Source organism: Ochotona curzoniae, unplaced genomic scaffold (genome assembly GCF_017591425.1).
Source record: "Ochotona curzoniae isolate NIBS_2020 unplaced genomic scaffold, NIBS_Ocur_1.0 contig_1302, whole genome shotgun sequence".
NCBI lineage: Eukaryota > Metazoa > Chordata > Mammalia > Lagomorpha > Ochotonidae > Ochotona > Ochotona curzoniae.
In genome coordinates this window covers 11,554,791-11,698,969 of record NW_024465035.1, presented here as the reverse complement: position 1 = coordinate 11,698,969, position 144,179 = coordinate 11,554,791, and the positions used below count along the sequence as shown (strand labels likewise).

The following is a 144,179-nucleotide window of genomic DNA, read 5'->3' as shown; positions in this document are numbered from 1 at the left end:
GAATGTGACTAACCATGCTTTCCTATGACTAGACATGCTGGATGTCAGGGAGAAGGAAAGGCACAGTTCCCTGAAGCATAGTAAGGTAACTCAAAGCATCTTTACATATGTTAAAATCTCTATATAATCTTGCTTTAAATACAAAAGCAAATTTTGTATTGTTGACTCCTTTAAGTCAACTTCAACTTCATCTTTTCCAAATACCCACAACAGCCTATTGGTGTTCTAAGTTGATACAAATACATTAGGAACCAGATGACACTATGTGGTTTCTGAGGCAACACAGCAAGAAATACATATATATATCCCACCAGTACAACTTCATACCATGTCTTGAATCGAATCTAGTTCTCTTTACATTGCTACCTCTTTAATATCTCTACAAATGACAGATACATATTTATATACATAAATGTATATTTATAAATATATATATAAACTCTGTCTCTCTATATATAAATCTGTCATTTGTAAATATGAATAATATTTATATATAAAATACATATATATATATTCTTTGGGCATTTGAAAGAGAATTGGAGATGACTTACAAATAAACATACAACCAAGAGAAAGAGAAGCTATGGCAAGAAGAAAACTATTAAATCAGAGGTAAAGCCACATGCCACAAAAGCATGTCAAGTTGTTTCTTGAACACAAAATTGTACCTTACACTTTATTCAAGCAAAAGTGAAGAAGAAAACCTGATAATTTATGAGTTCCAGCATGTCTAAAGATAAAAGCAAATTAGTTGAAGAGCCCATTTATCCCAGTTAGGAAGACACCTATATATCTTGGGGCTAGTGTTGGTGGTACATTGAGTTATGCTGTCACTTAACAATGACAGCAGCACATATGGACAGCAGTTCATGATCCAGCTGCTCTGCTTCTGATTAAGCTCCTTGTTCATGGTTTGGAGAAAACAGTAAATAAATGGACAAGTGTTTGGGCCACTGGTACTCATTGAGACGTGGATGAAATTCCTGTTCCTAACTTTAGTCTGACCCAATACTGACCATTGAGCCATCCAAGAGTGAATCAGTAGAAGTATGGTTCTGCCTTGCTAATTCACTCACTTTTTCTGCAACTCTTTCAAAATTTAAAGAACAAAAGCACCTACATCTCATGTAGAAGTGCAAGGATCTTGACTTCAAGCTCTAGTTAATGAACATTCTAGGAAATAGTAGTGGATGCTCAAGTCACTGGGTTCCTACCACCCACATGGATAACCTGGAGTGTGTTTCCATGATCCTGGATCTGGCACTGGCCCACGCCCAGCCACTGTGGTTATTTAGAGAGTGAATTTGTAGATGCAAGCTTCTTTGTCTTTCTCCAAGTCTTTGTTCCTCTGTCTCTCTATCTCTCTACTTCTCTCCCATCTTCCTCTGAAAATCTCAAACAAAAAATTTTATAGAGGGGTCGGCATGTTGGCTTAACTGGTTAGCTCTAAACTTCCAAATGTTGGCATCCAATATGGACTACTGTTCATGTCCCAGCTGTTCCACTTACCATCAAAATCCCTGTTTAGGGCCTGGGAAAACAGTGGAGGATGGCTCATAACATTGGACCGTGTACCCTCATGGGAGATCTGGAAAAAGCTCCTGGCTCCTGGCTTAAGATCAGCTCAGCTCTAGCTGTTTCAGCAAGTTGGGGAATTAACCAGTGAATTAGATAATTTTCTGTCACTCCTCTCTATATATCTGCCTTTCCAAAAAGATAATAAATAAATGTAAAAACAATGACAATATAGCAAGAAATGTTTTAAGTAGCAAATAAACTGATACTGAAAAAAATGTATTAGGAATTATTTTCTGGATCTAAAACCTATGAGAAGTGTCTCTCATGGGTGACCAGGTGGCACCAGCACGATGTCATGTCTCTATGCCAAAAAATCTCCTTATGCTTCACTATTCAGGTTCAATCTTTCCTGACTGTAGAATCTTTCTGCTCCCACTCCCATCACCTTCCGTCGGAGTCAGTCTCCCTCCACTTAACCTTGTGCACTTCTCCCTCTGTTTGCATTAATTATGTGTACTGGGACTGCCTAGCTCTGCCCTACACTATGGTCTCATTTAGGAAAAAGGCTCTTCCAAGCTCATCTTTGTGTTCCCATTAATAACACAGCTGGCTGGATGGATACATGCCTCATGGCTTTATAGCTGTAATTGAAAGGTAAAAGATTTGCAACTCTGAGTGCTTCATGTAATTCAAAGAGGAATAAAGCTCAGACTGGCTTCTGTGATCTAATTCTAATAATTTACAACCTGCTTTGGTGTTTCTTAGCCAAACAGAGTTTCAACAGAATTCATCACTCTTTATTACCAGTTGCATGCATCAAAAACAAAAGCTTATTTAAGCAATTTGTGCTCAAAGGGGAGAAAAGACAAATGGAATTAGCCAGCGATCCTTCTAGTACCGCACTTTGGGTACCAGTGTGGATGACCCTCAAGTCTCCACTTGCCTCCTGGGAGACTGGGCATGGAAATAAGCAGATCTTAGGGTCAAGGCTTCTTCCCTCTCATCTTGAGCTTTCCAAACAAGTAAAACTGGTTCTTTAAATGACCTCTTGGTACAATGGCCCTAACATTGATTAAATTACCTTCAGACTGCAATCAAAACTCAGCTCCACTCGGGCTTTGATCTACACCGTTATGTCTCAGAGCTGAAACCTCACTTTGCTGGTCTTCTGACCCAAGATTGTCACTGTTGAAGAAACTTTTCTCCCATTCATTTATTTCTGCTCAAGTCCTCAGTAAAACGTGGGGAGTAGCAGCAGATAGTGCTTCGCTGATACAGTTTTCTTCTTCCCTATTCCTCTCTGCAGCCAGCAAGTGTAACTCTCTGACCAGTGGGGTTGGTTGTGATTCAATCCTTCCTAATCTATTTTTATGTGACAATTGACATGAACATATAGGTTGAGATAAAGGCACCGCCAAAGTGTGCTAAACCACTGAGCCGATGCACTGAGACTCGGAATGATCTCTTAAAGACTGTTTGAAGAACACCAAATTAACACTTGATAGAGTAAATCACAAAAGATCTTGGTGATGCTTTTTGTTTGGTAACATTTCTTATTGTGCATGTTTTATTCCGAGATTTTATTGGCACTACCAACTCAATCACTTACTTGGAAGGGGAGGAGAGAGAGAGAGACCTACTTAATCTGAACTTATTTCTAATTGGGTTTCCTTCGTAGAGAGAAAATCTTAATCTCATTCAATATACATTATTTAAACTAGTTTTTCTACTCTGACTCTAAGCAAAGAAAGATATAGCAACAGGAAAAGATTCTCAAATTAAGAATGCAACCTGCTTTTTAGTCTAAGCTTTTTTATTCTGCTCTCCCATGTACAAATTATTATAGAGTGAACACATAGCAAGAGTTCAGGTTTGGATTTAAACAAGTGCATTTTTACATGCTCATTCATTTCAAAAGGCAAGTGATTCTGCAATAAAAGTGGCAAATAATGATTTCAAAGAAACAATCATCATTTATTTTACTAGGAGCTACAAGAAATAAACTTTTAAAATTTTTTGTTTTGATAAGAAATTTATTTTATTTTTGATGATGTCTATCTAGTTGAGAAGGATGTATGCCTACATGGACTACCAAACAGGATGGGAAGGTTCGAGGAATGGGGAAAGTGGATGAGACAATTGCTTTCACCTTTTTCCCTCCTATATCTGGGGGGAAGAGGGAAGAAAGAGGAGAAGGCAGCTCTCAGCAGCCTGACTGCATCAGTGTCTGGGGGAGGGGGACAGCCACTCAGTGTCATCCTAGGAGCCTTGATAAGGAGCATGTTCTGAGGATTCTACTTATGTGATTTTGATAGTTCTGTGATACTGTGGATTTCATTGCTTCAAGGTTGAGGGACTCCTTCCAGAGTCCACTGGCTGACATAATCCACCTTAGAGTCTCCACTCACCCAGATATTTGCTGTCAAAGAAATAAACTCTTTAAACAGCCTTAAGGGAGGAGAGAGGGTTTTTCTTAAATGATGATATCATATGGGCAACTGTATCTCTGTAATGTAGTTGCAAATAGCTTGATGAAGAAGAGTTCAAGAGGCTTGCTTGTGCCATGCAGAGCAGCCAGATGGTAACATGAGCCCTCGTATAAAAATGTTCTACACGAAAGAGCTGGTGGCCTTTTAACACATTTAATAAACTCTCACTATGTGGCAGCTTCTATACAAAATATGAAAAATGTTAAAAGGAACTAGAGGGCAGAATTTGCATTTATTTTCTCATTTCTCAAGTCTTCAAATAGAAGTGTACATACATTCCTCTCGTATTGGCTATCCAGTCATCTGCCAGGGAGATAGTTCTGGGTGGAAACAAAAACAACAGGATAAAAAAAGAGAGGGAGGGAGAGAAGCATGCAGGCAGATAGGCAGTAAGGAAGGGAAGAAAGAAGAGAAGGGGGACAGAGATATTAGGGTAGTCTAGCAAGCTTATCCTCTGCCTGCCGTATTGGCATCCACAATTGGTGCTGGTTCATGCCTTCGCTGCTCCATTTCTGATCCAGCTCCCTCCTTATGGTCTGGGAAGCAGCAGAGTATGGTTCAGATGTTTGGAACTCTGCACTCACATGAAAGATCCATAAGAAATTTCTAGTTCCTCGCTCCTGACTCTGCCTTTGAATCACCTCTGCTCTGGCTCTTAGGACCATTTGGGAAGTGAACCAGAGGAAGAAAGAGTTCTCTCTCTGTCTCTCCTTCCCTATAAAATCTGATTTTCAAATAAAAATAAATAAAGCTTAAAAATAAGAAAATAAGAAAAAAGAAAGGGAAGGTGAGGGGATTGTGGAGAGAGAGAGAGAGAGAGAGAGATCTTTCCTCTAAAAAGGACCTGAAAACAAAACATCTCTTCAATATAAATAAACTTTCATCTGCAAAAGTCCTTATTGACAAGCACAGATCTTAAATCTGTATTATTTTGGTTCCTTAAGACTCTAACAGTAGTGTATATGACCACACAAGCAGACACTTATACAAGATGCACAACAAGTTATATAATGTTTTAGACACATGGACATTTATCTGCAAGGCTTATATATAAAGTAAATTCAACCATTGACTGATATGGCAGTTTTGGATGATAGTAAACAAATATTCTATAATTTCTGGCCTTAAAACTAAAATATTTGTATGAGTTCAGATCAGCACATTTAAGCACAAGATTAGGCAGTCAAGATGATTATCTGCCTATACTACTTTCTAGGATATACTGATCACTTGATTTATTCCAGACACATTTCACAGCACTTTACAAATATTGGCTCATTAAATATTCACTTTATAGATGAAAACACTGAGACATCCATGGAGGAAATTTTCCTAAGACATGTGGTAAACTGCAGAAGAAAGACTCAACTCACTCTGGTTTCCTAACCTGTCCTGTTCGCACCTCTGGATAGTGCCTGTTTTGGGGAAATACGCCTCCTACTTTCTGTGAGTTTTCACAAATAAAATCCTAGTTTTCAGATGGTGAATTTGGAGCTTAAAAAACAATTTCTTGAGAACCAGTAAAAGGCAGAGCAAGAACAAACAGCTGGGCCATCACACTTGAAATCCCATGAACTTCTATGATCATTTATTTCTGGACTTTCTATACTGCTGTTTTACAGACATTAAATGAGCAGTCTTTAAAAGCAAACACTGTTCAGTTATTAGGTAATTGGGATGAATAGAATGATGTAAAATGGAAAAGAGGCACAAACGTTTAGGGAGACACAATGCTGATTCCAGTGTCATGCCTCACAACATTTTCCCAAGGTCGAGCCACACTGCACATCCTACCGAGCACAGACACAGTACTATTCTTTGTGGTTTTCTTTTCCACCTGGAATCTCAACTTGGCAGCTCCAAATTCACTCAGTGGCCAGAAGAAGTGTTCATGAAAAACTATCTCTTTGTGAGCTTTGTGCTTTTCTTGGGGTCACTGAAGGTGTAATGGCATAATGGCAGTTAGGTATCTTAAAAATACAAAATTGAAAGAAATGTAACGTGTTGCTCTCAACGGTGCTTTGAGGATGAGGACCATGGACACTGGCTGCTTCAGATGTCCATTATCTCGGACCTTCAGGCTCCCTTAAGGGGTGTCAATAGTCAACACTGACTCAGAGATTCTCAATATATGACTGCCAAATTATTATGTCAGCTGTAAATTGCTCTGTCTTTATGTTTATTTATTTACTGGAAAGGCAGAGAGAGGAGGGTAGGAGGCAGGGTGAGAGAAAGAGAGAGATATCTTGGCTTCAGCCAGTCAGTTCATTCCCCAAACATCCTCAACAGCTACGAGCTGGGTATATGGTCAATGACAGAAGTGGGATTTAACTCCAGGCAGACTGATACATCATCACTGTGATTTATACACCTTTGTATTAGATCCCTCAATGACCGTATCAATATATATACTATTATTACTGATATTAATTAGGAACCTACTAATTGGAGTTGCTCCAGGAACTTTTGAAGAACTGCACAGCTAGTAAAGAATAGAACCAAGTCTTTGACTCCAATGTCTGCATTTTAATAAACATGCATATTTATTAGGCTGTAAATACGTATGTGTACATCTTTCTTATATGAGTTCATCCATCTTTTTCTTATTTGTGTTTATTCAATGGCTTTCCATGACCTGCATGATAAAACTGAAGCCATGTCATGTGGCATGTAGGACACATAATGAGAGCTGGTGGAAGCAAGCTAGAGGTTACAGGCAGTTTCCTTGCAGAAGAGATTTTTTTCCCCAACATGTTCTGAAAAAATATGTGCAACCTTCCCTGCTTCCCTCACCTAAATAACCCATAGGGATGGATCATGTCCGAACATACTTCATCTCTCTAAGTTGAGTGTACAGAGAAGCCTTTGTGCTGCAGATTCTGTCCCCAAGAATGTTTTGCTAGAGTAGAAAGGAAAAGATGAATTTTCTCTGTTACAAGTAATTTCTTATTGTTTGAGGTCTTAGATGAAAAATGGACCAAGTCCCTTCCCTACGACATTGTATTGCCTACCTAGTTGCATTGCTTTGGTTTCTGTTTTTAGTATTAACACTTATTTTTATTATTATTGTAGACGATGTTTACATAACTGATCAGGGTGAGAAAAGAAGTGGGTGCATCAGTTTCCAAACTTTTTGCATTACTTTTGAATGTCTCCTTTTTGCTGATATTATTTAAATAGTGCATATTTCAGGTGCTATATGGAATGTATATATTAAGATTGAATCCAAACATCTCTAATCACTACCCATGCATTTGCTGTAAATTTATTTTTATGTTCATTTTTAAGATGGCAGCAATTTGCTTCCAGAAAATCCTCTGCAATAACTTGTGCCACCACTTACACTTTTTGTCTCTCCCCTGCAAGAGGATTGCACAGCATGCCGCTGTCACTCCCTGTTGGAAGAGTGCCCTGTCTGCTCCGGAGCTGTTGGACCTGACCGTATGGCTTGTTTTGACACAGGTTACACATCTGCTGAGAAGCTTCTTTACATTCCATTGTGTGTTTATGCTTCTCTGCCCTGTGTCCTGAGAGGAAAATGACTAGCGGGACCCTGGAGACCAGGGCCTACAATGGGGTGCACATCTCATCCCAAAGCCAGCAGGAAAACCACAGCAGAAAACTCAGTCACCACCATGCCAAGTGAGGAGAAGAAAAACGATGCATTGTTCTAAGTCATTGAGAGTTGAAGAATCATTAATGAATCACATAGCAGCAGTGGATTCATATACCCTCTAGTGACTTTCCTTCCATTACATCTAATTCAGAACAATCCCTCCAGCCCTTCTTCTATACTCTGATCCCTTTCTGAATCCCCTGCTTCTCCTTTAAGAAGTTTCCATTTCTAAGATGGTTTCAGCATTTTGAGTACCAATACATATCTTAATAATTTGGTGAATGTTTGACGTTAAAGAAACTAATGAAAGTAGAGCAGTGGAACATCTAGAGTTGCTAAGCCAATCCATAGCCAGGAATCAGGATCCAGGAGCTCTTCCAGGTCTCCCACATGGATGCAGGGTCCCAAGGCTTTGGGCCGTCCTCAACTGCTTTCTCAGGCCATAAGCAGGGAGCTGGATGGGAAGCAGGGCTGCCGAGATTAGAACCGGCACCCATATGGGATCCTGGCATGTGCAAGGCGAGGACTGTAACCACTACGCTATAGTGCTGGGCCCACAATATACATTTTTTAAATGAGTCTTTTGAAGACCCCAGTCACTACAAGTGATATATTTTACAGAAGTTCTATTCCATTTTTTGTCCTTTTCCACTTTTAGGAGAGTTTATCTGCTCCTCCACTATTTGTGAATTCTCCTATGATGGACAATTGCACTCCTTCCATTTCTCATTACTATTAATAATACACACACTTTGTTTTTGCTTTTTATCATGTAATGTATTCTTTGATATGTGCTTAAAAATAGAAAAATGGTAATATTTTTGGATCAAGGTTAGGTTATATTAAATTCCATATTTCTTACTATACTGGATTAAAAATACATTAAAAGCTAAGCAGATGCACAAAAATAGCATTTCAAATACTTCCCATAAAATGTAAGTTAAATCTCTGGTATTTGTTTAAAAATAGACATACATGCATTTGAAAAGCAATGTACTATCCTGCTAGTAAAATCATCTCATCAAATTCTTTCTTTGTGAATCAGAAGCTTCTGTGTTCCACATCATGTGGCTGGAGCCGTTACAACACACCAGAGGCCGAAGGTATGCTCCACTTTCATTAAGATCAATGGCTTCCCTAGAAATATCCACTGAGCATTCAATTCACATAAGTCATATGTACAACACTTGAAAAAAAAAATCAAAACTGCCAGAAAAAAAAAAACTGCTTTATTCATTCTGCCCAGACAAGTATAACAGCTTCCTTTGAAAGTAAGAGAATATATTTCCAGACTGAAACTTTGAGTTAGAAAGTGAAAATGTTAAAAGTGTGTGTTGGAATGAAGAACAAATTTTCAAGACCCTTTCTGGCAAACTGCAACAGACTTAGAGACGGATTTTTTATTGTGAGTGACCACTAAAAACTGCTTAATGAGACATAAGAATCTTCAGTGTTGATTGTTTATCAGCTACGTCTTCTTTCCTTATGGAAAAGGATGGAATTAGTAAATTCTACTAATTCAGTTAAACTAGAGTTTGTGTGTCACATACCAGAAATCAACTACAAAGTATGTCATCCAAATAGTGGAAAGGAACTTCCAATAGACCTGACCAAAGATGTGAAGCATTTCAATGATGAACACTATAAAACACTAAAGAAAGAAATAGAATAAAATGGAGAATAGAATAGGTGAGGAAATTTACCATCTCTTGAATCAATAGAATCATGTTACCAAAAGCAATCAATAGGCTCAACATGATCCCATTCAAAATTCCCACGACATTCTTCCCAGAGCTAAAAGAGATGAGACAATTCATATGGAAACACAAGAGAACTCAAATAGCCAAAGCCAAGGAAATAATAAAAGCATAACTGGAGGAATCACAATAACAGATTTCAAGACATTCCAAAAGGAATTGGTAATCAAACAGTATGCTACTGGTACAAAAATAAGGAACATGATCAGTGGAACAGAATAGAAACCTCATGAATCAATTTTAAAAATCCAGAGAGAAAGGATAGTCTTTCCAAAAAATTCCTGCCTATAAAATTGGCTACTCACTTGCACAAGTAGGAATCAAGACCCCTATTTTTTACAAAATACAAAAAAATCAGCTCCAAACGTATCAAGGATCCAAACTTATACCATCAAACTAATACAGGAAAACATATGGAACACCCTACAAGAAAGAGGGATTGCCAGACACTTAGAAAAAATACCAAAAGCATAGGCAGTCAAAGCCAAAATAAGCAAATGGGACTACATCCAGCTAAGAAGCTTCTGTACTGCTAGCGAAGCAGTCAATTAAGTAAGAGACAACCTCTAGTAGAGAATAACCCAAAGCCTTGGGACACTGCATTCATGTGGGTGACTCGGAAGAAGTTCCTGGCTCCTGATTCCAGATTGGTTCGGCTACAGCTGTTATGGGCACTTGGAGAATGAAGATTGACTGTGCTTTACTGTTTTGGTTTCCTTATAGTTCTACCTCCTTTCATGCAAGAAATATCAAAGTAGAGCCAGGTCCAAAGAAGACTGTTGCTGTTTCTGTCAAGTTTCTAAGGGAATGGTGTAATAGTATGCAACCAGAGATATCAAGGCAGATAGAGAAATCTTTTGATTTCATATTAATTTAATAATAGAAATTCATTCTCCAATAAATGAAAAATTGAATTGCATTATTCAGTTCAAGGAAACGTGAGACTTTTGCTTCTGGCTGTGGTGTAACACCTTGCCATGGTCCAATACTATCCATGACAGCCAAAAGAGAACTAGCAAATTTCAGTTTCAGCAAAGGTATTGCCAAAACAAGCACTCAATGAAATCCAAAATCAGGGGAAAATATACATTTTGGCATTCAGAGAGATGGTGAGTCAATCAGAACTAGAGAGATCAAGACTACAAAGGGAAGGAAAAAGTCCAAAAAGAAGTCACTTTGCTATGAGATGCTTTCTTTGCTTAAGCGCCAGCTAACTGAACGCAGGCTGAGCTACGGAGACTAACAATGACTGTCAAGAAGGCCTAAACCATAGGAGCTACCTCATAAATGCTGAGAAGAGCCAGCATGTGTGAGGGGTCATCAAAATGACTATGGAATTGTGTGTGTACAAACTGCACAAATTTGTTCCAAAATTTTGTGTTTGCATTACCCATAGAATTTTTGTGAAATATACTTACATCAACCTAGATCATATTGGCCAATCAGTCAATATAGCCATTTGATGGATTCAGGGATACAATAATCAAGTTATGTGACACACATACATACACAAGACATACTGTTTCACAGTAACTTTTGTAAGTAAGAGTATGTTCTAAAATAATAATAGAAAACTGTAGTGTAGTAAGTACATGTGTCTAAATTAATCATTTCAATGTTATCAATAATTCGTATTGTGTATAATTGTACATACTGTACTTTCTAAAAGATGTATTTATATATTTATGGGAAGAATTATAGGCAGAGAGAGAGAGGGAGCTAGAGATGGATCTTCAACCTGCTAGTTCACATTCCACATAGCATCCATGGCCAAGACTCACCAGACCAAAGCCAGGAGCCAGGAACTTCTTGTAGATCGCCTTTGTGTGTGGCAAGGAGACCAAGAACTTGTCCCATCTTCTACTTCTTTCTTTTGTGCATTAGCAGGAGGCTGGATAGGAAGTGGAGCAGCTGGAATACACATTATAAGTGGAAACTTAACCCAGTACAACATGATACCAGATCCTATATGTCTCCATGAATGAACTGCAGTAGGTTTGTTTTCACAAACATGAACCTAAATATGTGAACAATGTATTGCCCTATGACATGTTACTGGGCAATAGCACAATTTCCAGTCTGTTATAATCCTACTGGATCACCATGCCCTGTGTTTACTGTCATGGATAAAAAAAAACACACACATTTTAATAGGAGATCTGTAGAGAAAGATGACGGAACAGTAAAACACCTTGTGAAGACATGTAGACATTTTCTAGAACCAATGAAAAACATCATGCTACAAATTAGAAAACTACTTAAAACATCAAGCATAAGAAAAGAAGATTATGCCTAATAACACAGTAAGATTGACAGTAAGACTAACAAAATCAAATAAAAATAATTTCCTAATGCACCCTTAGAAAAGTGACATATTCGTTTCAATGGAACAGTAACAATAGCTGATTTCTCAACAGAAATGAAGGAAATTAAAGTACAATGGCACGATTTATTTAAAGGTTAATGGAAAATTACTGCCAGTCTGGCATTCTATAAGAAGTGAACTTGTTTTTATAAGGTCAAGAGGGAACAGATAACTTTGTTAGGTAATCAAAATCTATGATAATATGTTGTTAGCAGATACCCACTGTATCCAAGAAAACAGAAAAAATGCGAAGAGATCAACCCCTGTGATTTAAGACAGCAATAACAAAACAAACAAACAAACAAAACAACCTGATATTTGAGCCCTAAGTGGTAGCCTGGTGGCTAAATGCTCACCTTGCATGCGCCACGATTCCATATGGGTGTAGGGGTGCAGATCTGTTTCCCAGCCACCGCACTTCCTATCCAGCTTGTAGCCCAGGAAAGTAGCAGAAAACAGCCCAAAGCCTTCGAACCAGTCACCCTCTGGGAGACTTCTAGAAGCATCTCCTTTTTCCTGGCTTTGGATCAGCTCAGCTTTGGCTGTTGTGGCTACTTGGGGAGTGAACCAGCAGACAGAAGATCGTCCTCTCTGTCTCTCCTTCTCTCTGTAAATCTGCCTTTCCAATAAAAATAAACACAAATTTTTAAAAAGTATTAGAACTCACAAATAAATGAATAAATACACTTTGTACATAGATTGAAAGATCAGTATTTTAAAGACACTAAATACTGCAGATTTATTTATAGACTTACATGAAGTCCAATGTCAATAAGGGTTTCAGTTTTTGTTTAGCTTTTGGTAGTATGTCAAAAGCTAATTCTAAGCTTACATATGGGAGTGCAAATAACAAAAAGCCAACATAATCTTAAAGAAGGAAAATAAAACTAGGATCTTCATACAGCATCATACCAGTTGTTATTTTTTTGGTTAAATCAAGAATTTTAGTATAAAAAAGATCACAAGTAAGGTAATGGAACAATTTTATGTCAATTGGGCATTCAGATGTAAAAAAGACTTAAACCTTACTCATACTCCATTTAAAAAATTAATTTCAAATAGCCAGGATGCATGATTGTTTTCAAAATATTGAGACATGTATTTGCACTTTGAGAAAAGTTATTTATAGAAATATTCATCATGACTTCTATTTCAGACACCAAAGTAATTTTCACAAAATATTCCAATCACCAGATAATTAATGTCACTGTACTTACTTAGTGTTAACATATTCTATGAACATGATCACATCCATCAAAATTATTATACCAAAAAAGTTATGGGGATATTGTTTTAAACATAATTTTTTTTTTTGCTTCAAAATATGACACTGGCTTCCAAAAGCCATCTCACGTTTACAGACATTTGACAAGATAATGAATAGATAGGTACATTTTCATGGCAGGACAAGCATGAGTTTGAAGATGAAATAGTGCAAGGTGATAAAACATTCCAGTAAGACAAACATGTCACAGAGTTTCTGATGATGTCATCTGACCACCAAGACAGAATTGGAGGAGGCACCACAGCCACATGTCAAATAGGCACCCTGCTGACCAAATGGCCTTTAAAAACCCTCCTGCATGATCAATTATTTAAGGCTTATGAATTTTGCTGTCTATTACAGTAATTACCAAACACGTAGTGTATATGGAATTTGACTGCAAAAACAGGTTTGCTCTTTGGGGAAATTCCATATTAGAGACAGTCTCAAAGACTGAGCCAAAACATTGACCTTTTTGTCCTTCACTATGTGGAGCAATGGCTGACTCTGTTTTATTTATGATTACAGTACATAACATATACCCCTGAAAACAGCATACCCGTTTCCCAAAGGGAGACTAGAAAACAAAAGTACTAGGTTAGTGACAAACCAATGAAGAAGAATTAAAATCATTGAATATCTCATATTTTATTCACATAATAACCCTCTGAGGTTGGCCTTGTTATCCTATTTGATTAATATAAGAAGTAAATATTATATACAATGTCATCCTGCCAGGAAATACCAGACAGAAGAGGAAGAATTTCTGATTACCTGCATCATGCCAAAGAAATCTTCCTGTCGGTGTTAAATGCATTTCTAAACCCATCAGGAAATAAAGTAGCTCAGGATGTTCAAAATCAGATTTGTAATATTGCTGCTTAATTCAGGTGTCATGGGAATGTTTTTAATATAGACTTATTGTATTGTGCTGGACTCTAAGCAATTCACCAATTCTAAGCTTGTCTGCTAGCCAAAGTCACTAGTCTCTCTCAACACGGTTTCCCCACTCGCAAAATGAAGAATTAGAGTCAATCCTTGGTTTAGAACGGCTTGCTTTTATGTTCATGAGTTACACAGGGTTAGTTCCAAGAACTCTGTGGGATATGACTATGTACTCAATAGAATTCAGGATCTGGATTTTTCATTTTCCCGGAACAGAATAATATAGACACATCTTGGAAGTAATCTCACAGTGAGTAGCGTGCACTTCGCTACTTAATCCTGGACCTGACCATATTAGTTGCCTTAGAAAATGGAAAATTTGCAGCTATGATCTGAACAGGTGTCTGAGATGTGTCTGGTGGCAGAGTCTGCTCTCTTACATTTCCTAATGAGCAAGAAAAAGTGGTTTCTTTTAACTGGAGATCCAGTGGAGGGGCAAACTTTAGCTCTACCCAGATGGCAGCTGAAGGGAGATCTGCACATATAAACACAGTGCAAACCATCCAAAACTCATGAGGACAGATGCTTGCTGGTGTAAGCTGCTGTGATCATGGTGTTCTGTGCAGCAAAAACTGTCTAGGAAACATTAGGGAAAGATACTTTTCAAGAGGCCTGATGTCCTACTGTTGCTTCAGTGCTGTTTTCATGCTTGGTAATCCTAATCACATTTATCTAAAGACTGGACTTAACAACTCAAATTCTGAAGCACACTGAAGCCAACGACTACTTATCTGGATCAATAAGGTTTCATGACCTAGGACCAGCATGTGGCACAGTGGGTTAATTTGACCGGCATCTCACAGCAGAGCACCAATCCAAGCAATTCCCAGCTGCTCTGCTTCTGATCCAGCTCCCTACTAATGTGCCTGGGAAAGCAACAGAAGACGGCTCAAGTGTTTGGGTGTTTCATGCCCATGTGGGAAACTTGAATGGAGTTCCTGTCTCCTAGCTTCAACCTTACACAGTGGCTCTTCCAGCCATTTGGAGAATATAACCATTTGGAACAACAGGTGGAAGATCTCTTTCTGTCTCCTTCCTCTTAGTGCCACTGTGCCTTTCAAATAATTAAAAATAAATCCAGTCTATAGACATACTAAGCCCAAAGTCCTTTATTACTGATGTTTATAATTAATTACATGAGACATGAATGTCTTAATAGCATCTTTACCCCTAGGCTAAACACCCACCCCTCATTTGATTACGTTTCACAGGCACAAATACTCCAATACTCACCCTGAGCTCAAGGCTCAGTACATTTCTGGAACCACTTGAACTAAACAGAAATACCAAACAGGAAATCCAGAATCTTTTTTTTTAACTGCAGTAGAGCATTGGACTGGTCCTATTCGTTGAAGGTACAGTCAGAGCAATAGACCTAGAGACTGAAAGAAGCAATCAAATCCCTTCAGTGTCAGAGTTCTCCCTTCCTGCCCTTCTCCCCCTGCACAGCATATGAAAAGCAGACTTCTAAAGAAAGGTGAGTAGCTAAGATATCTGGTGCTTAAAATGGCCAAAGGCCCTCATGATGCTCAAGTCCATTACGACAACATCACTTCCATTCAAAGCCAATCTCCCTTTTACATTTCATTTCTTGGATCACCTATGTCGCTTAGATGAATTATTTCTCCATTCCACTGCATCTTTCATGCTCATTTTCTCTGCCATAAACAAATTCAGGATAGGTGAGGAAGCTGCAGCACAATGGGATTTACTTCTCCAATTTGATGTAGTTGTGGAGGCTGAGTGGGGATTAGAAAGGGATATGGCTGTCCTGCTGGGAACAATAATTCAGTTCTTATTGAGTTAATCCCTCTTGTTTTCCTGTTGATAGATTCTCATGCCAGATCCCACAACAGGGACTAGAAATAAACCAAGGCAGGCAGAAAATAGAAAGGCTAGCAGAAATGAACTCAGCTCATTGCAATTCTGTAATTAAGTCACAAATCCCTACTTCCAATTTTTACAGAATAAATTCAGAAAATGTTTAATGGACAACCAATGTGTGTGTAGGTGTCATGAATACAAAGATAAGCCACAGTGTCTTCCACCAAGAAGGTTTGTACTTAAAAGGACAATTGGGATAATTGGGTCTTTAATTTCTTTACTGATTCTTTCATTCCAAACCTCTTAGAGGTTAGTGAGTGTTAATAAATAGCTTTGACCACGTGGTTGAGAACAGCAATGACGTAAAACTGAATACCAAGCTAAGACTAGTGGTTGTTTATTCTACAAATCTTAGCCCCTCTCTGTACTGGGCACTCACAGCACAAGAATGCACACAGCAAACAAGATGAGCTTGCTATGTCTTCTTAGGGGAAAAAATAAATAAAAATATTATCCATTCCGGTAAATGTTAACAAAAATATTCATTAGTGTCATTAATAATGGGTACATAAATAATAATCACAAGCAATCGTGAATAATTAAAGTCAATAGTTAAATCCAAAAGTGTGTCTTTCATAACTATTTTCTTTAAAGAATCTCGTTTTTTAAAAAGGAGTGCGAACAACAATATAAGGAGCAATGAAGCATAATAGGATGAGTTGCTCGTACAATCCACCTGTTGCACCCCATGGCAAGGCTGTCACTCAGCCCCAACCTTGAATTCCATCTCAGATGACATCACCAATGACCTCCTATCTGGAACCCAAATGAAGTCATTTAGGCTTTCGGACCCTTGACCACTGGTAGCTTTAGCTTCTGCTCCACCAGGGTGTCAAAGTTCTGTGCTACTACTGACATGGAACATTATTCCTAGAGTTAATACAATTTGCCACTTGTGCTTGTAAGTAGCTGTACCATATTAAACCCACAGCAACAGTGTGTAAGAGTTGCCTAGTTGAATCTAACCATTTTTCTTCCTCTCCAAATTAGTACTTGCTTGCACCAACCTCGCCACAAATAGGTCCCGGTCTCAGAGACCACTATAATGCATCTTTTACCTCTGCTACTCATTTGACAACTAATAAATCCTGCCTTGAAATGTATTTATATGATTTTGTTTTGTCTAAATAGAAATGTAAACTTACCCCAAACATGACCCTGTCTATGCTTACATATTCAAGTACCCGTGTTACCACAAATAAAACCTCCCCAGTAGTTATGGCATAACATTGCAAAGGAAGAAATCCATTTTCTTTCTGAATCTTAGGAACCTTTATAAGATTCAGAATATCTTCTGGCATTACCAGGGCTGACAAAGCATGACTGTCATCACACTTCAAAGGAATCAGGATTCCTAACACTTCAAATGAAACAACTTCCTTTCCTTTTGGCTAGCACAATTTAGTTGCTTACATTTGCCAGTCACACCACTTCTTCTCCATGCTTCTATAAATGGAGTGATCAACACTAGAATGACAGCATCAGTTGTTAAATTATCTATCAGATACATAATAAGCAGTCTCCAGTTCATTCCTTGTGGGTGTCCCATTGTGTGTGCTTCTGGATTAATAATGGGAGCTTCTTTCCTAAGTCTATGCCCTGAAAAACAGATTTCAAGCTTGAGGCTTGGCCTGCCTCACTGGTAACATGTGGTCCAACGAATGCACCAAGATTACGAACCACTAACAGTAGCTCCACATGCTGTGAAAAGTGCTTAATAACAGAGCAGAACATTTTTCTCTAGGGTGGAGAAGGTTGACAGCATCTTAAGAATTGCAACGTCTACAGTCATTTTTCCCAGTTGAGCAACTTCACATCATCATGGCTAAATGTTATCAAGAGAAAAATATTATCCTCATGAAGCCAAGGCACTCACCAAGATAAAGAGCAATGTAACATTTCAAACCCATCTCAAAGGAATACATGAGGACTCAGCTTACAGTCCACAGAACATCCTTCTGTACAGCACTTGGTGGTAGAGTCACCTGCTGAGGAAAGCAGGGGGAAGGCCTTGATACTCATCTTTCCAAAAATGAAACGTTTGATGGAACACATAAGGCTCAGTGTACCATCGAGAATTTTATCACCATTCGAAACTTGTTAGAACCAAGATCAGTAATTTTTTTTAATGATACCAATATGCTTCATTTTTACATACCAAGGGATCATTCTAAGTTCTGATTAGATACTCTGAAAAGTAATAAGCCAAAAGAATGTGGGAAATTAGTGAAGATGATTGTCAAAACTGCCAAAATGTGTGAAAAGAAACAGTTTTAACTTGGAAATCTGAATATGCAGTCTCTTCTGTTTTATAGGAATATGAAATTCCCAGCAGTGAACTGCAAAAAGGAGTCCAGATTTTCCATTTGCATATGTAGTTTGTTGCGTTCTGCTTTAATATTAAGTATCTGCAAATTCAGTGTTTTATTAATTGTCGTCATTGTGCCATTTAAATGATGAAGAGGAAGCAAGCATTAGGGTATATCCTTGAAATCCTGAAATATGGAAATCTGGTCTGCCTTCCATACATTCTTGAAACGCCACCCAGGTGACACAGGAAACCAGCTTTTGAGAACTCCAGTGAAGTGTCCCAGCATCTGACAATCACTTATTTCTGCCTGGAGCACATCTATGTATCTAACTGCATGTTTCCCTTTCAGCTAATGAGAAAATGAGAAACTTCTCTACTTAAAGTTATGAAAACTCCAAAAGGAGATGGGGATACAATTTAACCATTTATCCTAGGGCCATCCAACATAAGAAGCAGACAAAAATTACTAGCCGGGGCATAAACCTGAGAAGAATGAAAGACAGTTGGGTGAATGAAGAAACACATCACCTTACTTCTCCCTTTCATGAAGACTGCTTGCTTAAACATCATATGTAAATGGCAGAGAGTCCAGCACCTTATTATCAAGATATAGTTAACAGTCTCATCGGGTGTCCATCTTTGATTTGGAGGTAGAGACATATATTGTATTGTATCTTCACATCTGGAGATGATAGTCTCCGTTACACAGCCACTAAACATCCCCTCAAATGAAAAGCCAAAAAACAATATCAACAACAGAAAGAAAAATTAAAAATCTGCAACAACATAAAATTGAATAACATGTTGCCCAATGACCAATGTGTTGTGGAAGCAATGAAATAAAATGAAAAATCTTCTTGAAGAAAGCGATGCTACTGTTTGGCTATGAGTCAATGATGAAATTAACAAGAAAAATTACTTTCTTGAAGAAACAAAAATAAAAAAAGAATATTAAAACCCATGAGACATAGCAAAAGCAGTATTGAAAGGGCTATTGATTTGGTATGTTTGCATGAAGATTGCCTTATATCAGAAAGAACCTATGGTATTTGTCATTTGGGGATTGACTTATTTTACTGAGTATAACGGTCTCTAGTTGGGAACATTTGCTTGCAAATGGTAAAACTTCATTCTTTTAAAGGCTGAATAGTATTTGATATAATTAAACAGCAGAAAGATGGACTTAGGACTATTTATGAAAGACAATACTATTGTAACAATATAGGGGAAATCAGTACGGGGTGCAGAGACTTGAGGAGAATGGAAAGGAAATCCCAGAGCCTATGTTACTATATCATAAAATAATATTATGAGACCATTGGTTGCTCAGCACCTGTTGATTAACTGGTGAAACTGCTAAACTGCTAAACCATTCGTTTTCCAAATATTGTCCAGTTGAAGATCTCAACCCATTCTGGATAAAGTGACCTTACACTGACCCCCAGATCCTAAACCCAGACCCCAGTGGCTAAATATTTGACTTGTGTACTTACTACTGTCTGTTATCCTGAAATGAGCAGTTATAATGAATGTTACCAGTTGTCACCTTTCACATCAATAATGTTATATAATGCTATAAAGAGTAGCAATATTTAGTAAATGTGGAATGAGAAATGGGCTCTTTAAATGTTCTCAGAGTGTTTACAGAAATTAAGAACAAGACGGCGCACGTAAATATTTTCCAAGCATCCATTGTGATTGCTTCTCACACGGGAAACAATGAAAACAGCTCCACTGTTCTGAATTCCAAGTTAGGAGTTCACTAAAGAAGTTGCTGGCCATGTTGCCCTAGCTGATGAAAGTTACTCACTGAGTTCATTAGACATTCTGATAATTTTGTGAACAATGCAAATCATGGCTTCTTAAAACCTAAACTGTTCCATATGAGGTAACACACCTTACAATCACCAAGATTGGTGAGCTAATTCCTGTTCAGAAGAACGAAAATTACTGCCTTGGATCACTGGAAGATAGTAATTATGTTTGTGAAAATTACATATTTTATCCTAAGACTTTTAAACAATTTTCATTAATTTGGTTTGAAAGCCAGAGAGAGATGGAGAAAAAGACAGGGATATACAGGTATAGAGATCTTCTATCTGCTTACTCACTCCTCAAATGCCCACATGCAGCCACAACAGAACTAGACGAAAACCAGGATTCATGAGCTAAATACAGGTCTCCCACGTGGGCGGCACGGATCCAAGGGTCCGAGCCATTATCACTGCCCTCCATGGTTATCATTATCAGGATACTCTAAGCAGAACGGAAACCATGAATTGAACATAGAAATTCTGCTATAGGATCTGAATGCTCCAAGTAGCAACTAACACAAACACATTCCCTATCTTAATTTACTGCAAAGCAGTAGAATTTTCTGACCTTTTTAAATCAGGAAAGGATTTTATTTTTAGAGTATACTGTTGATTACACTGAACCCAAAACTCACGCAATGAAAACAAACAAAAATGTCATGTCACTTCCATCCACAAACTCTCAATTGCTTTTCTAAAGCAGTACTCAGGTCCTTGGTGTTTCATTCAGACCCTCTCTGCTTACCTAACCGTATTGTCATCACTCAGCTTTTGTATAATTATGTACTTATTAATTTGTTTTTACTCAAAAGGCAGATCAGATTTGCAGAGAGAAGGAGAGAAAGATCTTCTATCCACTGGCTCACCTCCCAAGTGGTCTCTGAGCTACTCTGAAGCCACAAGCTTCTTCCAGGTCTCCCAGGTGCCCCAAGGCTTTGGACCATTCCCCCACTGCTTTCCCAGGCCACAAGCAAGGAGCTGGTTGGGAAGTGGAGCAGCCGGGACACAAAGCAGCACCTGTATGAGATCCTGGCACATACAAGGCAAGGATCTAAGCACTAAGCCATTGCTTCAGGCTCCATTATTTTAACCAAAGCAACAAAATGTGAAGAGATACAAATCTTTATCTTCTATAAACATTTATCTTCCATAAACAATGTATCATATATACGTTATATTAAAAATTCCTGGAATTAAACTGTGTTCCAATTTCTACATCCACAGGAACTAGCACACTACTTATATCATTAAAAAGTAACCTGGGAATAGATCTAGAATCCTCTGTCTCCCTTCTGTGATATTTTATACAGCACTCCATTTCTTTTACCACTTCTCCTATGAAAGATTAACTAGATTCTGGCCCCCTGAAGGCTTCTACAATCTCTACTCTCTCAGCATTTTATTTGCACTGCTGGTCGAATGCACCCTTTCATCTGCTTTAAAATTAATAGTACATACATCTTGACTCCCTCATTAAACTATAAATGCTGGGAGTTCAGACATTGCTTTTATATCTCTTTACATTCCCTACCTGGTAGAATTTCTGCTCATCATGGATGTCAGGTGAAGCTTTTCATTTGCTCAAGAGTGTTTCATTTGGAGTGCAGTCTTCCCCCAGGTGTGAAAAACAGATTCGTCAGCCCATGTCTGGCCTTTTTAGATTAAAGTCCTGTCTTCCCCTGGTTTTGCATATTATACCTGAACACAGCAGTAGTAGCCTGAGTAATTATGTTCTTTTCGCTCTGTTTTTAGAGTTCAAAGTTTGGAACATAGCATACTGGTTATATCCATTTTTATGGAAATTTATGCAGAGATATGGAAATAGCCATCCCTTCTCATACCAAATGACTCTGGTTCTGTATCTACTCATAAATTAAACTATTCAATATCTCTGAACACTTTCATGACAGCCAGGGTAGAGACTGGCCTCTTGAAGGGAATACATAATTTTCATAGAATTGTATCTATGAACTATATTGAATCTTTTAAAAACTAAAAAAACCACAAATATTTACAGAAATAAATATGATTTTACAGGACAAGCATAAAAATGATATGATAGGCAAAGATTTACAGCAGAAGTACCAATTTCACTTCTCCAGTCTGCTGTGGAAACGGAAACACCTGACACCAGGGATCATCCTGTTTTCTGTTCTTTTTTTTTTTTTTGAGGGGGGGAGAATTTATTTATTTGTTTTTTTATTTTTCATGATACATACCTGTTTGCCTATACAACTATTGTCCCTGTTGTTTCAATGTCTAGTCTCAAATCATTAAGCCAACTCTAGAATTTCTCCAATAGCTTTGTAAGCAGGAACATTCAGCATCTGTTCCTCTTTCTTAATAGGATTCCAGGCCATGAAAACAAAAAATTATGTTTTGACTGCAAAAAGAGGTTGCTCATTGATGTCCCGCTAAATTTCTATCACTGCAATGGCTAACAAGTCAGTTACAGAAAGAGAATGAGCTCTTATAGATCCGATTTGAACCAAAATGTGCAAGTCTTTCAGAGACTGGAACCTAAGAATCTGAGATTCAGGGAACTCATCTACAAACCTGCTAATTGCATTTCTACCTAACAAAGATGTCACCAATCAATTATGGCATTAGATTTCTGCTTCGATGTCCCCCAAGCAATCATTACCAGTAACAGTTCTCATTTACACTTTGATACAATATCAAAGAGCCCATTGCACAAACCGTGTGCAGCTAGCCAGCCCTTGGTTTTCTCTGCACATTCAGTTTCACTAGGGAAATTTAGATTTTCCTTGGTTACTGGGAAATCTAGAGCCTTCAACTGCACCAGCCTAGAAGAGAAGACAGATTCTAAAACAGCTCATTAAAAAGAAATTCTCTTCTGCATCAGAAAAACTAAAGTAAAATCTCAATTACACCTGTGGTAGGAAAGGATTTGGAGTATTTCACATACAGACGATCAGAGTTGAGCACATAGTAGAGAAAAGATATCCAAGCCAGATGAGATGCCACAAGCACCAATTGTGCAAAGCTAAGATACATATGAGCGGGTGTTGGCATGTACATAAACAAGTATGATGTAAAGGTAAGAAGCATTTATGATTCTTTAAAATGTGACATTTCCAGAGGACAATAAGACAAATTGCTATGGTTGGAATGGTAAAAATAATCTAGGAGCATTTTAAGAAGATCTACTAGGGAATATACCCATAATCCTCATGTTTCCCCTGAAAAGAGTGAAACTTCACTGAAGAATTTTAAAGATAAATGATAGAAACAGACAAATAGAAGTTACATATTTAAGACGCATATCAGAACTGGAGTTGCAGGTTGAAATATTGAAACTGAGGACTGGACAGTATCAGATTCACTTAATCATGGTAATAAGCAGCTGGGAGCCCAGCCTAGATAAGGACACATCCAACATTATGTAAACTGAAGATGGTACCACAAGCTTGTCTTCCTCTGCCCTAAAACGACTCTCACTAGAATCAGTAGTTTGGAGGTGAGTGCTTGGGGCAGTGGTTAGGATGCCCATATTACAGATCAGAGTACAACTCAACTTCTCTGGCTTCCTTCTGATGCACACCTGGAGCATAGCAGGGGCTTTCTCAGGTAGTTGAGCTCTTGCTACCCACACTGAACTTTTTGCTTTCTTGCTCCTGGCTCTGTTATGGCCCCAGCCTGGTAATTATTTGCATTTCGGGAATGAATTGTTGGATGAAATAATTCCTTCATTCTCCTTCTCTCCTTCTAGTCTCTCTTTTAAATAAACACAGATAGAGAATATTGTTAAAATAAGTACATAAAGAATAGAGAACATTGTTAAAATAAGTACATTATGTCTCTAAAAACTACAAGTTGCCTTTGCAAAATTGTCTATGCAAAGAAGAAATTCTATGCCATACTGCAAATTTTTTCCTTGCTTCTTATGTTAACTACCCAAATAAGTTGAAATGAAATAATAACAAGGAAGTATCCTTTACATGAGGGGATGTAGAAGTGGACTGATAATATAAAGGGGAATTACTTCATAAGTGTCGCCCTTTGCCACGACAGTTGCACTGTTGGAAGTCATGGCTATATGTGGGGCTTATAAATGAAATATTTTATGCCATAGATTTGGCAGTAAACATTAATGAACATCTATCATTATTCCATCGCATAGTGCTAGGCACTATGATACCATAACATATGAACTGTTCTCTTGTCAGAATCTGGCTTTAATTGGAATATGTGCACACATAAAATTAATATTGAAATGAAAACCAAACCATGCCCTATAGGTACTATCCGATGGCTCCTAGAAGTTATTAAAAAGACATTACTCCTGGAGAAATTTTTTAAGAGTAAAGCAAAGTTATAAAGTATAATAAAATTAAAGTAGAAGGAAGGATCCTGGTGACTCATGAGTTTAAATCAATCTCCAAACTCCTTTTGTAACCATTGACAACCAAGAAGGAAAGACAGAGAAAGAAGGCAACAAATGCACCTTAAGCACCTGCTATATAACTGCCTGGCATTCTCTCTATACATTCACTGGAAATCCATAATATTGTTTTTCTTTATTTTATCTTTGATTATTCATGATATACTTCTATACATACTTGATATATGCTATCAGCATATTTTATTGATGTAGAACATCAATAATAATCATCGCCTCTATGGTATGTGCAAATTGCACATAGAAGTTATATGTCCTGCTCAAAGTAATACAACAGGAAAGCAAGGAAACGAGACGATAGGCCACTAAAAGCAGATCTGTCAAATTCCAGGGTCGACATACGAAAACAATATCCCCAGCTGCACTCAATTATGTCATCATTTTCTACAGCATTTAAGTTGAGACACTACATTCAATGACGAGAGTTGCTAAAGCCACATGTGATTTTAAAAATCCATTCACTTCGAATAATTCTAAAATCCTAGAAGTATGAAACAAATAACAAGCGTTAAATATGCGTCTACTTTCTGATATTGCACTCAGACAACAAATGGAAAGCAGAGACCAGCAGGAACTTCTCTCACTGGAGTTCTTTAATTTTATTTTAAAGCCTGAGGCTGTTACATTCTGTCTTTAAATTCCCCTGTCCATCTTGTCAACGGTGCCACAGACACTTGCACATTAAATTACGGCAATGTTTCTTTCAATGTGCACTTAGCATTTCCAAATTTTATCATCTTGAAAAAGACACCAATATATCATGACTAAGTTTCAAGCAGATGGTGCCAAACTCTGCTTACCTTGATAGTCCTTTTTTATGATACTCAAGTAAAATATATTCAGCAAATGCAGTCATCAGAAAATAATTGGATGAGGAAAACAAGAAAATGAGCCGACACAGCAAAAGTGAAAAACCGAAGTAATTGACATTGAAACGAGCTGGTATGAAAGTTTAAAAAGGCCAATTCCATTCATATTGCACCCCTATCCCCAATATGCACTGAATATCCAGTGTTTGTCTACTAGTTAAAGAAGACTGAAAGGCATTTTTCACTGTAGGTGATTGGTAACATATAGGGTAAATATCAAATGCATTGCTGTGTGAGGTAATGGTGGGGAAATATACATACAGCTAAATGTAAACACTTTGCAATCTTTACCTGAAAGCGGCAAACAATATTATTAAACGGGTGGTAAGATGACACTTCAAAAAGCTGAGGGAAAATGGAATTAAAATATGTATTTGGATGGGAAGTTTTTGAAGTCCTTCAGTTTTTTCATAGTACATATTTCCCATGAGCTTTCTGATGTATTCTCATACCTACTTGATGTAGAGTATCTACTATTTTCCTAGTCTTCTTCTAACTTAAAAGTTAAAAGACAGGCAGGTGGTGGCAAGACCACGGTGTAGCAGCCTAAACCCATAGCACTAGTATCCCATAGAATCACAGGTTCAAGTCCTGATTGTTCCAGTTCTGTGCATCTGGGAAAGCGCTGGAGGACGGCCCAAGTCCTTGTGCTCCTGCATGCAGAAGAAGCTCCTGGCTCTTGGCTCCAGACCTGCCCTTATATGTGCAAGCTCCAAAGTTAAATGACAAACCAGGTGTTAATTGATTGAAATCTTACAATTCCAGGATAAAATTTTTGACTTCATGTTTCTTCCGAGTGAGAAATAAACATTTGACTCATTTTCAAAGTAAGGTGCTTAGCTGTAAGTAAGCTGGCGTAACAGCTTGCAGATGTGTGGAAAGTTACAAGTAGCTAGGCAGTATAACAGCTAAATTACAGGCACATGGAAAGTTCATAGGCAAGCAAACTGTTAGGAGTAGCAAAAACAGCTGAGGCAAATGCTGGGATGACTAGAACCCTATAGTCGCTCAGCCAGGGAGGAACCAGGGAAGGGACCCGCATGCTGGGAAATCCATACCTTGCTGTGAACTACCTGATGTGCTGGTGAACACTTCAAGTCTCAAGTAGTTGGAACCCTGCACTCAAATGGAAGACCTAGATTGGTTTTCTGGCTCTGAGCTGCCACCTGGCCGAGCCCTAACCATTGCAGCCTTTTTTTTTTTTTTAATGATTTATTTATCTTTATTGGAAAGCGGGATTTTACAAAAATAAGGAAAGGCAGAGAGAACAATTTCCGTCTGCTGATTCACTCCTCAAGCAGTCTCTGAGCTGATCTGGATCTCCGGAGCTTCTTCTGGATCTACTACATGGAGGCAGGATTCCAAGGTTTTAAGTCATCCTCTTTCGCTTTCCCAGATCACAAGCAGGGAGCTGGGTGGGAAGTGGAGCAGTCGGGACATGAATTGACGCCCATATGGGATCCCAGTGTGTGCAAGGTGAGGATTTGCCACTAGGCTACTACACCGGGCCCTACAGCAGACATTTAATGAGTAAACCAGAAGATGGGAGTAGGAGAGCTTTCTTTTTCCCACCCTCCCTTCATCTCTCTCCTTCTGCCTCTCCCAAATTAAACATATATATAGATAGATACATAGATATGTAGATATACACATATCTACATATATATGTTCTCCTGATTGCCAATAAAAATGATACAAAGATTATTTTATTCAACATCTAGAAAGCCATCCAACACATTCTGCGTGGTCATGGAAGCAGGTGTTATACATGCAGGTTTGGAATCAATGTAAGGAAGGACAGTCACCATTATCTTGAAATCTCCACTTGTAGCCATGTCTACAGCTCCATTAATTTTTCATCTGATTAATTTATTATCATTGTCTTAAAATTAATATACAGTAAAATTCACAGGTCCTAAATGTATAATTCTCTTGTTCAAGAAAGTTATTTTGTGTCCTTTTTCAAGTAATCTTCACTCAAACACTTTTCTATTATTATTCACCCAATACTTACTTTGTCTCTTCTAAAACTATATACAAATGTTCAATTTTATGGATACTTCCTTGGCTTTTTTTTTTCTCATCCTACTGCTTTTGAGATTTATCCATACTATTTTGTGCAGAAATATATCATTTGGCCAGTCATATAATTGTGTACCATTACATGTATGGATATTCCATTTTCTTCATCCAGTCCCCTAATGATGGACATTTTGGACTCCCTCTGTTTTTGTGCAGCCAAATTTGGCCACTACAATTTTGACTTATACAATGGATCCACAAATTAAGAAATCTGCCAGCAAATGTACATGATGATTTGTGTGTGTTAGTGTTAAAATGGAATTTACCTTGTGAATCAATGCAAGAATGTCAAATACTTCGCTTTTGAAGTATAATATAAATTGGTCTGGTTCCCAGACTTCATGGTTGTGGAGTAGACAGTAATGGGGAAAATGGTAATGCTTCCCACAGAACCAGAAGGCCTGCTGTCTGGGTAGATGGTAGGCGGCACCCTCACAATAGAGAAGTATAAATTCAGATTGAGCTATCATTGCTGGGTGCAGGAATTTGGCTGCTAGGTAATTTCTGTCATACTCACCAGCCAGATTCTGGCGTTATGTGGGCAAACAGTTCAGTCATTCTGAGCATTCAAAATCCTTGCTTCAACTGGCTCACTCCCTTTCCCTAAGGCTTGTAGGCTCATCATAATTTGTCTATGAAAGCATGGGACTGGGGCCTCTGAGTCTTGTGTGTGCAGCTAATTTGACTTTCAGGGATACATCAAATAAAATCACGGGCATGCAATTATCTAATACCTGCTAGGTGCCAAGCACTGTCCAAACTAACTGTATTTTCTAAATCTTGTTGCAGAAAGAGAGATGCTGTAAGTTGTAAGTCTGAGTTTGAAGTCTGTTCTTTCATTTAGCCATTTCACAGACCTAGGGCAATTCACGCCAACCTGAAATCTCATTTATTTACTAATCTAGAGGAGATTCTAATTCTCAGGTCAAAACCAGGCTGTGAAAACAAATAGATTTTTTTTTTAATCACTCAACAGCTCAGGGACTGCATTCCCCAAATGGCAAAAGAAAAAAGTAACTTTAGTTAATTTAATGCATCTCAATTAGAGAAGTTTTCTGTCAATCTAAGATCCTTTGCATTACTCCCCAGAGCTGTGGCAGAGTATCTAGGTTTATATACTGTTCTCTGGGAGCAATGAACTCTTGGTCTATTGCTATTTACCATCTGCTAACTATATATATTCTTTGACTTTTGATTCCTTAACTTTCTAGTAAACCTCGTTGTTGTAGATAAACCTCTCCTCAGGTCTTTTGGATGCTGTTCTTAATTCTGGGAGGCATTCTAGACTTCATTGTACTGCATCTTACAACATCTGATGAGGGTACTTCAGGTCTAGGATGCTAGGCAGTCCACCTGCCATCTGTTTTCTTGTACTCTATTTGATTGTGTGGAGCAGCTTCTGAGACCTTGCGATTTTTCTCAGTCTATCAAAAAATGCGGAAATTTCATGAAAAAACATTTTTTAAATGTCTCTTCTGTATAGAAGAAGATGCCAAGATGATGGAGAAAACTGCACACGGACCACAGTAGAAGGCCAAGAAAAAATTAAAACACGAAACGCTTTTCAAAATTTATGAAGTGGTCTTGGAATTTTTATCATTTATAAACTCCCAAAGGTTTAATACAGATTTCACAATACCTAATTTCAGTAGATTTATTAATAGAACTTTGTGTTCAAGTCTAAAGAACAGACATATAGGAGAGAATACTGCCACGTCAGTATAGCAATGAGTTCTGATACAGCACAAATGCATAATAAAATATATCAGGGTAGTCACATGAAATGTGGCTGATATTGTATTCCACATACTTTCGACTTCCTAGTAGATTCTTCATGTTTAATTCATAGTAACAATAGACACAGAGATATTAGATCTTACAACAGATGTATAGGAAGTCAATGAGGACTTCTACTATTTATAGAGTTTTATAAAATTTTCCCATGGAACAAGGCAGTTCACAGGTGAAGGATTCAAAATATTCATCTGGGTATAAAAAGTTATATGATTATTTAAAAGCTAATGGACTGATTTTTTGAATACTTTGAAGTAGCTCCTAATGTAGCCTAGAAGAGGGGTTGAGAAGGGTAAGAAGAGGTTTAATGAAAGAATATAAGCCATCAGTCCACGTCCTTCAGAAGTTTGTCATCTACTTCTAGGAATTTCATTTGCGGAAGAGAGATGTGCCAGTAAAATAAGTGGGGGACTCCAAATTTCCCTTTTAGTAGTCTGGATTAAGATTATAAATGTGACAGTCTCATCCTAAAATGTTTCGTTCTTAGCCTTGCTTTGCTTTCACTAAAATGTGCCAAGAAGAGAACAACGTGGAAAAAAACTAAACTTAAAATAACACTGGTTTTTGAGTATTATTTGATGGTTCTTCTAAACCTTTTATATTTTTTACAATATCTAAACTTTTTATATTATATAAAACTTCTATTTTTATAATATTTTGTTTATGAAAAAAGTAATCTCCACTGTTAATGAGTTACTTAAACCACCTCTCTCATTTTCATAATTAAGTATATTTATTATATACTAAGTATGTATAATTAAGTATGGATAAACTATGATTGCATATAAACTAGTCTAAGAAGAAACTGAAGCAGACACAGATATGTCTGGATATTGCAGAGCACTTAGAAATGACTATTAACATCAAGAGGATCTTAAGTCCTTCCCAAACTCAGAGCAGGAGTCATTTCTCATTACTAGGTGTTCAAACAGTGAGTGCAGCTTTCCTGAGGAGTGGGATGACTTTGTGGCTTTTTGCACTGTGATTCCCCATTCCCTCCGGACACAGGGATCCCTTCAGCTTCTTCCTGAGTGTCTCGATGAGTAAATTAAAGAGCAAATCGAGTGCTTGTCTTCTCTGATTTCCTCCGAAATTAGTGCCATGACAGGCCATCTAAATGTGCAAATAGCGTTATAAAAAAAATGATTTGTTTTTTTCCAAAGACTTTTCTCCTCTTCATCCCTTGTGATAGCATTAACCACGCCTCTGTCCACAGCTCTGAAAGTGCAAGTGATGTATTATTGCCCCAATTGTGGTATCTGAAATAAAATCACCTGGGACAAGTCAAAATGTCCTTCACTCCAATGTCAATTATGAACGTCTTAGAACATGTTAAAGCAGCAACTATTTTTGTTTTCCTCCTGAGTAAGAAGCTATTTGAAAGGCTATTTTCTCTTTGTTCTTTGGCAACATTTTTTTTTTCCTTTCTCTTTTCCCCAATGCCATCTGTCCATTGCAGTCAACATAGTCATTGCAAGGCTGATTACTATATTGTCAACCAGAGTCTCCTTGGGTAAAGACTCAAAACCCTGTGAAAGTATTCATGGGAAGAAGGAAGTGAGGAAACCCAGTGGCAAATCATGGAAGGAAACAAAGCAAAATCTTGGGAAATCCCAAGTGCATGCGTTATCTCCATTCCTTATCCCCAAGTAATCTGTACTCCTTTTTTTTTTTTTTTGCAAAATATAGAGGTAGAAAGATGATAGATAGATAGATAGATAGATAGATAGATAGATAGATAGATAGATAGATAGATTTATGTACGTGTCACCCAATATTTGAGTCCTATGAGTCACAGAGGGATAAGGATTAAACACCAGTAAGAAGCAAACACACACTTTGTATTAGAACTTTGAAGAACAATATTTTATAGAAACCTTTGGAGGACATTGCGGCTTGACTGTGCTACACCAACACAGTGGTGTTATAGAAAAGAAGACGAAACCACAATTTTACAGTTAGCAAGGTGAGCTGCACCTTGTTTCCTAATGTTGTCTATGAGATGACATCAGAGATCGCATCACTATTTGGTTTTGTTTGTTTTTCTAAAGAGAAGTGGAACAACCACGATGTAAACTGGTGCCCATACAGGATTGTAGTGTAAGCATGGTGAGGTTTAGCCACTAAGCTGTTGCACCGAGCCCAAGAGTCACCATTTGGAAAATAAAATGAGTAAAGCACAAATAGTTGTCAAACTAGAGAAGACAATGTAGATGTTAAAAATGAGAGCAGAGGGAAGTGCAGAGAAAAAGTAAAATAACATACTAACATGGGATGTTTACCCAACTCTGTATATTAATCTGAAAATATGTAAAAGTTGAATTATTTTTATGAAAATATAATTCATTCATATTTACCCTTGATGATGTAATAAAAAATTCTTTTCACTTTGGACTCCTCTTGAAAATCATCTCAGGGTTTACGTCTTTCACCAGGTCCCAAGGTCACCAAGGGGGAGGCAGCCGGTGTCCTTTGGCTGCAAGAACCACAGGAGAAAAGCTGGTAAGGAATGTCTGTTTACTCAGAACAAATTCCACGGTTATAAAGGTTCAGGAAGGGAAGGGCAGGAGGGCGTCTTCTGGCAGACTCCTCCCCTCCTCACCCACCAGACACTGTAATTGGCTATATGGCACATCTAGCTCCCTTGACCTCCTAGCCATGTTGGAGTCACACTCCACCTGTAGGTCTAGAAGCTGTGCCTCAGGCCATGGGGAGGGAGGCTCTGAGCCATGCTCTGCCCACCACGTAGCAGGCAATTGCCCACAGAATCATACAGAAGTTTTTTGTTGTAGTTGTTTTAATGACCGTTACCCCACTCTAGAATCATTCAGGACTATTGCATGAATTCCATTAGAAATGCATATGTAAAAGGTGCTTCCATCAAGGGTTTGAGAAACCCCATCTTTGTGAGCCTATGACTATATTCCCTGAACCTCTAACATTATCTTGAAAATTTTCCAATCTAACAAGCTTAATATCTATCATTGCCGACCTAGTAAATGCGCCTTGTTTCTTTGTCTTTTTTTTTTCAGATGCTTTAACTATTTCAGAAATTTCCTGGAGTAAATCTAGATAACTTAGATAACTTATTTGAGATGAGTATTTTGAAAAGAAACTTTTTACTGTCCAACATTCTGAGTTCTTAATTTTACCCTGCTACTTAAAAGCCTGAAGGTGACATTATTTAGGTACTATATTTAGATCAACTTGATGAGACTTTTGGGTCTTATGATTTCTTTTAGGAAATGAATTTTAATATGTTACATATTTTAATATCCCTCACTCATTCTATCTCTATTCTAACCTACTTCTGACTCTTCCAGGCGTGCCAAATATAATTTTCCTGGCCATACAGGCTTTGAGTATTGGACACTTAATAATTCATGCTAGTGGTAAAAGTGCAGCAACTTATGTTAATAAAACATGAAATCTCTGATCAATCATGGCACATTGCTAATGATATAGCAGGTCATCAGTTTACTTTCACCAACTTGATGAGAACAAGCTGAGAATAAAAAATATACATTGCTTTTTTACTCTTGGTGGTAACTTTACAAAAAAAATAAATAAGCCCTCCATAAGGCAAGAATAAGTAATCAAGAGAGAAAAGTATCTTTTATTATTTTTTAAAGCATTGAAAAATATTAAATCCATTCTAAAGTATTTGCTAGAATTTGTGCATGATTTCCTGTGGTAGTGTGCTGAGGTGCCAAGACAAATTAATGAAGATCTAAGTCAAGAAGCAGAATGATTTATAAATCAAGTTTAAGGGGCAGTGTAGGCTATCAAACATGATAGAATATCAATAAGTAGAGGAACTCAGAAAAACTGATTTTGCCTGGAGGTGCTAGCAAAACCAATTCAAATAAATATACAGCTGACTAGGATCTAAGTTGAGCAACATAAAAGATTCATGGTAACATGTCAGGTTAAAAAAGAGAGACAATAAAGACATGAGGCAGGCACCCCAGACAAGCAGAACAGCTAAGCACAAAGTCAGAAAAACAGTGAAGAACGGAGTATATAGAACATTCACTGGGGAAGGATGCAGGATGGGAAACCAGAGTCAAGACAGCTGCAGCATGCGGAAAGCTTCCTGATCACAGGGAGGACAGCTCTTTGAGACAGCACGGAGCCCTGAAGGTTTCCAAGTGAGAGAGCAACGTGATTAGATTCAAGTACAGAGGAAATCATGAGGCAGTGAACTGAAAAACAAGATGGAGTGTGGACAAAGGAAGATCAAACAGGAGTTTGTGTTGAGAGCAGCAGGTGGGGCAAGAAAAGAAGGACTGCACACATCTCTATTCTAGAGATGGATTCAACAAGCTGTCTGAGTGGCAGATTGGGAGTGGTAAGAGGAAGACTGACTTGGGACATTTCCAGGTTCTTAGCTTGAGAAGTGAAGCAAGGGACAAGGAAGACATAAGAACTTTGGTTTCTTGCATTCAAGTTTCTGTCGTTGAAGTTGACACCAACAGATTAATGCATACAGAAGCAAGTTGATCAGAAAATGCAGGAAAAAAAAACCTAGGTTTAACTCAAAATCTTTGATTTCTAGTTCAACAGTCATAGTGTCCTATAATTTTAATTGTTCAAGCATTTTGGTCAACGGTTTTCATCAACCAAGTAAGGATGACATTGTTTAACAGAATAACTCATCAGAAATTTACAAAGTGCATAATATGACTTAAAAGCATATATTCTGAAATCTGTATTATGAAATACATAAAATTTTCTCACTATTTATAGATAAGTTAAAATGTTAAAATATTCACTAAACTGCAAAAAGTGTTTTTAATGTTTCAGTTAGGCTCTGTTGGTTGATAGTTCATAGTAAATGAGTCATGCTTGAATTGATTCATCATTCCTTTAAACCAATTCAAAATACATTTTTAGAAGAAGTTTTTCTAATGTTTTAAATAAGTCCAAGTCCTCTTGAATAATAAAAATACAGCTTAACCTTTTTAAAATCAATGCAAATGATTTGTCAAAATACGGGTATGATGATTCGGAATCTAGTAACAATTTTCCCCAAAACTAAATAACTCCAATTTATATCTACTTTAATTAACCTTGCATTATCTGATTGTTTCGTAATGGTTTATTAGAAATTTTGTCAAACATATGTATAGTTGCCAGTTCTATCATTTTTTAAACTCATTTTTGGTATCAAACAATCTATGCTTATACTCACTTTTAAGATGTGTTTGTTACATTTGGCTGTTAGTTATACATTTGGCTGTTTGTACTTTTTACCTGTTGATTATAATGGTTAGTGGTGTACTAAGCCTATGATTTCAGAGTATATTTAAAATATGTCTTTGCAAAAATTAAAGAAAATAAAAACAAAGAGGGGATTGGGTGTTACATGATATACCAGTGGTTAAATTCTGACTTTGCACGCACCAGGAGCCCATATGGTACCAATTCAAGTTCCAGCTGCTCCATTTCCTATCCAGCTCCTTACTTGTGGCCTGGGAAAGCAATAGAGGGTGGTCCTAAGCCTTGGGACCCTGCGCCCATGTGGGAGACCTGAAAGAAGCTCCTGGCTTCGGGCTTCAAATTGGCTCAGCTCTAGCTGTAGAAACCAGTTGAGGACTGATTCAGCAGACAGAGTATCTTTCTCTGTGTAACTATGGTTTTCCCATGAAAATAGAGGAGTTTTCTAGGAAAGAAAAAGAGAGAGAGAGAGAAGAAGGAAGGAAGGAAGGAAGGAAGGAAGGAAGGAAGGAAGGAAGGAAGGAAGGAAGGAAGGAAGGAAGGAAGGAAGGAAGGAAGGAAGAAAGAAAGGAAAGAAAGAAGGAAGGAAGGAAGGAAGGAAGAGAATTGGAGGAAAGGTGAGAAGCTGTGAGGGAAATATGGCTATCTTTATAGAAATGTACCTATGAACTAAATGGAATCTAACCTCTTCATAAAAATTTAAAAATAAAAGTAAAAAATGTGTGCTTAACTCTGGTACTTCTCTTTTAATTTCTAATTCTCTTCTTATATGACAAGATGTATAGCAAGGCAACTAAGTGAAATGGTAGAGGTACTTTGGACAACACCCCCTGGATGCCTATGACACCTTCAAGTAAATGCCCATTTTTCTTAAAATCTTCTGTTTTGGCCAACAGAACATTCCCTGTGTTCATTGAAGGCTATGGGCTCCAAATATGAAGCATTAAGTGATGCAAACTAACATGTGAGTGCATTTTGATTTTAGGTACAAATGTATCTTTGGAGTGCAAGGATACTCTTTATTTTTTAAATGTCTTTTAAGAAGCCTGACAGATTGTTTGTTAGTTGATATTGGTTAATAACAACTTAAGACCTACTTTTCTAGGGAAACTGCAAACCATAATAATGAGGTCCATTATCCTTCCTTATGACTTTTAGTCCATGCAGTTCTAAGCTTGACCCTCTGTCCTTCCTTTTTCCCATGGCTTTTGGGAAGATTTGGAGAAAGCACAAAATTAAATTTTATTTGTGTTTGCATTTTGTGTGCCTATTTTTTTTAGAAGCAAAAGAACCTGATTCGGTTTTGCCCTAATAGAAGCATCTTAATCATATGCACATGCCAAGCCACTTAGAGTTCAATGAAAGAAGGAGCAAATCATTTCTGCATGATCACCTCAGAGTTCTTTCATCAAGAAAGTGCATCGCTCATATCACATGAATCACAGTTCACTCATTTCTGCTATGGCAGAACTCACTGTACCCTACCCTGCACCTATTCTACTGGTGTCTCAAAGCAACAGGATCCTACTCTTATTTAAGCCACACTGCACTCAGCTAAACTAACAGATCTTCAAGCTTGCTTTAAATTTGAGTAGGGCATGGTACTACATCCTAGTTGACGAAACAGAAGTGTAAGTGTTGAGCCAGTTCTAGAAGAGTCCACAGCAAATGCATAGGAGGCTACAGCATGCATGTTCTTTCTAGGATCCAGGTATGATGGCTGCCATACCGACAGTCAAGGTTAACCTTGAGATGTTCATGCACAAAAAATGTTGGAGCAGACAATTTGATGGAGCCTGGGATGCTGAAAATCATGACTCTTCAACACCAACCTGAATTGCCCATTTGTGTGAAATAAATTCGAAACTCATGATTTAAGTCATAGTATATTATGTTTCATATGTTTATTTTAATTCTAAATCAAAATACATGATAAACCTCATGGCAATTGAAATTATAAGATGTTATGCATTTTTTTGTGAACTTTTGGTAGATATTGCATTCATGGTTTCATCTCATTATTTCCAGAAATCAAGTGAATCCCACTGCAAGGGAGCTGAGGTTCACACAGTGAGGTGGACATTCAGCTAGCACCTGTAGGCATAAATGACTAATTCCTGAATTGTGATCTGGCCTAGACTGGGCAGGAAACTTAGCAACTCCTCTCCCTAAGAAATGTGTATATGTTGGGCTTTCAAACCTAGTGGTTTTCCAATATTATACTGACTAACGGTTTTGCTAGTGACAGTCTATGTTTTGTTTAATAGGACAAATTGTTCTGCTTTGTGTATATTTAAATTTAGAAAGATATCTAACCATTAAAAACTTCAGCCTCAATATTAGTCAGTTCTCCTATTTATAAAAGAAATGAATCAGGCAGGGTGTATTCCAGGCAAGAGTTTAAAGCAGGGATTCTCCGTGCTTCAGTGTCCTCATTTGAAAGTCATGACAGTTGGCTTAGGAGTATAGTACTGACTGTATAGTACTGATTTGTGGCATTACTAGAAATAAATTGTTCAGGAGAATATTTAGCTCACTGTAACTTTCCAGTGAACATTGACTCTTTTTAAAAAAAAAAAAATATTTTTTCTATTTTATTGAAAAGGCAGATTTCCCGAGAGCAGGAAAGACAGAGAGAAAGATATTCCATCTGCTTATTTACTCCCCAACTGAATGCAATTGCCAGAGCCAGCTGAGAGGATCCAAAGGAAAGAGCCAGGAGCTTCTTCCAGGTCTCCCACGTGGGTGCAGATTTCCCAAAGCTGTGAGCCATCCTCCACTGCTTTCCCAGGCCACAAGCAGGGGGTTGGATGGGAAGCAGAGCAGCCAGGACATGCCCTGGCACCCATATGGGATGCTGGCAAGTGCAAGGTAAGGATCTGGGCACTGAACCATCATGCTAGCCAAAGCTTGACTCTTTTAACTATATGAAAAATAGGAAGCAGCATAGGGAAGTCAGGAAGAAGGTAAAGGACAGAGCAGTGACAGTAGACACAAAGGTTACTTTAACATTTGTTTAACCAACTTCCAAGAACCAGAGAAAGCAGTAATAAATTTTGAAGTGAAGCAGAGGTGAACTGCACCAATATCACACACTTTTAAGTGCATGGGGTTGGGTGGAGGGCAGAGTCACAAGAGTCTAACAAGCAAGACTGAAATCTGAAAGTAACACCATCATTTTGCACTGATGGTCCTGTTGTTGGAAGAGGGCCTTGGGCACATGAACCCATTAGTACCCATGGCTGGATGTTTCTCTCTCATGGTCTGTATTCCTGATGACTCAGAAGCCACCAGTACCATAGAAATTGGTCACTCGTTCATGAACTGTACAATGGGTCCAGGAGCAAATGTGCAGAGAAACACTGGAGCTGGCTTGCATTGGTTTGCACAAACTGATTGTGTGCATTTCTTACCAACTCCAAGTACAATGATGTCATATTGGTAGTGCCAAACTCATCATCATGGCAGTATTTACAGCATAGAAATCAGTAAATGCTACAAAGCAAAGCTTTTTTTTTTATGGACAAAGAAATTCAAACATAGGAACAACTGCCTACAGAAGTTCCTGTAGACTTTCCAATTTAAATTTTGTTTTCTGATTTATGGTTACAACTCTATCCCTAGGCTCTTTCCTTGTGGCTTTTACTGAAGGGAGTGTTTTGTTGTTATTGTTGTTTTGCCTTAAACATCAGAAACATCTATCATCCCACAAGGTATTATTCTGCAAACACCTAACTCCAGTGCATTCGGAAACTCTCATAAACTTCCATCCTACTATTAATTTCTTAATTTCTCTTGATCTTGAGCATCAATTAACACTGATTTATCTGCTAAAATTCCTCATGTCTAAGGAATTTGATTTTATCATTTTTCTAAACATCTGTTTATCTAGTAAGTTATCAGCACTTTAAAGTGTTTATCAGTGGGTTTAAATCATGGTCTGACAATATAAAGTATATAAAAGTAATAGAAATAAGAAATTATATAACAAATATACAATGATCAAGTTACCTCTTTGCCTCATCTACTTTAGGTGTATCTGTTTTCCCCCACTGTATCTCATAGCTTAGAACAGAATATCTCTTCATCCGTAGATAATGCTTCATAATCAAAATTACTGGAAAATCCACAAGTGTAGCCCCCTCATTTCCAAGAACTGCATTGGCTTCTGGATTTCCTTCCTTCTATTTCCAAAATGGGTCTGATTAGCCAGTCTGATTTCTGATCCATGCTCAACAGCAACGTTTGAGAAAACTAGGGGACACTTTGCTGAGCTTTCTGAGTTTGTCTTCTGCAAGTCTCTTGCGATGGCTCTGGACGCATTTTGAGAATGAAGACGGCATCCCACAGAGAACTGAAGTTGGAGCCTTTTCTTGAATTTTTATTTCTCTCTATTTCAACAAGGAAACTAACCAAGCATTTAAAACAATCTGTTCCCTGCTGGAACCTGAATAGTAACTGGAAAATTGACTTCTGGTAATGTTCCTATTGTTCAAAAGAGAAAAAGTAAACTTATTTCACTACATCATTCTGCCTCAGGATTCAATGAGCATGTCCATTTGTTTCTATAGAAATGCTTCTTGTTTTCCTTTTCTGATCATTTCAGGACACCAGGACATCTGCTTAGGGACATCTTATGCTTCATAGTATCAGCCCACCAAGCACTGTGTGTTGTCTCAATGCTAATTGTGGCCAATGCTCTTTCTTCCTGGCTTTCTCTATCACATTTCCAATCACACGTGTGTTCAGTTTCACCACAAGGTTGGACTGTACTTCGTCAGTTGAGATCTTCTATTTCCTCCTATTCCCTTTTCACATGCAAGTTGGGTGAATGGAATTGAGACAGATGATTTAACTCCACACCTCTCTCAGAACAGGTGTTACAGGTTTTATTCCCTTGGATGTGCGTACATGTGAAGCAGTGATGCCTGAAAGAAAAAAAAAAGAATGTTGGCAAATGCATGTTTGACGTGATTTTGCTGCTCCCCAAAGAGGACATTTTTGTCACCGAAATGAACACCTATTTTCTTTTTGTTGTTAAATGTGTCACCCTGGCTCTAAAAGCCACTCTACCATGATAAATGCAGCTTTAATTGGATCATTGATTGGGAAATCCCAGCCTCTCGTTTGACTGTCAGCTTCCTTTGGCAAGTTGGGAACAATGAATAGCAAAGCCAGAGGTGGTTGCCACGACAGAGACTGGTCTCAGATGCATGTGTGGCGATGACAATGGCCATGTAAAGTTTGAACAGGAGTCCCTACTCACAACACTTTCAGAATACATAATATATTTGGTTTCCAGAAACCAAAGCCGTTCCAGGAATATTATCCAGTGCAGACATGGCAACATTTCAAGACAATCCTACAAAGTTCTGTCATAGTGAAGAAGGCATCACAACCTCCCTAGTTACACAGCAACACAGGTCCCAAGAGAGTGCCACTGTTTGACGTGGTAGTTCCGCACAAATGACAGGCAGTAAAGGGCAATTGTTTCACTACACAGCGTGGAAAAGACATGCTGAGGGCAATTTTCAACTATGCCAATCATGAAATGTGGGCTCTCTGGCAGGTTACTCTAACTCAGTAAGCATTGACTTCTGTCATTTGTGAAATGGAGATGTCATTACTGACCTCACAGTGTTTTTCTTTTTTTTTTAAAGATTTATTTTTATTATTTTTTATTGGAAAGGCGGATATACAGAGAGGAGATACAGAGAGGAAGATCTTCCATCCGATGATTCACTCCCCAAGTGAGCGCAACGGGTCGATACTACGCCGATCCGAAGCCAGGAGCCTCTTCCGGGTCTCCCACGCGGGTGCAGGGTCCCAAAGCTTTGGGCCGTCCTCGACTGCTTTCCCAGGCCACAGGCAGGGAGCTGGAAGGGAAGCGGGGCTGCCGGGATTAGAACCGGCGCCCATATGGGATCCCGGGCGTGCAAGGCGAGGACTTAACCACTTGCGCCACCGCGCCGGGCCCTCACAGTGTTTTTCAAATAATGGATGAATTAAGTTGCTGTTGGACATTTGTACTTTTTAAAAAGATTTAATTTTTTTTGTTGTGTAGTCTTTGATCTACAAAGACAAGGAGAGACAGAGAGAAAGATCTTCCATCTTCACTCCCCAGGTGGTTGTAATAGCTAGAGCTGAGCCAATCCAAAGCCAGGAGCCAGGAGCCTCCTCCAGGCATCCCACATAAATGCAGGGTCCCAAGGCCTTGGGCCATCTTCTACTGCTTTTCCAGGCCAGAAAGAGGGAGCTGGAAGGGAAGTGGAGCAGTTGGATTATGAACTGGAGCCCATATGTGATCCCAATGCATGCCAGGAGAGGATTTTTGCCACTAGGCTACTGCACCAGGCCTAACATTTGTGACTTGCATCAGAGTGCCAGTTTGATTCTCAGCTTCTCAACTTTCAATGCAGCTTTCTGCCAGTATGCCTAGGAAAGCAATAGATGATGATCCGAATAATACTGACATCCCTTCCAGCTGTGTGACAGATGGAAATCTGGGCAGCCCATTCCTGGCTGACGGAACCATTAGGAGAAGTAACTCAGTTGATGAAACATCTTTAGCTATGTTTGTTACTCTCCCTTTCAAATAAGTGAGTAAAATAATCATTTAAAAGGAGTGGGTATGAAACACTGTGGTTTTAATTTAATGAAATCCACATTTTGATTTAATATAAGCAAAACAACTGAGATTGTAAACTCAAAAGGGCGCTACTATGTGTATCACTTTGATATTCTAACTTATCAGATTCAACATACGGTGACAGTTTTGAACCCTGAATCTGTCCCACCTTATTCATTCTCCTCTTCCCCACATCAAGTCAAACACAAATCTAAACAACAGGCCACTCAGCAGCTCATCCTCGAGTTCTTTGCACACATTTCCCACCAGGGATGCTCTGTTCTCTGCTTCGATATTTCCAATGTTTCCCTATATGTTCCCACTGACCTGGCACAGCACATTTTTTTAATGAATTCTTTATTTTTGAAGAATTTCAGGTTACAAAAATGGTTGTAAATCCAGTTCTTCATTCCTTTATCTATTTTTCCTTTGTTGAAAGAGTGAGAGCAAATGGGTGAAAGAAAATGAAATCTTGCTTCTACCGGTTCATTCTCCAAATGACTGCAACAGCCATGGCTAAAGCCAGGAGCCAGAAACTCGATCTTGGTCTCTTATGCTGATGGCTTGAGCCCATCTTCCACTGGGTCACCTTCCACTGCTCTCCCTGACATATTGTCAGAAAGCTGGATTTAAAGCAGAGAAGCTGGGACAAGAACCAACACTGTAATATTGGATGCTGACATTACAAATGGTAGCTCAACACACTGCACCAAAATGCCAGGCCCTAGTCTTGGCACTGTTATAATTTATTGTCCAACAAGTACACCATTTGAGGGCATGGGCTTTTGTCAGCAAGTATTTATTCCTTTTTCTCTCACATATGGACAGAATATATATTCCCCAATCCATTAGTGTGGGGCTGAAACATATGAATTACTCTATCCCAAAGTACATTAAATAGACGTGACACAAACAGAGATTTTTGGGTGCAACTGATCTTGGCTTTCACAGGATAGTAATTTATCTTAATAACTCTATTCCCAAGGCACTCAATGAATGATCCAAAAAAAAAAAAAGATCAAAAACATGTGAAACAGACATGAACTACATCCTCACCTGGAATAAAGGGCACCTTGTATGAAGCTTCAGTCAAACTGCCCAGCAGTGTTCAACTTAGACCAGGCAAACCAATCACCATACATGTAGGCACAAGAAATAAAGGCTCTTTAACCCAGCCACTGAGTATCAGATGACTGGTCATTCACCATCCATGTAAGAGATCTAACATAATCTCCATCAAAAGCAAGAATATCAAGAACTGTTGCTAGATATCTTAATGAGAATGCAAAATTCAACCCCTAGAACAACATTCTACTCCTCTATAATCACCATATTAGCCAGAAGTTACACACTGGACTTCTTTGTTCTGCAGGGTTCTGAACTCAACCCACAATGGGGTCTAGGCATAAACAGTTTATTATTAAGTTCACTGAATGATAACAACATATGTCCAAGGTAGAGAAACAATGGCTGGTAGAATGAGATGTTGAACCTGAATTTTCAATCTAGAAGGAACAAGCAAAGGAACTAAGGTAGGGACAAAAACCCACATCATAGTTTGTGGAGGTCTGGTTAACAAAAGAATAAGACTCTGCTGGATAAAGACTCCATTACACTCAAAAAAGCAACTTTAAAATCCTAACCATTCATTGTTCTCACTCAACAGAGGTAAACAAAAGCTAAGACCTATGGCCAGTGATGGCTGCACGTGTCGAGTTGTGAAGTAACTGTACAGGTTTCCCTATGGGAAGATTAGTCAGAGGAATAATGGTGGTGTGGGTGGATGGAGGAGAAATCTTTTTGTCTAGAAAATCTTTTTAAAGACTGTACCTTGGGATGCCAGTTTAATTATATTGTCTCTGACTTTATAACCTAAGGGATTTTGCTTCCTTTTTAAAATAAACAACCCAGTTAGCAAGTATTTCTAACTCATTTCAAATTCTTCTGGGCACACTTGGACATGTCAGCTCTAACTCTATGTAATCTATGTCCAAATGCTGTCTATTGGAAACATGAAATCAGACATCAGCCTTTAATATATAAACATGATCATATAAAGAAGGTAAAATTACAAAGAAAATTGATTAAAAGGAATTGAAACAGTCAGTACACAGAAAGAACCTGGTTCAACCCAGGATTTTGTGTTTATTAACTGAAGTAGAGTTTTGGGCAAATTGCTTTAGTTACTTCACTCCAATAGTTGTTCACTAGAGTTATAAATTGAAAGAAGGGTATTATTTTGCTATGTTTTTTAAGATTAATGTATTTACTGATGTAACTATTTATTTGAAAAACAGAGTGACACAGAGACAGTGAGGTGTATACACACACACACACACACACACACACACACACACACACATACACACACACATCACTGTGGTGGGAGAGAGAAGCTTCCATTCACAACTTTAATTTCCAAATGCCTGCAAAAATTGGGTCTGGGTCAAGCTGAATCTAACAGGAACTCCTTCTGGATCTCCTACATGCATGGCAGAAACCCAAGCACTTGGGCCATTACCTTCTACCTCCTAGGCACAGTAGCAGGAAGCTGGATTGACAGAGGCGACAGGACTGTGTCCCAGGAATTCTGACATGGAATGCAGGTATTCCAAGTGATTACTTGACCCTCTGTACCACAGTGCACACCCCAAGAGAAACATTTCACTCCTAAGAGCAAATGCTTTCCGAGGTGTAGCGGCCAGATGAAGAAAGAAAGAAAACGGCACCAAGGAAAAGAGAAATTTAAATGGAAAATGACAGTGCCACCAGATGGTGGGAGAGAAGAGGAATGTATGATTGGGGATGTAGGTATTGCTACTTGTGAGGAGCACATGGGGAGACAGGGGAACCATGGAATGAGGACATCTGTGAAGATGACTGCAGAGCCCCAGGTTCATCCGCCTCCCTTTAGGAAAAGGATCCCTCCACCTGTCAGAGTTTCCAGGGTTTCATGTGAGTGGTGGTTACAGGATGTCACAGATCTGACCTTACTTCAGGGGCAGTAGGAAGATAAAATGTGACAATAAGCAGGAGAGCATTCATCCCAGAACTCATAATGTATCCCTACAAATGGCAATGTTAGGGAAATTACTGTGACAAATTCTCCCTGTCTTTAAGGACGTCTAACAGGCTTCCATTCATTCCTACTGCATGAAGCTTTGGCTAACATGACCTCCAAAACATGAGAGAATGTGAAAAATGGAATGAAGTATTTCCTGGACACTTCAGAACCCAAATATACTTTTGAGTCAGTTACTTGCCTATTTCGGGTCATAGCATAGATGACTGATGAACACTGAAGGGTTCAGTTGTTAAAACAATACAACCCATGGAAGAATACACATTTTTCATGTGCAGACAATCCAGCCGGCTGATCAAGGCAAGCTCATTTTTTTCTTCACTTTCAGAAAACTGTTCATAAATAAACAAGAGATTCCGAAAGGAATTAACTGAAACTAAAATAAGGATCTACTGCTTTATAAACCCCAGTTAATGAATTTTTTTTCCAAAATTGAATAACTTTCCTTTTATGCTTTGTGCTTTGCCAAGGAAAGTTTTCAGTCTTTCCATCGTTTTGAGGACAAAACGGTGAGCTACACTCATAATATACTCATGATACTTCACTCAGCTGCAGCACTGCTGCACACCAGGGCAGCCCAGGAACACTTGGTGCAAGCCCCAAGGGAAGACAGTCTTAGGGAAGTGATGCTAGCAACAGCCGTGGAAATGAAGTCTTCTTTTCCCCATAATACTCCAGAGGGAACACACTGTTGCTCAAATCTTGGCATCAGACACGCAAAGCCTAAAAGAAAACATCACTTGTGTCTGTAGATGTTACTTCACCTGAAAAACCATTTGGTTTCCAGCTGTGAAGCTCCTTTCAGTCCCTCCAGGACCACGATGGCTGCTTTCAGCCTCATTTTAATTCAAACTTTTGCTCAAAAAAACATGAAAGAATTACATCAAATGCACACTAAATGAAATACAGTTGTATACTAAAGATTAAATATCCTTTTGGAAACACTGACTTTTCATTTCAAAGAATAGTGTTATATGGGCCTTTTGGCCGCTGGACTTCAGGTATATCTAACTGGCAACTCAAGATGCAGGCTTCTGTGCACATTCTATCTCCTATTCTCAAAATGTGCTCCTTGCTAGGTTGACAATTAGACCTGAGCAACTGGGGAGGTGCCCTAGGAAACTCCTCCAGGGCAGAGATGGGGTTCCCTGCTCTTTGTTGAGACACACCAGAGAGATGGCAAACTTTGCAGTTTAACTGGTGGCTGAAGTACCCGATTGAATTGGAATTCAACCAAGTTAGAAAAGTCTAGTTTGTAGCCTTATGCACAAACAACCTGAGAGTACACAGCTCCCAGATGTCAATCACCGATACCAGCCATGAGGAGCTCAGAAGCATCATTAGTCAGTACCCCTCATATTCCACAGACAAAAGCTCTCAATCAGGAATGAAGGCTGTCACATGTTCTCTCAACTGGCCCATTCTTCCCTATGATTACTCTTCAATAAACTTGCTTTACTAGTCCTAGTTTCATCTCTCCAAACTAGAATTCACTATATTCCTGCAATTTAAAAAAAAAAAAAAAAACCTAGGCTATCTGGCCACCAGGAGTGGTGATCCTGTTAGATATTTTGTTCAACAGAAGAATCCGTATTTTAGAAATTGTTAGCAATACAAATTATGATTCTACATATATGGACGTTTAGCACGCACATCTTCTATCTCTAAAGGGTTATATCAAAGATGATATCTTTGCTTTCTAAAATAAAGCAAATTTAGCTATTTTCACCTCACACAGAAATTATCAGTGATGATTTTCCTAAATCAAATATAGGATTCCTTAGTCTGTGATTGATCAATCAATCTCTTATCTATCTGTAACTATAAACTCATTCATAGGAGATCTTATCAATGAATAAAAATTAAATCACATTGTAGTTTATATATTTGGAACCACCTTACTGAAGACTAAGATTCCATAGACTCAAGTCTCCAGGACAACAATACATAGAATAAAATCAACAATAACAAAACTATACCTGTAGAGACAGGTGCTTCTAAACATCTTATAAAACTTCCAAGAGACCTGTCTGAATGATGACCAGACACAGCTGCTACCCTGGACTCGGGAGATGTGCACATAGCAACTGTTGCCTCTAAGCCATCTGGAACAAACTTACACAATCCTTTAATCCTTTATTTATACATTCCTTATCTATTTTCAGAAATGTCATCCTTCTTTACAGAATACCCTGAATCTAAAAGGTATTGTAAAGCCATCATTTACCAAAGAAGATAATCTCCATTTATAATCAATTTGCTCTTAGTTAACCAAAGCCAAAATGTGTAGTCTCTGTGCAATAACAAATGAAAATTTGTGATTATAAAATTTGACCACCGAGAACACTTGACTAGTATTTGACCATCTAGAACAATTTCTAATACTCATTCAGTCATTTGGCATGGTCATTCATACATTGCCTTGAATTGATCTAATGGTGACTTGCTTTAAAAAGAGTCTATTTGTTGCTATTGCCAGTGACATAACAATAGTAAAGACTGTATCCACTTGGATACATTTTTAAATGTACTTGTTGCAGTATTTTTAGCCATTGATGATGTGTTAAAACACTAACTAGGGGTTCTCAAGCCAGAGATAATGGCATTCCCTGTGGACATCTGATACCAGTGGAACCCAGTTGGTAATCACAACCTGGTTGGGAGGGGGTAGGGATGAGGAGACGGAAGTGAACAGTGCTTCTAAGAGGCAGTGGGTAAATGTTAGGAATCCTGTTGAACTTCTGCCTGTACACATGACAGCCAGACACAAAGGATTTCCCAACCCAGAATGTCAAGATTGCCAATGCCAAGCAGCCACACACAGCTACAGAAAGCCAACACATACAGCAAAGAATCAAAAAGATAGAACAAGAGCTGAGAAGAAAGGTGTGAAAATGGTGCAGCCATGATGGATTTTTTAGGAATCAGCCAGGAAGAAGACAGCCCAAAGGAAAAATGCAGTAAAAATATAGCAGCTATAGAACAACATACACTTTTTCTTTGGAAAGCATTGGAGCATAAAATTAAATATATAATAAGAGTATGGAATAAAAAAAGATTGTATGTCATTTATGAAATAGCATATAGGTATTTCTGTCAGCAGAATATATATTGAATAGAATTCATAAATCCAGAAAACAATAATCTGAATTATGGTACAATTGCTCCCACCAAAATACTTCAAACAGTATAAAACTAGTACTAGAAGTAGCTGTGGTTCTTAAACTTGGCTGCACATTCCAACCTTCTAAAATTATTTCAAAGAGTCTGCTACCCAAACATACTCCAACGTCATTAAATCAGAATCTTTAGGGATGAGATATAATATTAACATTTTTGAAGGTCCAAAGTGAAATTAAGGTTGTTAACCACTAGAAAAAAAATAATCAAGTCACTGCTTCTAGTATTATTCTTCTGGTTAAAGAATATCTGACTTTGCAATAAGAATAAATAAATCCTTTTTTTAAAAAAAATTATGTGATCTCACATGCTCTGGTTTCATGTCCTCAGATGGTTACTGTGCTGTAGCTTTCTCCTCAACAATTTTATATGAAGGTCTACATGTCAAGTTATGTGATTCCAATTATAGGCTTCCACATTCCCGCTATAATTCCTTTGTTGGAGGAGAAGGGGAGAAGGACTTATACCAACACTCATGACCTCCCTTTTACCTGTGGGATTCTGTGATGTGATTAACTAGTCATTTTTCCCTCTTAGGCCCTGATATAGAGCCAAGAGAATGGGAAAAGACCGTGGTCTCAATTTGCACTCATGCATTTCTGCTTACCATTGCACTGATTTTGCTTTTTAAGGAAATGGGCAATTTCTTTAAAAACTGATGGGTGTTTTTAGAGTGGTTAAGCCACCACTTGAAATAACTGCCTTCCATCTCAGAGTGCTAAGTTCAAGTCCTAACTACTTGATTCCTACTACTATTGGATACCTGGTACCCGCAGGGAATACCTGGTTGGAGTTGCTGGCTCCTCACTTCAGTGTAACCCAGCCCCGGCTATTGCAGGCATTTGAGAAGTGAGCCAGCAGATGGAAAATCTCTCCCTGTGTCTCTCTCTCTTTTTTTTTTCCTAAATGTTTCTTCTTTTCAAATAAATTACAGATAGAATTATCTTAAATTAATAATACCAAAGACTAGAAGACAACAATGTTTACAGACCTGGTTATCAGCTATCACTATACCATGAGTCCAATTACAATTGGTTTTGTCAAGACACATGATGTTGGAGTGCTTCAAGCTCCCATTAGCAACATGCTATTTCAAGTCCCTGGCTGAAGGTTCATGGGAAGTTGTTTCTGTTAGACCATTAATCATCCTGTTCCATTATGGACAACCCCAGCTTTGAAGTTATTACCTTTTTAACCCTTTTGTGTAATTAGATCAGCATAACTTTTCTGTTAAAACGCAACAAATCAATAAGTCAGCAAAGGAAATATTTCCACCCTTAGGCAACATATAATTAGCTTCGAACGTTTTTGAAGCAAATTGCTTGATGTTTAATGTCAAATTCAAACCCATTCCATTTGTCAAGCATTTGCCATAGGTTGGTTTACACCTAATGTTATGGAATAATTGAAGTTTAAAGCTATTTGTTTAACCATAATTGCTTCACTTCATATGACTTTCTTGTTAAAACTGAACAGTTGACATTCTAAAAAAAAGATAAAAATAAAAAGCTAACACAATAAAGTGAACACAAGTCAATCTAATCACTTTCACCAAAATACCCAGTTAAGCAATCACCATTTATAAAAATATCATCGATCACATGCATCTGTTTTACTAAAACCTCATCATGAAAAAAGTGGAAAAATGCAGGTAATGGAAGGCAAAAATAATTTTGGAAATCAGTAAGGAGTTATGAAGGCAGATGAGTTTGATGACTAAAGACAGGAATCTGGAAATTAAAGATATCACTTACTTGCTAAAATGTAACTTCCTTGAAGCCAAATCTTGCCTGCTATTCATTTGTGAATGCTCAGTCTCTGAAATAATAGCAGATGCACAGTGGGCTATAAACAAGATCTGATGTGTGACTCATCATGAGGAGTAGTCCTATACAAGGGAATGCAGTGAATATTAAAGGTGTTAGCATTTTAGTTGTAGAAAAAATATTCTCTATAGCAGAGCATAAACATTCTACAAACTTCCCCACAGCTAGTAAAGATTTACTCTTCATGGGTGGAATCTCTTCCAATTGTGTGCTCACCAAGTCACCTCTGATAGTTAAACTCACTAACAGAGCTAGAACATAATAAATGATACCTGAATGTGCCAGGTGCTAGAATCAGTACTAGTATTAGATTAGATACTAGTACTAGAATTAGTTGTAACTATTTGTCAATTAATTACTTGGTGTTCACCCTCACAAATCAGTTTATTAGAGTTTATTGACAGAGTCTGAAAACTCCTTCTAATCTACAGCATTGCAATTCTAATCGCTCTTCTCTACAAAGTCCCACCAAAAGACAGATACTCCACAAGAATCTTAGCATATACATCAAGATGAACTCTTTCACATTGCATAGCAAAGGCTAATTTCAGATGTCAGGGAATGAGCTCACTGCCAACATGAAGAAGCAAGCTGGGGGAGGTGGATACATTGGTTAGCTTGTCTGTAGAAATATTAACTTTTGAAATTACTACATAGTAAGCGTGTGCGTGTGTGTGTGTTTATACTATGAATTCTGCTGCAATAAAGGTAAGGAATAAAAATGTAAAATATTTAATATTTTTTACAGACAAAATAAGGATCCTCAGAAACTCAGCATTTAAGCATTTTAAATGTGAATTTTTATTGTTGTATGTAAGATTAAATGTTTTATTGAAATTAATTTCAAACATTATCTTGGTAATGTAAAAACAAGAAAAAATTTACTATTTTAAACACTAATTTGTATATTTTGCAGAATAGACTCCATGACTGTTTAAATTAAAAAAAAAAAGAAGAAAGTTGCAGAATAATCATAGCATGCTCCAACTAAAACACCACAGCTTGATGTGTTTGGAAAATCTTATATTTTCAACAGCGATTGACTCTATGGTTCTGAACACATTGTTAAAACTCCTGCCTGTCAATTTTTGCCTGTCAGTTTGATTTTTGCTACTCTTTTTAAATTTCTCTTTCAGTTTTAACTGCTATATTAGAAAAAAATGCACATTTTTAAAAGGCCCCATGCAGATTCCTATGTCCTATTAAATATGCCCACCTCCTTAACATTTAATACTTCTTCATGGTGAAAGCATTTAAAATCTTTTCCTCTCATTTTCTAAAGCACATTATTATTATTATTTGAGAATTATCAGTCTTTTCCTCAGTTAGAGAAGTGCATTGCTTATCTCTGTTTCTCAGGGATAGAGTGAGAATGGAGAACAGAAATTTCACCATTATATTGTACAGGCACAGCAAAATGCAAGAAATACGAAGTAGCTTCTCTCAAGGTTTCCTGTTGCAAACGAAACCGCATACATCTCAAAGTAGAGCTCTTTTCCCAATGTCTGAATTTCTGATTTATCTTCCCACCTAATCTAATTCATTTAATGGTTGGAGTCATTATTCTTTAATCTGTTAGGTAAAAACCCTTGAAGATAACTTCCATTCTTCCTTCCTCTCTATATACAATTCAATTCATCATAAAAACTGATTAATTATTCACAATGATTCATTTATATCCTACCCTGACTATTTCACTGGTATTCCAACTGAAGGACTCACCAAGATGTGTCTGAGCCCACAGTGGTAACCTAATAGTAGATCTCATAACTTATTGATTTTTATTCATTAAGCAAAATGTAATTATCTCAATGAATGACGTTATATATTTCTTCCAGTAGGACATCCTTTTTCCCCCCCTTTGGAATAAGAACTGGTATCTTAAAATCAGAAAGCCTCCTGAGGTAAGTTTTAGCAGGATGTAATTATATCTAGGTAACTTTTCAAAAATTTACTGCGAAGTCTTTGTTTAGCTTTCTTTTGCTGCACAAAATACAGACATTAACCTCATACTTCATGTTATGGCAAAAATCATGCTGTTATAACTCAGTAGATACTATAGATTTCCCAAACTCCACAACGAACTTGAGCAATTCATCACTCCTCTGCTCTCAGCCTGAGTTGCCTCATAATATATGGATTCTAAGAATAACGAAGTTTTCTTTTTCATTTATTTTTGCACATTTATTTCTCTGTAAACTTTCAGATTTTAAATATACAGCATTGGGCAGACACTTGGCACAGTGCCTAGGATGCTGCTCAGTGTTCTTTCATTCCAGGGATATCAAGTGCTAGCACCACTTCTGAATCCTGTTCCTGTTGAAGTACACTCCAGAAGGCAGAAGGCTATGGCTACACGGAAGACCTGGAGTAAGACTCTCGGCTTGGTCTCATACAACTCTGAATGTTACAGGCACTTGGAAAGTAAACCAGTAGATGAAAACTTTTTCTTGGTTTCTTTTTATCAAACATAAAAATAAATAGTTTAAAGGCGCAGCAGTATAATTTTTAACAAACATATATGCCCATGTAACCAGCACACCAATTAAAATGTGTAACATACACACTTCTTATAATTTCTTTAGCCCCTTTCCAGTCCATCTTACCCCTTGGATGGAGAGCTTTCTGGAAGTGATTCGGGACTTAAAAGCTGAAAATTTCCTTAAACTTTGGATAGAAAAGCTAAAATTTACCAAGGTCTCAAAGTTAATGAATGGCAGAGCTGAACATTGAATGAGATTATGAGACTCGCAAAGTTCTTTTTCTGATGAGCTGCAGAACAATGTACAAGATTATGAAGATATGTGGCAATTTTCATTACCAGGAAAGATTTTTCCTATTGTTAAGTTTCATAGAGTAGTTCCCCAGGGTTCCACTGAAACACAAGCGAAATAAATGTTAATGTGAATGTTCACAAACAATTTTCAATTATGAGTAACTGAAAGAAAGCTCTAAATTTCCCATCTTTCACTTTCTCAAATACTATAAAGTTTGGAGGGAAAAGTTCATCTCCTATGGGATTAACTAACTCTAACTTTTTTGCCTCTATTCAAATTTCAAAAGTGTTATCAAGATTATTATAGTGGACTAAAATAAAGTGGACTAAGATCTCCCCAGATCAGATGATAATGATTGATACAGCAACTAGCTTTTCTTTGTCCTGGGGAAGGTGTCCAACATCGGTGTTTGTCAGATCAGATGGGAATTTTCCTGGGAAGGAATATACATCTGTAAAAGATGTCATGTTTGTCCATTATCACATTGGTAATGTGTAATTACAGATTTCCTCAACGGGAATGCCTCTCCCCATGCAACAATTTGGGTATATTATTTCAAGACACTAATTTTGAATAAAGTTGTTGAGCATAGACTATCAGACTGATCACTGCCACAATAACAATGGTCTTTGTTATCTGCATCTTAGCAAAATGTTGATGCCATGATGAAGTTGAGACCGTGGAATCACCAAGCAGTGATCCAGCCAGGAATAATGCCCTGCTGAGATGCCATGGCAAGCGTGAAACAGATCATTGAGGCAATTATTTGGTGAACCCAAGCCAAAAAGCATGTTGAAGTCACGACGTTCAACATTAATGATGCTGCTCTTAGTACACCACTATAATTATGTGTCACCACAACAATAATGCTTGAAAATCTTTTGTTCTAGGAGTTTTCATTTTGGTCCTTTATGATAAAAAATTTATTTTCTGATAGAATTCAGCACTATATAGCCCTTCAAACTCGGTTTTGGGGATTTTTTTTTGTAACCATGTGTACATATATCCAATAACATTCTTATTTTTACATATTTTATAATTTATGATATAGCATAAGGAAAACTTTCAAGATGTTATCCTTTAATATTGAAGATAAGAAAAATGCTTTAAGAGTAAAACTGACATTTTAGTTATTCCTCACCACTATGATGGTAAGTATTTAATCTGAAACTGGTATTACTAAGTTACTGGAAAGAACTGTTGTAAAAATTAGTATCTACTTCCAAACTTCCATGCCTCGTGTTAGTTTGAGACAAATCTGATAACTAAGTATTTTTTTTTTCCTTCCAGCACTCACCCCGTAACCTACACTGTGGATGAAAGTGAAAGTGTTGCCATCACTCTGAAGTGCAATTTCACATTAGCTGTTAGATTAACAGCCTGCACCACTTATCATCAAGCTGTTACAGGTAGCATGGGACTTTCCCCCCAAAACTCATTCAAGATGTTTTAACGCTGAAGTGTTAAAGTCAATAGTTAATAGATAAGAGTGAAGAATTGATCTTACCCTATCATTCTTGTAGAAAGTGTTTAGGTCCCTGGGGAGGTGCCCACAGAGAATGGCTCTCATGAGACAGGTGGCTATTTTGAATGCAGTTTCACCGAGGTATTCTCTCTGCTTCTTATTTCACCACGTGATTGTTCTTTAACACCTGCCATCCCCAGTCTATCACATACTGGACTTTGGGGCCAGATGATTCTCAACTATAACCTGCACACTGTAAGGGGAAAATAGGGCTTTTCTTTGCCCGAGGATTTTCTCTTGAGTGTTATAAAATCATGAAAAGCAAAATAACACACATGCACCAATCTTTTCACCAATGTGTACTTAGAAAAATCTGTGTACAAGAACCCAAGGAAGATTCCTAGGGCTTACTGCGTGACAACATTACAAGCCTTGTTCCAGCAAGGAAGATGGGAATAACTGATGTGACATCCAAAAGGAGCACACTGAAAACAAAACAGAGTATTTATATGCTCTGCGATTTTAAGCATCTAAAAAGATTGGCACTGTTGTAAATACATTCACACAGGAAGACTTCCAAGACTGAATTTGAAAGTCAAGTGAACAAAGTTGGAAAACAATACAGAAGATGTGACACGAGTTTTAAGAAAACACACATATTAAAAAAAACCCAGTAAGTCTGGGGCAGGGAAAGGACACATATAAAACCCTTTACAGTGGCTGTTTCTACAGAAGCTACATCAGCTTCCAATGGAAAAGGAGAATTTCAGTGGTGTGCGTTGTTTGTTTTTGACCTACCAAAATTATCAATAAAATAGTATAATCGGAATGGGAAGTATCTATATAAACGTAATGCATTACTTTTGCATTTTTTGTTAGGACTACTATGGAAAACATTTTTCCATGGAACTGACCTTTTTTTATTCACAGTGAATATAGCGTGTAGAAGTATGAGATCTCTGGGTTTTCAAAATGGAAAAGTGTTTTAATGTCTTTACCCATAAAAATGAAAATCTTGAAACATGTTTCACTATAAAACTCTTGACATTTGCTGAGTACTTTATAATCAGTGGTTGGTTATTCAAAAAAATATTAAAACACCCTGGATAATGTGTAAGACTAACTTTTTCTCGGAAATGACAACATTTCTCAGGAAAATAACACTGGCATAACATACCACGCTAAGTCTCTTGTTGACTGTGTTTCTATTCACAACTCCTTTTATTACACACATCCCCCAACCCTACTGGGTCCACACAATCTACCTTTTTCCCTGCCATTGCTTTGCACCCTCCATGCTCCTAGCTAAAGCACCCCAGCCTTCAATCCCATTCTGCTTCTACCTAAATGGTCGAAGATTCGTCCACTTTCTAAATGATCAATGAGTACTCCCTTCTCTTTGTAATCATTATTTTACTTGCGTCATTTAAAAAATGCACAATGACTTCCCTTTCTTTTCAGCAGTCAATCCTTCATTTCTCTGTTTTCCTTTTTATAGCAAAGCGCTCAAAAAGTTTTACCTAATTTCTCTTCCCCTATTCTATATTGAATGTCTTCTAGAATTGATCTCCCATATACCTCCATCAAAACTCGCCCTATCCAATTTACCAGAGTCTACACATTGCTAAATCCAATGATCACTTTTTTTTCTTTACAGGTTTATTTATTTTTATTGGAAAGGCAGAGTTACAGAGAGAAGGAAACCAAGAGAGATCTACTCACTGGTTCACTCACCAAATGGTTTCAACAGCTAGAGTTGAGCTGATCTGAAGCCAAGAGCCAGAAGCTTCTCGTGGGTCTCCCACATGGGTGCAGGGGCCAAAGAACTTAGACTGGTTTCCTCTGCTTTCCCAGGTCATTACCAGAGATCTACGTCAGAATAAGTGCACCTGGGATTTGAACTGTTGTCCATAGTGGTCCCAGTAGATATAGGCAGAGGTCTAACCTACTGTGCACCCATGCTGGCCACAACTGAGTAGTTCTGAGTGCTCAGTACCTTGACTGATCAACAATATTTAGCATTGGTGAACACTTACTACGGCCTTTTCTACCCATAGCATCCAGATTCCCTCCTACTCTGCAACACTTCTTGTTGTTTTCTGCCATTTCTCTACCCTAGACATGTTCTCTGAGCTTCAAAGTTACTATCACATAGATGTAGAACAAAAATATAAAACTCAAAATGTTTTAAATGGAGTTCCCTAATTCCATCCATCCCTTTTCAGCTGTTAAAATATATGCATCCTCCTGGGGTCTTTCCTACCTCAGTTAATATCAATTCTATCCCACCAGGTACTTCTCAGGCTAACACACTTGGGAAGCTCAACCCTCCATCTTACTGCTTACCTAATTCACCACACTTACGAAACCCTGTCCCCTGAAGCTTCCAGATATTTTCTGAGTCTAAATCATTCTTATCACCCTTCTTGCACCCACATAGTAGAAACCACATTGTCTCTTACGTGGATGAAAAAGTTTCCTGGCTTCTTCCCCTGTTTCCCTTTAGCAAAAGAACTGCCAGAGTGAGCTTCCTAACACATGAGTCAAATTATGTCATTCCTCTGCTCCAAAGCCTTTCATCAGAGAACTTAGAAAAAAGCAAAGGTTTTGCTGCCTTTGCCCTTGCTAACTAGCTGACATTATCTCCTTTCTTGCCCTGCACCAGTTTTATAATCCTCTCCTATGCTTTGCCAGAGTCAAAGTCCTCTGCTGCCTTGGCTCACAGCCACCACTCTCCTTAACACCTTGAATGAGCTGGTGCTCACTTCCATACACGTGTTCCATACACGTGTCACCTGATTATCTGACTTGACAAATTACATGTTTTCATGACATTTCTTATGCCACTCCCATGACTTTTATGTGCTCTTCTAATCACTCATACACCAGCTCAAAATGGCAAGTGAGTGCTATGGGTGAGAAGGCCTGCTTCTGGGAAATAAAGTGGCTTAACATGGTAACACTGGGGAAGGACAGCCTTATTGTGAAAATTCTTCTCCATACTAAACTGAATACGTCAGAGGTATGTTCTCTTTCATAACTGAGAAATATAAAGAATTTTGAACATTGTGTGGATGCTATATCATTCAGTAAATAGTTACAAATACTGTTTCACTAAATCAGACCATGTAAAAGACATTTATCCTTTCTCCTAGGCATTATAAGTCCTTCAATTGTGATATCTTTTTTTTGCAAGAAATAAGGACTTGTATGTGTTAATGACTACCTTTGTAGTGCATATGGAAAACACTGTAAAACTGATCAAAATTTAAAATTCAGAGATTAACTCATAATTATACCAGATGCCACAACGCTTTTGAGATTTCACCACAGCTCCTATAGCGCCACATGCAACTGACACATTGGCACTTTTTTTAAAGACTTAAGTGAAAGGTAGTTATAGAGAAAGAGGCCATGAGAGAGAAACCTTCAATTCTTCCAGTGTAGGTGGCAATGACAAGGGCTGGGACAGGCCAAGGTCAGGGGATTTAGCTTCAACTTTGCTCGAATTGACTGTCAATGTCAAGCCTTGACACTAACGTGAGCGTTCTTTGCCGACACCTTAATAACTTCTTCGTTCCATCCTGACAGCAGTTTGGGGATAAAAGAGGAAAAATTTTGAAGTTTAATGGCTGTTACCTAGAATTCTAATTGAATAGAACTTCTTTTCCTCCTCTCTCTTCCTTTCTTTGGATTGCCATGGAGGATGAAGTGATCCATTTGGACAGAGGATGGTCTCTAGACATTGGCACTCTTCATATCAAATATGTAGCATGATTGTGACTTGCTAACAACACAGGCTTTCTCCAGGCACAAATAATCCAAATTAAAAGTACTAAAAAAGTTTGTATGTATGTGTAACATATATATAATGCTTGTATACATTAGCTTCTTAATATTGATTTGTTATTCTCTTCGTAAGTATATCATGAGACTTTTTTTTTCTAAATACCTGGAGGGCTCGGCATGGTGGCCAAGCGGCTAAAGCCCTCGCCTTGAACATGCCAGGATCCCTTAATGGCGCCAGTTCTAGTCCTGGCAGCTCCACTCCCATCCAGCTCCCTGCTTGTGGCCTGGGAAAGCAGTTGAGGATGTCCCAAAGCCTTGAGACCCTGCACCTGCGTGGAAGTCCCGGAAAGAAGTTCCTGGCTTCTGGCTTCGGATCAGCTCAGCTCCAGCTGTTGTGGTCACTTGGAGAGTGAATCATCAGATGGAAGATCTTCCTTTCTGTCTCTTCTCCTCTCTGTATATCTGACTTTGAAATAAAAAAATAAATGAAATCCTAAAAAAAATACCCAGAGTCATTTAGGAAATGATAGCTATTCTATAACTGAGACCTAAGGCTATATGACCTTGAAGAAATCATTTACACCCATCCAGCCTATTATCTCACCTAAATTGTGTGTGCCTACTACTTTTTTCCCAAGAGTTCATGAAAAACACGTTATTTAAAAAAACTATGTATGGATTTCTAAAACATTTGAATCAAAATAAATGCATCTTTTAATTGTATTTTCCACATGTTTTAGGAAGCAGTCCCACATGTGTATGCAAACACACATATTTATTTGTGTGTGTCTACAAAAAAAAATTTAGTAGAAAAATTACTATCTGCTTTGCTCTAGTGATTATTTTCATTATGAGAATTTGCTTATATATGATTATTAAATAGATCAATTATATTGATATTAATAAGTCATTGATATACTATAAACATTTTTATAAATCAATTATATTGGTAAAAATGTCTCATGACATTTCATATCACTAAGTAAACTACAGCCAAATGCTCAAGACAGCAACACATTTAATACCTCTCATCTTAGAGGAGTGTGGTACTGCTTCCTCTACATGGCTCAGGGAAAGTGTTAATGAAACAAATTTCCCTTTTCTTGGCAGCTGTAACTTCTCTTTAGACCTAATCCTGTTAAAACCACCTTCACCTGTTTTGTTTTAACGACACTGCTATTTGGTCAAAATAATTTTCATTGCTCCCATTATAAAGGTGAGCAGATTTTAAATGATTTTCCCCAAGTCTATTCATCCCTTTGTGTTGTCAGCCTGAGAGAACAACTTTAGAGAATGTGTGTTGGCTTTGCACAGCCGCATTAGAGTGGAAAGCCCTACAAAGCAGATACCACATATAAAATATCTAGTGCATTGTTCACACAGATTTTGTGTGTGTGTGTGTGTGTTTGTAAAGGAGCAAGGGAATGCAGCATTAACTACAGGGTTTCTTAATTTGCCTCATCTTTTATTTTTATGTCTTTATTTGAATTTATTGATATCACTTTCTCTCAAACCCGCAAAGACCCACAAAGTACTGTAAAAGAAACACAGTTGCTACTTATAACATTGGCTACAAGCACAAGTAATAAACATCAGTGCCACATGCATAGGAATTACCCATGGATCCATACACAGAAAACAGAAGGTTAAGATGAAAAAGAAAAACAGTAGAGCCAAGATTTGCAGTGTAGCTCACCCATTTTCCATAGTCTACCTGGACCACTCAATCAAGATTCCCCAGTCACCTATGATCTTTCATGCCAGATTACTGGTTTCACTGAAAACTCTGCTCAACGCTGAACTGATTAATGGATACACATGCCTTGTGGAGCTCTGATGGAAGCGTTATTAACACTACCACTATCATGCATCAAGTGATGGAGGATAGCTAACAGGGAGGAAACCGAGCCACAATTAATAGGGACCATTAAACACCCACCGTGCGTGAAACACAGGAACTTAAACTAAGTCACTGGGTTTGGCCTCTGACCAACTCTCATTTAATCACTCCTTTTCCTGTAAGAAACTGACTTCTAATACACCAAACTGAGATGTCAAAATGTCCAATTCAACTGAACTCCTGAAGCCTGGTGATTAGGTTGGTTTTGAAGCAGAAGACCAGTTGAGTGATGGGACTCATCTGCTGCCAGGAAGAACTGCCAGTTCTCCTAGGTAGGTATGCTCCCTTCACTCCATTTGCCCCGTTGAGGACCAAAGGATGCAAAGGGTACTTTGGACCTGTCAACAAGGCTCTCTGGTGTGCAACCAGGGCCCTTTTTATTTTTTTTTTATTTATTGTTGCTTACATTGCATTAAAAATTTAAATCACATAGCATTACCATTAAATTGGTAGGTGCTCAGTAAATATGAGAAAAAAATTTTACTTCCCTTGCCACAATCAAAAATGATATAAAATATACCCTTATTGGAATAGCTGTGTTCCAAAAAAGACAAGAAATATTAAAAGCTTAAGTCATTTCCCATTTCATATTTCATTTGGTTCTATGCTGAGTATATTAAAGCAAGTTTTTCTCCCAACATTTTTTCAAAGTGTCTGGAACTAGACATTCAGAATGTTCAGAGTGACTATTTTTATGCTTCTTTGGTCTCACTTTGAGTACTGCTATTCACCTTGCCAAGTGATTTTCTTAATAACTGCCCCTACAGTCCTGTGCAATGAATAAATGACAGTTAACTAGGAGACTCTGTCTTCCCACTTCATTTTTAACCATATAATAACAGTAGAATTATCAGTAACATGGAAAGAAGAGTAAAATCAAATAGGGTCACTAATTCAATGTACAAATGGGCAAGCATTCATATATATAGATATATATAAGAATATTATATATAGATTTTCTATGTTATATTGTTATGTAATAGATAATCTAAAAAGTTATATAAGACAAACTATATATTATATAATTATATTTTCTATTATTTTATATATTAAATTTATTCTATATTATCACATATGATAATTATGTATAATATGTAATGTATGTAATGTAATAAATAATATATATTTCATAGATAGATGTTATATATCTACTTATATAGATATATAAGAATATATAAAATATTGATAAATGTTATGTTAATATCATGCACTTAGCCCTGATCTCATGGAGATTGCTATAAAATGGGTAAGATCAACACTAACCAAGTGATTATATCAGTGGATGCACATGCAAAGATAAATGCAATGAAAGAAATGGACTGTATTTTATTGGAGTGTCTATTTGACAGCATCAAACTGGAAGGGCATTAAAGAGTGCTTTTCTGAAAGACAGTAACGTTTCTTGAAATTCTTTGAACGAGCAGGAATTAACAGACAACAAGACAAAGGAGTAAAGACAAAGAAAACTCTCTTACTGTACAGGGTCTGTGGGATTAATAAGTATGTAAGGTTTTGTCAAGTTAAAGATTTGGGCCCTAAAGGCTGGCCTTGCAGCAAAGCCATTTAAGCTGTGGCAGCAACTACTCGTACAAATGTCAAACAAGAGGGAATCATTAATGGTGTCTGGTTTCTAAGGGTGCGGGGAGAGATTTATAAAAGATGGAATGAGGGTGCCTTTCATAAAGTAGCAGATAAGAATTAGTACAAAGTGACCACACATTACAAGCAGATATGATGGCTAGAAGTTGCAAAGTAGACTGGCTTCAAGAGGTTACTGTACTCACTGATGATGACCAATAAAAGAAGGGAGAGGTGAAGAACAGTTAATAAACCATAGGGTTTTTTAAAATACATGATCTAAGTTAGAATGCTGCTGGTGTGGAGTTGTCAGCCAAAGCTGACATTGGTGATGAGATGAATTCTCTCCTTATCTGTGTCTCCCATCAACAGCGTTCGCATTCTTTCTGGAGTGGGGCTTTGTGAGACATGCTAGGGGAAATGGGACAAGGAAATGGGAAGTTGTGGCAGGGAAATTTCTCGAATGACTTGCCGAGGTGTCCAAGCTGGGGAGCAGTCCTATTTGTTTCCCATTGGCATTAGGAGAGGATTTAAGAGTCAAAGGATAATCTGAAAGTCTGAAGCCTCCTCTCCCAGGTTTTGGTGGTTTGAATCAATTAATGAACACAATTTACTAGATCTCTGATTTCAGTTCCCTGTTTGGAGCCTTCTAGCTCCGTTCAGTGTTTCAGTTGCATGCAATTATCCTTGAGCGTTCCATGGATCACAGACTTCACATCAATGTGACTAAGCACTGACTTGTTCATCTCTCATGTATGCTTATTCACTTACACAAGCCCCTTTGAAGGTATAGTGCAGATGCCTGCATTATCTCATAACCATTTTACAGAAATGGAGTTTCCAAAAGATTAACCAACTTATTTGCCCAAAGATACATATTCATTAATGTCAGAATAAGACTAGTACTCAAGCCATTCTCCTAAGGAGTGCTCTATCCTATCTCCCAGACACTAAATGTTTTCAGAAATGCAAAATTACAAATGGAAAATGTCATTGTCGGCTCTGACTTCTCTGATATAGCAACATCTCATGCTGAATGGAAGCTTTCTGTTGGATAAAGAATATCACAATTAAAATGGTGAGCCTTTAATATGGTATTCCTTCTGTTTGTATCTACAAGGTTGCATTGAGGTCCTCTGGATTCAAGTTTGGACTGGCACATTTTCAAGTTTCTCTGCTCCACAGTGTCACCAGCATAGCTGTCAAGGTTTAATCTCAGTAGGTTGCTCACTTGCAATTTTTGTGAGGCTTCACTTCTTTCATTGTCTTTACTGAAGCTAAGCTTTCTTTTGCACACTGAAGTTTGAAAACCATTGACTTAACAGGACTCAATTAAGTTTTATTGAACTGACTTGAAAGAGCCATGCATTTGGGTACCTCTACTGGTAAATATTAATTTACCTTATTATGAAAACCATGGAGCCGAAGACACAGAAACACACATTGTGCAGGTTAGCAGCACAGAGATTAACGTTGCATTTAGTTGCTTATTGTTCCCTATGTAAGGTAGCAGGCAAAATGAGCTCTGCTACTGAACACTGTATTATCTTGCCTCACTGTCAGCCATTCCTTTGAAAAGATGAGAAGTAACCACCTGCATCTATAAGTAAACTGCTTCTGCCACTTCAGAGAGAACCCCACGGAAGGCAGAGGCTGGAAACAGCCCCCAAGGATGATTACAGCTGCCAGAATTCCATCCTGAGGGCAGGCACCAGGAATCGTGACTGAAAACAACGTTCTTATCCACAGGGACTCCTCCTGCCAGTACTCATCTCTATTTTCCAAAATGCATCATTATGTTTCCAGTGTAGTCAGACCTGAAACAGATATCGCTGTAGTGAAAATACTCTCCCTTGGCTATGACTCAGGGAAAATCTCGCTTTGTTCCCTGGCCTTTGCTCCATCAAACTGAAAAAGGTCACTTAGAATTTGTCCAGCTATTTCTTATTTTAAAGCAGCTAGAGTGCTTTGGAAATGGTTTTATCATGGTAAGAGAGTATGAAGGAATGTGACTTCTACTCCTTAGTCCTAAGGGAGGATGCAGGAAGAAATATGAATTGAAGCAACTCAGCAGGGTCAGGCCTTATATTTAAGGGACCACAGGCAGCACTGAGCTGCACTAGGACACATTGACAAACATTTGCATCGTCCGGTGGTTTTGCTACAGCTGTCTCAAGAATTGACTCCCCACCATGGAATAAGGTAGGATTGAGAATCGGGTATGCTCACAGTTTGCAGTTTCTCCTCCTCTTTCCCCTGTAGGAACTGGATGTTCCCTCTTAATGATTTACTGTTTGTACCAGCAGGTACAAAGAACTCAAAGAAAACGTTGACCCATATAGACCTTGTCATTCAAAAGCATGACAGACAGATGCAGCCTAGAGACTGCTAAGAAGGAAAGAGGGCAGAAAAGTAGCTTGATCAGACCATGGTCAGCAAGGCTTCAATTGTCTCTGCATTTTCAGAGAACATGAATAGAGAAGAACCAAGTTTCCTATTGCCTGTTAGTTGAAAGTGTCATAATTTTGGTACATGGAAAAATCCTTTGTTGCATCTTTGCCCTTTCAGAAGAATTTATCATTCTTAAAATCCAGGGCTTAAAAGAACTCCCATGCCAGTGTATTATATCTAACTCAATTCAACAAATATTTGTTGATTACTTATTATGATCAGATACTACAAATATTCTAATTTTCAAGATACAGTGTTTCAGAATGGCAATGTAGAGGTTGTTAAAATACGGAATGCTGGCCTCCATCCTCACACTTTATAATTCAGCATATCTGACAGGAGACCCCCGAAAGCTATGATTTTTAACAAGTTTCCAGGGAATGCTGATGCTGCTGATTTGGGAAGCATATAACCACTGACATGGAAACTAAAATATAGTTTTGTTTCACAAGGTTTGGGATAAAATACAACTCATCGGAACACAGCAGAATTTGTCTGCCACTAGTAGGTGTTCAATCAATACTTGTCAAATGAATGAATGAATAAATGAATAGACACATAAGGGGGACACAGTGTGTGAGAAAGGGGAATTTATTCTGGCTTCAGGGTGTACCACTTAAAGAAGCATCAAGGGGGAAGATAGTTGCTTTGTGCCTTGAAGGTCAAGTAGAACTTTATCTATGAATTACACTGAATTGATTCCCTTTTCATTGACATTAAATCAACATGAAAAACATAAAGCATCAGAAAAAAAACTTAATCTGGATTCCTTTTTTTTTTTTTAACCTTGGTCTGGTGACGAGTTGCCTTCAGAAGTTCTAAATAATGTCAAAAGAGTCATAATGCTAGAAAGTGAGATCTGCACTACACTTGAGTTGACAACATTACTAATCTGAGACAAGAATGTTTTATCAGCCCCAAAGAAATACAAGAATGGAAAGTCAGGTGAACATTTACTCAGAGACTTGAGAACAATGAAGGGGCTCACAGGCTCTTACAGTTTTATCGAGGATCAACTCCAAACTGGTTCAAACTGGAACCGTGATTTTGTGAATTCCATCCAGACTTTCTCATAGAAGCACAAGCATTTAGCAGCAGGCAATTTCTGCAACTCTCTTTCAAGAGGATGATAGCGGAGGCTTTTAGTGGAAGAAAAGTGAATGGTCACCAGCATGAATATTTCATCACTCACTCCCCAGGTGCCTGCAGATCAGCATATACAAATTACACGGGTGTGGTGGCAAGACAAGGCTTCCCAAACCTTTCAAGGTAGGAGGTTCTGAAAAAGCACTTGAAATTCCAGCTACCACATGATACGGTTTGAAGACAGCTGGAAACCTTGATCGATATTTGAGGATCCTGAAAAGCGCTCTATCAGATATTTACTTCTTGCTACAATCACTGACAATGCAGATGTGGAAAATACATATTCTTTCATCCTAGTGTCTGATCTGAACAAACCATTTCAGTAAGGGCCTGAGATCTCCTTGTCTTGCTCAAATTCTCAGAAGTACCCATATTCACATTAAAAATTAAAATTGTCCTTAATTTAGCAGAGATAAAAGATCAAGCTAAAAAGGACGCGAAATGACAACTAGGATGAACAGGATATGCGTATGGTGACGGTCAGAAAACTACTTTCCTTATCCTAGATGAAAACCTTGATTCTTCCAGCGTAAGTAATTGATACAGAGGGCCTGCTGCACCTAACATTGTGAGCAGCTTTATGTTTTGTAACAGACTTTCACACACACTGTGTCAATTAATCCTAGCAACGAGGCACTTAGAATTGTGCAGGACAAACATTTTTATACCTATTTGAAAGATGTGGAAAATGAGTTTCAAAAGATGAAGTCACTTGCTCAAAGTCCCGATTATTGATCTGGAATCAAAACCTCAAACTTGCACCCAAATTCATCTGCCTCTTCCAAGCTCCACAGCAAAAGGGAATTTACTTGACAGTCTCCCTTACCTGGCTGAAAACAAGCGTTCTGTAACTTGCTCTGTCCTCTGAATGTCAGCTATTGGGTCAAAGTATCTGACATTGGATCCTGGATCCTTTGCTTGCTGGTGATACGGTTTTGTCAAAATACTTCACACAGGGACTACCTGAAATAGAGCAGGGGATCAAATCAGCAAAATGAAAAAGTAGCCTAAGGATTAGGAGAAGCAATTTACATGTCGTGTATTTGGTGGCAGATTAACGTGTAAATTATAAGAACTTTGACAACTTAATAGGCAAAAACAACCCCAAAAACAACACTGTTATTAAAAATGAGCAATGGACCTAAGCAAACAGTTTTGTGAAGAAGACACAGACATGGCCAATAAGTGATGAAGAGTTTCTGAACATATGTTATACAACCCAAGCTGTGGAATTTTTCCAATTCCTCAAACTCATTTACAATCCAAGATCTCTTGCTCCAGTGATGGTTCATTTTATTCAAATGGCTGTGGGAAGTTGTCTCTTGCCAGTTGTGATACAAGCACAGAACCACATCTCTGATTCTCACTCAAAACCATCTTGTGACTACAGACAAGCCTGCCCATGGATGAGCCCAATACACAAAAGGAAAGCTGCGAGATTAGCAGATTTGTATATTTAGAACTACAGCTTTAGAAGCTTTAATACAATGCCAAAAGCTGTTCACTTCTGAATTATCAGTTCGTGAACCTCAAGGCTAATTTATCAACCAGTTTAAACTGAAAGTATTTTTACATTCATATTCTGGAAGCAGAAATGTGGAATTGGATAAACTAGGTAAAAAGGACAGTGATGAAGGCTCTTGTGTCTAACTGGAAGCTAGATCACTCGTTTAGCCTGGTTTTGAATTGTCAACAAACTGGAAAGAACCAAAGAAAGAAGGCAAGCAAAGGCATAGCATCCATTTACCTGCTGACATCCTTCATCATGCCATTCAATGATTCTAACTTGTCAAATTGAAGACAGATTAAGTGACAGCTGCACACTTTCCCTTGAACATCAGCAAAGCTTCCAAACTTCTGTTTTGATACTAAAAAGAAAAATTAATTCTGCGCTACCAGAACAGAAGTATTCATTGATTTAGATCTACCGTGTCAATACTTAACAAAACTTCAGCTCATTATCAAGTTGGTCATGGCCCATAGCAGATCTTCTCAACAGAACAGAGCTGTTTTCTGCCCCGCCTCAGTGTAAATGTTTGACTGATGAGGACACACTGAGACAGAAGTGAGGACCTCATGAATTCCTTCCTGGCTAAACAGGAGCAAGAATCCGATTCTCTGGCTTCCTTACCTGGCCCTCTTTTCCGTTTCCTATGAAAAAAACTTTCTGCCTGTCCACTACATCTCTGTAACAAACCACAGTTATTTCTTCAATCTTTTAATACTCTACCGCACAAATAAAGCTTTTTAAAAATTGCTAAAGAAGGAGAAAAAAATGGATGATCCATCCAGTCTACCACAAATGCAAACAGACTAAAGACATGAAATTAAAAAAAAAATATTCCCTAATGTAAAATTAACAAAACACAAAGGAGGTTTGTTATGAAGTGAGAAGCGTCAGGCTGTTAAATTTACACAATGCCCTGGATAATGAGTACAAACGGAACACCTCATCTGAATCACATTTATTTATTTAGCCCGAGATGAGGATTAATGCCATAAATTTCTCATTAAATATTAAATCATAGCACTCTTATCCAGGCAAATTAGCCTAGATATTACTGATGCCAGTGAAACTCCATTCTGGATCTAATTTCAATGGTGCAAACTTGAGCCCAAACCAGTTATGTATAAACAATGGCTTTATCACTTACAAATATGCAAAACACACTTTCTTTGTTCTTGAAAGTAAGGTAGCAAATGAATATGTAAGCTTTATCAGAACTATTCAATTTACTCTAGGCCAGAAATTAAACTGCACTTGCTTTGCTCATATTTTCAAAATTCCACCTATCTCTGATGCTTCAGTAGCCCTTAAGAGCGAAGGATTTGTCAGAAGACTATTCAAAGTAGAAATAATCAAAATTCAGGCAATCCCAACAGGAGAAACAGAGTTGGATTAAAAAGCCAGTAGTGAGTCCTGTGCTGTGGTATCACGTGATGGGCCACCACCAGCATCTCATATCAGACCAGCAGTTTGAGTCTGACTACTTCACTTCCAATCCAGCTCCCTATTAATGGACTTGGGAAAGCAGCAGAAGATAGCCCAAGGACTTGGACACCAATTATCCTTTTGACTCTTGGAATGGCTTAAGAAGAAATTGTATTAGCATTTTTTTTTTTTTTAAGTCTGATACAATTCAGCAAGAAGCCATCTGGTACTGGGCTTCTCTTTGGAGACTTCTGATTACTGACTCAAAATCAAAACTTATTATTGTCAAGGCTTTCTGTGTCTTCATTATTGTTCTTAGTAAGTTAAATATTTTCAAAAGCTTATTTACTTCTTTTAAGTTTTTCCAGTTTGCTGGCATACAATCTTTCATAAGATTCCCTAATGCACCAAACAGTCTTACATATTTCTGTTCTGTCAGTGTTAATACCAAATGTTCATATCTGACTTCATAGATAAAAGTCACCTGGATCCTTTAGAGGTATGAGATTGTCTTGGTTTTGCATATTGCCTTCATCGCTACATTAATATTTTTCACATCTGGCAGATTAATTGCATCCATCATTTTTATTAAGTGGCTTTCAGGGTCAGCAGGTGGCACAGTAAGCTAACCCTCTGCCCTGGAGTGCCAGTAACTCATACAGGGGTCAGAAGTCTTGTTCCTTACCGTCTACCCACAATTAGGACAGCGGTAAGGAAGTTAGTCCGTTGACCGTTCAAGCTGGCACCTGCTCTGTTACATTGGAGTCTCACAGCTACAGTCTCACCCATTTCACCGGGATTACCTCTTTGCCTGCTATCGGGGCAGAACTGAAGACTGTGAACAGTGTGATCTGAGAACAGAGGCTTTCTGACTTTCTCTGCCACCAGTTCTCACTATGGTAGGCCTGGCACTAAGCATCAAGGCAATTTACTGTTCCACTGAATTCCCCAGCAGTTTGAATCTTGTTCCACTGCTTCCTGGACATTAAAGAAGGAAGAATATAAGTGGTCCTTTGGCCAAAGCTCAGAATATGTATGTCACATCTGGATTCCTTGTGAAGTTTTCATGATGTCCCATCAATCAGATTTGCACAACCTAAGATACAATGTCTGACATAACCTGTGATCTCCCTGTGGAATCTGGGTAAGGCACCCTCCATTTTTGCAGCTCTGGGATTTGGCTATATTTCATTCAGTAACCTGCTCCAGACCAAAACCTAACAGCACATAATACAAGCGTAATTTCAGTGTGAAACATGAGGTTTGTACAGTGTCTCCATTGCCTTTCACAACTCTGAGACGCCAACTTTGGCTTTACACATCTTGGTAATGCCTGTACTTTCCCTAGGGAACCAGAGCATGACTCTTTCTCCACTGCAGTGCCACAGCCCATGGCTGGCTGTGCAAAATCTTCAGCAATAAATTAGAGCTTACAAATGTGGGTTGGGCAAGGAACATTTCCTACCGTGAGTCCCCAAGGCCGTGACTATTACTATTGCATTTGTCAATATCACAGAAACACACCTGGCCAGCGAACACACCTGGAAAGGCTTGTATTCAACCCTTGAGATTGGGCTAAAAGCCCATTCAGCTCGCCCAGTGCTAGAAATAGGGATTTTGTGTTTTAAGCCCAGAAGAACTTAGCCATATAAATTAGCTACATGACCAAAGTTGGTGCAAAAATGCCAGCATCACTCAGACGTACATAACAGGACAAGAAAATTTCCCTCTCTGTGTCCCAATGCATGTTCACTGTCGTCAGAAACCCCAGAGTGACTGATACTCAGTTATCCGAGCACTGAAAGCATGCACCTGCGGAAGCTCTAAGAACTGCTGAAGATTAGACAAGTATGCTCTCACAGACACTACTAACACAGATTACAACTGAGGAAACCACTAAGAGGTCACATTTCTCTGTTTGCATGCACCAAAGCCAAAGCAACTGCCCACCTGACACTGCATTTCACACAAACAACAAGTCTTTTGTTTTTTTTCTTTTTCTACAAAAACTACTCCATTAGGACAAGGAAATTGTTACACCAAATGAACAAACATCACCATAAGGGACACAAGAAACATGAAAAATCAAGAAAGCATGACCTTTCTAAAATAACCCGATAATTTTCCAGCAATCACACCTGGTTTGAAGAAAATCTACTAAATGCCTGAAATAACATCTAAAATGAGGGCTGACTTTGTGGCACAGGACTTAGGTCACCACTGTGGACAGAGGAACCCTTAATGACGAAACAGCTCTGACCCAAGACATTCCACTTCTGATCTATTTCCCTGCTGGTGTCTCTTTCACTCTCTCTCTCTCTGTCCCATATTCTCTCTGTGTCTTTCAGCTTATCTGTTTATCAAATTAATAACCAATGCCTTTTAAAATATTAAAAATAACTATCCTAAAGAAATATGACAGGATAAAATACATTAGAGTTAACTCCAAGAACTTGGAAAACCAGTGCATGGTATGAATGAGAAACAAAGATCCGGAAACTATTTTTCAAAAATCAAAAATTTGGGGAGCTGAAAATTTAAACCAGCTGAACAAAGGATACAACTAAGACATGTAGCACAAAAGAGACAAAGATACAGAATTGTTTCAAATTTTTCTGTTTTATTGTTATTGTTCTTCACAATTCAGTTTTGTGAATAAGACAACAATTTTAAAATAATTAAGCCAGACAAAAATAAAAGGAATATAAGTAATAACTGTAATAAAAGATAATAAGGAAAATTGAGACAGCATTAAGTGACTAAATATTCACATGACAAAGACAGCTGAAGGTAAAGAGAAGGAAGCAATGTTAAGTATCTATGGAATAAAATGATAATTAAAAATTGCCAAATGTTGCAAGTTATGTAGAAATCTGGATACATGATGCCTAGAGGACAGCAGATTCAACCAAAAAAAAAAAAACTTTCTCCAATGCATGCTATTGGAAAATTGTCAAAAGTTAAGGATTAAAGAATCCCGAAGACAGAGAGAAAAAACAAAAACATAGTTACATAAAAAGATAACCAATTCAATTAACAGCCAATTTCTCAACAGAATCCTTGTAGATCAGAAGGGGTAGAATATATACTAAGACCTTTGAAAAACTGCCAACTGAGACTACCATATTCATAAAAGCCATCTTCTAGAAGTAAAGAGAAATAAAATATGTCCCAGAAAAACAAAAATTGAGAGAATTCATCATCACCAGAGTATACTCTCAAGAAAGCCAGGAGGAAAGAGATCATCATAACCATTATGAAAATACAGGGCAGGGTAAGGTTCGTTTAACACAGAAGATCAAACGAAGAAAAATAGGAGAACACCTAAACTTCTCATACAAAAGCCACTACAGGGTCCATTCCACATCCCTGGGTACTGGGGTGGCAGGGAGGTGGGTTCAGCTTCTCTCTTAATTTCCTCCTTTCCACAGGATACAGGAAAAGGGGGCGGGGGGAGATTTGATGAAAACAGTGGTGTCACCCTGATCAACTATGTAAACATCATCAAAAAAATAATAAATAAATAAAATAACATTGAAAAGATGAGCCGATATAGGGAAGTTGCTAAGGGTATTGTGTGGACCTGGGGGACTGGTAGAGTACTCTGTGTCGTTGATGATGAAGGACTGAGTAGTGTGTCACAGAGGGCTATAGTCCTCATCAATGCAGATGCACTGAGGGCTGATACATGGCAATTTCAGCAGGTGTTACTCCTGGGAGGAAACAAGCATGGTAACTTAGATGGCAGTGGGGATAAGTCACTTCTATTTAAAGCGTTCCACCTCCCTTCTACTCCCTCGCATCACCCCCCTCCTGTTAATGCAAAGTTCACCTCTTCAGCGTTTTGCAAGACTTCAACATAACTACTGTTCGTGGCTTTTTAAAATTAATATAAAGAGAGCATACTCCCAGTTCTAAGAACATAACAATACTTCATTTTTCAGTCCCTCCTCCTTCTTTTATTTTTTTACATGAACTTATTTTCAATAACTTAATATTCACAGGCTTATTATTCCACTAAACACAGTCTTCAGTAACCAGATTTTAGAAAACTTGGGGTTTGGGAAATGACACCATTACACAACCACCAAGGCCCTGTCCACAGACCTCCTCCCAGTAAAGACATCTCCTGAATGGAGTGCCCTGGTGATTCAGTGTTATGTGAATAGCATGTGTATAAATATCTGCAGAGAACTCCCCTGGGAAGTCCGTATTTATACACATGGAATTCACATGACACTGAGTTGAACTGCCCTTGTGCTCCTGAAGAATTCAGTGCATCTTTTACCCAGCAGGTCTTCTGCTTCCTCCATGCATCTTTGCCCACTCCTCACAAAGGGGATAAAGGCATCCCCTTACTGGTTCACCATCAGGAAAGGTAAAGAAAAGAATGTGTTCCTTCTCCTCCTTACTAGGCCAATGCTGGCCAATGTAGGGTACCACCTCTCCAGCAGGGCCCATGGAAAAAATTTCCTGCATGTGGACCATGACTTCATTCGCCTTAGAGAGAAACCATGGCATCTCATGGGAAGTACCGCTGGCCAGTTTTAAGAAAACCTTCATTTGTTGCTCTATAAAGCTCAGTATATCAGGACCCTCTATTGTGTTTGTGTCTCCGCAGAGCTGTATTTCTTTGTTTCTCACTTACAAAACTAGTGTAGAGCTTCCCCATTGCTTTGAGCATTCAAACAAAAACTGCTCTGAAAAATAATTTTGCAATATCTTGATCCAAAAATATGCCAGTGTGAACCTTGTGATCTGACTACAGCATTGTCACCAATAAGATTCATTTTTCTACAAGTGCCACTTTCAAATATGTAATTTACTCATCTGAAGTCTGGCTCTAGAAAGATGGCTAAGATTATATCCCCACCCCGTGCCTTCAATTGAGACACTGAGCTATTCTCAAAGTTTAAACGTTGTGTCATTGTTGCAACATTCAATTTGTTGATATCAGGTGACCCAAAGCAAGTCTTCTAATGGTTTTTTTTTTCCAAGTTCAAAAGGAAAAAGAAATGTACTAGAGGTATTCAGGAAATAGAACATTCTTCTTGGAGGCGTCAAGATTCGGGATTTGCCAGAGGGGCAGCTCCTCAGTACAGAGAGACAAGGCAGTTCCCACCCGGTGTTCAGTGCATCGTTCACTGACAACTCCAACACTTGCACAACTTGGTCTGACTGCAGTGTGGAGGACATACTTTCATCACCTAGTTTAATTTTTTTTATCAGTTCCAGCTGATCTGATCTGACTACTACTTTACCCAACTGTCTCATCTTTCTGTTGGCCAGGACCACAAATGCTCTAATAGCAGGTTCATCTTCTCATCCAAACTTAATGTGGCCTTTCTGGCCATCAACAAGTAATCCAGGGATGACATCATACCTGTAGGTGGGACGAATGAGGACAGGGATCAGGAAGCACTGAGTGGGGTGGAGAGTGAACAGGACCTATGGTGTTAAGACCTCTTCTAAGAAAAGTCAACACCTGCTTGCCTCTGATCTTATTACAGCTGGTAGGGGGAGGCTAATTAGATACCCTAACCTCCAACCTAGCTAAAGGCCATGTTGTACAATCATCATCTTGTCACTTTAGCTAAGTCCTCCCCTCTTGACCCCTGCCCCTTCTCCACAGGCCCCACAAACTTATCGATGATGAAGCAGACAGCTCCTTCACTTAGGCAGGCTTTTCCAATGACTTCAGGTCTGCCAACTATCGTAACTACAAACGTCACTCTAAGCAATCAAAAAGGAGGCATGAAGCGCCACACCTCTGAAAGTGCAATAAAATTCCGATCTCTCCTGCGGTAAGATGGGGAGAGTCCAGGATTCTGAGCCGTCTCTCCAATCCCTAAAGCTGAGTGCAAGCCCCTGTGTGCTTTCTTGGTGATGTGTTAATCATTATGACTAACACTTTCCTGAAATGTCACGTCTTCGGATCGTGGGTGTTCTGCGGGTGGTGAGATGCTTTTGAAGAGACACATCAGAGTAAATACATCCAAATTCATAGACTTTCTCAAAGGACATGTCCTTCACCTAACAATGCTAACAGTCATGCACACGTCACTCAAGCTATATTTCGGTAGCACTTTCAGAATCATTTGGTTAAGAACATATTAAATAAATAGTCTTATCATTTTATATAAAATCATGTGTTTTAGAAGGGGGGGCATGAACTAGATGATTTGGCATATTGAACCATCCAAGTTAGCAGGATGTATTATCAGGAAACACGTGGGCCTTTTCCCCAAATCAAACTGGCCCACACAGTTTCATAATCGTAGCAAACATTTGCACCCTGTGCCAAAAGCCTAGGTGGGATTTCTAAGAGAGAAAGGTTGAGGATCTCTTTTATAAATGACAACATCAAGTGCAGCAAGCTCAGACTCTCAAGCTCCATGTCTTGACGGTGCTGACACTCACCAGGAAGTTAACTTCAAGGTGCGTGCTGTATGTCGCTTTGTTAATTTTTACTTCTTCATCCCTGTAACATTTTGTTTCAACAAGAATTTGCTCTAAATTTTAAGGAGGCATTAAACTCTAACAGCTAGCAAAAATCAAAATCGAAACCAGAGAAAAATGAAACAGAAGAATACAAGAGGGAAATAAAAGGAGAAATGGAATGCAGTTTAAAATACACACCGTGCTGTGAACTTGTGACCCATGACGTGGCTGGCAGCCAATGGGAAAAGGAAAACCAGATTAGTTACACAATTCACAATTTCCCAGAAGAGGAAGCAGACCAAGTGTCAGGAAGAACCTATTCTTCCCCTTCAGCCCGCCAACAGGCCCAGCCAAGGTTTCCCTCAGAAAACGGCTCTGAGACAATTTTATATCATGGGTGACTAAATGAAGGAGACCCCAATGTCTACTCCATCTTACAACATGGCCTTCAACAGACTTTAAAAAACAAAGAGGCATTTTAAACAAAACCTGCCTTTATTCAAACGTGAGTTCAGCAATGAATATCTAATAGGAATAACATTAATTCTTCCAAGAAAAACATATTTTCATGCTGCTCAACTGTGACTTTCAAATAAATAAATGCTGAATACACTATTAAAAATAAAGACTGTCAAGGTTGCTCTTTTGCCTAACAGCTAAGTCTCTGTGAGGATGCCTATATCCCATACCAGAGTGCCCGTTTGAATCCTGGCTCCTCTTGACTCCGACTTCCTGATAAAGTGTACTTAGAGAGGCATTAAGTAATGGCTCACGGGGGGATCCTTGCCACCCATGTGGAGAGCGAGGCCGAGTTCCAACCTTCTAGCTTCAACCCAACTAGCTCCATCTGTTGGAGGCACTATCTAGAAAATGGATATTTCTCTCTCTCTCTCACTTTAAAAATGATTTATTTTTATTTAAACATATATTTACACAGAGGGAAACGAGAAAGATCTTCTATTCACTGGTTCACTCCCCAAATGGTCACAATGGCCAGAGCTGAGCCAATCACATGGATGCACGGCCACAAGGCCTTGGGCCATCCTCTGCAACACCAGAATCCTATGTGGCCAGTGGTTTGCATCCTGGCTGCTCCATCTGAAATCAATTTCCTGGCTTACGAAACTAAGAAAGCAGCGGAAGATGGCCAAGTGCTTGGGCCACCTGCCAACAACATGGGAGACCCAGATGAGGCTCCTGGCTCCAGACTTCAGCCTGGTCCAACCCTGCCTGTTGCGTCCATTTGGGGAATAAACCAGTGGATGGAAGACACATCTTTCTTTCAATCTCTCTCTCATCTTTGTGTCTTTTTCTGCAACTCTAACTTTGAAAACAAATTGATTTTTTTTCCCAATGAGAAAACAAAATGGTCCATTTGGCTCCCTCACACTTTTAGAGGGTTGTCCGTTTATCAACTTCTGACAAGTGCCCTCTGCTGGCTGTATCACAACATGGCAGACAAATAATAGTAAGGAACCACTCTTTTGGAGGCTACTTCCTGTAATAACCCGCATTTATAGAACATCCTAACAATGATAGCACACTCCAAGGAGAAAAGCATTCATCCCCTTTAAATAATTCATTGTTTCCCCCTTGTCCCTGCCTTTTAAAAGTTCCATTGCCTTCAAAATTTCCATACTAAAGAACATGTACAAGCAACAGTTGTTACATAGGCTTTTTTTTTTTAAGATATAGTTATTTTTATTGAAAGTCAGATATACAGAGAGGAGGAGAGAAAGAGAAGATGATTTAAATCCTTTGATTCACTCCCCAAGGGCAGCAAGGGTTGAAGCTGCGCCAATCTGAAGCTGGGAGCCTGGAGTTTCATCCAGGTCTTCCACATAGGTGCAGGGTCCCAAGGCTTTGCGTCATCCTTGACTGCTTTCCCGGGCCACAAGCAGGGAGCTGGATGAAAGTGAGACTGCTGGGATTAGAACTGGCACCCATATGGGATCCCAGTGCATGTAAGGTGAGGACTTCAGCTGCTAGGCTATCGTGATGGGCCCCTTTATTGTTATTAATTATTCCTGGGTAGCTTGCGTTTTTGCTGCTATTGTAAATGAGGCTGTCTTTTCTGTTAAAGAATCTGACCATTTCTGGTTGGCTTATTAAGAAAGCTATTGAGTTTAATAGATTAATTTTGTAACTGACCTATTCATTCAATGCCTTCTGTTTTTCCTAATAGTTTTTCCATTGATTTTCCTAGAATTCTCAGAAGGATGATCATGAACTAGCATGTAATGTGTGTGCCACAATTTTCATTTCAATATTGTTTGCAATGAGAACAAATAGAAATAGTATAGACTCCATCACAAAAAAATAAGAACTAAGTAAGTCATTTGGCATACAAATGACAAAACATCGCACAACCTTTGGAATTGAGCATGTGTGTAGAAAGACAACCACATGTTTAAAAGCGAAAGGGAACAATAAAAGGTAACATAAATATTACCAGCCAATAATTCCTTCTTTCATGAAACTCTATTTGTAAGTACATGCAACCAAAATAAAAATAGCAAAGAAAATGTTTTACAGATTGTCTTCAAGGAAGATTTTTTTTTCCTTAAAAAGTTTCAATGATAATTATGACCTTTACAGCAAGAAGGAAATAGTAAAGATTGATTTCAAAGTTATGCTTCAAGGTTGCTTGTTGTGATGTATGCCTTGGGCTCCATATGAGCAACTGTGCCACTGTGGCATAGAGGGTGCCAGCCCTTGTGGAGAAATGAGTGAGGTATGGCATGGAGCTCTTCCCTTGGAATCGCGGACATAAGACATAGCGGTAATGGAGGATTCTGGGGATCACCATAACAGATGAGCTGGATAAAATTCAAGTGTAGGAATTAGTTTTCAGCACTCCAGCATGGAGCCATACTCAGTGTGAGGTAAGTCTAACCGGGCTGACTAAGCAAAGGGCGTCTTAGACATTCACACTGCTTAATTTTCTGTATCTATAACAACATATAGTTCGAGTCATAAAATTAAATTTTCATAGATGATAATTGTTGATGGTGTGATATTACATTTGCAAAATCTATTTTGAAAATGAGACTGATTATATGATTAGGAAATACCTCCAAGATCTACTATCTATATGTATTAACTTCCATAGGTATTATCCATAGGTATTAACTTTTACCCATGGGAAAATGAAACACCAAAATATAGGAGCTCATGTCTAGAAACATTCTACTGGCTATTCAGTACAGCCAAAATGAGATGAAGTTGGGTTTTGGGGGATCAGAACCTGAAATATGTTGTTCGTTGCTTTGTGAGGAAGGGAGCATCTGGCATTTCAACCTCGCCTTCAGCTTACTAACCAACTAAACACTTTGCCCAAAAATCTACACACCTAGATCTTTCTGACTCTCTCACTTCCTCTGGACTTACATGAAACACAACACTGAAGATAAGAACGTCTGACACCCCTAAAAGCCATCAAAAAGGCCAGGATGTAAGCCAAAAGCATTGAGCGAAATAACTGCATCAAAACAAATTTGGGCCAAGGGAAAAACAAGAGATCAGAGGTGGCAAGGCAGATGAATTTTCTTGCCTTTAACATTCTCATAGACATTTCTTAAAAACAGATTCCATAACCATGTTGCCCGAAAATGTACTTTTAGTTCAGGAAATGAACTAGCTAAACAATCTAGGGTATCTCTTCACACGGATTGTAAAGCAAATTCTTGCCATTTGATACAATTAAAGTAAATACACATATTCAGGCCATTTGGAAAGAAGTCTTATTTTGTCTATGGACATATCACCAGCATAAATATTAAACCAGAAATGCATATTTATCCACAAAATTGTAAATCAAAGGGTCAGCAATGAGGCATAGTGGATGGATTCACTGTGTTGGTTTGAGTCCCAAATGCTCTGCTTCTGACCTATCTTCCTGCTAATGTGCTTTAGAAGATAACAGATAACGGTCAAAGTGCTTGGGCCCCTTTCCCCACAGAGGACACCGTATGGGGTCCTGACTTCTCATTTCAGTCTTGCTCAACCCTGGCTGCTGTAGACATTTAAGGAGTGAAAGAGTAGTTGGTATTTCTCTTTCTCTACCTCTCTCTCTCTTTCTCTAATGCCCTGTTTTTCAAATAAATAAATAAATTCATATTAACAAGTAAAAGTATTCTATAACATGTAAAAATCTGTAAAGCATATAACATGGCTTCACTACAGATATAATATACAAATTTTCCTGAATGCATCTCACTGGCTGGTTGGCTGATATATTTTTTTTTAAATCACAGAATAAGATCCATTATCCAACCGAATTTCAGAAGTGCCTAGAGTCCCCCAAAGTTGCTTGTTTATATCATCTAATAGAACTCACTGACTAAATTTTGACAACATGCTATATACAATCTAACAAGCTTATAGAAATCAGCTAAGAAAATAAATTAGCCATGGACAATGATAAATAAAATAACCATACAAAGGACTACAGGGAGAATGTAAAAAATTGGAACAAGACTAAGCAAAATAATTTTTAAATACTTGATTTTATAAGTATATTCTTGTGTGACATTAAACCACCTGCTCACTACAAAACAAGCCCTTGCCCTTTGGGTCTCCAGAGCCCTTTGAACATACCATTTACCAGGCACTGTTGCATGCTTCTATTTATGCTTTCCCATGTCCCTGTAACACCTTTCCTTTTCTGGTTCTATACTGCCTTCTTCTAATTCAGTTCCCGTGTCACCTCTGTCAAACTCTTTCATGTCAATAGACATGGGATTCTAAATCCCCTGAGCTGCATCTGTGTCCCACTTGGGTTTTGGTGTGGCCTGTCAGTAAAAGCTAAACACCCAAAGTCATTAGGATGACAAGGGATGCTCTCTATGTCCACTGTCCCAACAAGGAGACAACTTGTTAGAAACTCTGCATAGCAAAAAGTTGTACTCAATTATTCTTACTATGTTAAATGGTCTCACCAAAAATGTATGGGTCTGTTTTTTTCTCTCATTGGATAAAAAGCAACACAAGATCCCTAAGGCTACTTCTAGGTTCACAAATCTTAAAATATTTACTTTTTTACCTTTACAGAGAAGATATAGTAACTCTTTCACTATTATCATGAAGCTCAAAGCAGCAAGAAAGATTTCCTATTCAACACCTTGACTGTACAGATACGGAAAGCAACACCCACACAAGGTCTACCTGTCCCTACCCGTGGCCCAGCAATATCAGGACTGGTCTCTCCCCTGAGTCTGTGGGATCATATTCCTTCCAACTCGGTACTCGACAGATGTTTGTTAAATGGTTGTAAAGAAAAAAAAAAGATTTCTCGAAGAACGTTATGAACAGACAGCATACCCAATTTCCATCAAACATATCCTCCCCCTTCTGCCTTCTGCTCTTTGTTTAATTTAATGGAAATTTAATGATTGGATGAAATCCAAGCTTCACTCTATCCTCAACAAGTACCTGAGAATGCCATGTGGGAGGCAGCTGTGACAAGCAAGGGAGATGTGAACTGCATTGAAAGCCTGAAATGAATTTTACAGCTTAATCATAGTATACTAAAAAGCTCCAGCAAGGGTGCCCTGGCCTGAGAGTCAGCACTCACCATTCAGCTTCTTTTGAAGCAGTCTGGCATAACCAATCTACCCGTGCCTAGAGAATGGCCATTCCATGTGACACAACTTTTTTTTATTCAGCTTGCACTGTTTACATTGTGACTCCATTCATCCTATTTACAAAAAGGTCAAACTACACCAAACAGCCTGCCTGAGTGTTTTATTTAAATTCATTGTGCTTTAAAAAAGGCCCTTTAGAAAAAGTCTTCAATCTGTGCTTGTAATGAAGGAGGCATTTGATGTGCAAGATTTGTATTTCAAAGATCATCAGCTATATGGAGCCCAGTCAGAAGACTAAAATGGGAGTAGCTGAAAGCTGAAAAATACAGTGCAGCTTTCTTTCTCTGCTCATGCTTTATTCACAACTCTGTTGATTATAAATTTTTTAATAATATCTGCTGCTCTAGCAGTTGTAATTAGAGAAATTAAAATCCCAACTTAAATGTTTTAATTGAACCAAGTCACATGCAAAGAAATGAATGGATGAGAGGATGGGCAGACGGACAGTTAGGACCTTTGGCATAGCTGGAAAACATGCCTTTTACGAGTGGATGTTTGGTGATCTAGATCATTTACAGTCCAAAGCTCAGAGAAAGTTCACCTTGCAAAATTTCACATGCTTTGCTATGTGAACTTTCATTTGAAGGAGACTTTTCTCCTTCATTTTCTCCTTCATTCTGTTTCATTTGAAGGAGAATTTTCAGGGATAAAATTTATATTCTACTGGTGGTTGACTTGGGCATTATTGAATCACATTTCTACCTAGATTCAAGTCACCTGAAACTAATTCCAGATTTTGTTTGTTTTCTGGAAACAAGGTACTTGTAATGACAAACACATGGAGTCTAAACCTACTGAAGTTATTCCTTGAAATAGCCTTCTTTCATTCCAATCTATTCAGATAAACTCTGCACCAATGAAGTTCCTGGTAGACCATAAAAGATCATTAGTGTGGATTATCTTTGTTTAAAAAGTCAATGATGTAACAATTTTCTGATGGTTTAAGGTAAAAACATCCTTTTTTTCCCAACACCAATTACAAGTCTATCATTCTTACCTTTAAGTGTATCATGACATTGTAGGTATAGACAACGGCAGAAAGTTCAGCATTCTTTTGCTGAGATGTATTTAACAGTTTCATTGGGAGTCCATCCTTTATTCAGGAGTAGAGATGCAAACTGTAATGTATTTTTGCTTCTCAGTACAATAGTCTCCATGATACCTTTATAGAAAATTCCTCTAGATAAATATTAGTACATATGTATTTACCCACAGACCTACTGATTTTGTATTTTGCATGAAGGCTGTCTTATGTAAGAGAGAATATATGATATCTGTCCCTTTGAGACTGGCTTGTTTTCACTGAGCGTAATGATCTCCAGTTCTTTAGAGTGCGGATACCGTAATAATTTACGTAAACACATTGCACAAGGACCTGACTCTGATAGACATTATATACAATGTGACAACACAGAAAGCAAGTGCTGGTTCACCCTATATCACTGAAAAGCTCGTCCTGATTCCTGTCATGGACACTTGGCTCCACCTCGAAACAAGAAACTGAATACTACCAGGGAGTTTCGAGGCCTGTGGAGGGTCTCACATTTGCATGTATGTATAACTCAAGTGAGGACCGGTGTCTTAAAATAGAGATATTTGCGCTCCTTCCTTAAGGAGCAGAATCTCTGGAATGAGCTGTGACATTAGTATTTTTAGATACTAGCTCCCAGGTGATTCAGAAAAGCTGCTGGATAGGAGACTTGCTGCATTAATCCACGGTCCATCACATACAGGAATTTCTTTTCCAATTACCTCCACCTCTTCTGGGTACTTCAGTGCTATCAAACAGCCAGGATCCTCTGTCATGTCATTTGTGTTCAACGGTGATTTTTCTATGAAGTTAAAAAATGTAATCATTTTTACACCTCAAAATCAGTTCTTGGCATGGAACAACTCATCTTACATAATAACTGAAAGAGACTAGTCACCAGGTCGGCTATACATGTTTTCCTCTTAAATTCCTTCCGATATGAATAGGACATCATTTCCAAGCCAAACGTGCTCTCTCATTATCATCTTTATAAAATTTCCATTATAATATTGCCCCTTCAAAGATCGTATCAGAGCACAGAATTCTCTGTGTGGTCTTTGTAGCCCAAATAAACACAGGTGATCTCCTGATAAGCAGTTTCCTGATTTCTTACTGTCTTCTGATAGCTAGCTACTATTGTTCAGCTATACCTCACCACAACCACAGATGCTCTCCCAAAACTGCTGCCCAGACGAATGTTCTTTATTTTTTTTTAAAGATTTATTTTTTATTTTTATTGGAAAGGTGGATATACAGAGAGGAGAGACAGAGAGGAAGATCTTCCGTCCAATGACTCACTCCCCAAGTGAGTGCAATGGTCGATGCTATGCCGGTCTGAAGCCAGGAGCCTCTTCTGGGTCTCCCACGCAGGTGCAGGTTCCCAAAGCTTTGGGCCGTCCTTGACTGCTTTCCCGGGCCACAGGCAGGGAGCTGGAAGGGAAGCGGGGCTGCCGGGATAGAACCGGCGCCCATATGGGACCCTGGGCGTGCAAGGCGAGGACCTTAACCACTGCACCATCGCGCCAGGCCCGAGTGTTCTTTATTTTGACTCCCATGTTTTTTTCTGGGACAAATTTAGGATCATATTTTTTTTCCATTTAAAATAGAATTAGATATTTACTTATAAGGGAGAGCAAAAGAAAGAGAGTAAGAGACAGAGAAAGAGATCTTCTGTTATGGTTTGTTCCTCAAATGTCTGCAACAACAGGCTGGGCCATGCCTAAGCTAAGAACACAAAGCTACTTCTAAGTCCCCCCCTGGGTAACAGGAACCCTTACACTTCATCCTTCCTCCATTGTTTTCCCGGGAAAAAGAACAGGAAGCTGGATTGGAAGCAGAGAAGCCAGTGCCTGAACAAGCACTTTCATTTGGGATGTGGGCATCATGAATGCTATTATACCATGTTGACCCACTTCCCCCACTTCATTTTTCATTTATAAATGACAGATTTTCTGAGTAAATAATGCTGGATTGACAGTTTTGCTCTTTTAGGATGTAGACTAAATCTTTCCATCCTCAACTTGCCTGTAGGTTTCTGTTGTGAAGTCTGTTGCCAATCTAATTGGCGATCTCTGAAGAGAAGGCAATGTGGCATTTCTCTCACTTGAATTTTAGAACCTCTATGTTTTATTGCTGAAAATATGGACATAATGCAATATGCTGAAGATCTTTTCTGATCCTATCTATTGGAAGTTCTATGTTCTTCATGCACTTGGATGTCTCTATGTTCTCTAAATTATGAAAGTATTTATTATTATTTCACTAAATAAGCCTTCATACCCATTCTCTCTGTACACATACATTTGGTTTTAAAATAGCATCCCATAAATCTCAAACAATATTTTCAATTTTTCTAATTTTGTCTTTATTTTGGAAGGGATATTGACGAGCATTTGTCTTTTAGTTTAGACATCCATTCTTCTGCCTCTCGTAGCCTATTGCTTAGGCTTTCCACTGCATTTTCCATTTCACATGTTGATTTCTTCATATCTAATATTTCAGTTTGATTTTTCCTCAATGTCCTTATGCCCTGACAAAGTTTTTCATCCATAACATATCTGAATTTCTTTAAAGCGTGTATCTCTTTTATTTTATTTTGAGTGCTTTCATAATCACTCAAACTTTGAATTCTTTTTCAAGCTTTTGTCAATCTTTTTGCAGGTACACTGTGACACTGAACTGCTGTGTTCCCCTTGCGAAGTCTTAAGCTACTTTTTTCAATATTTCTTTTGTTTCTATCTGTATTTTTAAGCTTTTGTGTAAACAAATTGCTTTCTTGACTTTGAAATTTTCTCTTTGAACTATCCCTGTGGCTTAGTGAACTGTCTGCTTCTTCAGCGACTCTCCAGTGGAGTATGTGTGGGGCCAGGGAGCTCAGTGCACAAGACTGAAACAAGCACCCAGGGTGACACCCTAGCGAGACATGGTAGATCTCCTCCACTGTCAACAGAGGGGCGGGTATGATCACACTGGCTGGTGCGATCAGAGTCTCTGCCCCTCTCTGCCAAGGTGAGCCCCAACGCCCAGGCACCTCATGACATGCTTGAACTGCATCAACGATCCTAACACGCCTTTTTGTGAGTGATGATCTTGCACCTGTGAAGTTAGACACAGGGGCAATCCAAAGAGCCACCCACATGCCCTATCACATTCCCTATGGCACAGTCACAAAAAAAAAAAACCAACCCCAGGTCTCCGACAGTTACAGGCAGTGGTCATTCTCTCTTTGCATAGTCACAAAATTCTCACAGTGACAGAGTATAGACCGCCCACAGTCACAGGGAGTAGGGGATAAACCCCTAGTCCTACAACCCTTCCCAATCCCCAGAAGGATGTGCAGTATTTCCATAGTCAGCCACCTAGCCAGTAGGGGTTGGTCAGAGCTTTACTTTGGCAAATTTAGTGTGAACGCTGTGACACAGTGGTGAGGGGAGTGCTACACAGGTCTAAGTTCATGCCTGCCTTCTACAAATTCTCCAATCCAACTCAAAATGTTTTCAATCAAAAGGTAACCTCTACTACAGTATTCCCACTAACTCTATGCTGACTCATTCTTTCCTTTCCGATTTACACTTCCCGTAGACATTCACATGTGGACACATTCCTCTGCGATATCCAGACTCCCATATTTAGAATTTCTAGATATGATCTCAGCTTATTTTATTTGCAAATCAGACATTTTTAACCCAGAATAAAACAACAGCTTAAGATAATCATGGAGTTCTTCAAATTATAATACTAATAGGAATATAAAGAAACCAAAATATAATGCTTAGACATTCCTATTGCTTCAAATTTCCAAACCCACACTGATCCTTGGAATGGAGGAGACCATGCAAGATTTTGCCTTGGGCTTTTCTCTTGCTAACATTTTTCAAGAAATATTGAATATTTATACCAAAAGCAACAGAATCTTTTTCCTTTGTAGCTGATTTCTAGCTACTTTTTCAACAAAGTATTTCTTCTCTGCCATCCCTCCTTTACCTAGCACATCACTAGATCTGCTCTTGAGTGCTGTGTCCTTGTAATAAAGTGATCTGAGCTAAACCCAGAAGGGAACATTCTTTCAAATGTCTTTTGGAAAGAAAAAAAAATCCACAAAAAGAAAAGCAACAATGTTCTTTCAGAAATAGCCTGCTGTGGAAAAGAAAGGCAGAGAAAAGGACAATTTTGTGATTCAAAGGGAATGCAGAAGTTAGAATTGCTGCCAACACAGAGGAGAGAGGGGCAGAACCCTGGGAGGGTAAGGTCACCAGGAAGGCTATGCTGGAATGAGCACCTTGCCTCGCCCTGCCTGAGAAAACAAGCTATAGGAGTTTAGATGATGGTCCACTCTCCTTGTAGCACTAAAGTGTCTCACAGAAATCCCTCCTAAGACATTCTCAAAACGTCTCCCAGGTGAACCCCAACATATGTTTTATACCTGACCTATCCATTAAGCCAATGGTTTTCAAACCGATATGCATGTGAATCTTTATGGAAATTTGTTTAAAATCTGCTATAACCGTTTTTGGTGTGGGCTGGGATCTAGGAATTCATGTTGTTTGGCAAACAAGCATGAGTGATTTGATGCATGATTGAAAAACATCATCTCAAGTGTTCCATGATGAAACTGCAATTGGGGCAGGAAGGACATATGTTACTGGTGCCTGCTGGAGTAAAAAAAAAATCATTGTGACATTCAATACTTCTGTGTCTATAGACAGAGTCATCAGGTAGACAATATAAAATAGCGCTACTGGAAATTTACGAAAGCCAGTCAAAAAAATGAAAGGGTTTGGGGGTGGCAAGGAAGCAATGGAGGGAGAAGGAAAGCGAGAGAGAGCCTTGTTTACAGGGAAAATTTTGGTCAACAAAGATAGGCTACTCGACTATTTAGTCTCACATATATTCAATTATCTCTTTTCTCACAAATAGATATGATGACATGTGCATACGATGGGAGAGGTATTTTGCATAGATATTGAGTTGTTGCTTGGAAAGCCCATACCCCATACTGAAGTGCCTGGGTTTGAGCCCTGGCTTTGCTTGTTGCCACTGCATATCCAAGCAACCAGCAGATGATGACTGATACATTTGGTTCCTGGTCACCTAGGAATTTCGAGAACCAGAAGGAATTCCTGGGTGCTAGCTGTAGCTTGGCCAGGCTGTTGAGGCATTTATTATTTGAAACAACACATGGACAATTTATCAGTCCATCTCTCCCCCACCCTATCTCTCTCTTTCAAATAAAAATAATAAATATTTTGAAATTCATTTTAAAGTGAAACGTAAGTCTTGACGATCTGAATGGACATGCAAAGGCCATACTCCCATTAGCCATAAACGTCTGTTTATCCATGGCTGCTATGAGACAGCTATGCCCTATAGACACCACAGAAATTGGTAGTGGAACTGTTTGACCCCACTAACCTCTCTGCTCACAACACATGATGAGTAAGAGTCAGCAGCTTTTCTTTCACACTTTCATGCTGCAAGGCCAGATAAGGGTGTGTTCTCCACCTCAGAAACAAGTAGGTGGCTGACTTAATATTCTGCATACCTTGTTTCAAAACTCAAGAGGCAACCAGGCAGGAGTAGGTTTTCTCTTCTTTGCAAAGTCTATGAAGGCAGAGAGCATGTAAGTGAGGCCACGATTCTAAGTTCAAACTGACTTGCTTTGGGAAAAAAATGTGTACCTTGTCTACAAAAATAAAGAATAGGGAAAAAAAAAAGATCTGCTTTTCCTTCTGTTAATGAACAATACACAGAAGCAAAACTGAAAATTTTCTAATATTGAATGAGTTATCACAAAGTTAAACATGCTGATCCAATCCCTTTCAAATCAAGACACAAACATTGTATTATCCCAAGAGTTCCCCCTGAAGTCTTCCAATCACTGCTTCTCCCAGGGCAGAGGTACCACCACAGCATCACTTGCTTATGAAGATTATGCAAATAACACAATATGATATGTGCTCTTTTGTGTCTGATGTTTTTAATCCCTTTTATATCATCATCTCTTTTATAATGCTGGAATTAGACATAACTATAAAGATCCTTTAAAAGCATTCAGTAGCAGAAAGCAATGGATCTAAATCCTGTGAAAATTTAGCAGCAGCCTGTAGCATGAAATTGGTAAGCCCTCATTATGTAAGCCATCTCTGCCTCTATTTCCAGTCTTAAATGCACTTCAAGTGGCTACCATGCACCATATTCCACTGCGACAACCACATCACATTGCAGCCATGGAATAGGAAAGGCATGTCCCACACCTGGAAAACATGCAGAATGTATCTGAAGAGGTCACAACACAAATGGATGAATTGAGGATCAAGATACGTATGTATATATGTTTACAACTTTATTCCATGTAGTCCATATGGAGAAATGAACAAGAGGGTGCTACCTATGTTACAGACTATGACTGGCTTACAGACAACAATGGTAATGAGTTTTGAAGAAAGGCGTCCAAGGCAGCCTTACTGACACGGGACATTTTATAGGCAAGACACCAGTACAACCGTTAGTTGTACAGCACCAGTGGGAGACCCGACAATTCTGCCAGAAGCTTAAGATCTGGCAAGCCAAGATGGGCAAAGGAAAAGACAGATGACAGGACTTAAAGTAGGTCCTTGCTATGAGAAAGGCAGAAAAAAAGATTTCAATCAGTGATGATTTGCCTCAAGGTTATTATTCTTAAGGAAATAGTACTTATTCATGAAGTCAGGATGCTTGACCAGACAAAGATTCCATAGGAAACCTTACCTTCTGGTAATAGCAGTTTTTGTCAGGCAAGAATCCATTCTACAGCCTACCAAGAGTTCCATCCTAGCTAGTAAAGGTCAAAGACAAAAAGGATGAAATTTCACTGATTGGGTAGCAGGAACTCTTCTGGACACTTGTAAATATGACCTATAAGGCTTATCATTTCATAATGGGCAAATATTTGAAAAGAAAGATTCAAATTAAACAGCTTGTTAGAGTAACAGCTTGGATTTGAGATCAGGTTTATCTGGGTGTAAAGCCATATGGGAGGTAGAAGTTGGAACCTTAAATGGTTAAACTCACATTGACTGCAATCGTTGTATGATATTTCTTATCCTATAGATTCTTTCCTTTGTACTGCTCTTAACATTCCTAAAATGGAATTACCTCTTTTTGACTCTTGCAGTGGCCACACTGAGGAAGCCAACCAAGTCTTAACTGTGACACAGAGCTCACCTGCACTGTGATAAGTCATAACCGAAGGCCATGCCTTCTGATTTCATGGCCAGATTGCTTCTAAGGAATTGAAAAGTGCAAGTTATAATCTTCTGTACAAACATAGGCAAGAAATCATAAGAAGGCCCTTGAAAAATAGATGAAATAAAAATTCAGGCTGACAGAACCTCCAGCACAACTGCTCAGAAATGCCCTTTCTAAACGGACCTGTGGGCTAAGACACAAATAGTCCTAACAATTACTTATTTCACTAAAATCCCAGCTTTGTTCAATAGCATGGAAAGTTCTAATGAAATAGCTTTGCCTGCATCTGTTTGAGAATAAGAGAAGCAGAGGAAGGTTAAATATGCAAATGATGTTGTGAAATTCATTACTGTGTATGTGTCTGAATTCCCAGCCCACTGCTTTGGGGGGGGGGGGTGGGCACCTGGCTGCCCAGGATGAAAGAAAACAAGCATGAAAAGAAACTGGCAGCCTGTCCCAGTAAACATCTCACCTTTGGGCTTCCTGCCTGAAAGAATCAGGCAACCTAGCAACATGTTTTAAATGCTTGGTTGCTAGCTTCAGCCTGAAGGAGCTCTGTGTTGGCAGTCCTCACTCAAATTCCCAACCTCAGTAAGCCTATCAGGCATCCCATGGCTCCAATGAGTTAAGAAACAAGATTCTTCCAAGGACAGTCCTGAGCCCCAAACTCAGTCACATCACATTCCCAAAGGCAATTTAAATGAGCTGCTCTCGACATGCCATGAAATTCCTTAACCAGTGAATGATAGGTCTCAAGTTCTCTCCCCCTGTACCTGGACCCCAAAACAACTTTGTGTCTCAAAGTCTGCAGAGTTTTACATTTAAGACTTCATTAAAATGTGAAGAGTTGGCAAATCCAGTCCATGGAGTCATATGGGGAAGAGAGGAAACGCCATCACCCATTGTTCGCTGTCCAGCAGCGATGGACTTGATGCACAGAGCCTGAACAATGTCCTTCTACAACCCATGTCATACCCTTATACCTTTAGTTGCTTTAACCATAACACGTTTTATGGCCATCCACGCTCTTTAATTCTATCAGTCAAAAATTATAGACAATCAATGAAGAGATATAGAGGGCTCTGGAGGTGTAGTCTACCCTACTGCCTAAGGTTGGGTATACAAGATGCTCTATTACTAAAGGGCTGAGTGGAGAGAAGCTATACTTGAAACTATAATAGCCATCCACACTTGAGTGTTTAAAGTGGATCAACAAGCATGCTTGTACACAAAAGTACAAGCTATCAGGTTATCAGAAAGAAAGGGGAAGGCAGGAAATGAGGGTGAAAAATCAGACAAGGACTGTTTTCTACGGCACTATTTTTAAGTTCTGTTTGCAATCAAGCAGCATCAAGCATTGCTTGGGCACACTCCATCCCCACATCAGATATCATATGATGTGGGCCCAGTAAATTGTGCTTTGGGAAACTCTATAGGCAATCTGATGAACAGTAACATTTAAGTCACTATTCTATGGAATAAATCTCATAGAAAACTTATCGATACCCAAACGGCTGTCTGTTATCATTCTGTAAATCCTAGGTGCTCTGCAAATAAATGATTGGATGTTTCAAAGCTGATATTGATCTGTTTTGGTTCACAGGCTTTATCACACATCTTGAAGACCATAAATGGGAAGATCAAGGTTGCCACATTCCAGTTGTGCCCATTTAGCCACAAAGAACTGCATTTTGTTTTTTTTAATAGCTGAGTAGTATTCCATTTAGTAGATGAACCAAAGCTTTCTTATCCAATCTTCTGCTGATGGGCATTTTGGTTGCTTCCATGTTTTTGCAATTACTGATTGTGCTGCAATGAACATAGGGATGCATGTTGGTTTGTCGTAAAACAGGTGTTTTGGATAGATACCACATGTTTGCCTTGATTTAACCTGTAATTTTTTGTTTGGTTGTTTGTTATTTTTTGAACCTGTCATTGATACTGTCTCAACCCAGATGTTTCGAAGAATGGAACTTGCATTATTTTTAACATATTGTTTACCCAATACTATGTCAATTAATTCCATAATGTTGTATATTGATACTGAGGCCTTGTTGGGACTTTTAACTGATCGGATCTTTACTCTGTTAGACCTATCTTCAGACCATAGAAGGTCTCCCCAAGAGGCCACTGAACTTATCTGGACAATAAGACGCTGAACTTTATGCTTGGCATGTGTTTGCAAGCAATGAATCTCAACTGAACTTGAACTATGGTTATGCAACAAGGTGGAGGAATCCACCATGGGGGAGGGGTATGGGAGGGGTGGGGGGAATCCCCAGCGCCTATAAAACTGTACTACATAATACAATGTAAGCAACAATAAAAAAAAAAAAAAGGTTGCCACATTCAAATCTATCACTGCCTAGCACACTAATAAAGTATGTATTGGTGGACCCAGTTTCGACCCTCTCTGATACGGTAGCAGGCTGGGGTTTGCGCCTCCCCCAAACACTCTGTCACACTGCCTAGAAAAGCTTTCCAAAGATAAAATGTTCCCTAGAAGAGTTCTCTTCAGCTAGCCCCAGCTGCTGTTATAGGTTATTAGTCTGCATCTAAAATCATCAGGATGTCATCAGGAGATAGGAACAGAGTAATGGAGGGGATAACAGCAGGAGACACATGCTCGTGGGTATGAGCTAGACTCCATTCCGTAGTGGAGACTCTTGGCCAACTTCAGAACGAGTAGTGAGGCAGGAGCCACCAGCAGATGTGCCTTCATCCACAGGAGGATCCTCTGGGAGGGTCCTCCAAACAGCACAGCAGCATCAAAGGTTAGAGTCTGTTTTCAGCAAAAGCACTCATGTGCTCTTATCAACCTAGCATGTGAAGCACTATGTGAAACAGCAAAGAGGATGCGATACAAGTGAAATAAGGGAGATAAATAGAAGGGGTGAGGTTCTCCAAGGGGAAGCACTGTGAGACCCCAGAGGTATGTACTCAATCTCCCTGGGCTTCTCTGTCTGCCTTTCTATAAAATGAGTCAAATGGATGACCTCCAACGCTGCTTCCAGCATTGAAAGCTCTTTGTAAATCTCTCAGTCCAACCAGGGTCATTCTCCTGCTTAGCCAGACTGAACTCCAGTGATGCTAATGACTGCCAGATTTTTCATGCTGACTTTTCTCAGGACAAAACCTTTATGGCTTTCAAAAGTCTTTAAGGGACTTTACTTTCAAGCTGGATGTGGAATTGGTGCCCTCAAAGAAATTAACCGGAGTGAATATATTTGAGAGCAATGCTTTCCGGTAATGTAGGAGAAAAAGGAATAGGGCCTAATAAACATCAAGGAAATGGGACTTAGTAAGTATTGAGAAATATATATTACATTTTTAAATTTTTTCACAGCTGACTCTCTTTTTCGTAACCATTTATTCAAATTTTACATGCTATTTCATTTCTCCACTTGCATCAATAAATTCTCACAACAACCACTTGCGGTAGTTACCATAATTATCTTCATTTTATAGAAAATAACCTGAGGTTTAGGGACATTCATTAACATTTCCCAAATGACACGGCCAATAAGCAGCACAGTTAAGCTAACTCCAAGAATAACTAAACCTGGAATGAGGCACGTAAGTCCCTCAGTATGCTGTTTGCTCATATTCTCCTTTTAAGCTGTTAATGTAAAGTAACACTGACTTCCAGGAAGCCAGTTAAAGGGGTTATCTATTCCCTAAAGTAAACGTTATAGTCTTCCAAGCACAGAAATAGAACTTGACATTGAATCTCTCTAGTTCTTTGAAGAAGATACCTTGTACATGTCATGGGGTTAAGAAGGTCAAAATTCAGGATCTCAATATGCATCATCAAAGATGGTTATTTGTCCCAGTTCTAATCTGAACAATTGGAGAGACCTCAAGAAAGCCACTTGATTGCCTTAGGTTTGAGTTGTTTTCCTTCCTAAGGAGATATCTCTCTGTCCTTTCTCACATCATTTGAATCTTCAGGGCTGTCTGTTACGAAATATACTCTTAATGGCTGCAAAACACACTGTAATAACTTTAGAACAGAGACCAGATCTTAGTGGCTTGTGGTTCAAGATCTGTGTTCTTCCATGAGAAGGGTCCCTTTGACATGAAATTTCTAATTTATATGTTGTATCTTTGTCAGTGAGGTTTTGTTCTTATTTCTTTTGCATTACCATTTATAAGATACAATATAATGAAACATGTGTGAATGATTCTCACAGAAATTAAAAACCCTTATCTTAATATGGGGCATTCACTTCATCCTGCACCTCAGGATCTAACTTTAGTTTACGTTTTATCACCTGACAAATTTGTGGTTTTTTGTTGCTTAAAATTGCCTTACAGGGATCCAATATCTCATAAGAAAAACTCCTCCTTCTCAGCGCCTCACAACAACTGTATACTTTTCACCTTTGAAGAGATGAAGAATTCCACTGAGCAAAGAATCATTTATCCTTTCTCTAATTGAATGAGAGAGCAACAGTACTAAACAGCAAAATACTAAAGAGTTAAAATCCACCAACAAATAAATTTTAAGAAAATATAAACACTTCATTTTGAAGGAGGTTTTAAACACAGAATAGGAATTTCAGGTATCAATTGCCAAGACCTGATTACTTGTCTAATTTTATTTTAGAGCTTTTTCGACAGAAAAAAAAATGGCTTGGGTGGTGAATATACAGATGTTCTTGAATATTTGAACATCATGGAAAAACTCAGATTCTCTTTTCTTTAGGGAAGGGATATCAACTTAGTAAACTAAGGCTTGGAGCAGAGCTGGCTCTCTGACCATTTTATCATCAGGTAGAAGCCAGAATAATAGCTCTTTAGAATAATAATTTTTACCCACATAACTAAAGCAAGCTCCTGCAAGGAGACTTGTGATTCCTAAGTTTTAACCACGGTCTTAGCTCTAGATGATGGCTAATGAATCGATTGAAAGCCCCAAGGGGCAGAACTGAGTATTCCTTAGAGGAGGAGGAGGAGAATAACCATGAAGGGCTCCTCCCAGTGAGGAGAGCTCCAGGGAACCTGGTGGACTCTCAATCTTGGACTTTTGTAGTCAACCCAAAAGAAACTGCTCACAGCGAGTCTCTGAATATGTTTCGACCACTGTGTCTATTTCTTTGACTAAATTTAGAGTGCAACAGCTGACAACAGAAAGAAAAACTATGTCGTTTTAACGTTTGTGAAAAAATGCTCACTTTTACACAGACTCACACACTAAAATAAAAAATAAATTAGGATTTCAGGAATCAGAACTGGCAAGAAACTTCAAAGGTGTTCTGGTTCATCTTTATAGTGATATGAACCAATTCAGAATACAGAAAATTTTATAATTTTAAACCAGTGGGGGAAAAAATCTCTTTTGCTTATACTATGGTTATTTCAGTAAACATAGAAATATTATTCATTTACTTTGTTAAGAGGGAAATAATTTTAAAACAGATTTGACTATCAATTGTTTCTTTTGTTTTTAAGATCTGTTATTTAACTGAGAGGTAGAATTGCAGAGATAAAGGGAGAAGCAAAGAGATTTCCATCTACTAGTTCAGGCACCAAAGGGTCACACTGGCTGGGCTAACCCAGGTCTAACCTAGAAACCAGGAGCTTTATCAGGCCTTACTTGTTGGTGTGGGGGCTCAGGTATTCATGCCATACTCAGATGCCTTCTCAGCTACATTAGCAGGGAGCTGGATTGAAAATGGAGCGGCCAGGACTTGAACCAGGGTCCATATGGAAAGCCAGCACTACAGGCAACAACTTAACCTGCCAGGTTACAATACCAGCCTCAAGGTTTTGCATAGAACTTAAATCCCAAAATTAAGTTTGCACATTGACTCATTTTAAGAATCTTTTAAAGAACCATTGACTTAAAACCCTGAAAAAGAAATTACTGACATAAAGTGTGGGCATGTCTAAAACAAATATCTTATTAGCATGGATTGGCAGAGGCATTCAGAACAACTAATTCACGAAGCCAAGAACACACTAAAATAACTCCACTTTAACAAAGAAAAATCTCAGAATTAATTTATATATTTGTTAAGACGCTTATTAGCAAGCATCACATTACACCTGATTTAATTAGAAAAATGAATGGATTTGAGCTATATCAACTGTTTGCAGAACTGAGTAACTCATAGTGTTGGAAAATGAGCAGAAACAGATGAGACAGCGTGCTGACCAGAGCCAGGGTTACAGCACTGGATTTACACAGGAAGGACTCTGTCCCCTCATGTTTCATTAAGAAAGCACCACAGTTTGCAACAGCCTGTGCCAAGGGTGCCAAACCCTGTGGTCACCCACTTCCCTCGCTCCTCTGCATTTCTAGCTTGAAATACCCATGCTTTGGTGGGTCCAATGACACCAAATGTTCATTCAAGTGCATACAAAGCAGTCTGTGATATCAACTAGTGACTGTATTGTACTTAAAAAGAGTATTTGCCTTCCTTCAAAAGACATTGAGGTGGAGATAATAGGAAAAGCCAGATAAGACTACACCAACTAAGAGCCCCCAGATCTTAGCAGCTGAACACATACAGTTTCTATTTGTAATGCTTCTAAGAGTTTATTTTTTGTTTACTTTTTTTTCCCAGTTGAAACTTGTATTTGCGACAGGCTAGCCAGGGGTTGTATTTTATGTCCTCTGCTTCTTAAACTAGAACCCACACTGGCCTGGTAAGAATGGTCTCAAAACAGAATTCTGCAGGTCATCATGGTAAGGGGCTAGTACTGGCAATGCACACACTAACTCTTCTAGCTGGAAGTGACTCATACCACTCCAGCTTATGCTTTATCGCCAAGGAGCAAGCTACAGGACCACATCCAAGATCAAAGGCAGAGAGTCAGGTTAAGCAAGTGTAATGAAATACAATCCTACAACATGTTCAGAAAAGAATAAGAAATAATTTACATACCACTGAAGAACAGTGTATCAGATAATTTCCAAACATGTGATGTAATTTCATATTTGTTAGATAGGTAGCTGGTATCTTAAGGTTGATAAATATAAACTACATACCAACGATAGTTAATAGTTAGTGCATGGTTAGTATATTCCAAGTACTAGTGTTTCAAATTGCTTTCTATACCTTCTTTCATTAAATTGACTCCATGGCCTATCTTTTATGCTTGTATTATCTTATTCATGAGGAAATTGAGGCTTAAGGAGATTAAGTAACCTGACACACTGGGGAAATGAATAGCTGATATTTCAACTCAACAATTATTAAGAACCGTAAGCTAAAGGTTAAAAAAAATCAGAAAAGTTCCTGAATGAACAATAGCTACCGTGAGTTTCAACAAAAGCATAGCTGAAGGGTCACTTGGGAAGTTTGCATCTTTCTGCTTCCCACCTAGGTCATAGTTCAATTCCGCTCCCTTCTCTTCCTGCTTTGCTGTAACACTGAATCATGCAAAGAACTCAAGTCTCCATGGAGGCTTCAGCCACACATTATGTAGGAAAAGATGCTTCACTCCGGAGCCAAATCTAGGTGTTTGCATGTCAGGTGTCACTAGCATAAAATGGTAATAATAATTACAAATTACAGGACTGAGGCAAACACACAATAAATCACAAGTACTTTGAAAGAACACAAGTATTACCATAGAAGAAGTATTTTAATAGACAGTGTGATAAAATGTGTATGAAAAGGACATTTGGAAAAAATTAAAAATATCTTTTCAGTTAAAATCCAAAAGGACAAACACCTGAAGGAATTCGGTGTCTGGGGTATTTTTTTTTTCTTCAAATTTCTTCTAAAGTAACATCAGACAACTGATAAAAATTCCAAGGGAAACCTTACTCTTCCAACATTGCCTAGTAAGAGATAATTAAGCATCTCTTTAGCGTTCCCTTTCTAAGTAATTCTAATTGCTTAAGTCTCTAACGCACAGTAGTAAACAGTGAAACGATAAATCATGTCTTGCATTATTCACTTAGTCAATACTGAACAACAGTTACACTTGCCTTGCAGATCTTGTCAATTTGAGGGGTAACATTGTATGTTAGGATTTCTAAATTCTTTGTCATTAGATGGGTGAGTTGAACATGAGACGTCAGTTTGGAATAAGAGAAGATGCATACCTGAACATGTGGAGAAGCAAGTGCTGTAATTGGGGAGAGGTCAGTGCCAGATAAAGTTGCTATTCAAGCATCTCCCACTTTTTCTTATGGGATTGCCATGACTTCTCATGCACGAGTCACTTATTTGAGCCTTTTTCATTAATTTAAAATATTGTTCCATTGTGTTGATTAGAACAATTGCTTATAAGCATTCACAACTACAACATGTCTAAATCAATAATGCAATGCGGTTCTTCAAAGCCTGCGCTGTGCAGGGAAAACCCAGTGGTGACAGATGGATATTTTCAAGAGGGATAAGAACTGCAAGTTTACTGCTAATGAAGGATTATATTGCTCCTATTAAAAAAAGACTTAATATCTAACATTATCTTAGTTGACCTAAGTAATAAAGAAATAAGAAAAGGTAAGACTATAGGGGTGGGGATGTACAGTTCAACATTAAAGTAAGTTATTCATTTTTGTTTTCTGATGGAATTTGTTCCAAGAGGCATTTGTTTCCTGGGACATTGAATGTGTTTCAGGACATGTCACACTTTTCACAGATTTAACTTCTGTTTTAAGCAAAGCACATTGAAGAAGGTTGAAATAGGTCAACCTTGCAAACGTGAACAACTATTTACATAACCACTTACATCCAGTATTATATTCTATTGCACTTCTCGGCTCCCTAGAGCCTGGACCATTTTCAAATTCCTGTAACAGATCCCTTTTTAATTTTGATCAGAACATCTGATCCTCAAGGAGAGAAATTTTACTTTTGATTTGTTTAATGTTGGGACCTAATTTAGCTTCAGCTATTTCTTAATCCTCCTGCCAAATTGTCAGCCATAAGTTGGAAGCATTATTTTCCTTTTCCCATTGACATATTGTTACCAAGAAGCTGATGAAGAAGGAACTTTCTGTTTGGAATACGTTCCTGTGGACTGTACACAAACATCTACAGAGCGGAGAACTGGACGTGCAGCCTCACGATTCTGTACGTGCTCAGAGTCACGTAAGAAGAGACCAGTTTTCCAAGTCCATTGTGGCAGTAACCTGAAGATTCCTAAGACAGTGCTTAGTGCAATGAATGTCTCTTGTGCCATTTGTTGTGTGCACAGTCACTGGGAAGACCTCCCTCTGTGACCCTGGAGGTGTGTCTGTCTTTGGGGATAAAGAGATGGTCAGTTAAGGGTGGTACCTTTCTCTGTTGGACTTTTCACTTGTTCACTTCCTCAACTCTACTTCTGCTGCACCTTCTTTCGGTCATGAATCAAATTTTCAGATGGAAATTATATGTGTCCTCCTTTCTGACTTGGACTCCTTATGAAGAATGACTTGCATTTCCCTTCTTAAAAGCTTTTTATGAATATTAATAGAAATGATTTTGTGGATTTCCAAGTTAGGGTTCCAAGAAAATGACCACACTTTCCCCACTCACAAGCTTCCTCTGAAGATGCATGCACTCCCTTATTTCCATCACTTTTTGTTGCAAAGACAATTTTCATCTGTTCTACATTCACAGGCTTAATTCACCCCTAATGATTATATCCAAGCAGTAAAACGTAGAAATTCCACAGTCGCACTGGAGTATAAACAAAGGTCAAAATTGACACATCCCAAAGTAACTATTTCATTTATCTATCTATCTATCTAGTATTCTAAATTAGCTATTCCTTACCATAGAAAGCACGTGCTTGTTCTTTTAAAACCCATTGCTTCATTGGTAATGGCCTGAAGTGAACGCTGAGGGACCAACAGTCAGATGACCTCTTACAGTCTTAGTACCACACTGAGTATAAGAAACAAATCCATTTGGGGCATAGAAAGTCAAATGCCTTCCGCAGTCTGTCTGTCTAATTGAGGAACTCATGTGTAGTGGATCTCAAGGAAGATTGAGGTGACACTGAAGATGGGCAATGTCTGGCCCATCAATGAGCTACAGTCAACAATGAGCATGGTGAGTTTCCATGTTGAGAAGTGACTCCAAATTCCTTGAGAAGAATCCAAGCAGTGGCTGTCACACTTCTTCCTGTCCCTGCAGAGGTTTGCACGGAACTCCTGGGCTCACTGGCAACAAGCTATCTTCATATGGAGAAATAAGAAACATTTGTTTTGGGCTCTGATGTTTAAGCCTCTAGGCACTGTCCACTCTACCCAGAATAACACACAAGCACCACAAAAACATCACTGAATGAGTGAAAATATTTTCTTCCAGTGTTTTTTTTTCTATGCCTGGTTCTTATGTTTTGTATGAAGGTTATTACCATTAATGCTAGGATAAATGTACACACATATGGTACAACACTCTCCATGTTTCTGTATTTCTGAATTTCGAGCATCACTTAACGAGTGCAGAACTGAGTGGATTTTTTTCATAATTGTCTCCTTACTTGTGAAAATCTGCATTGTTGCTGATCTCTCACCATTTTAGGATACTCTTGTGCGGTGACTGACTTTATAATTAAGATTGTATCTGAATACACTAGTATCATATATTTTGGTGAGCATACTTATTTTTACATGAAACTGGTTTTTATCACATGTCTGTGAACATTTTTAATATAGTCACAATCTTCTCCCAAACATGGAAATGGATTTAGATTGCATTCAAGACTGACAGCGATTGAGGGAAGCAGTTAATGATTCGCAGGTTTCCCAATGGCAGCAGCAGCATGTCTGCCAGGGCTGTGGGATGGAATTGTGCTTCATGCCACAGCTGTTTTCATGGTTTCCAGGAGATACAGAGCAGGTGGCTTTCTGTCCAGGTTCCAACAGAAATAGAATCATCAGCTGCAAAGTATTGCTCCTCATACTAATTGACTTATTATCAGGTGCCGTTTTTTATATTTCCAATAGAAAAACATCAACTAAAATTGTGTCATGATTGATTTTTTTAAAGTTGTATTTTTATTGGAAAGTCAGATATACAGAGAGAGCATCCGCTGATTCACTCCCCACGCAGCCGCAACAGCAGCAGTCTCCCACATGGCGTGCAGGGTTCTGGGCTGTCCTTGACTGTTTTCCCAGACCACAAGCAGAGAGCTGGATGGGAAGCGAGGCCACCAGGGCCAGAAATGGTGCCCACATGCAATCCTGGCACTTGCAATGTGAAGACTTTAGCTGCTAGGCTACTGCCCTGGGTCCCATGATTTCTTTAAAAAAAAAATCATTAATACCACCCTCACAGCAAAAAGCTGTGAGCAGCCTACCAGGAGGCAACGCAGCAGCAGAAGCTTGCTACTTTGTCTTAAGTAGCTCATCCAGTAAGTCAAGTCACTTTCATAAAATTTTCAAAATTGATCTGCTCTGCCTTGGACCTGTAAAGTTAGATTCTTATTGAAGGATCAGGAAAGCAGCTGAATGTGTATTTCAGATCCTCTCATTCATGGGCCTGGGTATTATTAGCTATTTTAAAAAAAAAAAGTTTCTTAAGAGTCAGCAAAATGGGAACATTTAATTGGGGAAGAAATGCAAAAATGGAATTAGGAAAATGATTTTGAAAGCACTGGGTTTACAGTCCCAAGTTCCTAGCTGCCTTTGGGTGAATGTTAAGTTGAATGTATCTTTATTCCTCAAGAAAGAAGACTCCAAATCAGGCTGTAAGTGGGCAAACCTGGCATGCGTCCCACCAAGAAGGGTTACAGTATGCAGCACTCCCCCTGAATAACTGAGGACTCGCAGGGAAATCGTCGAATATATGTTGACCATAAGACGTGGATTGTTTCACACCGACTATACCTACAATGTCAGGATGCACTTGATACACCTGAACGGCAGAATGATGGACTTGTGACTGTTGCTGAAGGGCTATATGACTGTGATAGCATGGGGAAAAGCAGACGGGGGGAGAGAAACAGGAACAAAATGAAAATTCCTGAATCTACGGGACATACCATGAAAAATCTAAATAAATAAATAAAAGGCATGAACCCTAAGAAATTAAAAAAAAACAAATTTTTCCTTACATTGCCTTTGAATGTTCAATTTGCTATAAAACTTGTTTTCAGTATTTTAACCAGGAACAGTGTGTTTTGAGAAATTTTAGCATTGTAAGTTTACATTTTCTTGGTGTCTCCCGGGTTTCCTCCTCCACACCAAGCTTCTCCAAGTGTCACACAAAACCAAGTCTCTCTGATGATTCAGAAGGTGCAGAGCGGCAGCTGTGCAATTACCACATATGTGGGAATAGCTGCTCCCACCTCACTCCCTCCATATGACACTGTCGGATGCATAGGCACTCACATAAAGACTCACAAACACAGTCTCTGACATTCAAGAATGACACTGAGCTCTGGGACAACTTTTCTCAGTGTGGAGAAGCTGTCCTGTAAGCCTGAAACCAGGCAAGTTACACCTGAATGTGTCTAGAGACCCTGTCACAGGCGCCACAGATGCACCACGACATACCATCCTAAGAACTGTGGGAGCTCCATGTCAAAATATGTGAGGAAAAAAACATTTTGTGATGTTGTACCCATCACTTTTTCCAATTCACATAAAACACAGCATTTGCTAATTCACAAAACTGTAACAGGCTAACTCTATAACTGTGAGAATCTGCCAGATATGAATGTTGTCGGATCCACTGAGAGAGTTAGTAATGCATCTTAGTGTATTAATACTTTCTTTTAGCCAGTGAAGCAGATCTTTTAAAGTCATATATTTATTTTTCTTGCAAAGGCAGATTTACAAAGGAAAGAAGAACCAAAGAGAAAGATCTTCCATCTGCTGGTTCACTCCTCAAGTGGCCACAATGGCCAGACCTGAGCCAATCCAAAACCAGGAGCCAGGAGCTTCTTTCTGATCGCCCCCATGGGAGCAGGGTCCTAAAGCTTTGGGCCATCCTCTACTGCTCTTCCAGGGCACCAACAGAGGGTGGATGGTGAAGCAGCTGGGTCATTAACTGGCACCCATATGAGATCCTGGTGTGTGCAAGGCAAGGATTTTAGCCACTGAGCCATTGTGCTGAACCCCAGTGAAGAAGATAAAGCAAATAACCTCACACTAGTTTTAATGATAAAAATTCAGAATCAGACAACAGGCTTATCTGTACATTTTCTTTCTTTTTTTCTTGTAAAAGCTTACTTCCAAAAGTTTGGAAAAGCTGAGAGGTTACCCCTCTCACTGAGTCTCAAAAATCTTTATAGTTCCAAACATCACAAATTAACTAAACCAAAGCAGTTGATAGACATTTTCTCTATTCATCTCTTCATCATTTCTCTTCCATGTTTAACCTACTACCTAAGAAAAAAAACAGTAAGTAGTATGAGACACGGCATCTAGTTTATGAAGAAACAAACAAGAAGAAAGCTATTAAGAATCAGTCACGTGGGGAAGGTCTTGGCAAGATGGTAACATGTACTAATGCCTGTAAGATAAGAGGGAGTCAATCACATGTCTGAAACTTCCAAGACCATGAGTTTCAAGTGCTCGGGATACAGAAGTCCCGTGCGATGGGAGCACAGTAAGCAAGAGGAGAGAGGCATGCCCTGGAGAGTGGTCTAGAGAAACACAGGACATGATCAGGAGCTCTGAGTGCCAGGAGAGGAACCGTAGAACTGCATTTCCAGGGAACATCCATCAACAGAATATCATAGCTCTGAAGTCTGGCTAACTCTATGATGAGTTAAACTCCTGGGTATTAGATGGGATGAGCCTAAGGGTGCTACAACCCTTTCCACTCCTATTTTTTATTTATCTGGTGAAGGCCAGTTGTGCCATTGCCCTGTCTGAAGCATCATTCATTCAAAGATCATCATTCCTGCTCATGTTCATGCTTATTATGAAAATATTGTGACATTCATCATTGAAATATAATAACTTCATTTTGGTGGTGGAGCCCATGACCATCTTTTACTCTGTGTGACAGCCAAAATAAACCAAAACAAACCTACCTACACCTCATAGCGTGTGATGGGAAAAAAAAAAAAACTTATTATGTATCATTATCATTGCCAGTGGAGGAAGTAAAATGTATTTTCTCAGGATGCCCAACTATATTGCTGTTGAATTATGAATGTTCTCTTAAATAATGTATATGCAGATAAATAAACCACACTCCTCCAGGCCTGTTGTGTTATTTCCACCACACTGTGACTGGCTGTTTTCAGGCTGAATTTAAAGCTTCTTAATTTTACCTAGATCTGTGAAAAGAATGATGTAGTATGGGAAATCATTTATTAATGCTTGTACGTATCTTTGAAAGATGACATTTCACAAAGGCCTGAATGCCCAAGATAGAAGGTATTCATAATAATTACCAGATTTAAATCTGTTGTTGCAAAATAATGAAAATAAAAAGTCTGAATTACTGGTAAATTTACGATGGTAGATTTTTTTTATTATAATACATAATGCCTTTAGAGATACAGTCTCTGTTTCTGCACTCAACCATCTCTTGTTCTCTTTTAAATATCTTTGTTGGACTCAGAATCGTTAGTGCTTAAAGACTAAACTCTTGACGTCTGAGCTGCTAATTAATTTATATAGACCTTCTTGGTCCATACACAGGGTCAGTTGGGACAATGGTAAGACTCAGAAAGTGGAGTGTTGGGTGATATGGTAGTCATTTATACGTCATTAACTCGGGTAGAAAAGCAAAGGTTATCACATGAGACCATCTGCAAAGCATGAAGGTACAAGGGGAAATGCTATTGTTCTTGTGGCAGTTTGCAGTGCTGTACTAAGTGATTTTCTCACTGAGAATTATTATTTCACATGTAAGAAATACAATGGGCTTTTTTTCTAAAAATCTTGCTGAAAGTGTATTCAATGCTTTTGAAATTATTTTAGTTAAAATGTATCTGCACTTTCCTAAATTATTGCCTCTCTCACCACTCCATAAAAGCAAAAATAAACAAACTAACAAACAAACAAAACAAAATGAAAAGAAAAAATACTTACACCAGATACATCCAGAATCAACTAGGAAAAATATCAGAAAAATCTTTTTCAAGGAAATTTGCTCCATGAAGAATAGGATAAAATCTTTTACCATTTGTAGTTTACAACTATAGAGTTTACTTTCTAAAAACAGGTAGAAGTTGTCGAAAGAGTCTAACTAAGAAAAAACTTTCACCTTCCTATGAAATTCTATGATTACAAGAAAGGTTATATTTTATGTATTTTGGAAGCAGTTCTTTTGCTACTGCCAGGATGCCTTTCTAGATTAGTGTATTCATCTTAACCCCTTCTCCAAAGCACTAAGGCACCATTTCCAATCAACAGTCCCAAGTTGGACAAACAATACTTTCGTTTGGCCTGGCATGTTCCACCCTGGTTCATCTTTCTGTGTGGGCTTTAGTTGACCTATCCCACTTCAGTCAACCTTCCTGAGAAATTTTTCTGAGCAAATCTCTGCAGGTCCCCTCCTTCCTACCACTGAGGAACTTGGTACACACTGCTGTCAGCTGCCCTTACACGTACAATACTGCTATCAATGTGTGTATTAAAACTTCCCCATGATACTGTAAAGGCCTTGAGAGCAGGCATTATCCTTTCTCCATATTCTCATTGCACATAGCAGGCATTTAATAAATGTCTCATGAATTCATTAATCTGTAATCCACAATTTACTATCTATATCATCCTGGCTCAGTTTTGTTGTCTCCTCTGCCTCAGTGTCTTCATATGTGTTTGTCAGTGTAAACTTACTAGGCTGTGCACAAAATTAAATTTAAAAAACTACCTGAAATATATATTAGCATACCTCCATGGGATACATAGAGCACTTAAGAGGTTAATGCTAGTCATCTCCCCCCAAACCTTCTAAAGATCATATGCAGGATGTCAGCCTGGCCAAGATCAGTAACACTTTTGGAGGCAGCCCGCCTTCAAACACAGATGTATACACTCGCTGATAATAAACGGTTACAGCTGAGCTTAAGATCAGCCAAGTTGATGAAGCTTGAGGAAATGGTGCTGAGTTCGGGAGATCTTTAATGAGAGACTCACATACTATTCCATAAGCTTGTGATTCTCCTCACATAAATAAGTTATAATTCCCCAGCTTTATTGAGTTTCTTGACTAACAAAGCTATAACAAAAATGATGTTCTCAAACTTCTAAGACTGGATCATAAGACACTTTTCAGCTTCCACCTGGGTCCTTTGAAATATTTGCTCTGGGAAGCCCCCTCACTCTGTAAGAAGTATGTCAACCCTAAGAATCCCACGCTTTGAGGAAGCCCAAGCCAGTCATGGGAAACTACCATGCACATTGAGAGGCAGCCAGTCTGTACCTGTTTCAGCTATCTTAACTGAAGCATTAGCTATAGTTTGAGTGAAAAATTCATCCTATATATCCCTAGAACAGTTTTGATGTAACTGCAATCCCACTTTCTACCTGGCTGCAACCCCCCAGAAAACTGCAATGAGCATGATCTAGCTGGGCCAAATCAACCTTTAAGACCATGAAACATAGTGAAAAGCTTTTCAAAAGTATTAAATTTTGAGAATTTGAATGTAGTCCTGGACATGCAAAATAGTCATATGTGGTAATATTCATTTTAAAATGTTAATTTATTTATTTGAGTTCAGAATTGCAGAGAGAAAGCAAAAACAGAAGATCATCCATCCACTGATTGCCCTGATGTCCACAAAGGCCAGGATCAAACCAAGTCAAAGCTAAGGATCAGGAAATTCATCCAGATCTCTTTCACGGGCACAGGGACCCACATAATTGGGCCATCCTCTGCTGCTTTTCCAAGATCATTAGCAGGGAGCTAGATTGGAACTGGAGCACCTAGGACTGAACAAGCATCCTTATGGGATGCTAACATAATCAGCAATGGCTTTACCTGTTATGTCACAATACTGACCTCTAATTTTCATGTTTAGTAAGCTCTTTCAAGTTGCCCAATAAAACGACCATATCTTGCCCTTCATACCCTGTATAAAGTTACTATAGGTCATTTTTAGAATTACAAAGCTTATGAGAAATTTTTAATTGGCCTTTTACTCTTTTTTACCTTTTAAAGATTTCTTCACTTATTTGAAAGAGAGAGACACACCAATATCCTCCATCTACTGGTCTATTCCTCAAATGGCCACAGTGGCCAGAAATGGTTCAAGCCAAAGCCAGAAGCATAGAGCTCTATCCAGACCTTGACCTGGGTGGTGGGACTCAGTCCTCTGGGTCATCCTGTGCTTCCCTCCCCACAACATCAGCAGGGAGCTGAATCAGAAGTGGAACAACCAGAACCAGAAACAATATTCTGATATGGGATGCTTGGCTCCATGAGTTACAATACTGGCCCCGCCTTTTTCCTTTCCAAAGTCAAAAATACCTTTATAATTTTTGTAATTTCCACTTATCATTCAGAAGTTGTGTTGTTTCTCTTATCACACAGAAGTTAAAACACCTTCCTTCCTTTCTTAAATTGATGAATTAAAAACTTCTTTTTTGTATTTGTTTCTGTACACAACTCACAGTAATTGAATACCTGAAAAATAATTCTGGGTCATTTTGCTCAGGTGCACACATGAAGGGAAGGAACTCATCTCAAGATAGATGTGATTCTAAAGACATAACTCAACTTCTTTTATCTATCAAATCCAATTAAATACAGAAAACCCAACCACTGTGACAAAATGACAACAGAAAACTGGGTCAACACTGCTCTGTAAGAATTTCTTCTGTGCCAATCCTAGGGTCAGTGCAATTATCTTCAGTGATTTGGAGGGTGACAGAAAGCCTATCGTTCAATCCCATCACGTAACTGCTTGCAGCTCGACAGCTGCAGTGCTCAGGCTGTAGAACAGGGTAGTGCAAGCACGGAGAGGAGCTGCTGCTCTCTGTGAACCTGGCTGAGAGGAACCTCACCTCTTTGTGCTGTTCTTCTGTTCTGCATCAGACAATTCCATCCCTGTGCTCATCTATCTTTCTCTATGAAATAACCATCACCACCCCCCAAATATTCTTGTTCTATAATAAATATTTTGTCTTATCAAGTCATGCAAAACAGAATTATGTGCTCATCAAATTTTTCCCTCTTGGTCCTTGTTTTTTTTTTCAATTATAAAAATGTGGATAGCAACATGATTTTCCTTTCAGATGCATTTTAGGCATTGTTTCTGAGTGTTGATGGGTGAATTCATCCAATGCGTTTTTGTGCATTTTTACCAGTCTTTCATTACAGTAACTGAAATATCTTACAGGAGTTTCTCAGGCAGGAAGGCTTAATTTAATTAATCCACAGATGTAATTTGCTTATCCCCATTAGTCCAACATCTGTTGAGGGTGGTAGGTGAAAGAATGCATGCGGAGAGAGAACCACATGGCCAAACAGGAAACAGAGAACTAGTCCGCATCAGTGTTCCTGACCACTTCCCATGTGAGAACTACCTTCACAGTACATGTCTCAGTGACCTGTAATCCTGCCACTGCTGTTCTCCTCCCAGACACCATCACAGGAACAAGCTTCATCTCAAGCTATCGCCCATTACCATGATCCCATTGACCATTAACCTAAGACCTTGAGGAGCAAGCACCCAGTATGCAGGACATGCAAACTATGTACACCGTAACAGCATTGTTGTTCCTAGGTGCTGCTAATATACATAGACCATAATACTGCTTTACAACCATCGTCTGCAAAGTATGGACTCTTTCCATAGATACAAGTATCTCTACCCCAACTTTCACTTTCTTAAAATTTCATAGTATTCCATTTTCTTGCTCCTTTTTAAAAGGATTTGTGGAAAATTAGTGAAGCAAATTAGATTATAACCATTTTGTTTCAATAATTCACTCTGTCATGAAATAAGAATGGGTTAAAGCCAAAGGCAAGCAAACAATAGTTGTAACTCAGAAAAGGGAAATTGCAAAACAATTCACAGGGCAGATTTTGTGTGAATACTTTAGTTGTTGACTCAGGCTGGGAAAAAGAATCAATGACATTGGCAATGCTGACAGTTTCACATTGGCATCTGTATGTTTCGCCGACAACTTTAAAACACTGTGTATGACCACCACTTTCTTGAGAATGCAACAGCAATGTCATTTATTGATTTTGATCACATTCATTAAAGTAGGTGAATTATTTTATGCTTTCTTGCACTACAACACAATGTGGATTGGATCATGTTCTCCAAACTGGAACTGAACACAGGAATATCTTTGCTATCACATGATTTTCCAGAGGGAAAGTGTGATGATTTATTGGCATTCCCACTATTAAAGATACTAACCATTATTAAACCCAGCTCTCAATATCGCAAAATCATCAGAAAGCTTTTACTTACCCTCTGAAGAGTATTTATCTATTGCAACTGGTATTAACAAGACAACAAAATATACTCTGGGTTTGAATTGAAGATCTGTGTTCCAATGAGCTAACAGAGATTTCTTAAGGTTGCTGTATTTTACATATCAAGACAGAGGCAACATATTATAACCAACAGTTATCTGCAAGTTTCCAAGGAGAAAATTTGAAACTTTCTCAGGATTAGCTCTATGATAAGAGTCCACAATTTGGATTAGTGAAAATACACGGTTGGCAATTTTAGTAAACCAAAAAATACTTGGTGACATTGAAATCTATCTATCAATTCAGATTTACTAAAAACAATGAAAAACAGGAGATACTGAAAGCTACAATGTGCCTGAGTATATTTTTGCTTCAAAAAGACACATGGTGAGAGTTGACTCAGCCCCTTCGAACACTTCTCTAACAACTGTCCAAATGAGAGAGAAGAGCCATAATCAAAGAAAAAAAAAAAAATCTCCGAGCAACCAAAGCAGATGCTACAAAATCAAAACTTCAAATATTGTGAAATGTATTCAGGAGGCTCTGAGGCCTTTAGGCAACATTGTGTGATTCAGAAACAATTTTTGAAGCTTGCTTATCACAGATCCACCAGATGCGCAAATATCAACACAGGGCTACAAGAATCATGAAAAACAAGGCAATATGGTAACTCCAAAGGAACACAATAATGTTTTAGTAACAGACTCTAAAGGAAAGGAGAGTGAAAATTTCCTGACAAATTATTCAAAAGAATGACTGACTATAAGGATACTCAAAAACATACTAGAAAATAAAGACAGTTAAACAAGACTGTCCATGATATAAATGAGAAATTTCAACAAGACGATAGAGATTTTGACAAACAGCAAAGCAGAAATCTTTCAGAAGATAGTAAGTTAATTCGTATACTTTAAAATCTTAACAATAGATTATTCGATGCAAAAGCAAAAACATCAGCGCTTAAAGATGGATCTTGTAAAATATCTGAGATCAAAAAAAAAAAATGAAGAAAGCCTCCAAGACAAGACCATTAAAAGAAAATCCAGGAAACATAATTGAGAACACTCACCCAATCTGGAGAAATATGTATCATCAGCGTACAGGAAGCCCATGGGATTTCAGTTCGAAATTAGAGTCAAACTAGGAAGGCTACGTACGTTAACTGTACCTTGAAGGACAAGAAACCATGAAGACAAAATGACATTGATGCTTAAGGCATACAAAACCAATCAAGTAAATTTCAAAAATACTATTGAATACTCCAGATTTTTCAATGTGGAGCTGCAGTAAATTTATTAGCCAATAGGTTTCCTTTTGCCTAACACATTATACCCTTCTGGTTTCTGCTAGAGTGTAAACACTTGTATAAACATATTTAGAGTATGCAATGTCTATTGTATCTGTGCTTTTTAAAACTATTCACTATTTCCCAAATTTTCTAACTTCCCAGGAAATTAAATCAAAATGTTACAATATTGCCTTTAAAAATGTCTCCCTGTTTCCATTAAAATTTTTCATATGCAATATATTAAAATCAAACACATTTATTAGTTCTTATATTCTTTGTTTAATTACCTTGAGAAGATAAAATGTGAAAAAAAAGATGACACAAAGAATGTCTTTGTTCTGAAGAAATTTTTTCATTAACTCTGTGGAACTTGTAAATAAATCATCATCATACTTCTTTTCTTTGTTCACTTATTAACACCATAGTTTCCTCCTTTCCCTGCCTAATCTCTCTTGGGCTTGGGTTTTTATTAAATGAGCCAAAAGAAACATATCGATTACTTATATCCTTCTCTGGATTTTTGCCTAATCCCTCTACTGTCTACCTTCCCTTCCTCCTAATTATTTGCTATAAATCAAAGAATAAAATCTTCCTAATACCCCAACATGTTGTGGTCATGCTGTAGAAATGTTGAAAACTAGAGAAATGCTGACCTCGGCACTTCTGCCTCAGGTAAAATATTTCCTTCAAGTTTACATTTCAAACTATCACAAAATACCATATTTTAAAAATGAAAAGAATCTAACAATGCTCCTTGAAATGTCATTTCTTCTCAATTGAAGAATTCTTCATAAAGAAGATACCTTTTCAAAATAAACTTTTCTAATATTTTGGGATTAGAAATTAAAGTGATCACATTTGCATTGCTTTTACTGTTCAGTGTGAATCCGTCATAGCTACACTCTAGTTGTATTTACGCTAATGTGTTTTGTGCATAATCTGTGTTTATTTTCATTTAGGAAACTTTATTTAACACCATATATTTTGAATATAAGAAGATTGTGGATTTTTCTTTAAAATGCAATTACCCTTCCCGTGGACAGCCACAGAATCAGCAGTGAGAAGCTGTCTGTGAAACTGGGCTCCCACAGCTTGAGATTCTTTGAATGTGTCCACTGATAATACTGCAGGAGCCAACTAGAGCAGAATTGAGTTTCACAAGTAACAACTCAGCTGTGTTTCCTCATTGACTGGTCAGGTTCTCGCTTTATGAAAGAAGTTTATCATGAAGAGGTAGTGATCACAACATATATTTGTGTTCATAGGAAACATGGCTATTTGGCATATGTTCCAATGAATAAGTCTGAAAAGCGATAACTTTTAGCATATATGCAATGAGGACAGAAAATGTAACAAACTTAGTAATCATTTAGAGCCTATAGTCAACCACAGTGATTGGGATACAGTAGGTGCTCAGTCAATGCTGATTGTTTATAAGCTCTAAAAACAGAATGCTTTGAATCCTGCTCAGAGGGGTAACTGGGTAAAATTCTTTCATTCATAATCATAAGGACTTAATATTAGACTTTGAGGATAGCATTAGATTATGTTTGGTTAGGTGGGGAATTAGTAGTGAAAGGGACATACCAAGGTTCAAGAAGAAGCTACAGCACCAATACATGTGTGCTTTGGGAGTATGCTTGTTAATGCCATTTTGGCTCTTTGTAAGAGTGGCGGATGATAACACCAACATTCACAATGAGGGACAATAAAATGGTTTCAGGAGAAGAGGAGCTTAGAGCAATGAAGAAGAGTCACATGAAACAACACTGGAAACGGTAATTGGAAAGGAGGTGCATACGTGGCCATGTACTTGTGTGGAGGAGTTGGGTTTTGACAGGCAGACTAGAGAGAAGCTTAGCCATTAGTCATGAGTGAATTAGAAAGGAAAGGTTTATGTTAGGTAATGTCATATGCAAACACAGTTAAAGCAAAATCAAATAATAGGATGAAAAATAGATCGGAAAAGAGAGAAGCAGAAGGGCTTAGGACATTACAAGAACCTCTTTCAAACTTCACTAATGCATGAAAACAAGGAGACAACCTCCAGGCAAGGCTGACTCCCTGGGGTCTCTAAATACCAACTGCTTTTCTCAGTCAGCACTTTGAGGGATGTATCTGAAGAAATAAAGAGTTGATCAGGGATTTGTATATCACCCAGGAATTTTATTCTTTTGATGACCATTAATCAAGTTATGGAAAGTTATACAGCCCTTTAAAATCATATAAATGTACTTATGAGAAAGGAAAAAATGCCCAAGACATTCAAAGTGAAAAATGATATTTACAAACAACCTATTGAACATAAGCTCAAAATAAATATAAATGATGCCTATTCTATGCTACATAACATTGTTAGTTCTGTTTAGCTAATAAGATTAGAAGTAGCATTACTTCCTAATATGCATTTTCTGATATTTCTATATGAACCAATTACATTTAGGTCTATTTTAACATAATAATAAAGACAAAATTCAGATGTTATGGATTAATAAAAATTGAAGCAGAATGGACAGCAACTGTCATAATTTATCAGGCATTCTTTTATTTTCCAGAAAGATATATGATAACCAGCAGAAATACTGGTCCTGAGTATTGAAAGTAAGCACAGTTCAGAATATGAAAGATTGAATTATAAAAATTGTACTTTTTTGGTGTATATCAAATTTGTTTATTTTATGCTTTTTTGATACAGTTCCATATGCTCTGGTATTTCCCTTTCTCCCTCCCCAAATTCCCACCAGCTGACTGATTTCCCCTATATTATTCCAATATTATAGTCCTTCATAGATACTCATAAGCCCATCATTCTGCTATTCAGATGTATCCTGACACTATGTATGGACAATGGCAGATAGTCCATTATTCTATTGTCAAGATATATTTAACAATTTCCTGGGGAATCCATCTTTAATTTGGAAGTAGAGATTGCACACTGCATTGCATCTTCAGGCTGAATGTGATAGTTTTCATTCCCTTAAATGAATAGTCAAAAGAAAATCAACAACAGGAAGGAAAAATGAAAAACAATTTTACGGAAGCGTTTTCAAAAGTGAAGTGGCAGATAGAGAAAGGGGGAATCCAAAGCCTGAAATTTTGGAAAATGCCCCAATTTAGACAAATGAGAAGAAAGATGAATGTGGGAGGAGATGTGTTTTCATGACCGAACGCCAAAGTCCAGCGGTAGATCCAGTAATAACAGGTTGACAATAAACATGATCTTGCAAAGAATCATTAGACAAGGGAAAGGGTGATGTAGGGATACACTGTGAGATAGGTGCTGACAGATAAAAGGAGACTGAAAAATTTGGTTGAAAAACAAAATTAAAATATAATGAACATTTTGCCTTGCATTTTTGAAGTCCCTTTGTACAAGAATTTCAAGTAACAAGAGATAGGCAATTGGGACAATGCTAGAAATACATAGTTGAGGAAGTCACAAGGTTGGGAAAGTGACCTGTCTTTTGTGAGTTTCAATGACATTAATAAGGATGAACTTTGTGAAGCTGGAGGAAAGGGATTATAATTCAGGGAAATCCAACAAATGTCAGTGGTGAAAAGAAATAGAGTAGTATACTTTTCACCTTACAAGGTTGCTACTCACACATCCACTCATTTCATCTATAACATAAAAAGAAGGATCATTAAACGTACTGACAGGGGACAAATGTGCCAAATAACCCTAAAGAGTAACCAGAGATGGTATCAAGTTGGTAAGTAGTGATCTCATTGAAGGACAGCACCTCTTTCTCCACCAAAGTTGAAAAGGAAGAGGAGAAGTATGAACCACAGCAAGGCTTTGAAGCAAAGTATTCTTCAGTTTAAACGTAAATGAGAGAAATCTGTCTCAAGTTGCAAGGTAAAGATGGTTCTTGCTTAAAAGACTCATAGTGAAAGTAATGCCAGGGAGAGAGACGCTCCCAACCAACGCCCTAATGGATGCATTATTTGGCAATAGAAAGAGCCCAGCTAACTTTGGGAAGTTAGAGATGAATCAATCATCACCACACTGTTTTCATCAGTCACTACTTTATTTTTGCAGATTGGAGACAAAATAAAAGAAAGTAGACCCTGAAAATGACTCAGCTAAGACTAGCAGAAAAATGATGAGGAAGAGCTTAAAATATTCCTTAGAGCAGACATTTGGCTTCTCAAGGAAGAACTCTAAAGCAACCTGCTTTAGTGTCCAGGTATAACCAAGGAATAATTAGACCCAGAAGAAAGATACTGAACTAGATGAACTAGAAAGAAGTTCAGTCCGACAGAGACTATTCACAATATCAGTTTGTTTTTTTCAAATGATTGCACAGGTTGACTCATTTCCCAGTATGAGGATGTTATGTGCCTTTTGGGTACTGAGATAGCTAAAATATGAGTATGCCTTCCACATCACACTTTTTATTATTTTAAAACTAGCCAGTCCTACAGCCTAGAGATGAATGGAACCACAAAGCAGTAGGAATCTGGATCCTATGGATTGTATGCCATGTCCAACTAGAAATATCCACAGGAATGGCATGTGAGAATAACAAAAAGAAATGTGTGTTCTTACCAACTAATTGAGAGTTAGGGTCTTGTCTACTATCACACCTACCATAACCCTGACAATATAACAAGCTCGTGATTATCCAGAGTTGGGTCGCTGACTAGAGGAACCCATAGATTGAGAAACAGAGACAGAGGGGGATGGTGCTATGGAGGCTAATCCTACTCCAGCAGGTGCTAGCATCTCATATGGACACTGGTTCATATCCCAGCCACTCCATCTCTGATCCAGCTCCCTGATTATGGCCTAGAAAAGCAGCAGAGGATGGTCCAAGTACTTGAGACCCTGCAGCCATGTAGAAAACCTGGAAAAAGCTCCGGGCTCCTGGTTTTGGACTGACTCATTTCCAGCCATTACAGATATTTGGAGAGTGAATCCACAAATGGAAGATCTTTCTCTCTGTAAATCTGCCTTTCTAATAAACATAAGTAAATATTTTTAAATAGCCAGCTAATGCTGCTATAAGTCAAGGATGCCAGGAGGTAATTGACTAGAAAAGGAGGAGCCTTGGAGATAGACATGTGACAGCTGTTCTGAGGGAAATACTTCCTCTCACTAGGCATCAGCACTGGATAGGAAAAGAACAGAGGTGTCACAACTGAGCACACTGACCTCAGTCTGTCAACACCTTGTCCAGGGAAAGGTCCCGGGCCAGATGATGACCTCTGGCTATAAGCATTCAGATTCTCTGTGTGATTTGCAAGCAGTCACAGAGCCTTTTGCAACTGAAGTTCTCAACTGAGGCAGCATGGGAGAGCCTATTATTTTGATGTCCAGAGGTCATTTGGAAATGTCTGGAAAATTTGTCACAACTGAGAGTTGGTGTCCTGTCAGCATCTACAGGGCAGAGTTCAGGAATGCTGCTAACTGCTCTATGAGGTCCAGGAAAACTCTCTACAACAACATATAATATGACAGGTTTTGTTTTAGAGCTTCATGTCATTACCCATAATGAAAATTTGGTTTCTAATTTCAATAAGAACAATTATCTGAATTACAACTAATCAAAAGCTATCTTTAGCCTATCATTTTTAGCAGATTTATATTTTACAAAATCCCACTATGTCTCGAGGGAGATCATATGGAGAAAGTCAATTTTTCCAATAAAGTGTTTATTAATTGAAGAAAAACCTGGGGAGTTTGGCTTACCCTTTCAAAACTGTGCACCACTAGAAACAGAGATTTACAAATGACCAAAGTCACTACAAAAATCAACAATCTCCTTCGGGCAAAGGCGCTGAGCTGTATGTGGATATTCTGTGTTCACCTAAGGGCTCCTAACCATTTGCTATTGGATGGCCCCTGGTAGTAAAGGCATTGGATGGATACCTACTGTGTCAAAAGGATTCAAAAGGTTTTCTGACTGACTGCAGGAACACGGAGAGCAAGGCATTTGCACGAAGTCTATTTTGCAGTTGGAACTGGAGAACAGAAGATGACGAAGGAAACATCAGTAGCAGTCAAAGGATAAGGTGGTTACACTGCACGCTGCTGAAAGCTCTCCTACCCTTGTTAATGTTGACTTGCTAGGGGAGAACATAATTTTTCCTCTATTATATCCTCAATTTAGCAGTCCAAAATTGCTGTTTATCCTATTGATTAAGACAGAAGTATGCTTTCAAATACTACAGAAGAGTTTACATAGGGTTATATTCATACACCTAGGATAAACACCCTAACGGAATGTTTTCAACAATATATCACAGTTGTTAACAATTCCAGAAAATTTTCTAGAATTTATTAGATACTCTGACTTGGCTCTGTAAACACTTCAAGAATTAATTACAGTTAAACTGTAATTTTAATGCTTGTTTAACCTATAACTTCTTCTTGGTAGGTGCCCTGGATTTTTCATATCTTTTCCTTATATTAAATTAGATCATCAGCCACAAAGAAAATAGTTATACTGAGGTGACATTTAGATGGAATAACTTACCTTACTTTAAAGCCATTAAAATAACTGAAAAATACTTGCAAGTCTTACACATTTATATTATCCATTATGTCACATTACATATTTTACATTAGTATCTATGTAATAGATCCATCTGAAACGTTTCCAAGTCATGAAATGTTAGAAAGATAAAGACAGTCAGGGCTCCCATGTGCTGGCCATTTCCCAAATGTCCACAACACCCAGCTGTGAGTAGGCCATTCTGAAGCTTGGAGCAGTGAATTCAATCCAGGTGCTCCCCATGGAAAACAGGAACCCAGTTACTAGAGTCACCACAGCCACCCAGGGACCGCATGAGCAAGATGCTAGCGGAGGATTCCATCCCAGGTTCTCTGATATCAGAGTCAGGTGTCTTAGCTGGCATCTGAACTCTTAAGCTAAATACCCAGTCTAGCTTTTTTTTTCAAGGTCAATAAACATACTTTTGATGTGAAATATATTTGTAAATAGTTTATGAAAGCCAAAGTGAGACAAGAGAGAGGGGGTGGGGTTTCATTCCTTAAGTTAGGAAGAAAGATTGTAAACACTCAGAAAAATGAGAGTTTACAGAATTGAAAACAAACTGGAAAAAGCTGAAAAAATGTAGATGTCCAGATGACAAGTTGATGAGGATATGAATAAATTATGTTCAGCCCACTTCGTGGAGGAAAAAAAATGCTTAATTGAGTTAATGGAAAAATGAAATTCACTGGAAACCTTTAATTCTCACCCAAAAGGTGGCAGGAGAGCTCATTAGCAGTGTTGCAAGGAGCATGAGTCAATTTAGCATATACTAATAAAAACAGTTTTAGGACTTTTCTTTTATGTTTATTATTCTCCATTCTTTTAAAATCTATTATTTATTAATTATTGCATGCAAATATGCATTTGGAAGATATAATACACAATTAGAATTTGTGCATACATGGGCAAAATCTTACCATTGCTTTGAATTATTTCCAAAAGTTGATTTCACCTAAATTATTCAACCATCTACCTGTCAGTTACAGCTCTGAATTTGTCACCATGCTCACCTGGCAGCAATCTTCTTTGAATTTTAATAATCAGAGCAGGTTAACTATCTAAAACATGAATTGTTAGCATTTGTGGAGTTTTATTTTACTCAAAGCAACATAGCAGGGATTAAAAATGCTCCATGATATGACCATACAATATAAGATTATGGGGAGTTAGAATGGCTAGTAGGCTGTAGGCAGTTAGGAAAGGCCCCTGTGGGAATGAGGAGCCAGGTGCTCCTTACTGATGGTGAATTCTGCCATCCAGTGACTAGACAATAGATACTATCCCAAGAAAATGAAATACTTGATAGAGAAAACAAAATGTCCCCTACCCAAAGGTAACCATGTGAGAGCTAGACTCTGCCATTATACCAGAGCATGTTACAGAGCACCTGTCTGTCTCAAATGCTAAGCCTCTAGAGAGGTAAGTATAACCAGCCTTAATTGGTTATGCCGACAACATTTCTCAACTATCACGTCTCCCAAGAGGCCAACGTGATAACATTAGTTAATTGGTCAGAAACCATGATGGTTACACGAATAGTATAGAAAAGACAAAACAGAACTCTGATATATTATAAACACGCCGAAGAATCAATCAACTGACATGCAGTGCTATAGAAGCTCCCAATATCCGGACCTGGGTGGACCTACTCCCTGGGAACTCTTCCTACCAAACACGACTGTCTACTTTCACTTGCTTTGCTCATCCCCCTTTATGGTCCACATCCCAATTCTCAATTGCTCTGAGACTAAGAACCGACACCTATACCAAATTCCTGACACGATGATCTACTTAGATTTCTTTTTTTTTTTTTAAGACTTAATTATTTTTATTTAAAAGTCAGATATACAGAGAGAAAGGTCATCCGTCTGATGATTCACTCCCCAAGTGGCCACAACGGCCAAAGCTGAGCTGAGCCGAAAGGAGCCAGGAGCTTCTTCCAGGAGTCCCACGCAGGTGCAGGGGTCCCAAGGCTTTGGGCCATCCTTGACTGCTTTCCCAGGCCACAAGGAGGGAGCTGGATGGGAAGTGGGGCTGCTGGGTTTAGAACTGGAGCCCGTATAGGACGCCAGTGCTTACAGGGCATGGACTTCAGCTGTTAGACCACTGCATGGGGCCCTACTTCACTTTCTTTAGCCACTCTTTTTTTTTTTTTTTTTTTAGCCACCATTAATTTAGAGTAATGCTCAGTGCCTAACCAAGATAATCATCGTACCGATGTGTCAGTTCACACCTACGGTTTTCTATCCCCTGAGCTTTCCTGGATTTATATTTAAATGGTACAATTCAGTATACAAACTACCTCACACACAAAATACTAAAACAGATACTTTTGGATGTTTTGAAAGAAACAGTTGCACCCTGATTAACCTTCATAAATGATGAAGAATTCAGAAATAATCAGTGCTTCCATTAATATTAATGAAAAATTAGTCATGCAGATTAATAAGTCCCACGGGCTCAGGATCCAAAAGAAATTGGTTACACCTAAAATAAATTACTCTGTGAGAGTATAAGGATATCAACAATTATGGAAATTATGACTCAAAGCAATAACACTATAATTCTCTATATCCCTGGTATTCACTACCTCAGGAACACATCAAAGTTAATATAAAGTTCAAATGGAAAAATTGGTAAACTAGCCAAATTATTTTGGAGGACAACGAACTATAAATTTTATATGCAAACTTTTACATGTTTACATGTACACTCTTGTTTACAAACTCAGTGACACGAGTGAGGAAGACCTACATCAATTAACAAAAGCATGTAAGTTCTAATGATTTTTAAATGAGTGCACCCAGGTACATTGATATAGTAACTACAATCAGAATCGCAATAAACTACTTTCCAGAAGCCCCAAAGGAAACACATTTTAAGGACTCAGAGAAAAATTTGCAATTACCATATTCATTATTTATATGTAAATCAAAATGACTAACAGCTGCTTAAGGGTGTAAAAACAACACAATTTGTTCTATTAAGTAGTTTAAACATTCTTCTTAAAATCTTATTTACCTGTTTAATCTGCTGAACAATGTCTTTTCTCAACCAGGGGACCAAGAGAAAGGAGGAGACGTATTGTCTGCTTCTTCTTATTTCTCCTGAGAAGACATCCTTACGCAAAAGAGAAGGAGGTTAAAGTTCAGTGGTAACATTTTGTTGACTCTCTATACTTCTTGATTGAGTACTGCAGTGATTTTCGTCTCTGGAAAGGCAATATTTTGTGGCAGTAAAGATCTTCCTTTCCTCCCAGGAGTATATTGTTTCCATTGATGAGTACTCTAGAGAAGCTCAGCATACAAGAGATGGAGAATTTCAGGTGCTGTAAATGTACTCTCAGGAGCGACTGGAATCAGTTGACTATGACCTTCATTCTGGCATCTGATCAGATCATGTATTAAAATGGGTCGTAGTGTGGGTACTGAAGGGTTTGATGTCTGTCTCTGCATGATTTTCTTAAGCTATCATTAAGGGAGACACTGGAGCAGGAAGTTGAGCTGCTTGGTTGTAGAACACCCTTGTGTCCTCTCCGGGTGAAACCAAGGCCCTGAAGGACATCTTGAATGCAGATGCCAGTTGCCATCAGGTCCTGGGCTCCAGGGTCTTTCAGTCTCTTCACCTTAGCTTAAAATATCTCTTGCAATGTTTTCACTAAAATTAGCTCACTGAACTCAGAGGGTGGTAATTAGCCATAAGTGATCCCTACCCAGATGATTCATGGGGCTGTTTATTTCCTCAATAGATTGATCTTGACATTAGGTCTTTCCTTGAGGGATTTCTTTTCCAGGAGTCCTAGACCACAAACAAAGGACTAGATCTACCAAGTGACCCAGTCATTCTACTCTTGGGAATATATACAAAGGAAATGAAATCCACACACAAGTTACCTGGAACACGACATTTATAGACAGAAAAGATATGGAACCAAACCAGATGTCCATCAACTGATGACTGAATAAAGAAAATGTATTACACACCCAAAAAAAAAAAAAAGAATGAAATCTGTCCTTTGCAACATAATGGTCCCAGCTGGAAACCAATATACTTAGAGAACAGTTACAAAGGACAAATATCATATCTCTTTTATCTGTGACAATTAATATTCAGAGCACCAAAAAAAAGTAATCTCTGTAAAAGATTAGCACACTGGGAGTTAAGTTCTGTAAATAGCATGCCTCAATACACTTGAGTAATAGCAGGATTTACATTTTTATTTTACATTTCTTTTATTATATTTTTTTAAATATTTATTTACATTTATTGGAATGTTAGATATACAGAGAGGAGGAGAGGAATATCATCCATCCAATAATTCACTCTCCAAGTGGCCATCATGGCCGGAGCTGCACCAATCTGAAGCCAGGAGCTAGAAACTTCCTCCAGGTCTCTTGCATGGAAGCAAGGTCCCAAGGCTTTGAGTCATACTCAATGGTTTCCCAGAAGAGAGCTGGAAAGGAAGTGGGGCTGCTGGGATTAGAGCCAGTGCCAATATGGAATCCCAGTGCCTGCAAGAAGAGGACTGTAACCACTAGGGTACCACACTGGGTCCTGTGTTATCTCAAACTGGAGATCCAATCTGGTAAGCTGGCATTGCAACTCGGGGTTTCATTCACTGCAACACAATTCTGGAGCCCTGGGTAAATATTGAAAGGAACTAAAAGTAGTATCTTGAAGAGATACCTACACTCCTAGATTTATTGCAACGTCAGTTACAACATCCAAGATCTAGAAGCAGTCTATATTTCTATCAATAGATGAATGAGTAAATAAAATGTGGAATATATATGAAATGGAATACTAGCCTTATTTTTAAAAAGCCAATAATATTTGCAATAACAAACAAGTAGGTTTATCAGCATTATTGGCCTACAGCTTTTATGTCTTGAGATGTCATTGACTTTGATATCAAGATAGCCAACAAAAGGAACACTGAAATATAGAAATCCTCAGGGGCTAGTGATAACCTGCCCCTGCTCATGATTCAAGAAACAGAATCCCCCCTCCTCACAGTTTCTTATCTAGACCTCCTGGATAAGGGAAGAAGCTTGGGAAACCCTACCTTGTCATGTTACCATCAAGGCAGCTTCATCTAACACTCTCTTCTCAAATACAATGAGAAAAAGAATGGGGGCCGAGAAAAAGAGTGAGAGTGAGAGCAAGCGAGAGAGAAAGATGCTCTGTTGAAGAAATATGAAGTAGCTCATTTTTCTGCTCTATGGAAGTGTTTGAGAAGAATTAGTACTAATTCTTAGAATGTTCAGCTGTCATGTCACTGAACCTGAGCTTTGTTTTTATGTTGATGGCGGTGGGAGCAGTGGTTACTGAGGCAATCTCGTTATCGATGTGTTCTGGTTAGTTATGTTCTTTTGACGATTGTTTAGTGGATATTTTTCCTCTTCTTAGTGCAGTCGCTTGCCACACTAGATACCCCTTTTTACACCAGTTTTATTATATCCCTTGAGCTTTGGTATGTTGTGTTTTTATATTCAATATTATTGAGTAATGGTTTGTAAAATTCCTCTTGATTCTTGATTTCTTCTTTGGTACAGCAGCTATTCAAGAATGTGTTATTTAGTTTCTACTTATTTGTGAAATCTTACATTTCTTAATGTTATTGATTCTAGTTCACTGCATTGTTGTCACATAAGAACCTGGTGTGATTTCAATCTCTCTAAGTTTGCTAAGACTTGTTAGCTTAAGCCATGTATTATTGTGGGGAATGTTCCTGTGAAGCTGAGAGGAAAGGTGTTCTTCCACTGTTGGATGGAAAGCTCTGTGCTCCTAATTAGGCGCACTTGATCTATAGCGTAGTAGAACTCAGATCTTTGGGATTTTCTGCACTGGTGTATTCTCCATTATTGAAAGGAGTGTTTAATTCTCTCATTACTGTTGCTCCATTATCTCTCTCTACCTTCAGCTCTCCTGACATCAATTTTATATTTAAATGCTCTTCTGTTGATTGAATGTATATTTATAATCATTTTATATTCCTGTTAAACTGCCAGCATTAAATAATGACTTTTTGTCATAGTTTCAGACTTAAAGTCAGTAATGTAATGGAAGGAATTCATTCAAAATGGCACCATTACCCAGTAGGTAAGGGGTTGAGCTCTGTATTTGTCTTTCTGGTTTCTCTTACTTCCTTGTAATTGAAAGCATACTTCATTTTGCCTTAGATTTCTCTTGCTAATCTGTAAAGTAGGGATGCTAATAGTGCCTTATGTGCTCACTGGAAGCACTGAAATACTTGTAAAATGTTCTTAGAGTAAATGGTAGATGATAACTACTCAATGTTATTATGGAAAAAGTAAAGTGACACTCACAAAAGTACAGGCATAGTACATACAATTTGAAAACAGAAAGTGAGTCTCCTCCATTACTTAATACAAAGAAAACCATTTGGGGATGGAAAACACAAGGTGGGGAAAAGGGTGAATGAGAGTAACTCTACTTCAAATGTGCTCATTTAGATGCACCAAGGGGCTCTTGTAACCTATCTCGCCAACCAGTGCTCTGTGTCCTGGAGGAGATACGTGACACATACCAGGGAAACACAAAACTGGTCTTCAATGTAGCAAAAATAAAATCGAGTTAACACTATGTCCCCAACAAAGGAAATTGCTGTACAGCCAAAGAATGTCAATAGGAGATGTTCATGCAATATACTAAGTTCATCTTCCCGGTCAGGTAAAACAGATTCATTCAGCAGCAATGGCTTCCTAAAAAAGAAGTGAAGCTTCTACAATAACTTACTCTCACTCAGTAAGTCATTCATCCTGTTTGATATTGAGAACATGCAGAGTGTGATGAGCAGTTTCTACTCTCCGTCCCCAATGAGAGAGAGGAAAAAGATAAATTTTGCCTCAACATTAAAAATAAAACAAACTTATTAAAACAATAAGGACAAGTGTTGTGCTGATGTGACATTTTAAGTCACTTTAAGTTTCATTGCCATTTCAACTGAATTATTATATACATGTGTGTATACATATAGATATACACACACATACATATAGAAAGTGATATATACACATACATATATATCTCCGTGTGTATGTGTGTATATCTATACAGAGAGAGAGAAGGAGAGAGAGCCCTAAGTGTCCTTTAAGCTGATCATTTTGTCTAGACATTAGACATAAGGACTCTCATAGCAGCTGTCTTAGATTTTAGTCCATGTACAAACGAGTTGTTCTTTTCATAATTTTTCATTTCTCACAGATAGTAAGACATTATCGAACTACTTATTCTGGAATATAAAGGAAAAAGCATTTCAAACATTAATGTCAGCTAATAAGCACAGCAGAAAAGAACAAAAGAATTATTTACTGTTTACATTTATATTTCTTAAGCTAATGTTTTAAACTAGCAAACCATTTTTATTACAGATCTTTCAATTTTGAAATTATACTATCTAGTATTATACCAGAGTCCTGAAAACCCAAGATGATTAATTATTTATAAATGGTAGTATTATTATGGATAATAAGAGCCTTTAATTTGATAAATAATTAGCTTTACATCCAAAAATTGCACTAAAAGGGAAAAATTGCTTTTCTTTTCCTGTTGTTCATTTCCTTTTCTTCAATTATATATAAAACACAGAAATCACTCACTTATTATTCCTTCAAGGGAGGAAGTCTCAATTATTGAAAAAGGCTTGAGCTAAAATTTGACCTACCCAGTTGTTATTATTGATGAAGACTTTCCTTATCCTAAGACAATCTGCCTTGGCTCTATGCCCTTACACAGCTTCATACATATGCATTGTTCAGGTGTTTATTTCTATAATTATTTTATTACCTGTCGTCTCACAATTCTGAAAGTTCTGTGAGAAAAAGGATATTACCTGCTTGGTTTTTATGTTCCATTTTTATTAGCTTTTAGCAGTAAGCATGCTACCCAAGTATAATGAAAAGAATACACGACAGGCCAAGTGAACATCTCAGTAAAGGAGTGAGAGCCAAGTTCACATTTCGACTGAAGTTCTTAAGTATTTGAACCCTCCAATTCTCCTCTCCTCTTCCTTTCTGTGATACTGCTAAGTGGAGGGCTGCCTGGGCAGAGAACTCCTGAAATTCCTCTGAGAACATAATCAAACGAATGGTCCCTTGATGTCAGACAAGGAACATCCTCTAAGTTACCCCAAGAGATGGCTAGGACTCATCCAACAAGCTATTGAACACAGGCAAGGATTGGTTCTACCTTTCCCCCTTTCATTCAACCACACAAAAAATTCCCTTTCTTATAAAAGTACCAATTTTCCTTAAAAATACCAGTTTCCTTCAGCCCTCCTCACGCACACAAAGAGAAATATCTACCAGTTACCTTAACATCCCCCCTCAAGAGTATTAATCCACAATAATATAGGAGCCGCATGGGCAAACATTCGTTTTCTGTATTTTCCTCAGGCTGGTACCTGTGCTTACAGCCGTCAAACTGGTTAAGCTCTTCTCTCGTCTCTCCTACAGTATAGATTCAGCATCCAGACTGATACCCATAGCAGAAGTTCAGTACTTGTTGACTGAGTATGTAGCTTTATTTTTAGACAATCAACAATCTGCCATTGCTCAGATTGGAAGGCAATCAATACTATATTTGATCTTTTAGTCTTACAAAAATAAATAAACAGGTTGTATATTAATATCTATTGTATCCTATAAAGTAGTAAGTATATCATGAACCCCCAACTTAATCTCCCCTGTTAAGTGTGTCATCTTTTCAATGATGTAGATTTGGTGGGAGGATATTGGGTTAGGATTCCAAGTATCGTTTTTCCAATGTCATACTACTAGAATTAGTCATTCTTGAGATCATTAACTTCTCAAATATGGCTGAATGTAAAGTTGAAACAAGGAAAGAAGAATCAGCTTACATGCTCCCTGATCCTCTTTGCTCCTATTGACTAGGGGAAGTTCTTAGTACAGATTATAACAGAGAATCCCTAAGGAGAAAGAAGACATTCTTCCACAAAAACTATACACCCAGCCCTGTGGCTTGTGAAGCCTCTTCTATAAGCGGCAAAACTGTTGATCCATTCCCTACCACTCTGAGCATGTCTGCCTACTTATGCAACAACAGAATGTGTGGAAAACCTTCATTAAATGCATCCCCATTTCCTCCCCCACACATTTTCCTGTTGTTTAAAAATATCTGCCAAACTGCCCTGTAGCTCTTTGGTCCTATTACAAAATGAGATTAATATCTACCAACCTTAAAGGAGTATTTCTAATGCACAATGTGTCAAAAGAGCTGAGAAATAGTATAAACAAAAGTCTAAAATAATTAATAAGAAATTCATTCCACTATCATAAATCGTTGCAACTTTCTAACATCATGGAAAACTTGGGAAAAACAAGGCACTTTATGACATTTCTCAGAATATAAAGGAATTTAAATTTCAAAGAAGTAAGAAGTGTCACCAAGAAAAATGTAAAGCCAAAAATTTTAAATGGAACTCCTGAAACTTAAAAACAGATATTTTATATACCTCAGTAGCAGTAATGATTAAATTCAAAATGACTAATAATACAGTCAGTACTCAAAGAATGTGGTACCAAGCAAGGTATGCATGGCTAACACTGCCTATTAGGGGAGCCTCAACTTAATATGAGATTGCATTTTCCTTTCTGTTTTTCTTTGATTAGCAGCTCCCTGCAGCAGCAGCATCACACGTGAGTTCTGAGTCAAGGCCCAACTGTTCAACTTCTGATGCAGCTCCTTGTTCTATGCCTAGGAAAGCAGCGGAAGACAGTCCAAGTGGCTGGACCTTGTCACTCAAGTGTGAGACTCAAGCGGAGTGTCAATTTCCTGCCTCTCTTTAGCTTGGACTAACTGTGGCCATTGCTGCCATTTGAAAAGTGAACTAGCAGATGGAAGATCTATAACTCTGCCTTTCAATTAATAACAAAATCAATTATTTTTTTTACAAAAGTCAAACATGGGAAAAGCAATTTCATGTCATCGAGACATCTGTCCTCTACCCTTTATTCTTAATTTTATTTATTGCAAGTAGTTGTAAAAGTGACACAACAAAGCTATTAGATTTTGTAGATTTTATCCAAATGCACAATTTAACACTATGGGTGTGTGTATTCAAATATTGTGGTGATATTCTTTGGGAAGTTAAATTATAAGTGAGAGATTTTGACCTACATAGCACAAATTGAACTAAAAAACCCTGAACTTTCTGCTCATCTTTACCTAATGGGGCAGAATAATCATAAGACAATTCTTTATTTCCTTGAAGCAAATTATGCAAGCAAAAAAAAAATCCACCATTTTGCATGTAACAAGATTGCTATTGAATTAAAACTTCCTAACCCTTGGGTATAGGTTATTCATTAACTTCCTACTTCGTACTTAATAAGATTCCTCCCATTTCTTCATAGCCAAGTCTTCCCTAGATACAAGAAGAGATTCTGATTTCTAGGTTAAGAGCTGGTCAATCTTCCTGGCCTGTTTTCTTTGTTGAGAGGTTCTAAACGTGTTTGGAGTTGTGGTAAAAGAGGAAAAAGACTTCTATAAGATTAAAAGAAAGCCCTTCATTCTGAAAGGCACAAAATACCCACTGAAATCTACAATGAAAAATGGAAGAGTGCTGGAAACTATAAATATCTAAGTTAATATAAAACATTCCAAATCTTAATTTCTTTAAAAGGTGTAAGGTTGTACAAAGCAGTTATAACACTGCAGTAGAGCAACCATTTAGTCTAGCAGTAAGACATGGCTATTCCACAACGCAGTTACTGGGTTTGATTCCCAGCACTAAGTCCTGACTGCAGTTTCTTGCTAATGTTGACCCTAAAAGACAAAACTGATAGTTCAAGTAACCGGGATGCTGCAATGCATGTGGGAGACCAAGAGTGTGTGTCTGGCTCCTAGGGGCAGCCCCAGTCCAGCCCTAGCCATAGCAATTATTGAATGAATAAACCAATAGCGTCTCTCTCTCTCTCTCTCCTTTTTCTCTCACTCTTCCCCCCATTCCACTCTCCCTCCCCCTCCCTTCTCAGGGATTCATCCTATCTTTCAAATAAGTAAGTGTATCTTTAAAAATACAAAGTATATAAACTCTGATATATACTATAAATAGACAATCCTTGAGGACATGATGACAAGTGAGATAAGTCAATAACAAAACTAATTTCTATTGTATGATTTCGTTTATGCGAAGAATTTAGAGTAGTCAAAATCATAGAGGTGGGAAGTAGGATGCTAAATATAAACCCAAAGAGGAAGGAAGAATGGGGAGTTACTGTTTAGTGGGTACAAAGTATTAGTTTTAATGTGAGACGTTAAGACACTTATATATATTGATGTCATATATATAACACCAATCTATACATGTGTATTAGAGTTTACAAACATATAATATATTAATATATAATGCACACAATTATATAACTATTGATAACATGCGGTATATGTTATTATATACAATTAACACAATACAATGTTTACATACATATTAATGTATACATTATTGCTAGTCACTGAAGCAATAATCTTAAATTTGACTTTAGAATATTTTTGAGAGAAATTTCTGTTTAATTTCTTGAAAAGCTATGTTAGATTTGCCACTCACCAAGGAAAGAATAACCCAGCTGAATGTATGAAGAATTTAGATGGCCTTTTTTAAGGGAGCAAGAGTCGCGGGCTTCCCTTCCCGGTGCAGCAGAAAAACAGCCGTGAAGGAAAGGGCTGCAAAATGGGGAAGCGCCTTTTTGAAGGAGGTGATTAGGGAAAACAGGCTCAAGGCAGCTGCACCTGTGGATAATTCTGCCACCTGTTCCAGGTTTGGTTGGAAGCAAACTCCGCCCTCCTCCCGCACCCTGCAGCAACCATCAAGCTATTTAATTTAAAGCATATTGTTCATATAGATGACACTATTCCAAAAGCATTTTAAGGCATATGTTATCTTTGTTTAAAACTGAGAACTTACCATCCTACAATTCAAGAGTTTTATAAAAAAAAAAAAATGCCACTTGGAAGGCTGAAAATATAAGATTAAAGCCAAAAGGGTCACACCTCTGAGAGCAAGAATCACTTATTGTTGCTCTAATAGGCTGAATGCTGATGCAGCATCCTTGGAGCAAATCTTTTTTTTTTTTTTAAGATTTATTTATTTATTGGAAAGATACACAGAGAGTAGGAGAGACAGGGGAAGATCTTCCATCCGATGATTCACTCCCCAAGTGAGCGCAACGGGCCGATGCTATGCCGATCCGAAGCCAGAATCCAGGAACTTCTTCCAGGTCTCCCACACGGGTGCAGGGTCCCAAAGCTTTGGGCGTCCTTGATTGCTTTCCCAGGCCACAAGCAGGGAGCTGGATGGGAAGTGGAGCTGCTGGGATTAGAACCGCCGCCCATCTGGGATCCTGGCACATTCAAGGCGAGGACTTTAGCCACTAGGCCATGCCGCCGGGCCCGGAGCAAATCATTTTTAAATACTTAAAGGGGGAATGCATCTCAGGAATTTTGCATCTACAGCTTTAAGAGGATAACGATATTTCCACGCTGTCGTTCCTCTGTCCCTCACTCCCAACCTCCCTCCTCCTTCCTTTTTTGAAAACCACTGTTCCTCAAGATTATACACAAGCGCTGTAAACAATAATCAATTCTCATAATGTCAATTTCACTCATTACATCACATTTTTCCTTCTGGACAGTGTCCTACACCCACAGCCTGCTTTTCGAAGCTCACTATATATAATTTTTTAGCCTATTAAGCCTTTTTCGGTCACCCTTTCTTGCCTAAGTTCTTGACTAGTTTGTGCCATCTCACATCCCATCTGGTTCTCATATACATCATGGGTGCTGCAACTTAGCTCAAGGCAACCTGCCCGCCAGACCTGGCCCCACATATGTCAACAGTGCTGCCATCTTGACCAGCCTGACCTGCCCCCAGCTCTGACTCTCATACTCACTAGCAGGAGCTGTATCCTACCAGGGAACGCCCACAGTTCCCCTACCAGGCCCACTCCAAGTCCTGGATCTTGCATTTGACAGGAGGACTACAGTGTAGCCTGACGTAGCTATTGCCCAGTCTTGTCAGGAAGTGTTGCAGCCTAGCCTGGCTGGCCTGCCCACAGATCACCAATGGGTGCTGCAGCTCTACCAGGAACAATCCACCACAGATGATCACCATTACAACAGGGATAAGATAAAGCCTCATTGTGGCTTTTATGTGTATTTACCTGATAGCTGAAGATCCTGATCATTGTCTCATGTATCTCTTGGACACCTGCATTTCATTCTTTGAAAATTATCTGTCCAGGACCTGGCGCAATGGCGCAGTGGTTAAGGTCCACACCTTGCACACCCAGGATCCCATATGGGCGCCGGTTCTAGCCCGGCAGCCCCACTTCCCTTCCAGCTCCCTACCTGTGGCTTGGGAAAGCAGTCGAGGACGGCCCAAAGCTTTGGGACCCTGCACCCGCGTGGGAGACCCAGAAGAGGCTCCTGGCTTCGGATCAGCATAGTATCGGCCCGTTGCGCTCACTTGGGGAATGAATCATCAGACAGAAGATCTTCCTCTTTGTCTCTCCTCTCTGTATATCCGCCTTTCCAATAAAAAAATAATAAAAATAAAATCTTTTAAAAAAAAGAAAATTACCTGTCCATATACTTTTGAAAAATATTTATGAAAATAAAGAAAGAATCAGTCTGCGGGGGGGGGGAGGAAAGGCATCATTTTGGGCATTCTGGTCCAATTTTTAGGCCTCTGTTCAGAAATCTGTCCCTTCATGACTTCCCTCAGAAAGAGTTAACTTGGCTGAAATCTACTTTTTAAAGTTCCAATAGAGTTTTTATTTCAATATGTGATTTGGCTAGTTTGTCTCAATGCAAAGGTGTCTGCCATTAAGTATTGTAACATCACAAGAAATAGGAAGAAATTTATTCATCTTTTTATCCAAAAATTATTCCACTATTTGTTTTTATTTTTGCTCTCCTCCACATGGATATTCCTACAGAGATGCCATGATAAATTTACCCAAAACACTGCATTTGTAGCAATAAAATAAAAGTGACAACTTCCTCTCCTCTCCTTCTGGAAGGTTACAGAATGGATATAAGCAGGAATAACAGTTATGTGGCACATACTGGTAAATGCAGACTAGACTTCAGGCGTTATTGATGCACATCCTAACTTTTAGATATCATTATGGTTGTTTTGAGCACAAGAAAGCTGGTCTCCATTTTAATCATGTTGCAGATTTTTTTTAAAAAATAAGAAATTAAAAGAAGAACAGCAAGAAGGAGGAGGAGAAGAAAGGAGAAAGAGATTTCCAATCTGGGAAAGGGATCAAAACAATAAGACACATCACAATTCTATCAGTTCAATGATCTGCCTAAAAAGCCCATGACAAACTCCTTTACCTACCACGCCCAGCTCTGCAGAAGTCATGGGAGACGCGACTGTCTCCAGACTTGTTGACTGTGGAGCTATTTATTCTGAGAATTGAGAAACCTAGTCGCACCTCTAGTCACCTGGACTTATGATTTTAAAATGCACTGCTCTGGAGGAGTGGTATCCTACATTGCCTGTATTAGCTCAATCTTTCGTTCCTTCATTACCCCAACCACCATTGCCTGAAGCCAGTCCAACGCCAGGGCACCCCTGTTTTACACTAAAAATAAAATGTGTTTAAGGCTGGTGCCTGTGACAGGCTTATCAAGCCTACAGCTTGAAAGGACTTCCCGCACCTGCCTGCACAGCTTCTGTTTTCATGGTGAGAAAACAGTGCTGGGGTTCCCTCAGCAGCCCTGGGGATCCCCATGAACAAACACATCAGAGCTAGAATCACAGACTAAAAATATATGACTAGGTTTTCAAAATAACTGTCACAGAGCGTTTTAAAGCAACATGTTTTGTTCATCTCATTCACTCTGTTGCCCTTTGTTCACCAACGTAACTCCAGTTTTCTAAATCAGATTTCTAAACTCTGAAATAAGCTACTAGTGCTTATGGGACACCATGGAAAATATCTGGCCAGACATTAGCAAGCAGTTTTCCAAAATTATATACAGATACTCTAGACAAAATACTATAAAATACAATATTTGTATTTACTTCCCCTATTTTTGGAAATAGTTTCATTTCACCCAGCATCCTTACTCAACATAACATGAAGCCAGAAAGACATAATTGTAGTCTGTTATTTCTCCTGAGAAATATCTCCATGCAAAAAAAAAAAAATCTAAAGAAAAGAATAAAAAAGCTCCAACTCCTTTAGCCCATGAAAATCTCCCATGAGTTTTACAAGTGACACATTGCTGTGCTAATAGTAGCTATATGGGATGATGAATGTTACCTGTCACCATTCAATTCAACTAGCAACAAAATAGGCCATGTTCACCATGTCCAGCATCCCAAGACTAGAGAAAGCCCAGGGGTTAATTGTGAAGTCTGTGGAGGTGAACTGAGGCTAGCAGTAAGACTTAAAGAGTGCTGGAACCAGATACTGCTCAACAGGACTGTGCTCTGACCTCTGCTATATCCACAAGCATTACAGCAGTTTTTAGCACAGAGATGCCCCTACCTAATACACAACTGAGTAGAAAATATTAGCACTTCAGAAACAGATCAGTTATACGTAAAACGTAGTTTCCTGACAATGGCACTATTGACAACTTTTGGCTCATAATTCTCTATTGCAGGTGGCTACCTACACGTTATAGAACATTCACAGCATCTCTGGCCTGTGCCCCCACTTTTCACATTTATGATAATCAAAATTATTTCCATACAGTCCCAAGTGTTATTTAGATGGTAAAAATCATCTTCCCAATGGAGAAAATCTGGCAGCAGAATTCCAGGCAAGGTGGCTGAGATTTAGGGATAAATTCAAGAGAAGACTTGAGAAATACAACCAAAAGGACTCTATTGATCAGACATGGTTTAATGGTTTAATATCAAGTGTTCTATGCAAGCTGTTAGAATAGTACTTAACATGTCTAGAAATATGCACACCTGGAGAATAGAAAAATCCAGAAGCTGAAGCAATGTCTTCAGGATCCAGTTGTGTCCACTGCTGGATTCAGCTTTCCTGGGTAATAGCACCCCTATCCATATCTATCTCCTTTCACCTACAAGAAGAGTTGCACTTTCTTGATAGTTCTAGGGAAAAACAATGCTCACACTATGTTTTTAAATCACCTTCAGTTCTTTTCAATCACCTTCAGTTCTATGTCCATCTCTGAGTCACTGAAATGGGGGAATGGGCCAAATGTGGGAAAACTGAGTGAGCAGATACGAAGTGTACCGTGGATCTTGGAGAGAGAAGAAAAAAAAAGTCCAGGTTCGTTCTAAAGGCTTGGGTTTACATTGGATGGACATGAAAGATTTTCTGAAATGATATCAAGATGAGAGTGGGTGCCTAGTTTAGTGGTTAAGATGCCCCTATTAGAGTCCCTTGGTTCCATGCCTGACTCCTGTTCCTGCAAGTGTACACCCTGAGAGTCAGCGCTGACAGCTCAGGTGACTGGGTTCCCGTCACCCTCATCAGAAACTGGATCCAATTCTCAGCTTCTAACTTTATCCTCACCCATCCTTGGCTTCTGTGAGCAATTGAACAGTGACGGTCTCTCCCTCAATCTCTCCTTCCTTCTCTTTCTCTCCTCTCCTTCTTTCACTGGAAGCAGTCAATTTTTTTTTCAAGATGATAATGATAACTAAAGTGTGGCTAAACATTAGGGTAGATAAAACAGTGGCAGTTAGCTACACAAACCTCAAAACACTGTGATACTGTATTAGAAACCAAAGCAAGAACTCTGCTAGCATTTACAGAGACCCAACGCTGACCTCAGGGTGCAAGCTGCTCAGGGGAGACATTATTTATTACTGCTTTGTTTTAAACTTACTTTTCCATATCTGTGAGTACTTATCAAACATGAAGAGATTTATGCACTCAAATAGCAACATTTAATCTGTCCTCCTGCCTGGCTTTATTTGCATAACTTGGCTTTCATTCTGCCCTTTTCTGAAGATCCCCTTGGGTACTTCCAGGCTGGAACAGCTCCTCCCTGCATGGTTGCAGACTGTTTTTAATTGCTTAGACACTGGTCTATGGATCTCAGAGTGCAATCGGCCTTACTGACAAGGTCGAGTTGAGGACAGTAATGGGACACTTGTTCTATCTTACCCTGGTGGTCAGATAAAGATTTCTTCCTGATTTACACAGTGAGGTTATGTCCAGCTCTTGTGCTTATTATTTGAAAAGTAACTTTTGGTTTCTGCCTCTATCACCAAATAGCAATCTTTTTCATTGTGATCTTTGTATATGTGTCACCACTCTAACACTTGTTCTTTCTTTGATAAACTGTTTTATATAGAATATTATGAAAGCACAAAAAGTATTCAAAAAGACAACCAGCCATTTCATAATTCCTTTTTAAATTTTCCCTGCTCCCATCCCCAGCCCATGTCTCCACTGATTTCTCCTTATTGTAATAGTACAGTCCTTCAAAACATCTATAAGTCTATCATTCTGCTATTTAAGTGTATCCTGACATCGTAAGATTTTAAGTATGGACAATATCAGAAAGTCCAGCATCCTGTCATCAAGATACGTTTAAAAGTTTAATTGGGAGTCTATCTTTAACTTGGAAGTAGAGATGTATACTGCATTGTATCTTCATATCTCAATATGATACTCTCTGTAATACATATATTACTATTTGTAGATGCATATTACCTAAATATCTGTTGATCTTTTATTTTACATGAAGGTTGCCTTATATCAGAGAAAACGTGACATTTGTCCTTTTGGAATTGACTTATTTCATTGAGCATAATGATCTCTAGTTAGGACTCCTTCGTTGGCAAACTTTATTTTTGATGGCTGAGTAGTATTCCATGGAGTAAGTGTACCAGTTTCTGTATCCATTCTTCTTTTGATGGGTATCTGAGTTGTTTCCATGTCTTTGCTATTAAAGTTTGTGCTACTATAAATAGAGTATTACAGATCCCTTTCTCATATGCAAATTTCATTTCCTTTGGATATATTCCCAAAAGTGGGATACCTGGGTTATAAAGCAGATCAATTTTCAGTTCTCTTAGCATTCTCCATACTGACTTCCATAATAGTTGTACGAGCCTACACTCCCACAACAGTGAAGCAGGGTATCTTCCTTCCCACATCCATACTTGCAGGTGTTGTTAGTGCAGTTCTGAATGTAGGCCATTCTCAATGAAGTTAGATGGAAGTTTAATGTGTTTTTCACTTGTATTTCCCTGATAGCTAGGGTGCGTGAGCATTTTTTCATAACTCTATTAGTCATTTGAGTTTGTTATCTTGAAAAATGTCTGTTCATTTCCTTTTCCCATGTCTTCACAGCATTGTTTGTTTTTGCTGTCATTGAGTTTCTGAAGCTCTTTGTAAATCCTGGATGTTAGTCCCCTATTGGTTGTGTAGTGTGCAACGATTTTCTCCCATTCTGTTGGTTACACTGTGCTGATCATTTACTTTGCTGTACAGAGACTTCCTGGTTTGATGAAGTCCTATTTGATTATTTTGGCTTTGACTGCTTGTGATTTTGGTGACTTTTCTAAGAAGTCTTTCCCAATCCTTATATCTTGGAGAGTGTGTCCTATGATTTCCTCAAATACTTTGATAGATTCCGGCTGCATATTTAAGTCCTTGATTCACTTAGAGCTGATTTTTGTATAAGGTGACAAGTGGATGTGCCTTACTTCTTGTTTCTTATTTTAAGCATGCTGCTATCCAATTGATCTATCAACATTTGTTGATAAGATCAATATTATTCCTGTGATAATTTTCAGTTCCCTTGTCAACAATTAGTTGGCTGTATATGCCAGTTACTTGCCTCCTTTGTGAAGCCAGGGCTGACTGGGATCTTCCACTTGACTGTGTATGTACTTACTTCCATTAAAGCACTCTTCTATTCCCATGTTGGATTCTTATCTTGGGCCAACACACAACATTAAGTATCCACAAAAACAGCAATCTGGAAATGTGATGGCTTCTCCATGGCACACTCAACCTGCTACATGCATAACAGCTTAATGATGTGAGGACATATATGCATATATGAAGATCATAGTGTTTTCAACACATGCATTAGATAAATTCTCTCTCCTCTCTTTACACGCAAACATATATAAATAAGTAAATGGTGGAGAAATCGGAGAAAGGATGATTTTTTTTCAGAAACTACACATTTAGGGATCCTCAGATGAGCTAGGAAAATGTATTATCAGAAGTAAAAAGATTTCTAAGGGCGACCTCTTCTAGGGATTAAGCTCTATGGAATACACAGCATCCTTTACTACTGAACAAAACGTATTTACTGAGACTTCTCGCCCTATTTCCTTTTTGTTTCATTACTTTTCAGCTCACTTGTTACAAAAAATGCCAAAATCAATAGAGTTCATTCATAAACACATCACTAATAAAAGAGATCACGAAGGAGCTATAATCCTTTATGAGCTATTTCCATATTTCCTCTCTGCACACTCTGAATTCACAGCATATGGTTTTCTGGCTTGTTTTTGAGGGTGCCCAATTTCATTTTTCATGTGTATATTGAACTCATCTCATCCCTCAAGACATTATCACCTGGCATATATTTCATATTAGGAGATTTCTAAACGATCCATTTATTTAACAAGCATTTCCTATGGGTAAGCATATAATTAAGCATTTCCTATGGGTAAGATTTCATGCTAAGAGTTGAGAATACATAAATGAGTACAAATGAAGCATTGTCGAAACACAACACAGGATACAATCTCTGATAGAATAAATGAATGCATTCTTAAGTCATGCAGCACAAAAATAACCAAACAGCTAGAAATAACCTGAACCTGTGGACCCGTTCATCTTGGTCCTAATGTTAATGCAGCCACTGCTACTTAAATGCTTGGGAAATGATCTCCAATGTGATATTCCAAATAAACATTACCGGAGAGTGAGAGAACTGCACTGCCTGCCAGAAATCAGGCTAAGAAAATGAGAGTGTGTTCTCTGGGCTTCAAATGCTAAATGAACCAGAAAGGACCATCACACAAGGATCAAGGGTTGATTACACACTCCTTTACTCATCCAGATCTTAGTTTTGGGGTTGTCACAAATAATTCTTCATATCTGAAAAGGATTTATGACCATTGCTTTCATGATCGCTATGCTATAAGTCACTGACCTGCTTCTGAAACAGAGATTAAATCAGGGAAACAATCTGACTTTCCTATCCTTTAACTTCACATCACAGCCATTTTTTTTTATATATCATAGGTGTTATTTTTGTATTATTGGTATTTTAAGGAATGAGCTTTTTTTTTGTTTGTTTTTACTTTGAAATACAGGCTTCTTACAGTTTATGCAATATGAACTAGATCTCTCACAGGATAGAAGAAACCTTGTAATTTGACTCGCTAGTACTGCCACCCACAGACTCTGTTAGCACAAAGCTAGTCAAGAAGCTGGAGGCAAACACTGAGTATGATATGTATCGAGGGCACCCTAACTGGCATTTGAGTTCTAGACCAAACACATGCTACCCCTCCCCTCAACACACACAGTGTATGTTGGTTGCTTGCACAGAGTGGCCTTTTCAAAATTCCACAGAATAACTCCAAGAATATAAGACATCACTATAGAATATATAAGAAAAAATATGGTATGTAGATATTTTTATGTTACCCACGGCTTTCATGAAAGATCTTGGAACAAACCTCTGCAGACAAAGAAAGACTACTGTATGCTTACATATTGGATATTTATATATCTGACAGCATAAATAATTGGTTTTTGTAATTTCTTTAAATTTGAAATAATAACCCCCCAAAAAGGAGGATTATGCAGGCGAGCTTGAGCAGTAGTGCAGGAGCCCTTCAAGAAGAGCACGTACTCTAGCTGGCAGCAGGAAAACAAGAGGGAATTGAAGCAGGAGAGGAACGTGATCTAGCTCGGGGATGGAAGGGGTAACATGAGAAAGAGCAGAAGTGCCCTTAAAAAGAACTCAATCACCCTCAGGGGACAATTGACAAGGAAACAGGGCTCTGGATTCTGCTAACAACCAGCTGAGCTTGGAGTCTTTCCTAGGGCCCCTGCAGATGAGCAAGAATAAAGTGAAAACCTTGACTTTGGCATTTTGCTGGTCTGGAAATTAAGAACCAGCCAAGTATGTTGAGATTTAGGGCGTACAGATGATGAAAGGGTATTGTTTAGTGGTTACATCTTAATACATGTGTCAGCTAAAAGGCTGGATCTGACCAATAGATGTGTTCTTTGACATTTAAAGATGTAAACCAAATTCAGATGCTATGATATAAAACAAACAAGCAAAATAACTATAAACAGTGTTTGGTTCCCACAGGAAGCAAGATCCAAGAGAATGAGAAATATTTCCAGATGCCCAAGCCACACTCAGGCTTCCAGTTGGACACAGTAGTGTAAGGGTATTCGGTATGGAGCCGGGCACAGTGACTCAATAACCTAATTCTCCCCATCAAGTACTGGGATCCCTTATGGGTGCTGGTTCATGTCCCAGCTGCTCCATTTCTGTGAATATCTCCCTTCTTGTGGCCTGGGAAAGCAGCAAAAGATGGCCCAAAGCTTTGGGACCTTGCACCCAAGTAGGAGATGCAGCAGAAACTTCTGGCTACTAACTTTAGATCAACTCAATTCCAGCTATCACAGCCTTTTAGGGAAAGAACCAGTGGATGGTCTATGCAAATCTGCCATTTCAACAAAATTAATAATTCTTTTTATTTAAAAAAGATTATTTGGTCTGTACCATATGGCACATAAGAACTGTCCAGTTGAATTTATTCAAATCATATAATCTGAGAAACATGTCATTATTTTAAGCCCACTAAGTTTTAATATGATATATATGATACCACAGATAACAAACTAGGTCATTCATGTCCTTGGTTTGTATTTGGAATACTTGTCCAAATTAGACATTTTGTACACATTGACATCAACCTTGAAAATCTGTCCATGCACAATTATCCCTATTTTAGAGAAAAGGAAAATAAGTGACATAGATACCTCACCACACATATCTCTTTACCACAAAGCGTCATGCTATTTCTACTCCTGTCTTTTAACAATGAAACCATAGTCAAACCTCTGCCTTTCACAAAGTTACAGCCCGGTTTCTGCCACATAAGTAGTGTTTAGTGAAGCCACTGATACAAGTTCAATTTCTGACCCTGTTGGGAAGGAAAGTATCACTGCAGTAGGACTTAGGTAGGCACATGCCTAATAATATGCCAACCTTGCCAAGGAAGCAGTGGGGAAAGATGCCATATAGAGAGTGAAGGTCCCACCCACCGCTCACCATATGTCAGATTGTGACAGGTCAGCTTTTTCCCAAGAGATAAGCAATTTCAGAACTGTCACCTGGGAGCATATGGCAGTAGAACAGAAGAAAACACTTCACTGACATGGTAAGTGTTAAATACCAATTGCTAAAAAGACATATTATTTATGACAGCTTTTAATTTCTAAAGAGAGGTGTAAACGCATTTTTTTTCTCTAGGCAGCTTTTTGAATCTACACCCAATAAGCAACAACAGCTATACAAGCACGGATGAACAATGTCTGATGCTATACTGGTAGGATTGTTTGTGCTCTGAAAAACATGGCAAAAATATAAATACAGGTTACCAGATATTACTATCCAGATAACCAAATAGGAAATAAAAAGAATTAGATCAAAATGAGCAAGTGAGCAGTAAGTACTAAGGAAGGCTCAACTTCATCAGCCGTAGGACATGTAAATTAAAGCCTCAGTAAGGCACCATTGACACCCACCAAAAAGGTTTGAGTGAGAGCGATCAATAATATCAATTGTTTACAAGGATAAAAATCACTGAAAATTTCAAACCCTACTGAGGGAAAATGTAAATAAATTGGCATTTTGGGAAATTCCTTGGCAATATTTAGTGAAGTTGAAACACATACTATGTAGATGATACAGGAACTCCACTGTCAGGTACATCTAACAAAAATAAATGTGCGAATAAGTTCACCAAAAGATATCCAAACATCATTTACACGTTAAACATAATATGGCATTTGAAAAATCAAAACTGTGCAATTGAACCTCAGTCATTTTCCAGGTACTAGTCACGCACTAACACAAACTCTGTAGTGAACTGAGAACACCAGATGGGAGTCAGGGACCATTACTCAGCAACTGAAAATCCTGGATTTGCCATTTCAGCCAGCTATGTTTCCTTGGACAAGTCATTTATGTATTTTTTTAAATTATTTATTTTATTGGAAAGGCACCAGGTATACAGAAAGAAGAAGATACAGAGAGAAAAATTTCTGTCTGCTGATACACCCCCTATGTGGCAGCAATTGCCAGAGCTAAGCCAATCCAAAGCCAAGAGCCAGGAATTTCCTCCAGGTCTCCCACGTGGGTGCCGGGTTCCAAGGCTTTGGTCTGTCTTCCACTGCTTTCTCAGACTACAAGCAGGGAGTTGGATGGGAAGTAGAGCAGCAGGATACGAACCAGCACCACTCCGTCTTGTGTCAAGTAGGTATTATTTCTCCAATTTTAGAAATACAGAAATGAAGACTAAGAGCAACTTAAGTAACTGGGCCAAAGGTGGCCAAGCCAGGTCACAGAAATCAATTCTGACAAACCTGGCAGAGCAGAGTCTCTGCTCGTGCTGTTCATGGCACCTAGCATTCCCAAAGAATCAGGACCCCAGACAGCAACCAGGAAAATTCCAAGCACCGGGAACAACTCAGACCATTGTTCAAGAAACAGACTCTACTACTTTTGTCAGGTGTTGTTCAAGATTCACATTCTCTGATAGGAAGTCAGACTCCTATCTTGAGAAAGGAAGGACAATACACTGAAACATGTATTCCCACTAAGACAAGACAAGGGACAAGATAATCCCCCATGGAAAATCAGGTTGTTATAAAGGCCTAGTGCGATGGCTCAATGGCTAAATTCTCAACTTGTAAGTGCCAACATTCCATATGGGCAGCTGCTCCACTTCCTATCCAGCTCCCTGCTTGTTGCCTGGGAAACAACAGAGGATAACCCAAAGCCTTAGGACTCTACATCTGCATGGGAGACCAGGAAGAAGCTCCTGGCTCCTGGCTTTGCATGAGCTTAACTCCAACCATTGTGGCCATTTAGGAAGTAAGCCAGCAGATGAAAGATCTTTCTCTTTGTCTTCCTTTCTTTGTAAATGTGATTTGACTTTTTAATTAAAAATAGAAATAAATGTTGTGTTTTTCTTTTTTTAAAAAAAAGGAGGATGCAAAATACCAGCTGCATCTTTGATGTTTCTAAGTGGCAGGAACAGGATTCAAATCCAGCCCCTTCTGAGAATAAAGCCAGAGCACTTTATGTCATGAAGTGGTTAGATTTGCTGCTAAACATTCCCAGGAACTCAGCATCCTTACCTAAAGTGCCAAGGGACACAGCCATGCTAAAAAGTATGTTAAGCTCTTGGTATATGAATAAATTAAAAAGATATGTAAGAAAGCTAGGGAAGCTGAGCTGAGGAGATTTTGATGCCTTTTCTTCCTACTCCCCTTCTTCCAGGAGACAAGTCACTCTTTGTCATTCTCAGAGCTTATCTGTCTGAACCAAGCAGTGCCTTAGCACCTGAGTGGAATTAAAAACTTGAGGGCCTTCCTCTTCGTTATGAAACCAAGACATCACCAACAAGGCCTTCTTGGGACTGGGCAGCTGGTGGCCTTTCCAGCCAACATGATCAATGCAGCTCTGTACAGACACAGTCAGAGAAATTTTCCTTTTGTAGGGGATAGAAGGAAAGCTGTCATACCCTTCCCTGCCTCCCTGATTTCAGAGGTAATCTGTAGGATTCTTAGAATAAAACACAATATGTCTGGCATCCTTGTTCACCTAATTCAGAACCTCAGAATCCCCTGAAAAAAGAAAACAGAAAGGGTCCTGGTGTTCTGGTGAGAAAGAAAAAAGAAAGATCAGATAACTAAGAATGGCATCAGCAATGTCAGAAATTTCTCTGCTGGAGTTTCCTTGGCGCTGGAAATGCAAGAGAGACTTTTGATCTTTAAAGCATTACTTGGATTTGATGTAAAAAATAAAACCTGGAGGATCCAGAGCTTTTCTGTCCACTCCATTGATCCTGCGACCGATGGCACTCACAGGGTCATACATCACTGGGGTTGGAGCAATCTGATGTTCATTTAGGTTCAGCATGAGACTTTGCCTGTGAGATTAAGGAGTTAGGCAAACTGTTCAGTTCATGCTTGTTGTTTGCAAGATCGAGCTCCTAGAGGGCTAACAAGAACTACCTCATGATTTAAAGAATAGGAAAGCTGTTAAGATGAACAAAAAGATAAGGAGGATCCCAGAAATCAGAAACTTCCATCAAAAAGGTTGAATGTTTCCTTGAATAAGAATGCAATTTTTAACAGAACCAACTGCATTCCCATAAAAAATCGAAAGCAAGATCTCATATGAAATATTTTATTTTTATAACTAATCATTTCAAAGGGTAAATTTGTATCTGTAGCATAAACCTTAGTGGAATTGATCTAGATACGTTTCCTTGTGAATTATAGATGCATTATGACTCACCATAGAAAAGAGCCATAGTGCTTAGGAAACTTGAGCCTGAGTTTCCTCAAACTTTAAAAACATCTTAAGTTCTGCATTTTTTGCTCCATTTTGTTTAATAATGAGAATTACAATTATGGAGGAAATATTACTACATAACTCAGATTACCTAAGGATGACTACCTTTTGGTCATATACTTTTAACCAATCTCGCAGCACGTGGTGTCTGCCTGATGTTCCATTCATTGCAGGCATAATAACTAGGCTCCATTGTGAATATCAAATCAAGGGAAAAGAGAATTTCTCATACTCCACTATTCCTAAAATACTCATATTCTTACTCTCTCTTACTGTGTGGGACAAACAGAAAATGTCACAACTCAGAATATTTCCAAGTTTGCTAGAAATGCTCTCTCGTGGCTTGATATTAACTCTGGAAGGTCAGAAATATCAATGAGTCATTTTTATTTAAATGGAAATTTGGGGTGAGTTCTGAAATGCTTGCTTTTTGTTTTATATCTTATGCCTGGGAGTATAAGACATACTAAGTCCTAGTTGAAATGGAGAAAGCAAAGTTTCAAGGACTAACTTAACTAATGTTACCATGATGTGGTTAATCATCGCCTTGGTTCATATTTCCAAAAGGTCTAATTACACAGAATTCATTCATTCACCCATCTAGTCAGCTCACAGTGACTTTGTGCGATGAGTCTGGCCTTTGTCTACCAGACACTAGAGATACAAGACAATCTCTGCTTTCCAGGGCTTATTCTAAAGGCAAGGTAACACAAGTAACTCATTTCCAACTAACTAGCACCATCATTCCTTTTGTACAAAGAGTACCGAAGAAAACAAAATCCATTAGGGTGACAAAACATGTATTATTCAATGCATGTTTACTTTGATGAAATAAGCCTTCATTTTAGCTTTCATGTTTTAAAACGTGTTCTGTCAACTATCATTTCCCTTCCTTATCCTTTCAGACACATACTGTGGTTTTCTGAGTTGAATAAGCACAAAAATGGCTATTTCTTCTGGAATGAGCTGTCTGAGCAATCTCAAAGTACATTAATAATTTTTCTTTGGGGGCTTGTCTAAATAAACCAGGAATTTCAGACCCCATGATTAGATCACACAGAATTCTGACTGTAAACTTTGCTGTTATAAATAATACAGCATGATGGAACGTGAATTTTCACTAGGCCGGACTGGATCCATTTTTTTAAAAAGATTTTTTAAATTTATTTTGGAAGTCAGAGTTACAGAGACAAGAGGAGAAAAACAGAGAAAGAGAGAGGAAGAAAGAGGGAGGGAAGGAAAGAGAAAGAGGAATAAAGCAAGAGAGAGAGAAAAAGGATGAGAGATTCAGAGTGAAACAAAGAGAAGAAGGAGGAAAATCTTTTATCAGCTGTTTTACTCCCAGGTTGGCCACAAGAGCCAGCACTGGGCCAGGCTGAACTCAGGAGTCTGAAATTTGACCCAAGTCGCCCACACATATGGTGGTAAGGGCCCAGATATTTGGGCCATCTTCTGGGGTTCTTCCCAGGGGTATTAGCAAAGAGTAGATTCAGAAGTGAAGCAGCCGCCACATGGGATGGACCCACTGCAGGTTTTAACCACTATGTCACAATGCCAGCCTAAATGGTATACACACTAACAAAATACTCCATATTAACATTTGAAAATGAAAAAAAGGAAAGAGTGACAGAATTATAAAAATAAAAGAACTGGATTTGTCATGGCCTGTGTATCTTAATCCTTAATTCAGATTTTTTTCCCCGACCACAGAAGTAAGAATTCAAAGCACAGGTCTAAACGCAGTGTACAGTGATGGCAAGATTTACTTAATAGAGAATGGGAAGATACATTCCATGAGAGTGTGGGGCCAGGCCATTTGCAGAAATACCCATCATGGTCTATGGCCATACCACCCTGAACGTGCCCGATCTCGGAAGCTAAGCAGGGTCGGGCCTGGTTAGTACCTGGATAGGAGAAATACTCATCATGAGTGTGCCAGAGAACTGTTTCTCAGGAGAAAGAGAAGCGGCCAGAGAGGCATCACTGAGCATGATCAACAGCAAGAAAGGGCCTGCCCACACTCTCGGTCTCTTTTAAGGTAGAGTGGCATCCTAATTAAATACACAAATGCAGTGGAGTCTGCAGGGAGTTCGGTGTCTATGGGGACTTGGGGAATTCTCATGGTACCTCCACCTGGACAGTGACTTCCACACAGTCATCATGGCGTCTCCTTCCTGATCCAGAATGAGACACAGGTGCACCATGGGAACGTGAACAAATCAGAATGCCAAGTAAAGGCACAGAGAAACAGCACAAGGGCGGCAGAAAATCTAACTCCCTGTCTTCTCCCCTAAACATACTCAGCTTGGAGCAAAACGTCTCTCAATCTTAGTCGGCTCCGTATCTTTCCCTTAGTGGAGCTATCCTCTCTCGGCAACGACTTTTACAATAATTATTTCTTATGCTGACGGAACTCTTTAAACTCTTTTGTTATATTTATTATAAGTAATTATTGATCATTTCACTAGTAAAACACAAAAGTTCTAGTAAAAGAAAATTCAGTCATGATCCATAATCCATAAATCTAAGAGCAGACTGAGACTCAGTCACTCACAAATTCTGGATCAAAGCTACTTGGAAAAGTTAAGCAAATGCAAACTCAAGAATCCTAGGGCCTTTGATTTTCGCTGTCATGAAAATACTTCAGTGTGTAAAATGGCCTAAAGGCAAAGAAAACGAAAGGAAAAAACAAGAGAAGCAAAATCTCTACATAATCCACCGGATGAATAACCAACTCCCAGGTTAGAGCCAATGACGTTGTCTCAGCCTCCAGGAGTATTACTTTACAAAAAATTACATTTCCTTGGTTAGGTGAACAAGTTCACTCTGCCAGAAGAAAGAAAAGACAGCTCAATCTTCCTGAAACATCTGTCTCTGCTTGAAACCATTTAGTCTCCTTCCTAGTCCGTCAGAATGATGGGAAGGGAGGGGGAATGAGCCCCTGAGAATCCAGTCTCTATGCAGAAGAGAGAAGGCTTCTTTCTCCCAAGAAAATGGCTCTCATGCCAGGTTTTTTAGTCTAGTGGCTGAAGCACTACTGGGGACGCCTATGCTCTGTATTGCTGGGCATAGCTGTGAAATGAGGCTCTGATTTTGATCCCAGCTTCCTGAAAATACACTGGAGGACAGCAAGTCTTCCGTGTTCAACCCTGTATTGTGAGCATTTTGGGAGTAAAGCAACTCATAAGAAATTTATTCTCTCCTTCTCTACTTATATTTCTCTTTCTCTCCATCTTCCAAATAGACAAAATTAAACCCTTTAAAAAAAGCAAATACACTTTTCCAGCTTCCACAGATGTGCACTATCACGTGGTACTTCCCTTCCTGCTTCTGGCTTATTTCATTAAACATAATGTCCTCCAGCCCCATTTACATTTATAAATAAAAATTTTCTGCTATCATTAAAGACAAAAACTTTGTCACTGTCCTTGGTTAATAGTGGGAGAGCTTTCTGATCGTCGAGGCGTCTGACAACACTGAGATTTTTGATTCTAGTTAAGTGGATTTGGGACAATAACTTTGTAAGAGTATCTCAGACTGGGTATTGTGGTTGCTACACAGCTTGGGATGTTCTCATTGCATCTCACAGTGCCTGAGACTGAATCCTAACTCCTTTTACAACAGCAGCTTCTTGATAACACACGCCCTGGGAGACAGATACTCCAGTCAAGTACTTGGGTCTCCATCACAAAAGTAGCAAATGTAGATTGAGTTCCCAAGAGATTTTAAAGAAACTAATTTTAAAGGGATCCCTACATGATGCTTTCACCTAGTAAGTTCTAGTAAAAGGATGGATAATGCCAATACTTGGTAGGCCAACTTCAAATATAAAGTAAAATAAAAGTAGCTTTCCCACTGACCTAAGAAAAGTTTCGGGGGCAGCATTGTGGTGCAGGATGTTAAGCCTCTAATTGTGACGTAGGCCTCCCATATCAAGGTATCAGTTCAAGTTCTGTATATGCTGTTTCCAATCCAGCTTCTTGCTAATGTGCAGAAAGGCAGCCAAAGACAGCTCA

General features: G+C 38.5%; 1 long non-coding RNA gene across 1 annotated transcript; it reads right to left on the bottom strand.

Moving 5' to 3' along the window:
- Nucleotides 1–38,944: 38,944 nt before the first annotated feature.
- Nucleotides 38,945–117,596, bottom strand: LOC121145055. The gene is made up of 4 exons (XR_005881937.1): nt 117,553–117,596; nt 107,810–107,908; nt 65,000–65,136; nt 38,945–39,279 (listed from the first exon to the last, which is right to left on the bottom strand). It is a non-coding gene; the product is annotated as an uncharacterized LOC121145055 (long non-coding RNA).
- Nucleotides 117,597–144,179: the final 26,583 nt, after the last annotated feature.